Source organism: Prionailurus bengalensis, chromosome C1 (assembly GCF_016509475.1).
Source record: "Prionailurus bengalensis isolate Pbe53 chromosome C1, Fcat_Pben_1.1_paternal_pri, whole genome shotgun sequence".
Lineage (NCBI taxonomy): Eukaryota > Metazoa > Chordata > Mammalia > Carnivora > Felidae > Prionailurus > Prionailurus bengalensis.
In genome coordinates, this window is record NC_057345.1 from 102154895 (window position 1) to 102276790 (window position 121896).

General features: G+C 44.6%; 1 protein-coding gene across 2 annotated transcripts; it reads right to left on the reverse strand.

Moving 5' to 3' along the window:
• Positions 1-15979: 15979 nt before the first annotated feature.
• On the reverse strand, positions 15980-120722 carry TBX15 (T-box transcription factor 15). 2 transcript variants are annotated; one of them, XM_043575966.1, is made up of 8 exons: positions 120365-120722; positions 62547-62760; positions 57113-57214; positions 55178-55349; positions 53991-54158; positions 43828-43892; positions 28546-28643; positions 15980-18472 (listed from the first exon to the last, which is right to left on the reverse strand). In XM_043575966.1, exons 1-8 carry the CDS (start codon positions 120567-120569, stop codon positions 17688-17690), a joined length of 1809 nt encoding a protein of 602 aa, XP_043431901.1. In that variant the 5' UTR covers positions 120570-120722; the 3' UTR covers positions 15980-17687. The 2 variants fall into 2 exon arrangements, with proteins under 2 accessions (XP_043431901.1, XP_043431902.1); XM_043575967.1 differs by lacking the exon at positions 120365-120722 and adding an exon at positions 75077-75351.
• Positions 120723-121896: the final 1174 nt, after the last annotated feature.

The following is a 121896-nucleotide window of genomic DNA, read 5'->3' on the forward strand; positions in this document are numbered from 1 at the left end:
AAACATACGCAATAAGTTAGGCTTATTCACCAAAAGCATACCTAAAATGAGGTAAGATTTAATCAGGTTGAAAATCATAGAATGAAACCATTTTTTTTAAATATTATTTTATTCATTCTTAGTACCTCATTCAGACCAGCCTTCTTCTATCCTCCTTCCTCTTCGTCACCACCCCCCACAACTTCACACATACACACCCTGCTCAGTTAACCAGAATTAAAGACATTTTACTGTGTTTGCATGGCAAATTTGTAGGAGCCTGTTTCCGTCCATGATGCCAACTGAGAAATTGGAGGCCCATGGCAAAAATTTTAAATGGGCATAGTGTCTTTTTTTTCTCCCCACGGAATCATAGAACCAAACCTTCTACCCAATCTGGAGTCACTGCAACAATATTTTTCAAAGTTACCCCTTCTGCCTCCACAGGAACTCTCTGGGGACAGACAGCTCTTAGCAATGCCAGGAATTGTGGCTTTACAGAATGAGTCCAACTTCTAAAAAATCATTTCTTCTACCTCAAGTTCAAATCAACTCTTTAACTATTTGAAGGTATTTATCCTCCCATCCATTTGGCTTCTCCTTTCCAAGTTATACATAAACAATTCTGTCAAGCTCACAGGACATCTATAAAGAGGTTGGTCCTGTTTCTTCGAAATATATAACTTGTCATTATTCTTCTTTAAGATTAATACATAGATCTGAATGGTGCCACCACTGAATCTGTTTCTTCTTTAAAATGAGATTAACAGTAGTTATCTACCTCCTAGGTGTGTGTTGAATATTTAAAGAAATAATCCAGACTTTTAGTGCTTACCAGTGTGTGTGTTGTTCATCCTCTTGGGCACACAGTGGGAGTACACGTTCCAGTCTTCCTTGAAGTTAGGCAAGGCCGTGTGACTGAGTCCCGGGCAATGGAAAGTGGACAGAAGTGATATCTACCACTTTTAGATATTCTCTTCCCCCGACACACACACAAATTTCTTGCGTGGGACCTTCCTTCTCTTTTTCCACCTGCCTACTGAATGAGGATTATTTCAAGGGCTTAGAAGAAGATGGGGCCATAAGATAGAAAGAACCTGAGTCTCTGCATGACTGCATCCCCTCACCCCAGACTCTCCCCTGTCCCTGTGACACATAGGCAAGAATAACACTGTATTATATTAAGTCACTATGATTTTAGAGTTATTTCAGCCATTCGCCTAATACTGCTATGTATATTAGGCTAATGTATTCATGTAAAACCACAGTACCAGGTATAGAGAAAGTGCTTGATAAATATTAGCTACCATTACCACAGGCAAACCCCTCCATCACTACTACCTCTGCAATTACTCCTACCGCAGACATAGTCTGACTGGAGTCCAAGGTCTTATCTCACTTGATCTAGTCACTGCAGCCTGAAATTGAATCTACGACTTGAGGAGTCACAACAGACTTGGACTTATGTTGAAATTCCAATCGCCAACTCTGAAAAGAAAGAGAAACTGATTTATTATTATTATTATTATTATTGTTTGTGTGTGTGTGTGTGTGTGTGTGCTTCTTGTGACATAGTCCTCCCCCTTCCTGTACTTTGAAGAACTGAAAACTTTGGAATTTAGAAGTACAAATAAACAAGCACCTCTGATGAGTTGGCTGATTTTCATTATTGGCCCATTTTCAAGATTGGCAATATATATGTGTATACATTTTTATTAAGTTTTTTATTGTAATACCAAATTTTCATTATTAGCCCATTTTGAAGATTGGCAATTATTTTTCAATCTTGATCCTCTTGTTCACTATACTATTTTCCTCTCTGAGTTTTCATATGAACTACACATCTTCCTGACATGTACTCTATTTTCATACAAATTGCTGATGAAGATGTCACGAGGAGAAGGCCAAATAGAGACCCCTGTGGTGCGGCCCTGGGGGCTCCCTCAAGAATTGAGAGTAGTCCACACACTTGGACTATATTGTCATTCAATCCAGTCTCACCATCTCGTTCACAAAATATCTTGCAAGCTTTGTCAAATGTTACATCAATAGTGTGATTAATCCATAGCATTCTCCTACTCAATTAGTAATTTTGACAAAAAGTTAGAATGGTATTTACTTGCAATCATTTTTTTCTTTAGCAATTCTAGCTGACTCCTACTAATCATTGCTGTCCTTTCTAAACTATCTGTTGTCTTTTCTAAACCATTTGCTGTCTTTCTCTAAAACTTTCTGCTAGTTAACATATGCCAAAATTTTGCCTGGGTTGGACACCAAGTGTGTGCCTTTGAAACCCTCTTCCTTCCAACTCCCCTTTCAAAATAATGACATTTGCCCTTCTCCAGTTTTTCTAGGAATCCTCTCGGTAACCATGATTTCTTAACCATTACCAATGACAGTTGCTTAATCTCATCTGTAAATTCTTCCAGTACCCAGGGTACAATTCACTTGTATCTAAAGAATTGAACTTACTGAAGTCTGAAGTACCCCCCCCCCAACCCCCCAGACTCCCTGGTCACAGAAAGCTCTTACAGCTACCAAATACTGTAACCATGACTACAAATAGTCCCAGAGATAGGTCAGGAAACTTTATCTTACTTATGGAGCACCTCCAGTCTGGAAAACCTGCGTATCCACTCAGCTATGTGATGAGGGTCTGCCATGTGCCAGGCATTTAACACACATACCTCATTTAATCCCAACCATGAAAACAGAAGTTCAGAGAAGAAAGTTGACCAAGGTTACACAACCAGAGTCAGGCGGAGTCAGGAGCCAAACCCAAGTCTGTTCAATTCCAAAACCCAGGTTCTTCCCACTGAGCCATACCTACCTTCTCACTGGGACTCTCATTCTGTCTTCCCACCTACCTTGGCCTTCAGTTCCCTTTTGATTCTATCTGTTCTGCACTTCACAGTATTAACACCTCTCCTTGGTGAAAAGAATGGGAACTTGTCAGAAACAGAGATGCTTTCTTCCCTCTCATGTCTGTCCTTACTTTTAAGCATTCATCAGATAGTTAAGCGTGTTCTAGCAGAAGGAGCTTTATCATTTTTTCGCCATTTCAACTTCCACTTTTATGTTGACCCCAACCTCACCCCCCATATTTCATCAAAAATTCCCTTGATCATGCTGGTGAGCCTTGGTTCCTCTGGATCCTAAGGGTATGCAGTCTACTCTTTATCAGAAGTCCATATTTCTTATATCAACACTGTTCTTTGACTCTATCCTCCTAACATTGGGGACCTTTCCATGCTCTTCTTTCTGTGCAAGGCAAATCTACAAATGGAACTTTCCTCTTCCTTTCTTTGCAATGCCTCATCCACCTTCTTTCAGGCCCATTCTGTGCCCTCATGGACTTATAATCTAAAAACATGGCCTTCAACCAACAGTCCTTTGGTATCAGCTGATGAGCACTCCAAACCTCCCTTTACTGGGAGGCATTTTCGTCTTTGGAAGGGACTGATGAAGTGAGGTATAATGATTCCCACCACAACATCTGGAGAATGATGCAAATACCAACTTTACTACCTACTACTTATGTGACCTTGGCATTTACTTAACCTCTCTGGGCCTCCATTTATTTCTAGGATGGGGATAATGGTTTTTTAAGGATAAATGTTGGCTATTAATTATCATCAGGTGAATCTTAATGTTGGCATTTTGGGCCTCTAGGTAAATGAAAAAAGAAATATTGAAGAGTTGGGAGCTTTGAAGTCAAATGAATGCCACTGCATTCATACTGTGCGAGTGGTTAGCTCTTCTGCTTAGCAATGGGTAGCAACAGAATTTCTGAGCTATAAATGTCATCACATCGAAGCCAGAGGCCAGAAGTTACAGACTCAAATACCAGTGGAGCAGACCAGTTAAAGACCCTGCTCATGACCCTTCTGAGAGGATGGCCCTACTTGGCACCCACATGAAACTGAGGCCTCAGTGTCCCAAATCTTTCTTTGGTTTTTCCCAAGAGATACCAAATATCTAGACTTTCATGTAAAATCTCCCAATTTTTAAATATTGGCAAATTATTTTCTAAAAAGTTAGCATTTTACATGTTTGAGAACAACATACGAGCAGTTGGCAGTCTCTGGCCTAAAACCTGAAGTCTGAAGCCCCACACCTCTAGTCACAGAAAGGACTTGTAGTTACTACATGCTGTAACCATGACTACAAATAATCCCAGAGATAGGTCAGGAAACTTTATCTTATTTATGGAGTACCTCCAGGATGGGAAACCTGCGTGTCCACTCAGCTATGTGCTAGAGTCACCCTTTTTTTGCCACAGATATTAATTTACCACAAGACTGCTCTTGTCGGATCCCCCAGAATCTCCAGGTCAAATTCCTGGCCCATCCCAAGATTCCAGGCACTCACCGGTGATCTTATTTATGGTGTCAGTTACTAATGGTGCTGAGATTAAGAACCTGGTGAAACAGATGCCAGACAAGCTGTTGCTAAAATTGTCTATGTATGGTTAGAGACAGAACCCTGCCCTGGGCCTGAGCATCTGTGGAAGAGAGGGGGGCGGTCATTGGAGCCAGAACTCAATGTGTTCACGGTCAGGCCTGCTGAAGCCCACAAGATGATCCATTTGGGGAAACCAGGGCTGGTAGCAGCTGTTGAGTAAGCCTTACTCATTTGAGGATTATGAGAGAGTTGAAGAAGCCTTGATAAGTTGCTAAGAGCCAAGTCTATCTTTGGAATCCAACATAATTTTCCAGCAGACTCAACCCATAAAGGCTAGAGCTAGGATTAGCTAAGGTTTAATGCCTACAAGTGGCCAAAATATATATTTAAAATTTTTATTTTGGCATTGTTTGTGTTGGCTAAATAAATAAATAAATAAATAAAATAGAAGCGAACTAAATATTTATCTGGAGAGAACTGGATATAAATTATAGTGCATTCATCTAATGAAATAGTATACAGCCAGTTATGGGATAAATTAAATTAGTTTTTAACAGCTATTTATAGAATAATATGTATGGTATTATCACTATTAGGTTAAAAACAGTTGAAGAAAAGAAGGAAATAAAAACCTATGTGAATGCATGTGTAAGTGTGAGCAGACATGTGAGTGTGTAGGCTAAAGAGTCTCAGGAAAAGACTCTAGAAAGATCCATACCAAACAATTAATAACAGCATGCCAGGGGAAAAATAATTTTATTGAATATATGCTTTTCATTTTACTTTGTTACAGCAAGCAAGAATACTTTTGTAAATTAAAAAGGTGAATATGTAAAGGAAGTATTTAATTCTTTTTTTTTTTTTTAATTTTTTTTTTCAACGTTTATTTATTTCTGGGACAGAGAGAGACAGAGCATGAACGGCGGAGGGGCAGAGAGAGAGGGAGACACAGAATCAGAAACAGGCTCCAGGCTCTGAGCCATCAGCTCAGAGCCCGACGCGGGGCTCGAACTCCCGGACCGCGAGATCATGACCTGGCTGAAGTCGGACGCTTAACCGACTGCGCCACCCAGGCGCCCCGGAAGTATTTAATTCTTAAGAAAGAAAGAAAATATTTAATTCTTATCAAGTTAATTAATAATTACTACAGCATCCATTGTGACTCCAATACTGTGCTATATGCCATCAAGAACATAAAAGAAAAACTCCTCCTATCCTTGAATATTATGATTTACTAGGAGAGCCTATCTAATGTGTGTATAGTTTATAAACACTAGTCAAGCCCAAGTAATTGAGTCCTTCCCATTTTATACATAAAAGAGTTTATTATTCCTTTTTCATAGATGAAGGAAACTGAGATTCAGGGAAACTCAGTACCAGCAAGGGAGGGAACTGAGTGCTGGTTCTAAACCCAGGGATCTTTGCTACTGAATGCCTTTAAGTAAAGTAAATGTCTTCTTTGTGAAAAAGAAAAAAATATTTCAATAAAAACTGATAGAGAAGCATTTAGAAGTGCTTGGGGAAGAGGAGATACCCGAGTTGTCAAGTATGACTTTCTACACAAGTGAAATCTGTCAGTTTATGGTTGATCTTGATTTTCACTTATTTCTTTAAACAGAATTCACTGCAAAGATTGACCAAAAATCATGGACGAGATCCAGCTATGTTTCATGGGCCATTAGAGATGGCAGACCCTAAAAATCACCTCTTGCAACATCTCTATTTTTAAGACAGGAAACTGAGGCCCAGAAAGGCCTGAAGACTGTCATACAGCTGACCAGAGGCAGGACTAGAACTTGAATCTACTACCTTTTCAACCCATTCACGCCTCGCTCATCCTCATGAATGACCCAGTGACTCATCACTCTTAGGTATCCCAGTTGACAAAGCAGGTACTCCAGTTGCTGTCTGACCTTGGCAAGATCCTCACTGGTTCAAAGTCCCCCAGACCAGCTTTGATGGAGCAAGAAGTCACTGATTTTAATCATGTCTTTCTGGAAACAGCCTTTGATATCATCTTATTTTCTATCAGGAAGACAGAAGGACCACCGCTAGCCCAGCTAGCATTTATTAAGAAGTGGCTGTCCTACAGCCCTCACTGAGAGTAGGGTTTTTGATTACATTATCTTTTAACAATCTAGGAAGTAGATTATTATCTCCATTTTACAGCTAATTAATGATAGAACCAAAGGCTCAAATCCAGGTTTTTTAAAAAATATGCCCAGGTCATGTTCCCTGTGTGCTGCCTTGCATGTAGCAGGGGAGAAAAGAAAAGAAAAGAAGAAGAAGAAGAAGAAGAAGAAGAAGAAAAAGAAACATTGGATATGGCCCAAAGACTGTAGCTTCTTTAGAAGCAAAACATACTAATAAAATCTCTGCTTCCAGGAGGGAGTCAATGGAAATCAAATAAGAGTGCATTTCATTCTGTCATCTCCTGACCTATAAAAGTGAGTTAGAAGACGAGACTCCTGGAGAGTCATTGCCTCCAGGCTCTACAAGAGTCTCTGCTCATTTCTCAATGTTCCAAATTTCTGGGTCTTGTCTTCAGGCCAGCTTCCTGCTCTCTTCTAATCACAGCGGCACTCCATTCTGTGCTTGGACAGTCTGTGAAATCTGTGCTCCCTTGGAGCAGATGATAGGTCTCAGGCTTAAAAATCCCATAAATCCCATCCACTTAGGAGAGCTGAAAACAAAAATTAATGTGCTTCAGTTAAGTCTAAGGGTTACTCTACCATCCCCCCATCTCCTCCTTTATGTCTCCTGGTTCTGATGCGATCTACCAGTTAATGTAGTGGGAGAAAAAGGATGGTTTTGTGTGCACCAGCAGGTCCCATTAAAGTTCATGCTTCTATGGTACAACTCTTCACAAAGCAGCGTTTTCTAAGATAATGACCTGGAATGAATAAATCCCCTACTGCTGGTTCTTCTTTAATTATTTCCCTAAACAGAAAGGACTATGTCACTGAAAGTATAAAATGCACCTAAAAAAATATTCTTTGGTAAAATGCAACAGAATCAAGGTGTGACATCCCCAAGAACAGCCAAGTCACAAAAGAGCTAGTCATGCTAGAGGCCAAGTTAAATAACTCATAATTTTGGATCTCTGGGTCCTGCTAGCACTCTTGAGTGTAGGCTTATGAAATGCCTGAACAGGCAACACGGCCCCTGTTGAATCTTGCTTGACTTGGCCCTTGCTTGGGTAACTCTTCTGTGATTTGGCTTTCCTCACACATCTCACACCTTCCCACAAGTGACCTTTTCACTCTGTGCTTGGCTTTTCTATGGTGGGTTAAGTGTCTGCACACATTTGCGTCATCAGGTTCGTGGTGTGAAGATGACGTGGTCATGCATGGTATTGCTCTCCAGATATGCAAGAGGGGTTGAAGTTCTGCTTTGGTTCCTGCAATCTTTTCTGGGATAATTATGGATTAAGAGGATATGACAAGATGATGTATGCCCTACGTTTTCTCCATGACACTGCCTCTTGTAGCTCTTTGAGCTGCCCAGCACTTTATATCAAAATGAACTTCCACATATCCAGTGGTGCCCATTCCCTTGGACTCTAAATCTTAGACCATGTGTTATTATTTTCTACCATTCCAGAGCCATTTCCTTTGATACGAAATTTCCCAGAATTCCACAGGCCTACTGCATCATGTGGCACTGGGCACTGCATTTCCTTGGAACATTACTGTAGGCTAACCTGATGACAATCACTGGTCCTCCACTTATCCTATGTCTATGCTAAGCACAAGAACTCTTACTTTTAGCCACCCATCATCATCTCCAAGAAGTCTTCCTCCAACTCTGGACTGACCCAACTGCTTCTCTTTTGTGTTCCCATAGCATCCTTGTTTCTTTCTATCATAGCATTTCCTCACTACAACAACTGTTTCTGTTTATGGCCTGTCTCCATACTGGACTGTGAGCTCCTAAATTGTATGGGCTAGCTCTCATTTATCTATGCATTACTAACACCTGCCACCATGTCCTGCACAAAATAGTTGTTCATGCTGATGAGCCATTATTGAAGGTTTGGTTGAATGAGTTTGGGTTAATATTATTTCCAGGCCTGTGAATTACTTCTATTTCAGAAAGTCGTTTTGTTGTCAGTATTAGTTTCCCATGGTATATGTCAAGTATGGCTTGCGCTGACATTCAAATAGGAGAACACACATCCAACTGAAGTTGTCACTACAGAAAGACTAATTCGTTTAGCACTCAAAGGGTAATTTGATTTATTAGGTCTTGTAGATGGGCCATGTTGACAGAGATGACTGACTTTCCCCATACTTTCACCTTGTAAGAGACAAGGAATTTAGCAGCCACTTTGGGTTGTCCTTTACTTTGGTGTACAGCTCAATATTCTCTGACAGTATCTTCTTTAAATCCTCCCTAAAGGCTCTGCTGATCTTCACAGACATTATCAAACCAAAATGCCTGATATGACTTATGAACCTCTAACCCTCTGTATCAACTTTCCAGCCACACTACTACCATAAAAGCATGCTTCAGTCTTAGATACAGATTGGGAGCTGCCAAGATCATCTTTGTCGATCTCAGCAACTTCAGTTTGCTTGAGGATAGCTCTGTTCAGCTACATAATAAAGGATGTCCTTGAGTGTTTAAGTCTCAAGGAGTCTCACATCCTAAAGCTTTGAGTAGAAAAATGAGTCTTTCCAATTCTGGACTTACTGACTTTTGCCCTGATTATTTTACTAGGACCTCAATCTTTCTAATTCTGAATGGTTAAGGAAGTCTTTCCCTGGCCATGTTTCAGGAGAATGAGCCCAATTTAAGGTGGGGCTTGGAGACCTTAATGAGAAGATGTATGTAACCCATATCGCAAAGAAACAAAACCAACATTTAGGAAAAAGGCTCCATTGATGGAGCATTAAATCCTCCACAGACAAGCAGACTCTGGTAATAGGATATGGAACCTGTGGCAGGTTGCCTAGGTGTTTCCGGGAACCATTTCTGGATGATGGGATTGCTAATCAAGTTCCCTGAAAAGAAGACTGACTGGCAAGGGGACAAGATGGTTGTTGGCTTGTTGTCCTGGGGGCCTCACTCTGTGAGTGTTCTGAGGGGCATCACTGGCAGCATTCTGAGGCCAAAATCTGGTGCTGTCACAGGGTTAGACAAAGCTTACTTCCAGAAACCCAGTTTGGGAGTCACATGGGAGGATTTTACTGGCTCTTTTGGGATTGCCCAGAACATTACATGACAAGGCTTTCCATGATCCTACTTTGGGGCAGAAATTGTCATCTGAAGACCTGCAAACCACAAGCTGAGTAGAAGATGATCCTGACACTCTAGAGATGGCTTACATATCCACGTTCATTTTGTGTTCGCCTCAGCCTATTGATAGTGATGCCTGGGGCATTCGCTTGAGTCCCTACTACTCTTGCTGAACCCCCACAGATATCTCCCTGATTGACTGGAGCCAATTTTGTGGATGGACCAGCCCTTGTGGTTCTTCTTATGATTGCATGGTGCACCTCAGAAACAACCATCAGGGCACACTGAATAAACCTCCAGGTTCTGGAAAGTACATGGCATGCCAGAGCCCCACAGTGAGGTCATGGGAGACATGGACCTGACCTGGGGCTCCGCCTTTGCTGGGGCTGCAGGTGGAGTGCCTAGGGTTTCACAGGTTCACTCTTTCTTGGTGAATTTAAAACATAAGAGCAGGAACTGGAACACTGGAAAAGAAAAACAGGGTCACTCAAGTAGGCTTTTCTAAAACGGGGAACTTTGTGGGCATGGGCGGAACGGCCTTTATTTTAGTTGTGTAGCTAGCAATACATTTGGAGATGGATGTCTTTGAAATGGATGCCTCACTAATCAAAAGCTTACCACCTGGGCACTTACATTACAATAATAAAAAAAGCTAATTCTAAGGCACCTAACACCACAGTGTCATGCTTGAGATCTTTCTGGATGAAACACAGTAAGAACGGATTCCTTCTATACTTTAAGTTTTCTTAGGGCGGGGAATATGACTTACCTATAGCATTCTCAGCATTGCCCAAGTAAATAAATATAAAAACAAAAATCCTGCTGTAAATTAGCTAACTTCTAGTAATTAATAGTGCAAACTCTGAATGGGACAGCCTGAGTATGACCTTGTGTAAGATTTTTAGCATCTGTAATTTTTCTCTCATCTATTATATTAGCATAATAATAATAATAATAATGCTGGCAGGTAATAATAAGCACTTGATAAATGTTTCTTGTTCTATAGTTATTACCACATGGGAGAAGCTCATTCTGCATTGCATAAATCCTCAAGATGTTTTAAGAGAATGGGAAAGAACGCCTACTGAAAGGTACCTCTTATGGATAACTGACCTCTAGTGGGGTAAAGTCAACTGCTCCAAATAGTTTTGCCAAACATTCAAGAAGCTGGGACTAGAAGTTAGACTTACCTTTACCAGTCTGGGGTTACAGGAAGAGCAGATCTTCGAAAGTGAGTCTAGATCACTCAGGGGCTTACAGGCACTCCCTGATACCTACCAAATCCATTTCCTTTTCTTCCTAGGCTCTCAACTAGACTGTATTTCCCACCTTCTCCTGTAGGTACGTGTGGCCAAACTACACGTGAGTTCAAACTACAAAATCAGGAGGAAGTCATGGAGTCAGTTCCAGGCCTGATTTATAAACATCTTCCATGTTCAAGTTTCCATTCTTTCTCCATCTGCTACTTGAATGGAGAGGAACCAAGCTTGTGTGTTGAAGATAGTGGAGCCTGGAAGGAGCCTGGTTCCTGGAATCACTGCTTGGAAGAGAGCCACCTAATCAGGAAACCCAGGTAGGATTGCAAGGTGAAGGAGAAATAAGCAATAATGTGTTGCTATTTGAGAGTTTGGCTGTTACATCATCCAGAGACAACTTAGGAGAGGCTTTCCCTGCCCATGGGTGGAGGAAGGATGGGCAGTGTGGCAAGAAGGGAAAAACTTCACAAATTCTCTTCATGGAGTCCAGAAATTTCTCCTAGAATGAGAACTGCTGGAGGGTTGACCTGGCAGTCCTCTGGCAGTCCCCTTTGTCCACTTCAGCTTCACTGGGTGAAAATACTAAAAAGGACTCAAAACCTCTTTGGTTTTCTGTGCCTCTGCAGGGCCTGCAGTAAAGTCTAATAAAAGCAGAAAGTGTGAGTAGGAAGCATCTGAAGTGGGAAATGCTGTTAGGCTGGCCCATAAAAGATGAGTGCTATGAGCAGTAAAATGAGCTAAGAAGGAAAACATGATGAATGTTTTCTCGGCCTTAAACAGCAAGATCCCCTTTCACAGTCCCACGTGGCGCTGCATGGCTGGCTGTGGGATCAAGGGGCTCTGTGCAGAGCTCGACGCCGGGACTGTGGCAGTAAGCTTGGCCTAGGGGCCCTGGCGGGTTTCGGGGGGGTTGTAGCCTGACTCCTCTGTGGCCTCCCAGCCCCCACTGGTTCTTTCCAGGATAAAGACCCACTGAGACCCTGGAGGAAATCCTGAATTGCCCACGTTACAGTCAGGACAGCTCACATACAAAAAGGAAATCCAGACTCATGGTACCAGGAGCAGGAGGGAGAACATTTGACTTAAGACATTTGAGAGTTGACTTAAGAAGGTGAACATCCTCTCCCCACTGCCAACCGCCATAACTCATTGTCCCATATAGAAAATACTTGTCGTTAATGTGCCGCTTCCCACCCTCTCCTCAGTTTACACGGTTGCCAGTTCTGCAAACAATTCAAATTCCGCCTTCTCCGTGAACACTCCTCTCTTTGCTACAGTCCCTTTGAATCTCATTCTCAGAAAAACATAGTGGTGGAAAGACCTGGGCTGGAGCCCTGTCTTTGTTACTTACAAGCTCTTGTGATTTTGTGCACACTGCTAACCTCTATGAGTTTTTATTTCCCCATCTATAAAATAGGGATTGAAATACAAATTCTGTAGAGTAGTTGCAAGGATTATAGGACAAACTTGCCCAATGCGGAACATGTAATAAAAACTCAATAAAAATGTGTTTCCTTCTAAACTTCTCTAGAATACATGGTCTTTACAACAAATGCAATACTTTCACTGTTCACTGTGAACAGTTTCACATGCATATTATCTTGACTCCTCAACTAAGCTGAAATCTTTGTGAAGGTAGACATTTTCTACATCTCCATATTACATAGAACAGTTCTGAGAAAATTATAGAATGCCAAGCCATATTTAATACTTTTTAATTATCTGTTATTCACCATTTACCTGACTGTTATTAATTAATTGATCCTTTGTTTAGTCATGAAAATAGGACATTACTGGGGCCATGTGGAAGATAGATTTAGATTTGAGGAGTCTCTAAATGGCCCCCATCCCAGAAGGCCAGCATCCAGGCTTCAGCAAATAAGGAATAATACTACAGAGCCCAGGGAAGAACAAAATACCCAGCCTCAGCTGACGGAAGACTAGCAGAGCACATCTTCCAGTAAGGATATGGCTGCCCTCGGTGTAAGTTGGAGAAGCAAATTCTGAGGCAACTTCCGCATTTGTACTTGCTCAAATGTCATCTCCTTAGAGCAGCCTTCGTAGAAAACCCTATTTAAAGGAGTCTCCATCCTCATTCTCCAATTACTCTCTAACATTCCTATTATTTGTAATTACCTCAAAATGATACTTGGAGCCTGGAATTACATTGTTCATTTGCTAGCGTATCCCATAGTAGTCTCTCACCAGACCACGAACTCCTCAATGGCAGGAACGTGTCCAATTGTTCACCTCTACACCCTCGTGTCCAGGGCAGTGCTTGACACAGAATAGGCATGAAATACATGCTTATTGAAATTGATCCAGATGAATGAATGAAGCTGTCACAGGCATAGCCCTCTCTGGAAATCAGATCTCCAATTGACAATCATAAACACAAAAGCTTTGTGAAAATTTACCTTTGTGGCTGGGTTTCCTTAGGAGGACAACTCTAGTTTACTGAATGCACATTGGTACAGCAGAGCTTCTCCGAAATCCTCCAAGTACTAAGCAATAAATCAAATGTTTAGCATCAGCCAAGAAACTGTGCCCTTTCATCTCAACCTTTATACCCCCACTAATGATAAAAGATTTCATAGAAGAGGGTATTAGTCTATAGGCTACAAGAAGGTTCTGAATGTCTTGTTTTATTAAATTACTAGATTTGAATTGAGATGCTATCATTTTTCCTCCAGAAGTTACTTATTTTATTGACTTTTAAGTTATTTGATTCTTTTTCTTATATGTTTATTTATTTTTGACAGAGAGAGACAGAGCATGAGCGGAGGGGGCGGGGCAGAGAGAGAGGGAGACACAGAATCCGAAGCAGACTCCAGGCTCTGAACTGTCAGCACAGAGCCCAATGCGGGGCTCGAAACCACAAACTGCGAGATCATGACCTGAGCTGAAGTCTGACGCTCAACCAACTGAGCCACCCAGGCACCCCAAAGTTATTTGATTCTTAACCCATCATTCCTTCCATAAAAATTCTGAGCATCGTTCAAAGCTCAACCCGTGAAAACAGTTCCAATGTCACCTTCTTACACTGAGCATCTCCTCTGAATTTTTGGTCTTTTATATCATTTGCCCCACAAGGTGCATGACTGCCTCAATAGTGAACGCTTTGAAGAAAGAAACTATGACGTGCCTTTTTTTCTTTTCAGCACTCCATTATGTACAGGGGATCCTGGCAGGCTAGTATCAAAATTAAATTTACATTAATCTTCCATGGAATACGAGATGAAGAATAAATCTTTGTTAATATGGGCCCATTCATTTGGTGTCAATGCTAATTCAGCCATGCAACCATTTTGCACTGTCCTTGAAAAATGGGTTTGGTTGACAAATTCAGCAGTAAGAATGGCTATGTATTGAGATTCTATACTAGGTCACAGACTTTCCTGGGATGCAAAGAGGAACAAGACAGCCTTTCCTCCAGAAACATGAATGAGGGCAGAATAGCTTTCTACTACCTCTATGTATGTAATCAGTGTGCCAATTATAATGAATTCTCACCATTACTTAAAGAGAATGGGGTAAGGCATATTCTTGACAAATTCTTTATCCAGTTTGTTAAAATAAATGTTTTTATTACTTTCTCATTTATAGATAGAAACATATGCCATAATTGAGATGTAATTGATTTGGACCATTCTAATTAATACAAATTACAGGAGTTTTTCTGTAATTAACACTCGTAAGTGATTATTGAAATTATTATTCTGCTCAATGAAAGTATGGAAATTTCTATGTAAAGTTTGCTTCTTAGCATATTAGGATTATCTGTTACCTAAAACCTCAAACACTATTAGGCCAGTGCATAATATTTGGTATGCTGTTAAATCAGAAAGAAATAACTGTAAGCTTTATATGTAGTTGTTTTCTATCTACCGTCATGAAGCCAAGGATTGACTGCAAGATTTCCAAGGAAATAATGCCTGTTTAAATCTTGAGATATGTCATACCCACAATCCATTGAGATTGGGGATCTAGCCCAATGGAGATCCAGCCATTATCTCAGCTATTTTGGCAACCACGTGATAGCTAATGGAATTAACTTGGCATGCCAGTCTTTGAAGTTATTTATAAAACTGATGCAATGATTGGAGAAGTTTTTACTCCCCCAAACCAAGTTCCATTTTCAGTGAATGGGTGTGCTCATGGACAACCTGACCCCCGAAATCGAGCCCCGATGAAATGGGTCAGTGGACTCCCAACGTCGCTGTCAACCGGAAATGATCCAAGATGGAGGGAGAGCAGGGGGCTCTGCTGTTTGGCTCTGCTGCTTCCCATCCATGTTGAATCACTGGCGGGTCACAACTTTAAGACTCCTCATCTCCCATTTGCAAAAACAATACTTCCCACCCTGTCCTTGGACACTGTGAGGCTCAAATGAGAGAATATGGGAGTGTTTATAAGTGAACAGCCTGAGGCACTTTATTAGTCTCTTATCAGTCATTTGGTGCATGAGAACTCAAAATCATGCCTCTGGTCTTGCGGTGGTGCGTTTAAGGAGGGGGGGGTATAAATTTATGATTAAACAGCCTCAGAGTCACTCTCCCCTCACTCCCTTTGGATAGAATTTCTTTCCTGATTGCCCAAGTGCTTCATGGGACTGCTGGGGCCCTCCAGGGCTCTGAGGTCAAATCGCCAGCTCAATCACTTGCTACCTGAGGGCCTTAATCAAGTACTGAAACTTTTTAAAGCTTGTTTCCAGATCTATGAAATGATAAACTAATATCTCACAGAACAGTGGGAGGATGAGAGGAGATAGTCATAGAATGGTATCACGCCGGGCACATAGCCAGGGTGAGGATCGCTGTTAGACTCACTGGCATCTGCAGCGAATGTGAGAGGCGAACATCCCACAGAGTTAGACCTGGTTTCAAGTCCTGGCTCCCTCTCTGACACTCTGTGATCCTGGATAATCCGCTCAACCTCTCTGGAGCGCAGTTACTAATCATAAAATGAGCATGGTAATATCTACTTCATGAGGTCTACACAGAGATCACGTAAAGTGGTATAGATGACCGTGCTGTGCTTATTACAAAGCATAATGGAAACGCATAGACTTTTTACTTTTTCCATACAAACACACAGGAAACAATTGCAAAGATTTTATTTAGCGGCTTTCTGTGCTTGGCACTTAGAAACAGTTCCGTGCATAAGGGCAAATTTTTTATACACCTTTACTTCATACATATTTTACATACCCTTTTTATTGCCCCCTTTTTTAATATTCATAATATTGGATTCCCCACTAGGCACATAAATACATTTATCTACAACACCTCAAAACCAAAAATCTTAATAATATCTGTATTACTTGGTATTATTTGCATTTCCACACCACTTAAAAAGTTTAGCTTGCACCAAACTTTACTTGTTTTCTTAACATCAAAGGATTTGAGGGGAAAGGGAAAGATGAAGGAAAAAAACCCAAACTTCAAAATGCAATAAACTATTTGATAAAAATGGACACCTAAGGGCATGTGGAAGGATGCAGAAAGGCCCATCTGTAATTCCCTGGAACGTGACTGGATTTCTCCCGCCCCGGGGGCTGCGGGGCAGACAATCCAGGTCAGGTGTCTGGATCTGGCATGCAGACGGCCCGGCCTCGATTTGTCGCCTCTGCTCTTGGTATCATCTGTCGGGATTATAACACCCTTCCTTCTTCACACTCCTGTTCCCCCTCCCCCGCCAGGCTTCGCGCTCTGGAATGGTTACTTTCCAGGCAGCACACCCCTCTTCTAGATCATGCTGGTCAGAGCTGTGGGATCCAAGTGCATTCCTTGCCCGGGTCCTCTCTCCAGTGCCCTGACTCTGCACAGTGTCCCAGAGAGGCTTACTCCTCGGTAACGCCATGATTCTATCACCTGTAGGGGGGGAGGGGGAGAAACGACCCCAAACCAATCTCCTCGGTGCGTTGTCACTCTCACCATTGCTCACACTTCCTCTCTCAGTCTCGCTCTCCGCCTCTCTCTTGCCCACTACTCCTTCTCCTCTTTTCTCATTCGGCTACTCTTACTCCCTTTTCACAGGTACCACTGGAAACGTCAGCGATCGAACACAGAGTGAGGAGAGCCAAAGTTCAAAAGCCATCTTTTTCAGGAAGCCAAGTCCAGTTGTAGTGGTGGTGTCTGTCCACCCTCGTGGATAGGAGGGGGTTCCAGGATACACGGTTCATTCCAGAAACAGGGTAAGCTGCAGGGGAGAAAGGTTGGCAGCTACTGCTGGCCCAGTCCATCTAGCATTGTACATAGACCGATTCTTGGTGAAAGCACCCACCTGGGCCCCCCTCCACAGAGTTCGCCCAGTTCCAAGTCTGTGTGTGTGTGTGTGTGTGTATCGCTGTAGGTAAGTTTGTGTGCGAATATGTGTGTGTGTGCATGCATGCACGCATGTATGTATGTATGTGTGTACGTATAGGTAGGTCTGTATTTGTGTGGGGGTAACTTTTTATGGCTGCTACATGCTAGCATCTCCCTTAACATTATTATAAAATGCTAATTCAGTTTCTTCAAAGGCCACTCTAGAGTAGACAATGCTTTATAAAACTAAGGTTTGGGAAAGCAGGAGAATGGCCACTGAGTCGGAGATGATTCCACACGGTTAAGTATCCTTCAGTGGCTTAAAGGTCTTTTGTTCTTCTTCGGGATGTGCTTTCCTCCTCCAGAAAAAAAAAAAAAGAAAAGAAAAAAGAAAAAAAAAATACACAGTTCCCGTTTTTCAAAGGCGTTGGGCTCCCAAAGAGGAGGATCTGCCCGTGGAGACTCTGGGGCCCCGGCTCCGTGCTGTTCGGCCTGGCCATTAAACCATGTGCACGGACATCTGGGAGGAGGAGCCTGGGACCGCCCCGTACTGCCGGCCGTCACAGGTGTTAGTCGCCTGCTGGTTGTTGGGAGAAGGGCTAATCATGTGCATGCTGTGCTCCATCCCCGTGGGCAGGTACTGCCTCTCTCCAAAGGCCCCGTTGGAAGGAGAAGAACAGAGTAAAGTGCTTTGAGAGGCGCTCAGTTTTTCCGGGCTTGCGGCTAGCCTCGGAGAAGTGGGGAAATTGTATCCGTACAGATTGTAAGGGTTGTGGAGAGAGAAGGCGTTATAGGAGCTCTGCTGCATGTGGCTGCCCCCGAACATGTGTGGTGAGGAGGAGCTCGAGGCTGCATTGCCGGCCTGCATGACATACTGGAACTGGGAAGTGGGGAAGGACCCCAGCTGGCCACCGTAGGCTTCCATCTTGCTGTTGCTAGGCAACGAGGGAGGAGTCGGTATTCCTGAGATCAGGGATGGAGTCCTCTGAGGCATGAAGGTTTCGGAGGGCTGAGTGGCTGAAGCAGTGCCACTCTGGAGCCTGTTGTAGCCACTGTCACTCAGCCCCGGGTAGCTCTGCAAGGCAGCCATGTTGCTTCGGGCACATGGTGGATAATCAGAGAGGTTTAGATTGCACAGCTGGCTCTCTCGACAGCCCACGTTGAAAGTGTTGGGGGCCAGGTGAAATGTTGGAGGAGAACAGGATGGAGACAAAAGGTGAGAAGAAGCTGAAGGCGATGGTGTCCCAGTGCTGGAGGTGGTCGGGGAAGTGCCTGTGCTGCCCCCTGAAAAATAAAAGGTAAATGCCATTGAGACAGAGGCCCGTCCAGGCCAGAGGCAAGCCATGCAGGAGGTACCCTCAAATGTCCCAGACGGGCTGATTTTTACAGAACCACAGCTTTCTCTTAACTCAGCAGACCTAAGTGATTCTATCTGTGCACACATACATAGGCACACACACACACTCTCCAAAAAAGACAGAGATGACACAAAAGAACACTAAACTTTTGTTTGTGTGTAAATGCCTTCAAAGTCTTCTTTAAAAAAAAAAACCCTTCCAATATTCACTTTGCCATTTCTCACTTGAAGCACGAAGAAGAAACAAATTCACTTTCCAGTAAGACCTCTGGTACTCAGCATTAAAATCCCCCCACAAAACTTCTTCCGTTCTCAGTGGAAAGGCATGAAATATATGTTTTCACCAGGGACTGTTGCAGACTTTGCCATATTTAGTCTTCCAGGTAAAAACACAGCATACCAAATCTCAGGACCGTACCCACAGAGGAAATGGGGCACTAGGTCAAGGTTGAGGACTGAGAGGGGCCCAGGTAGTGGGAAGGGAGGCACTGGCCTGAAGTTCTGTCATATGAGAGGTATTATGAGTACAACTGGAAAAGCTAGGTTAGCATAAAGCAGAGCTAACCTGTAACTAAATCATCATAATCCAGAGGGTCTGCCAATCTCCCTCTGTAAGACCCTGTCCAGTCTCAGAGACTGGAACAAGGACTGTAAATATAGTCTGTGGATTTGGGATATTTGTGAGGGCAGGGGTTCAGACAGTCACAAAGTCAGGAGACCTGTGCCCTCACAGCTCTGCCACACGAACCCCCCCCCCCCCCCCCAGCTGACCCTGAGCACATCACTTATCTTCTCTGGGTTTGTTTCTTTATCCAGAAGATGAGAAATTGAATTGGATAAGTTAGGAGAAGCTACAAGCTTTAAGTGACAGGATCCCACCTCAGACCAACTAAACAGCAATCAAATGATTCTAATGTGCAGCCAAGGGTGAAAAGCAATGATAAAACCCAAATTCCTTATATCAAAGTACCCAGAATAGCAATCCTTAAACTTTAAGGGCCATGAGAATCACCTGGAAGGCTTGTTAAAATAGATTGCTGACTGTCCCCACCCACCACCCCGAGTTTCTGATTCTACAGGTCTGGGGCAGGGCCTGAGAACATGCATTTCTGAGATTGATGCTGCTTACTGGCATAGAGACCACACTTTGGGGTAGAGGAACTCCAGCTCCCTTTCATCTCCTAAAGTCCCCGAATCTGTGTTTGAAAGAGTTGCTTCTCTGACATGTGGATATTAGAACTGGATTGGTGGCTGATGCACCAACAGATGAAGGGCCAGTTCAACCCAACCTACTTCAAATGTGTTCTCAGAAGCCAAAAAAAAAAAAAAAAAATGGCCTTTCCAAGCTTCTCCTTTCCCAGGGCTAGGAAGCAGCAGGGTAGCAACCGATTTTTGCCTCGCCCACTGGCAAAGACAGTGGGGACTGCTGGGGCCGCTGGACCTGTCATCTGAATTCCAGAACAGGAGGCTGCTTTGTCCTCCACAGAGACCCTCCGATGATGGACTCCCTCCTTCAGGGCAAGGTTGGGAATTTCCCAGAGTTCTTTAAAAGCACAGCTTCCCCCCACCCCCACCCCACGAGCCTGGTTATCTTCAGGTCATCCACAACTCATGTGAGGAACCTGAGCTGCTATAAAAGGGTAAAGGACATTTTAAGTGGAAAGGAACAGGAATAAGGTTTTTATCCATGAGAGAAATGTGAAGAAAACCAGCAGGATTCCAGGGATATTGAGATACAGAGGAACCATCCACAGTGTGCCAGGGAGGAGGATCCAGATGTGCACACCGAGACGCAGATACCTCAAAGAGAAACCCAAAGTTAATTTTTAGCCTCAGCCTACGTGCACAGATATGGTAGTAGCATTGAAGTACAAACTTAGCTCCTGTCAACAGCTTTGTCAGAGTTAAATTTTTACAAAACCCAACTAGTGTCACTTCTTCCTTGGTCACAAAAATTTCCCCCATGAAACTTCCAAGGTAGAACTACAAACAGGAGCTGATTTTAGTTAGAGTCATTTCAGGAAATTCTCCTTCTTTGTTTCTTCTTCATGCCTTAAATTCCTTTAAGAGGGTTCGCAAAAAGATTTTTATTCCACAAACTGAGAGAAGGCCAACATTGTCAACACCCCTGGGAGAAGGAAGCCAGCAGCTGACGGTCATAGGAACAGCACCCAGACAAATTCTAGGTCTGCCGGCCTCCACCCGGCTCATGACCACAGGCAACGTGTCCTGCCTCTTCGTTCTCCTCATCTCTGAAAGACGGTCTCAAACTGATAAGGCTTCACTTTCTATCCTTGCAGAATTATATTTGCATCTGAGGATGAAACTTACACAGAAGTGTGCATGGCCAACAAGGACTTTTCAAGGAATTCTTTTAATATAAAGGAGTTTGGGAAGGGGAGAGCTGAGAAGGAGGAGGAAGAACATCTCCCACTTCTTGTTTTTGGACCACTGTGTGGCCTCGGCGACAGGGCCGGCCGGGGAAGGTCAGAGATTCGTTTTCTGCAAGCGGCATTCTGCACACATCTTCCTCCTCTTCCACCCTAAACACTCTGAGCTTCGGTGAAAGCAGCGCTGTGGCGCAAGTGGAGAAACTTGACTCCAGCTGTAAAGAGGTTTGTGTTTTATGGGATATGTATCTGGTCTCCTCTCTTTGAAGGTCCGTTCTTGCTCTCCCAGATCTGGTGTTTATGGGGTCCCCGAAGAGACCCCCTGTTCGGCACACTGTACCGTCCTGTCGTGGGTTCGCTCTGTCAGGCACTGGCCCTCGCCCTGCAGCAGGAAGCGCAAGATGCAACAGATGACTTTTTACAACTCTAAATGGTTTTCTCAGATGGCCCGAGATGGAACGAATGGTACTGATTTAAGGCCTCAATTGGTTTCACTACAAAAAAATAAGAAGGGAGCTATTAACAAGTCACAGGGATTTCTGCTGAGCAGATGAGAGGTACATGTTAAAAAGTTTGTAGTCGGCTTGCTTTGGCTTTTAGATGACACTCCCTGGAAATGAGACTTGGTGGCCTGCTGAGTTTCAGGGGGCGGGAGCCCCCACATGAACCAGTGTTTGAAGCCGGGGAGCAAGCCTGTCCAAGAGAAGGTCACATTGCTTCCATTCACTTTGAAGAAGCGCTCTTGTGCACTTAAAGTACTCAATACAAACGACAGCTAGTTTTCAAAGTCCACATAGAGAAGACTGTGGCACTCATTTTGCAGAGAAGCAAACGAGGTACCGAGAAGTCTTTACTCTCGCATGATCTAACAGCTTGTCGGCTGTTAAACAAGATCGGAAGTGCCAGCCAAGCGCTAAATAAGCATAAGGAGGCAGGCTGCCCTCCCTGTGCATCTCAACACTCGGCTGCCTGAGGCCTCTCATCACAGAAGAGCTAGGGCAGAGTGGAAAGCCAGGAGACACTGATACAAAGGGGGCAGAGCTGCCTCTCAGAGAAAAGCACACCTCCCTTTCTTGTATAACATTCTCGCCTCACCCCTCTGCCACAGCCAGGTCCTGAATGCTCTCAGGGTCTTGATTGAAGCTTTATTAATAGATGAGTGTGGGCTGTAGCATTTGGATTGCCCAGCTGTCTTACTGATTACGGGACCTTGCAAGTTAGCCTCTCTCTATACAAATGGAATTTCGGGTATCTACCTTTGTAGGGATGTTCTGAGAAACGGATGAAATAACATATAATACAAAGTGCACAAAGGCATTAAATATTTATTTCCATTTCTTTTCCCTTCTGTCAGTGAAGAAGGAGTGAAAGAAGGAGAAAGGAATCACAGGGCATTTGAGTTCTGATGGGGAGACTCTCAGGTGTTGGCTTCTGTCCACGGAGCTGAGCATGTCTGGCCTCCCCGCACTCTGGTGAGCATATGTCACAGCTAGATGCCCGGATGTAACAGGCTGGAGGAGCCTCCGTGGTTGCGAATGACAGAGCACTGGGCCCGTGACCACTATGGGCCCACTAAGCCTGTACTCCCAAAGGCTAAACCAGCTCTGTTTCCTCTCTGAACGATCTTTCCCTCTCGCCTCACCCCTGCCTAGAATGGAAATTCCATGCTCTGTGTCTCTATTCTCAGATCAAGCAAGCGGAATTGAACACAAATAGGTAGGTTGGTGTCTTTCCCACTGTCCCCAGAGGCCTTAATCCATGTCTGAGAGGTGATTAAAATGTAATGCCCTAAGTAGCTGAAAACTCTCTGGTATTCCAGGACCAATCCCCCACCCGCCCCACCTCCCTGCATCTTGTTTTACCCATGGACCCAAGTGAGGAGATACTCATTGAAATTCATATTCAACATTAACTTGTTCCAATATTCAAGGCTCACAGCCAAAATAACCAAAAAGAATACATGTTTAGCAGTGATTCCATACGAGGACAATAACCTAGAATATACTTGTGTACCATGAAGACAAGTACAATGTGACCATGAAAATCCTGAATACCAAACCTGCTGACTTTTGCATCTTTAAATTGATCACTTCCAGATTGTAATATGGAGGCATTCACATACAGTTTCCTTTTGGGTTTATTTTGTTGTGCTTCCCCCCCCCCCAAAAAAAATTGAAAAACAGTAAAAACAAGACCCCATCTGGGCTAGTAAAGAATAAATTTCCATGTAATTACTTGATTGCGTAAGCCAGACTCTTCTCTCATATAACTTGGTGGCATGTGTCCCTTGGAGAATGTGGGATCACTGTGTCCCTGAGTAGCCGCCTTTGAGGCGTTCAAACAGGGAAAAGGTAAGATGTCAGCACCCTGTGGACTGATCCCAGGGAATAAACCCAAAAGCCATAAAGTTAAGGATAACAACTCCATTCCTCCCTACTATGGAATTACCCTTAGTTGAAATGAGGACCCTTCTTAGAATGCAAATGTGAAACGTTATAGTGCTAATGAGAATTGTGTGGTTTCAATCTTAGAAAGACTCTTAATGCATCCTTCTCCATAAAGCTTAAAGATATACATAGATCCAGACCTCTTCCTTTTTTTTAAATGTTTATTTTTGAGAGAAAGAGAGAGAGAGAGGATCAGAAGCAGGGTCTGCGCTGACAGCAGAGATCCCCATGTAAGGCTCTAACCCACAAACCGTGAGATCATGACCTGAGCCAAAGTCAGATGCTTACCTGGTGCCCCTAATCTAGCTTGTAATATATTCACCCAATTCTCATTTTTCACATTGGTCTTTTGGGTTCTGAGTCTCTCTGTTTCCTGAATGGCCCTGTTTCACACCTACCACCTTGCTTAGCTGGGCTGGCCCTGTTTTTTCACATTCCATGAACTGGTCTGTTTTCTCTGCTCCTTGTTTTATTGCCTTCCCTGCGGCCATGTACACACCAATTGTGATTGCCATTGAGGGCCGATCTGCCTGTCTCCTGGCCACAGTACCCAGCTTCCCACTGAGAAAACCCCCATCCCCCACTCTCAGCTCTCCACCCCTACCTCCAGGGAAGGCATGTGACTAAGAGCTGGATGGTCCACACATCATATTCCCCACCCCTGGGTCTGGTTGGTTCGGGGGTGACGCAATTTGAGTCAATGAGACTCAGAGATTTTGCTAGAAACCTTAAGAGGGGCACATGACCCTTTCCCTCAAATTGAAACTTAAGATGTAGGTCTACTGCTGCTCACAGCTATGTTACCATCATGGGGGTCTGAGGATGAAGTCAGGTGGGAGCCTGGAGCAGGTGGTGGCAAGGGAGATTAGAGGTGTGGACAGATTCCAGAACTTGGAGATGGGGGCTACCTACGGTGGGGAAGAAGGCAGGGAAATACCCAGGATGATGCATATATATAGTGGTGTTCTTCCCCCAGGAGAGGGCGCCAAGTCTGTAAGGTAAATAGTGTGCTAGATTTCTGGACACATTGAGCATCAGGGACTTTGGGACAAAACACAATGTATGTCGCCACTGTTTTAGTGGACTGAGTTCAGACACCCTGTCAATCTCTGTCACGAGCTCCTCACAGCCATCCTTCCTCACCTCAGTGATACATGAGATCTGCGTAAGTAGCTATCTTGGAATCATTACAGAGTAATCCACAGTAATTCAAAGACAAGCTGTCCCCTGAACTGTCCCCTTTCCCTGTGTTTTACTGGTTTGAATTTCTCAGTTTCTGATCCCTTTCCAGGACCAACCTCTAATTGTTATAAATCAAGCTGATGAAAATCCCAGCACCAACAGAGATGCTCATATCCTTTTAACTGCCTGACAAACATTAAAAGACCCAATAGTGTTGAGGTCTTTTCTGGTGATGTCTGCTACCATTTGAGGAAGAGGGAGTGTTCCATAAATGGCAGGTCTCCTTATTTCCACAGATGGAGATGGACTGCCAGCTCTGGTGTCACTGGTCCAAGATGGTTCCTTCCTGGTACAAGAGTTGTTAGCCCCTTGGACACGGATGGTGCTCACACAAGCTCTTTCGGTTTGGGCCATACAAACAGCTCCACTGTATATATCATCAGAACAACAGGACTGCACTTGGCCATAACTGACCTGGGCTCTTCTTTTTTCTTCTCTACCTGTGTTGCCTCAGTCAACGTCCCCAAGCATCACCTACTTGGTTAGTTCATTTTGTCCCTGCCACTAGCAGTGTTCAGGCAGAAGCCCCTCCTGAAATAGAATCCTATCTCCAGACTCTCCAAACATGTGAACTCCCTTGCTGATTCTAAATGAAGACATCTGAAGGTAAGACCATACACTTGACTTCATAAAAATAGAATATCGACCTATTTAGAATTAATGCTCAAGGTGTTGGCAAGGAAACATCAATTGGAAGTGTAAACTAAAAAACAACATTGTGGACAATCAAAGCTCTAGTAAGAATGAAGAAATCAAATGTGGTCTAATGGAAAGGGAACTGCCCTGTCAAGATGGAGACGCACTTTGGAATCCTCAGCTCACTTCTTCCACCATTTACCTGCAGATATGTGAGCAGACTTTGCTCTGTGCCTCGGTTTCTCTTTGTGTAAAAGGCAGAGGATAATGAATCCCATGCATGCTTCTCCATAGGAGAAAACTATATAGAATACCCATTCAATATATTTTTTTAAACAGAAGGATTTGGGTTTTTGCAAAACTGTGGCTAATTCAACTAAGGGCTTTCCTTGCAATGTTATCAACAAATGGGTCTTCATGAAAGAGAAATAAAAATGACAGCAAGGACGGGATGAAAAAAAGCATCTGTAACCTCATTCAGACAGAAGAGTCTAGCTTCCAGAAACAACAGCAGAAGCAGCAGTAGAAAACAGTCTTAGGGCCATGTATTTGACATGCCAGATATTCATATGTCTGAAGCAGTGAGGTTATATGGACACTGGGTAAGTTAGTCATTATGTGGAGCTTAGGTTTCGTGTCAACACTGCCAATACTCTCTTCACCAAAAGGGAATTACTACAAGATCAGTCTGCCACCGAAGTTCCCTCTAGAAGGTCATCAATTTCTACTCCTTCTAAGACACGAGACAGTTCAACACAGGTGGCTATGTCTCTTTTCTTTGTTTCATGTGTGATACTGTCCAGAGCTACCGGAATTCTTAGTTCTTAAGGGAGGAGGGAGTGAATGTTGTTTCTTTTATGTCCTTTGTTAATGTGAAGAAACCAAGCCACATATTTTTTAATAATGAGAATCTGGATCAAGTTCAATGTATAGTTCAAAAATGGATTCCAATTAAACAATTGAATAGAATTTTGGATCTCCCTCCAGCCCCATCCCACTACCATATGTATCTAGTAATTCCAAGTTCATCCCCCACCAATAAAAAATGGACTCCCTAATTAAATGTGACATTTTACTTCAAAAGTCCAGTTTCTCTTAAACCATTGTTTCCCAAGTGTCAACAATAAATTTATCATATGGATAAATTTTCGATAGAAACACCATGAAACCGGCCATGTTACACACCTAAGCAACTCACGCCAGTTCCCTCTGCCTGTGCCTGCCTAACGGCCCCACGTGCTGCTGAAATACAGGTTGCCAACCCCAGTCATCACTCCACATCCACATCTACACACATATTAGGTAGTTGTGCTCCAAGCACATGTATCAGACAGTGACCCTGCCTACCTGAGCCACAGTGCCACCAAGTGACTTCACTTGGCATTGTTCATTAGGTACTTCCAGGGTGCCAGGCCCTGTGACAGTTCTTGAGAACACAGCAGTGAACACAATGTCCCCACCCATGCCTGCTTCTCAAGAACTGGCAATACCCCTGCCAACATTCTCACACCAGCCTCAATGATACAAACTCTTGCTTAGCTAGAGCTTGCAAAATCGACATAAAGCAAGGGCAAAGAAGCAAGGAGCCACCTCAGAAATAAACAGGATCAAGTAAGTATCTTTGCATGAGAATGACACATGTTCCTTTATGAAGCATGTTTACATAAATGATCTTGTAAAAAAATTACCCCTCTTTGGTGGGTGAGGAAAACAGATTCACTAGAAGTACCTTGCCCAAGGTTATAGAGACGTAGTGGCCATCCAAGATGGAGACCCAGATTTCCCAACTGTCAGAATACCTCTGCCTCCTAAGGGCCACAAGAGCCTAGAAGCAATAGCAACACCCTGAAGATGCATTGACCCTTCTTTTCTCACAGGATTATGAGGAGAAGGCTGCTTCATGCAGAGGGCTTCCATTTCTCCTCCATTTATTAAAAAAAAAAAGAGAGAGAGAGAGAAATTCTGGATCACTTGCCTCACCAGATCCCTGTGAAGGTGAATGGTCTAATCATGTTTTAAATAACTAATCATCAGAAAGGCAGTATCTCTTGTCCCTGATGCATCTGCCTCTCAGGTATCCATGTACAGGGACAGAGATGGTGGCGATGACGACCACTGCCACCACCACCACGAGAGCTAGCATGTCGTGAGCGCTTCCTCTGTTTCCATTGTCTCATTTAATCCTCACAAAAATTCTCCACTTTGCACATGAGAAAACTAAGTATCGGAAAGGACTAGGGACTTGGTCAAGGTCCCAAAGCTAGGAAGAGCCTAACCCAAGCGGTCTGACTCCAGACCCTATGTTTTCAATCGCTTTATCTTACAATCTGAGAGAGCGCAATAATATAGGTTACAAAACCTAATTTAGCGTGCAAACCACCAGAAGCTCCCCAGGGAGGGGAATGTAATATAATGTATCATCAAGTCCTAGAAGGGTCTCCCATATGGCAGAGCCACAATTTCAAAACTCAGGGCTCTATTAACGGCATCCATGTGACAGAACAGAATAAGCTATGTCTGTAATTTTGGCCCGTGCCACTCTGGGACGGGAGGAGGTTGGAGAGGGAGGCTTATAAAGCATCTGACACTCTGGAAGCTTCCCCAGGTGAACGGGGGCTGTGCTGGGAAGAGCCACCGATGGGACTGAAGAAAAGAGTTGAGGTCAGCCCACGAATCACCTGTGAGCAGGCCACAGGCTTCCCGACCTGAGCTGCCAGAGAGGGCAGATCCTGGAAGAAAGGACAAAGCAGTGCAAGGAAAAAGTCCACCCAGCCCATCAACCTGAGGCAGGTGTTGTTCCACGTAAGCAAGAACAGGAGGGAACACAAGTCGAGAGACTCCGACGGGCTTGTGGCAGCACCCCCCACCTTGCTGTCAGACCTGAGCAATTCACTGCCGTTGTGCGGGCCGAGTTTGTTCTCATCTACAAAACTAGATTAAGAAAACTGATAAGGCTGGCATGAGGAATAAATGATGTTATTACGAAGATCTCTTCGAGTACCAAGGGCTATGTGAACGTTCAGGGGTAGAAGTAATAATTTCACCACCATCATAATCGTGAACGTAACCCTGCTTTTAGGAAGAGTGAAAGCGTGCTGCTTCTGGAAGTGGCTTGTTTGCGCAAGTGGTTATGCTTTGGTTATTTAGGGCGCTACCAAGTACTCTTCGTTCTAGAAGAACGGGTGTAACTCATGGCTTGGCTTGGGGCCAGATGTGCTATATTCAGTTCTGCTCCCACTCTCCTCGGCACTATCACCAGGCAGAGGCTGTGCCCCACGACTTTACCTTGCTGCTTTTGCATGGTGGTGAAATCCTCAAAGGTGAGTGTGCGCACAGGGGGTCTCCAGAACGCGTAAGTCTCCATGATGGCTTCCAGTCCAGTCCTGCCAAGGAGAAAAGTCAGCAAAGGGAGTTGTAAATAACGCCAAGAAATGCACTGACTTTTTAAAGATCTGTGGTGATTTGTCTGAGAAGTGGTATAGACATAGGCACTGAGAGATATCACCACCGGGGGCAATTCGTCTGGAAGAGCGCAAGGTATAGATGACACTGAAATGCAAAAGGAAGAAGAAATTAGCCCAATTCAGACTATTTGCGAGTAAGTTGTAACTATGATGGACTTTTCCTCTGAGCTTTCTTCAAAGGATGTCTGGTCTGCATGGAAAAAAAAAAAACCCACCTTAATTGTTAAAGGTCAAGGTCACTAATATCACGAATGGAGTTGAACAGAGAGTAGTGCTGCCGGTTTCTCTAGCACAGGACGATGTCATCATTACCACAGTGACACAGACACAGACTGCCCCAGCTCTATCAGTGAATATGTGGAGTCAATGAAATTGTCAAATCGCTGTGGCTTTACAGGCTTCTTAAATCAACAGAGGCAAGCAGGGCAGATACACTTGAGTTTCCGTTGCCTTAAAAAACACCCACCTGAAGGCAAAGAAAGGGTTTGGTCCCAGAAACTATACCTCAAGCAAAAAGGCCAAGACCTTTCTGTAAATATTTACCTGTATTTTATCATCTAATAATCAAGCTGGTCGTTGAGGGTCACTTACTTGAGACAGTCAGACCACAGGAAACATCCAGGATTTTATGAATACATTAAGGCTTCTCTGTTTCATTGATCCTGGAGGTTCCATTAATTGAAATATGCACACAGTGCCTACTTTACCCGTCAATATATTATCTCTCTGTCATATATATGAGGTGCTGATGGGCACAATTTCAACATAACTGTCCAAGTTATCTCAGACATATTCTTGCTGAAATTCCAAGTCCTCGGAACAGAGTCCTGGCTGGGGCTTCGTTTAAAGCTTTGAACATAGCTTCTGATTATTGACTTTTCTTTAAAATTAACTGCTTCACTTCTATCTAAGTGGAGGGAAGGGAAGTTCAGGGACTACGGGGAAGGCAGGACAAGGAGGGTAGAGAAAACGAGGTGACATAGTCCTTTCATTGCAAAGTTACTGGAAGGTAACATGGCGTCCCTTCCCAGAAAAAACAAGCTTTCCCTCCTGAGATGAAAACACGCTGCCTGTCCTGCTCCCTAGGCAATACATTTCCAGAGTTGTCTTCAGTCCTTCAGACCAAGAACAAAGTGAAAAGTTTTATTTTAAGTGAGAACAAATATCCTTTCCTTATAAATGACTATAAGATCCCCTGAGGTTCTTCTCAGATGAGCTGCTGATACACTGATTGGCTCTTTATGTTGGAAAATCTCCTCTCTGAACAGCCCTTACTTGCACAGTTAACTTTCTAAAGTCTTCCCTGGAATCTTGGAGGCTTTAAATACACCAATGTTGGCAAATCGAACTCTGTATTTTTAGAAGAGGTTGAGAAGAGAGGGTGTTGCATGGTGTTTATTAGCTGTTAATCTGTTAAAAGTAGGAATAGAAGACGTGTCCACATACTCACCTACATCAATGCTGAATACAGTACATGAAACTATTTGTGGAGAGAAAGAGTCCAGGCAATTAGGGAGTTCACAATAATAAGGGGATAGGCAGATAAAGGCATGCCGAGCTTTGATGATTGTAAGAAAGAGATAGGCCGGGCCTAGATCTCACTGCCTTGCTCTGGAATGCTGGCCACCCACCAGAACATCTTAGGATTCCCTTTAATGGCACGGCAGGCTCCCTGCAAATGGCAAGGCCTTTGTTGCTCCACCTCCGATTCCATTCTTCTCAGGAACATGCACTAACGAGGGGCAAAATATTAGCTCAAGGACAAAGAACAGTCCCTTCTCATTTCCTAATAAAGTGACAGAAGACTGAAGTAACAATAATATACTGTTATACTTGCCAATATTGTATTTATTAAAGAAATATAAAAAGCTTTGATTTCATTTTCACAACAGGCAAAAAGATTGTGACAAAGGTATTCATGATTTTATTTAAGCAGTCAACTCTCTATAGGATAGTGGCCATTTGCCCATCTATCCAAGTCTAAAATCCAACTGAAAGACTGAGTCGTGGAATCAATAGGTTTAAAAATTGGGAAAGTTGGGGTGCCTGGGTGACTCAGTCGGTTAAGCATCTGACTTCAGCTCAGCTCACGATCTCGCAGTTTGTGACTTCGAGCCCCACGTCAGGCTCTGTGCTGACAGCTCAGATTTGGATTCTACGTCTCACTCTCTCTCTGCCCCTTCCCTGCTCGTGCTCTCTCTTTCTCTCTCAGAAATAAATAAACATTAAAAAAAATTTTTTTTAATAAAAAAACAAAAGGGAAATTCCTGGGTATCACCTACTTCTACTTCCTGTGATGCCAGCTTGGATGGTTATTCAGCCTTTGTTGGAGTATTTCCCAAGGAAAATAGTTTTCTAACAGACATTAGAAAGTTCTTTCTGACCTTGGGCTGAAATCTCTGATGTAACTTTTACCCTCTGGTTCCTTTACCAATGAGAAAATGGTGACAGTGCCAGACGGTTTCCACATCCCCTTCAGGAAGACTTTCCTTAGCTGTTAATGTAATGCACGAGATTCCACATATGGACACAGCCATGGTCTATCCAGTCCAGGGGTCAGTCACAAGATTCATTTTGGTGGTGGGGTGGTGGGGGAGGGGTCATGACTACCAAAAAATAATGACTAAGACCACACATTCCTCACCACACTTGGCCGTGGCTCCATCCTTCATAGAATTTTCCTGGATACTCCCTGAATCTATTTATATATGCAAAGCATGTCTCTTTTTAGAAAAATTAATCCTATTTGTTTACTATATGCCACATCTTATTTGTCCTCAAACTCCATTAAGCTTCACTGGATAGATCTAATTGTTAGAAAGTACTAGTTCTATGTATCAGGCTCGGGTGATGGGCCACGGCAAGATAAGTTCCAGGTAATCCAGGTAATAAATTCCCTCTCCATCACTAGCATGTCTGCTTTGGATCCCATGTTTCTCTGTGTCCCAGTGCTTAAGGTGATGCCTATTGCCTGGTAAGACTCAATTTACGTGCACTTAATTCATTAAAAAGGAGTCAATTTTCACCCTGTGTTTTATTACTGAGCCATTGTTTCATGAACTGTAGCCAGCGTAAAACTTAAAAAAACAACTTGATGGAAAATCAGGGCTCTGAAGACAAAAGGACTCCTTTGGTATTGGAGAAGTGGGACTTGTTTCCATAGCTGTTTGTGCCTTTCTTGACTCAGGTCTCAGAGGAGTTTCACTTTTCCTTTGGTTTCTTCTGTTCCAGTCACAGAATTTCTGACCTGCAAGTCTGAGTCCCCTATCAGAGGCCCATCATTTCTACCCTCATCTTCTCTTACAAGAGTCTTTGCCAACTACCCATTAACATCTTCGGCCACTTGGACATCTATTCAAAGTTTATCGTGAGCAGCACATTGTTTACTTATTCATCACCATTAAACGCTGGGTTTGTAAAATTTTATCTTAAGGTTCTTAAAAGTGAATTTATTGTCTAACAGATTAAAAAAAAAAAGGCAGTCTTAGGTAACCTCACGTCATTAACATGTTCCACATGGTGGGCCTCTCTGGGTCCGTTGCACACCAGAGACCTGATGTCACGTCTGAGGTTTCCAATCAGAGATGATCATATTGGCAAGTGCCTCCTTCTTGCTTACTTTTCCTTGTTTGCTCCAGTGACAAGAGAGGCCATATCTAACCCTTTTTGTTCAGTGCTTTGGCTGGAATCATCTCTCTGATTTCCAGGCCTCTTCTCTTTAGACTTTTCAGTCTGCTCACTGGCCAAACCAACAGAATGTGCTCAAGAGGAGGGAGAAAAGGAAGGAAAGGAAGCAAGCCAAAGATCTCTTTTACAAATTGATGATGCCTCAAGATCAACTGATTTGAAAAAAAAAAAAAAAGCCAGACTGCAAAGAATTATTCTTCCAAATTCTAATTAAAAATAAAATGTGGGATTGCCCCGCTTTGGAGTTCAGCAAATATTTGATAATTATAACAATTATAACTACATTCATGAATTTATTAGGTAGCACGTTGATGTATACTTTGTTTTTTTATTTGTGTTGAGAGACAGGGTTGCTTTTTATGATTCTTCTATTTATTTTCTCTGTAGTTCTGACTTTTAACTCTTCCCCAAGTTATTTGCTGGTGATTCTGGCAACAAAGGGAACCTATACTAGGGATTGATAAGGCCATCGGCCATCTGTCAATAACAGACAGTCAAGAAATACAGAGATGGGGTTTTGAAGTCACAAAGAAGTTTTCCAACCAGTAAATGTGCCGTGTTCAGGAGATTTAAAAACAAAAAAGAGCAGAGGGTCTTTACTGTAATTTGGGAGTGTCCTGTTTAACAAAAAGAGAAAAACGTGTAGGGGTGCCTGGGTGGCTCAGTTGGTTAAGCGTCCGACTCTTGATTTTGGCTCAGGTCATGAGCTCACGGTTCACGGTTCTAGCCCGACACTGGCAGCATGGAGCCTGTTTGGGATTCTCTCTCTCCCTCTCTCTGTCTGCCCCTTCCCTGCTTACACATACCATCTCAAAATAAATAAACAAACTTAGAAGAAAGAGAGAACAACATGTAAATGACTAATTCTGACCTGTGTGATCAGTGCTACACTGACGATACCTAGAAGATGCCATGGAGCCCTGAACAAGAAGTACTTCCTACACCTGGGAAACTCCAGGATCACTCCATGATAGGCCAGTGACTTCAGCTTCCTATTAAAGGTTACTCAGCAGTTTCCCACACAGACAAGAGGCAGAAAGATCTTTCCTAGGAGAACTAACAGTGTGCGCAAAGCCTTGGAGGTATGGAAGGGAAGGCACATTCTGGGAACTGAAAATAGTTCAGGGTGACTGGAGCTCCAGGTCCAAGATGAGATGATGGGGCAGACACTGTGGATATTTATGCCATGTTAGGTGCTTGGATTTTATCCCATGGGCGGTACTGCACCTCTGATCTTTCCTCTCTCTTCCTGTTCCAGCATTTGAAAAGACACAGAACCAGAATACACTGTTCTTTCAGATCTAATTACCATATCTCAACTTTCTAATCCTTTTTCTTAGACTGTCCTTCATCCACTGAGGTGAGGGCAAACCTTCCACACCTCCTTCTTTCCTGGATCTGGAATTGGCTCCTACGTATTTGTTGTCCAGGAATATTTTAAAAGGCCCCCCAACAGAGGTCTGCAAATTGGAAACAACACCAACAACAAGCCATCATTCAAAACTTGGCTTTAGATGGTACAACAAGTATATCTACACGCTGATTGGCTGTCACTGATGTGCCTCACAGTGGTTTGGAAGAACAGGTGTCCAATGGGCACATGCTTGGAGTTGAATCAAAACTGTTCCTTCCCAGGGATTCCCAGCTCGGGAACCCTGCCCCCCACCCCACATGGAGTCTGAATGGGTAGCAATGGGACTCTCAAAGGAGTTTTCATTGCCTCAGGAAGTACAGTAACAATCCCTGATGACACAAAGCAGGCTAACTAAAAGAGTAAGTTTCTTTGCATTTGCCTGGAATGGTCAAACTTTAATTTGGTAATCACACGAGATGCAGATTAGTACAGTGGTTAAGAAGGACCAAGAGCAGGGCCCCTGGGGGACTCAGTTGGTTGAGCGGCCGACTTCGGCTCAGGTCATGATCTCGCAGTCTGTGGGTTTGAGCCCTGCGTTGGGCTCTGTGCTGACAGCTCAGAGACTGGAGCCTGCTTCAGATTCTGTGTCTCCCTCTCTCTCTGCTCCTCCCCAGCTTGTACTCTGTCTCTCTCTGTCTCTCAAAAATGAATAAACGTTAAAAACAATTTTTTTTTTTAAGAAGACCAAGAGCTTTGGAGCCAGACTGCCTGGGCCTAAACTGCAACCCGGCTGCTTATCATCGCAATCTTGACCAGGCCATACAACCTTCTCATGCCTCAGCCTCGCTCTCAATAAAACGGAAATAATGATACTACTCCCTCCTCATTGTTACTTAATAAATGCAGATTGATTAAAGACAAAATACATCCGAACAAGAGAAAAAAACATAATGAAAGTTTGAGGACCATCGGTCTAACTCAAGCAAACAAAATCCCACCGTCAGCTCAGGTTGTGACCTGTAACAGGAGAAAACACTCTTATTTCCCTGGAATTCAAAACTGTGTCAGCCCTCTGGTTCTGGATTGAATGTGGAGGGACCTGCATGTTACCTAATTCCATCTCTCATTCTCTCCTCAAGGAACTGAAAACGTGTCCCTCAAGCCTCTGTAGGCCTCATTATCTTGCAGATATTTCAGACTCCAATATGTTAGCCATTAAAAAGACGTCACTCTGTTAGATGACACCATCCCTGGGCGAGAGCCATAGATAATAAAACAACTGCCAACTTTCCCTGGCAAACCAACGGAGCCAAGAGGACAATGGTGGAAAAGGTTCATGACGGAGGAGAGAGAACAAATAACAAGGCAGAGAAAAATGTTAAATACTGGCTGGAAGACCAAAAGCCAGGGGACGTGATAAACAGCCATGGCCTAGAAGAAGAGGGGGAGTCTGGCAGGACGCTGCCACCAGAGTCTAGTACAGGGCCAGCTACCTTGACCTGTAGATGCAGCAGTTCCCAAGAGGGAGTCTAGTGCCGATTACTTACTTTAGATCTGCTAAATGGCACCCGTGCCAGGGATAACAAAAGAGTCTGAAAAATCTACAGGGGCTAGTAAGAGTGCCAGGAATGAGCAGGATGAGACTGGCTGGAAAAACACAGTCAATGGCTTTGGGGAGAACAAATAAAAATATAGAAATTGAAAGTGAGGGAGACACTTGGAAGTCATGCTGGTTGAAAGAAGGCAAGTGGTCAGTGCATTGGCTCTAAGTTTGCTATGTGAGCCTTCATGAGTGACAGGGACCCGGAGAGGGACAAGAGCAAAGCTGCTGACTGGCAAGCTGTGCCTAATAGAGGACAGTGACATCACCCTCTGGATGCTGCCATTGGCTGGATTTGCAAATTCTGAAAGCTAGTACCTCACTCTACTCAGCTTTACCATCCATCAAATGGGAAACACTCTAACAATACCAATCAACTTGGAGATAGAAAGGGAAAACCTGGACCACCGATACTACGTGAGATGATTATTACTAATGTTATCGTATACTTATGATTCAAATTCCTGGAAATGAATATACAAGGTTGAACGGTATGAAACTGCCGATATTTTACCTCTTTGACCCACAAATATAGTAATTTCACATGTTCAGCTTAAGAGGTAGGCCAGGGTGTGGACAAGACTGGAAACACTTGGTTGTAACAGAATTCTTCTAACAGACTTTGACAGAGACCCACCCTGCACACTTCTTCCCCAACTCACAAAGAAAAATGGTTTCTTTCAGACCTAAGCACCGATGACCTGGCCCTGGGGCTAGTGTCTGGCTGACTTTTCCTTTTCCTTCCTTTTCATTTCCATTCACTGGAGGCATTCTGATTCCACTCTGGGTTTTGTGAGAAAAGGGCTGGGCCTTCACAAGGTTTCCTGTCTGTGCTCAAGAAGGTGATTCTTCACTCTATGAACATGGTCTTGGGACAGCAGTTGCTGAAGAGGGGGGTCACAGGAAAATCTTTTACTCCCAAATATCCACCCCCGCCCCATCGATGGAGATTCCTTCCTTTGTGCTAAGTATTAGCCTCATTAAGCATCCTCCTCCTGCAAGCAAATATATCCATTCCCGTAATGCAGTTAATGGCTCCATTTTTAGATCACTCTCCCCTGAAATATTATGTAAAGGGACACTAGGCACCAAGAAGGACAGCCACCAGCCACGTTCCCAGCAAACAGCAGTGCTGGCTGAGAATCAGCCTAGACACACATTGCCTCATACACCTCATCCTGAAGTGCCTCTTGTTTTTCCAGCGAGGGACAACCTACAGTTACTTGTATGAACCAAGTGCCCTATGATATGAGGCCTGCCTCCAGCTCCTTTCTGACAGTTCCTAAGTGGGATTTGAGTGTCGTGGTAGAAGCCTCCACAGGTGGCCTCCAGAGAAAAAGATACCCTTCTAAAAAGTTTCACCAGTTCCCTGGATCGCAGAAGGGCCACTCCACTGGGGACCTACAGCAGTGGAACCAACAGCAGTGGCTTCTGAGGCACCACACGAGCTGGGAGTATCCGGATGAAACCACATCACATGGGACAGTTGCCCTTGCAGTTGTCTTAGATGCAATGGAGGCTGGGAGTAAGGTAAAACCCAAGGTCAAAGACAGGATGAAGGCTACTGAGAGAACCCAGAGTCATGCACTCCATGCTACTATTAAGACAAGTTCATAGAACCTTTCACTCTCCAGACAGATCATAATTTTAATCCTCTCCTTTTTATGTATGTGTTTGCTTTGGAGGAAGTCCCTGGGAATTGTATAAAATTTCCCAAGCTGACTTGGGCTTTCTGTAAAATCTTGGCAGCCACTCCTAGCAGAGACAAGGCCTTCACATTAGATGTGGACTGAGAGACCCAGAGACTCTTCATTCCTTCTGTTCCTCTGCTATCCCTTTCAAGTGCAAGGTCTTTGCAGGTGTAATGCTCCCCCTAGCTGAGCACAGTGGGCTCGTCAGGCTTGTGGATAGATGTATCTCCCCAGGCTGCTTCTTGACCATGCGAACACTTGGTTCTCTTCAGCTCCGTGACCTTTGTCTTCTCTTTGGAATACACTGTCCACTGGAGTGCCCAACCATAAAGATGTAATGTTACCTCTCCGTTCGCTACTGAGCAACCTTTCTCAACTAAACTTCACTCTGCCTGGACTCAGTCTCTGGGACTCCTTTCCTGCACTCACAGACTCTGAAACTAGCAAAAAGCATGTTCCCACTGTTCAGAGCCAGCTCTGACGGCCTGAAGGGTGTGTGTGTCTAATCTAGGATGAGGCTAAATCAGTGTCCACAGCATCAGTCCATCTCAGATGGACCTGATCTCAGATTTGAAACAACATTGCCCCCAGTCTTGAGACTAAGCCTATTTATAGATTCACTCTTCCTTCCCTTCTTAGTTCGTGTCCAAAACTAGTTCTCCACTATTGTTGCATTTGATTCACCCTTGGTTGGAGTAAGGTTTTCTGACTCCAGAGTTCCTGGTTTTTAATTTCTCTGCCACTCATCAAATCTTTTTGCTGTTTTGTAAGTAAATGAACAATTATCATTTTACTCTGTGTACCTGACACTGTAGGAAATAGCTTAAGACTACCTGACATAGGTACAGTCTTCAAGGAACTCACACTCTTTTTCTTTTAATTTTTTTAATGTTTATTTATTTTTGAGAGAGAGAGAGAGACAGACCACAACCAGTGGAGGGGCAGAGAGAGAGGGAGAGACACAGAATCTGAAGCAGGCTCCAGGCTCTGAGCTGTCAGCACAAAGCCTGACATGGGGCTCGAACCACAAACTGTGAGATCATAACATGGGCCAAAGTTGGACACTTAACCTACTGAGCCATCCAGGCACCCCATGGAACTCACATTCTAACACTGGGCAGAGCCCAGGAACACAGACCACAAGACATAAACTAATCAAGCTGAGGGGATCTGTTTTCCCTAGGAACAGGAAGGTGTTACTATCTCCTCCTGGAAGGAGAAATCTCCCAGAGCTAACTCTGGATATCGTGCCTGGGACTAGGCCTGATTAAAAGCAAATATACATGGATCTCCTCCAACCTGCCTAAAGCCAGATTTGGGCCACATAATTTCTGAGAAATCTAGGAGGAACAATTTAGAAGTAAACACAATTGCCCTCCCATTGCAGAGACAATGCCTGGAAGCAAAATCTGTGAGTGTCTCCATCCAAAGGACCACCTGTCTACCACTCTTCTCAACATGAACACACACACACACACACACACACACACACATACTTCTGGTGGAGACTTCTAATCAGGGGCACAATCACATGGCAATGCAAAGTAGCAGCGCCATAAGTACAGCTTGAGGAGTGGTGACCTTGTCACACAGAAGCATGTGAATGGCACTTCCTAAGGAAGCAGGGAGGACTGTGACAGGCTCTGGTGATGATGACACCACAGGGATGACACCCTGGCTCACTGGGGCTTCTGGCGGGGTTCTGAAAGGCCCAATTAATGTCACCTCTTGTCCTCATTTGAACTCAGAATAAAGTCCAAGAAAGTCCTGGGAGCCTGAAGCAATGGAGACTGAAATACCAGCTTTATTACTGACAAAGGTGTCTGGATACTAAGGCGTAGGTGTGGAGGCTGAACGAGTGGGCTAGAACTGCCCTGAAGAGGGACCACTCCCCAGAATGGCAGGCTGCCTCTTCTGGACTTACCATCAATGGCAAGAGCCCAGAATGTACACTCGCTCTAGGGAAGCAGGTCCTAAAGAGTCCCCTCTCCCAGGCTCAGCAATCAGATGGGGCACTGCGGTGCCCAGTGAGGGGAAGGAGAGAGTGATAGGGCTGGGAGTCAGGAGTACTCTCCATGGATGTCTCTTTATATTAAAATATGAGGTGGGGCGCCTGGATGGCTCAGTCGGTTAAGCATCCGACCCTTGATCTCAGCCCAGGTCATGATCTCACGGTTTGTGGATTCAAGCCCCATGTCAGGCTCTGCACTGACAGCACGGAGCCTGCTTGGGATTCTCTCTCTCTCTCTCTCTCTCTCTGCCCCTACCCAGCTCAGGTTCTCTCTCTCTTTCTCTCTCTCAAAATAAATAAACATTTAAAAACTATATATCAGTAATGGAAATAAGTGTCCTCACCCGAGCCTCCTCAGTTCTTCTCTGTGCTCAGGACACTGCGGTCGCCTGGCCGCACTCAGAGGGTGCTGCAGAGAGAGGCTGGCAGGGTGGGAGAGAGTCTGGAGAGGCATTTGAAGAGAGGGCAGCGGGTGGCTGTGTCTTCCCCATCTGCCCTCTACACCCCTCCCTTCCTGAGCCTTTGGATCGCGCTGGGATAGATTGAGATCGACAAACCTAAACGTGTTTTGGTTTGAGGTTTGGCAAATTCTGTAACTGCAAAGTATTCCACAAATGTTTTGTGTTCTGCAAAACCAAAAAACATTGGCCAAGCACTTTCCCCCCTTAATTTTTAAGCCCATGTGTTTTTAAAGGAAATGTAATCCGTATGTTTTGGGTACGTTTATATGCAACTCGTCAAACCATGCTCCTCTGTATGAGTCATTTGATGTCTAAAAGGCATGAGGAAGATCATAGATTTATAAGAACTCTGTTAGCACAAGCAGGGCAGTAGGTGAGGCACTGGCTGGAAGGTGATGAACTGGATTCTGGTGTTGGCACAGAGCCCCCAGATCCCAGAGGATTTACAAATAATCCCCTCTATCCTCATCAGTCTTTCTCATCTGCAACTTGACATTAATAATTCTTGTCCTTATCAGATCCTTCAGGCAGGTAGTGAGATTTCAAGCCTGATTATCAGGTAATTTTGACCTTTTTAAAAGAGAAAATACAAGGGCCACTGTACTAGCCCCCAGAGGTCCATTTTAATCTAGCTTCCCAGAGCACCGGAGGATAAAAATGGCTTCTATATCTAATGATTCATCTTTTCCCTATTGTGAGACAGGGGACTTCAGGGTCATCATGTCATGGTTTCACTTGCTAGGGAAGATCAACCTGACTTCCTGTCCTCTACTAGGGAATTCCTTATTTACGGGGGGCACAGCAAGCAAATGACAAAGCCACGGGGAAGTCTACAAAGACAGACAGAGAACACACATTATTGGCCATTAGAGGAAGAGTTCTAGTCTCTAAATCTGTCGAAGGTAACATAAGTCAAGTTTAAACTCTTGACTTATGATAGAGCACAGAGTGCACAGGTAGACCTGGGAGTTAGTGCTCCAGCTTTCCTGTGTGACACTAGCTCCCTGAGCCTCAGTTTCCCACAATATACACAAAATATAGGTCATTTTAAAGATTAGAAAACATGGAAGTAAAAGATCTTGGACACAGTAAGTGTTCGATCTGAGATCATTTCTATAACTATTAACATTACTTAAAATAAAATAGCCTGCAGGTTTTAATGGGACAGAACGAAGCATCACCACGCTACCAGAAAAATTATATATAAATAAGCCACTGAAATGGGCTAATGAGGATCCATAGTTCTGCCCTCCTGGAGTCCTTACAAAGAAGAGTAGCCCACTAGGCAAGACAAATAACTGTCTGTCTGAACAGTAAGACATTCACCAGCCCTAAAGCAGACCCAGGCCAGGACCAAATGATGTGTCTAACTCCCTTCTAGCCCAGTGAGGGGATAGGAGAATCTCAGGACCTGAACCAAGATGTCATCACAACTTCCTAACCAAGGCAAATGCTTCAAGACACGTAGACTTATTCCCAAGACTGAAGTGTGGCTTCAATTCCTAGAACAGAGCTGCAACACTGGTCAATACAGCCTATCCCAATTTTCTGTCCTAGGTCAGGCCTCAGAAAAACAAGGACTCCAATGGGAGTAAAAGGCAAAGAAGAAATCAAAACAACCTTTGGAGTGCCAAGAAGAAAATAAACACATAATTAAATGCCACTGGAGATACAGAAGGAAAGAAAGAGAAAGTGGTTGAATAACGAAAGTCATTAGGGTTGACCCCCAGCTGTGTCTAGGGCAGAAATTCTTAACTTTTGGTGACAGAACCTTCCAAAAATCTGGAGAAAGCTAGAGACCTCTCCTAAGAAAAATGCATACCTGTTCATCCACACACGATTTTCCTTATAGTATCTGGGAACTCACAGAACCCCCAAAATCCAGCCACGGGCTCTTAAGCTAAAGATCTTAAATACCCTAAAGACTTCTTTATCAAAGGCCAAATTCTATTCTGAGAACATCATCACTAGCAAGGTCCTCAGTAAGTCTAAAATGCAGAGCCCTGAAAAGGAAGCAACGGGAAACAGCTCACAGGCAAGTTCTGTAACCTGAACATGGGATATAAACTAACTGGCAGAGAGAGTACCCATTCCTCACTGGCTACATTTTGAGGACAAAGGTCTTTCCTGAAAGGGAAAGTATTTGGCCTGGAGTCCTTATGCCTGAGTTCTAGTGTGGCCACACCACTAACCAGTTGCTTGATCTAGAACACATTACTCAATTTTTGTCATCTTCAAACTAGAAGTTCAACTGAATTTGGGGCGCCTGGGTGGCGCAGTCGGTTAAGCGTCTGACTTCAGCCAGGTCACGATCTCGTGGTCCGTGAGTTCGAGCCCCGCGTCAGGCTCTGGGCTGATGGCTCAGAGCCTGGAGCCTGTTTCCGATTCTGTGTCTCCCTCTCTCTCTGCCCCTCACCCGTTCATGCTCTGTCTCTCTCTGTCCCAAAAATAAATAAACGTTGAAAAAAAAATTAAAAAAAAAAAGAAGTTCAACTGAATTCTACCTTAATCAATAGGTGTAACCTCAAGAAATTCTGAGATAAATAAAAATTTCTAGAAATTTAAATGGATTTTAAATATACAAAAAAAGAGTTTCATAAAGAAGTTCTTCCATAGGGGATGAAGAATATACTTATCACAATGAGCACTGAGTAATATATAGAATTGCTGAATCTCTATACTGTATACCTGAAACTAAGGTAACACTATACGTTAATTATCCTGGAATTTAAAAAAGCAAATAATGTTTTAAAAAAAGAAGTGCTTCCATTAATCATTTTGTGAAGGAAATGATCACTACAGATGACTTTTAGCATACATCTGGGTTCTAACAGAATGTGCTATAAAGTTCATGAAGTGATTCTAAATATAATACTAAACAGTTTCTCTGAAAACTCTTGCAGGGAAAATAGCACAGATAACTCTTGACAATCTGTGTCATTTCGATGTAAAGAAATGCCCCCCGGATGAGGAAAATGTCTGAACACTAATGTAAATAGTTACTGCAAAGCCTGCACACTTTAAAATTTTTTTGATGTTTATTATTTTTGACAGACACAGAGAGGGAGCAGGGAAGGGGCAGAGTGAGAGGGAGACACAGAATCAGAAGCAGCTCTAGGCTCCGAGCTGTCAGCACAGAGCTGAACACGGGGCTCAAACTCACAAACCGTAAGATCCTGACCTGAGCCGAAGTTGGACGCTTAACCAACTGAGCCACCCAGGCACCCCTTAACCTGCACACTTTATAAAACATGCGTGTCACATTTGTGGTTTCAGTACAGTTTATATAAAGTGAATTTTTCTGACTGCATAACTTTAGGTAGATCTGTGTTTCCATTTCAGCTCTCACCTAGCTCTCTGGATAACAGATTTTAATTTTACAGAGGAAGGGTGAGAAACAAAGGATTTAGACAGAAGCAGAATTAACCAGAAAAATGCCATGTCTCTAAGTCCACTTACAATAAGAGCAAACAGTCCCTCAAACGTCAGCTGTTCCTCAGAATTTCCCTATATGACAACCTAATCCTAATGATGCTGGGCCATCAGGAAAGGTTGGGTTTTAGAAACTGTCTTTATCAAGGTAGGCAACATCTAATATATTTTGGGAACATGTCTTAGGAGAAAAATGGCTAATTTCTTACCAACGTTTTAGCTCTTAAAGGTAATAATTTCCTGGGCGCCTGGGTGGCTCAGTTGGTTAAACATTTGACGCTCGATTTCAGCTCAGGTCACGATCTCATGGTTTGTGAGTTCAAGCCCCCATTGGGCTCCACGCTGACGGTGCAGAGCTTGCTTGGGGATTCTCTCTCTCTCTCTCACTCTCTCTGCCCCTCCCCTGCTCATGCTCTCTTTCTCTGTCTCTCTCCCAAAATAAACTTAAAAAAAAATTTTTAAAGGTAATAATTTTCTGATAATTTTTATTTGTCCACAATTCCTTGTTTCCTGATAACGCAAAATAAATGAGATGTCAGTGTAAGTGCTATAGCCACCCATGCACTTATCAGAAAAAGTGGCAAAATCTTCTGAGGATAATAAAGCACCATAAAATTTGTTTTAAGTGACTGGATTACCAAGTATTGATGTACAGTGTGTTAACAGAAAGTTGGAAAATTCAACTTTTGGGGGACAGCTCTTTGATCCTCGGATCAGCTGTCCATTTCTCTTTGCCTGAGTCAGCAGAGCGGCTAGCGCGCAAGCAATCTCCGACAAGTAGGAGCCAAAAGCCACGCATGGGGAGTCGGGGGGAAAATGTCACATAGAAGAGAAATGTCGGTGAGTCTCTTTCTCAATTATTCTTACCTGTTTCTTCCAGAATCTCTGAATCCTTTAGCAAAAGGGTTTCGATCGATTTTTAATCTGGTGATCTGGAAACAAGCAAAAAACATAAGTTGTGTTTATATTAACGGATTTCTTTTTCGGTTGCTCCTAGAAAAATAACAAAAATCACTCTGTTAGTAATGGCTCTTGTTTTTATTTAGTTTCCATTAAGTTTGAGATTTAAATTGAAATGGAGATAGGACTCGGGCCTGGCACACAGATGTCTGACCCAGCTGACACACTTCTCCCTAAAAAACCCAGGTTTTCCCGGTATGTGACTGTAAACTCCTCTGCTCACCTTTCCTGCCCCCCCCCCAAAAGAGGCTAAATCATTTGCCTAGACAAACAAAGGCATGGAAATGGAAAACTGGGCGATGGTCAAGTCCATGGAACATGACACACAGGGAGCACCTGAAAAGTGTTTGCTGAGCGAGTAAATAATGAATGAATGGATTCAATCCAATCCAGTGAAATGAGGGCACCAGACAACTGCCTCAGCCTGAAAGACCCAAATAATTGCACATCCCATCTCACTTAAGTTGCCCCTTCCCTGTCCCTAGAGATCATTCATTTAATGACCTAAAGTGGTCTTGTAAAAGACACAAAAAGCAGCTAGACCTTCATCAAGGTTGCACCCAAGGCAAAATCTGCAAACGGGGACTCAAGGGAGCTGGCTACAGTGCATTTCTTCCGGTCTCCAAGGCTCACAAGCAAATCAGAAGACACAAACCACTGTGTGGCCCAGGTTGGGCAGGTCCTCTGGAGCATCTGGCTCAAACTCCACTTCAGTGCAGAAGTCCCTGCCTACTGCATCTGACCTCAGTCCCCTCGAACTCGGCGAGGTTTGGACACATCACCCTCATGCCTCCAGACTAGACCAAGCCTGACCAACAAATTCCACATGTGCTCTTTCGTTTCCGCTCTCAGCCTTGGTCATGGGAGGCCCTTTCGAGATCTTTGTGTCTAAACCAGATGTGAATGACTCACTACCTTCAAGCAACAGAGACTTAGGGGTGGGGGCGAGGGAGCTCAGGAAAGGATGAAAGGCACTCTCAACGGAAGGTAATTCTACACAGAGGGAATCTCATTATTTAAGACCACCTTCCCATTTCTGCTCATTGCAGACCTTATCAACTAGGATGGCTACAGTTATTTCTTATGGAGCAAGTCTTTCCAAGTCCCTCTTTGGCTCACTTTGTCAGAGTGGAATTTCCCAAAGCCGCAGTCTTTAAAGGTCTTTAAAATGCAACGTGAGATTCCAACCAACAGACTCTGACTTGAAAGTATCAAAGTTAATTTTTTTCCCCTAAAACAGTCCTTGCCTCTAGAATGGCACACTAATAATGTAGCACTAATAATGTAGCAAAAGCAATTTTACATCTATTTTATAGACCAGAGCAGGAGCCTGAAGCCTTTGGCTTTCTAAAGTCTAGTGTCTGCCTGTGAATATTGTATTGCGTTTAAAGACTGTCACTGCTTTTCTGTTTTTGACTTAAAATCCGTTCTTTCTTCCTCCATAATCCGCAGCAATAAACCACACACCATATTTTCTTTTCAAGTTGGGGTTATAATATTTTATTTTCTCTTTCAAGTTGGCTTATCCTGTCCGGCTCATTTATGATAGGGGTTCCTGATATATGATTGTGCTGCCATGTTTGGGGGGCCTCCACAGGCCCCTGTAAATAAAATGACATTCTATTTCATGGGCCTGGGAGAAAAGGTTGAAAACCTGTTTGCCACAGCTCATTCTATCTCAAGCCAAGAGGTCTGCATGGCGATTTAATAGAAAAATGCCACCAAATGTTAGGAAAAACAGCACCTCTATACTTGTTTCAAAGCTTTTAATGTGAGATTTACAGAGCTTTATGTGGTGTATACTCATTATTTGTTGATTATCAAGTGCCTTTGTGTGCAAAGCAAGGTGACAGGATGCATAGGTGATAGTGATATATAGTCCGTATTTGGCTATGTATTGTCTGGCCTTCCCCCCCAGACAGAAGCTTCTAGTCTAGAAGTAAAAAGCAGATATACACACCAACACAAAACAGAAATTGATAAGGTTCACAACAAAGGCAAAGTGCCGTAAGAACATAAGAGGAAGTAGCAATGGGTCCAAGTTGAAGGTCTCTGAGGCTATCTCTCAGATATAGCACATGAACCAGGCCTTGAAGGATATGTAGGATTTTCATGAAACATGCAAAAAGGGGAGAAAGGAACAAGGGAAGCATTTACTAAGAAATGTCCTACATAAGCCAGTGCACCGAGGTATAGAAGCATGAATGAATGAATGAAGCATACTGGAAAAACACTGAGAAGTCCAATTAGGCCAGGGCATGGGGTAGGAGAAGAGGGGCAGCGAGAGACAGCTAGAGGCTGCCCTCAGGCCCTATCACAGAAAGCCCTCATTGCCCTGCTTAGGCATTTACACACCCTACAGGCAGAAGAGAGCCATTTAACAATATAAGCCAAACTATGACCCCAGTTAATGCTGGTGCTGACAACTTTGGCCGTGCCTACCAATACCAAGTGTAACAAGGACAATAATTTGGAGGAACAAACCAATGTATTCTCAACCTCAATAAATCCATAGGCCCACAGTTCCCATATGGAGAGCCAGCCTGGTAGCCTCAGATCTTGTGAATATCTCATATAGCATAGGAAGGGATGCGAATGACAGCTGGGCCATAAAGCCTGCTGTCCTGCGGAAGACAAGGATGTGACACAAGACGAATTCGTATCAAGTGGAAAGAGAAGTAAAAGGTCTTCCCCTCGCACCCCAGTGGAGTAGGGAAAAACAGGAAGCCTGGCAGGGCCACCTCCATACATACATAGGGCTGGCCGCATCGAAGTGAAAATGCCGCCTGGTCTGATGAGTCAGGAAGAGAGAGAGGCCCAAGCTAGCATCTGCAGGCCTCCTATTGCCCTTCCATGGGGGGTCAGGGACTCAGAGGTCCTCACCTGCCATGCCAGGGAAGGCAGGGTGGCCCTAACCACAAGGTGCTACAGCCTAGGCAGACACCAAACAGAGGACCTAGACGAGCCCTGCGGGGAGGCGGGGCCAGCCAGGGAGGCCCAGGAGGTCCAACTGAGGCAAAAACACAAAAGCACAAGCTGAGTAGTCTTCTATCAGTAGAGCATGTTCACACAAAGGACCCAAGGTCGAGAGCAGATAATGACAGCCACCAGCAGAGGCCAGTGAGGACCACAGCACAGGGACCCACAAGTAACCACTTGAGGACTCAAGACCCCTGCCGCCTCTGCACACACGCCACACATGTGGCCATCTGGGATAGTGCAGAAGGCTCACTGGAATAATTTTCAACTCTACTCCATAGTTCTGTTTATCAATTAGACCCAAATATGGCTGTCAGTCTCCACCTCCCCACCTTCCACCAATACACCGCCATCTTTTCACTAAACTACTCTACATAACCTTTAAACTGATCTCTCTTCTCTACACAGCCACCAAAGTGGTCTTTGTGAACATGTACATAGATCGTGTCATTCTCTTCAGTGGTTACCACCCCCCTCAGAACCGAATCCAAACTCCTTGGCTGGACTTGCAGGCCCGGCATGGCCCCTGCCTAGCTCTCCATCCCCACCCACACTCCTCTACGCCTGGGCCACAGGCTCCCGCCAAGCTCAAGCTGCTCTAAGTGCTGGAAAGTGCCAAGGCCCTTCCCTGCTCAGACCCCTCACGCTCACTCAACCCCCAGACGAAAATGTTCTTTACTCTTTACACAGCTGCTGCCTAGTCATGAGTCTCAGTCCAAATGTTATCTCCTGAGAGAGATGTTCCTTGATCATCCCTCCAAACAGGGTGCTTTCAGGTAGGAACCGCATCCATTTCATATATCATTTTATCAAGAACTGAACATGACACGCTATTTGTGTTCAACGAATGAATGAGTGCGTGAGAGCATGAATGAATAATGTGGAAAACAGGAATCACCAGCGCCAGAGCGGTAACCGGCCCTAGAGAACACAGACCAAACAACTCCCTTGATTCTATCTGCTTTCACTGCAGCACTGCAGACGAGAGTCTTCAATGTCCCACCAGGCAGAACGAGAGGTCGATTAGTAACTCTCCGTATATCCAAAGCTATTCTACAGCGGTCATGTTCAAACTTGGTCCAATGATAACGAGGAGGCATGGAAAGTCCAGAGGTTGGGGAAGCGTTTTTCCTCACTGATTTGATTTCCACGACCTTCTACTGATTGGTAGAGTCTGTGTCACTGGGGGCTGTAGCACACGAAGAGGTGGCTGCTGGCCTGCCACCATTGGTTTGAATAATTTTCACTGACCTTTCGCCAAGGCAATTACTAAATGAGGGACGCCTCACGGTACACAGCGTAGACATAAACAGCACAACCCACAAAGAAAAGGAAACTTCGATATCCTGAGTATGATTTTACAATACCAAGGCTGAAAAGGCCTTCCCTTATGAACACTCTCTTAGTTATTCTTTTTTTTTTTTTACTATATTGCTTGAAGGGTGTTCATCAGGGAAGAAAAAAAAACTTAGCCCATATAAAAATAAAAAATAAAAAATCCTCTGCACTGACTCGATTGGAACGTGAGAACACAACTGGCTCGATAGTTCAGTACATAATGAGCAGCTCAGAACTCCTATTGGATTTGCTTACACAGACCTGGCTGTGGTTTCAGACTTCCGATCTGGTTCGTGTAGCCAATTCTCATCAAGAAATAAGACTGTGTTACCTGAGGAGAACAGGGCTGTGTCTTTTTGAAATCTAGTTTCCTGTTTGGGGGGAAAAAAAATCAAGGTTCAGCAGTCTTTTCCCCTTAGAGAAGACAAAGACTCTGCAATGGAAATTTCCTGCTAATTCCATGAGGACATGCTGGCGTCAGCTTCTTCCAAGAAAAAGCATAAAGCGCAGAGTCGCCTTTATTCCCACCTCTACCACTTTATTCTCCACGATGAGATTCTGGGCATGGCGTACCCTCCTCTCTGCCTTAGGCCTGCCAAGTTGGCACTCCAAGAGCAAATAATAGTAATAATAACTTCAGTATGCTAGCAGCCCTGGGAGTCTACGGGTCAGTCAGCAAGGGTGGGAGGAAGGGATGGGAAGGGGGAAAGAAAAGCATAAGATATTTTATGAAAATAGAAACTCTTTCTTCACATTTCACTACTACTTATATCCAAAGAAGCGAACCACAGATTTGTAAGGAAACTGGTAGTGAAGGTGTGTTGGCTAATTATTCATGCAGTCCTTTTCCAGGCACACATTCAGTGCTGTGCACTATGAGATAGACACAAATACCTTAGCATTATGGAGATGGAAGGGTCCTTCTTCGTAATTAGTGGTTTCTGGGCTTCAGGCCAATTTTAATACCCCCCCAAACATATGAGGGATCAACATTGATATTCCAGTTCTTTATTCTACCAAACGAAAAGAGCTACATCTATCTACTACCTCCTGCCATCATTATTTTATAAAATAAATGACATTTTAGTATCAAAAAAAGTGAAAAGGACAAATTCACATATGGTCTATTTAAATGAATGCATACAGGTATAAAACGGCCCTATACTGTCTTTATTGTTACATCTTGCAATGGATTATAAAAAATTTCTCCATAGACTGGTGGCTGAGAAGCACCGATTCAAAGCAAACCATCAACTCCCAAACGAGAATTCTGAGGTGGAGTGATTTGTCACAGGCAGTACAATCCTTCAGCTACAGAGCTGGGTCTAGAACCTGAGTCTTTTCACCCCTGACCTGGTGATGGGGTCATGAGAGAGGGACAGCACACTAACAGTTCGATGAAGGAGAGCTCACCTGCAGCTGAAAAATGTAAGGGATGTTGTAGGAGGGAATGATAGGAGGGTTTGTATCTGTACCAAACTTGAAGAATGGAAGGAATCTAGACAAAGAGGAACGGAGAGGTCATTCCTGGAAAGACAACAGCACGAGCAAAAGCAGGGCGGCTACAAAGCGCAAACCATGGTAAAACTCAAACCAGACCGCTGAACTCTTGTGGATGCATGACGAAGACGAGCAGAAAGTGAGCCTAGAAATGTAGCTGGTAACTAGCTGCAGAGGACCTTAATAGGAAGACTTGGGATCTCGGGCTTTACTCCCTTAGGCGCTGGGGAGTCATAGACAATTAGTGACAGAGAAAGGATGCAATCAGAACTGTGCTCTAGGAAGATCCATCCCTCAGCGAATATACGTGATGGCTCATGAGACATTAAGCGTGCAGTCCAGGTGACTCAGCTGGAAGCTGTCACCACAGCCTAAGCTGGAGGGAGGGCAGGTCCAGAACGAGGGCACAAGCAATGAGAGTAGAAAGTAGAAGATATTCCACTAGTAGAAGCAACACAGCGTAATGGCAGATCAGACGTGTGGAGAGTCAGGTGTCCAGCTGGTCTGGCTGACGAGATAGAAGCCAAGAGGAGATAGACCTTAACAAAGGAGAGGGCTAGGAGGAGTGACAATGAACAGTATCGCTTGGAATGTTTTGCTGACCAGCAACAAAACACCAAGTTCCCGCCTTTCAAGTGTGGACTTGCTACAACTCTGTTGGTCTAGACCGTTGTGGAGGTTACTAAATAGTTGACAGACATGAACATTCTAATAATTTTTAATACTTGTGTGTGTTGACTGCCTCTGCTTGAAAACAAGAAATTGTTTCCAACCCTCATTAAAAATCATGCAGAAAAAAAAGAGGAAGAAATTACGATTTCAGAGCTAACAGAGAACTTAGAAAACACAGGCCAATTGCTCGTTTTCCTGAAGAAGAAATTGAAGCCCAGAAAGAGAATACCTTGCTCAGAGTGACACAAATAGCTAGTGGGACACTTAGGACAAAAACCCAAGTCTCTAAATGCCTAGCCCACTGCTGTCCTTCCCTATCCAGGAAAGGACACTGCCTGAATCTGACTGACTGAATAACATTTCACTTCAATTCCATTCCTTCCATTGTCCTTCCTTCATTGAGTTCCTGAGAACAGTGAGGACCCCCCACCCACCCCCTGCCCACTGACTTTTCCTCTTTCCTCTCTCACAGGCCTCCTAACCATTCCCTTAAAAAGAAATACATGAGGTAAATACTTTTGCCATAAAATATTAATCGTTCCCATTCAAGAAAGTTGAGGGAGATAAAAACAGTAGTAGGTGATATAGCTCACAAAAGAGAATAGTTTATACTACCCGGCATCTTCATGACAAGTCTGAAAATTATTGCTAGGTAACAGGATGCAGACCCCAAGATGCCTGGGGGAGAGACCTGAGGTTAGTTTGCTTTATTAGGAGACACTGTGTTATATGAAATCATATCTACACAGCCAAAGGGAATGTTAAATAATCGTGCCTGTTGATGTGAGACTTGTTAAACAGGCAAAAGCTGTTATCTTGATTTCAAACTGCACAGAACTGAGTATGTGTGACTCATCTATTTTGAATGTCAGCACATCATGAATTCACCAACGTGACTTGAGAACAGAAAGATCAAAGTAGTTGCCTATTGGTTATAATCCCTTCAAGAGCCAATGCACGTCCTCCAACTCCCAACGATCCACTTTCTCCTTAACGAGCAATCTATTCTGTAAAATTGCCTCTACTCGCCACTCCCCTTCATGCCTGTGCAGACCCAGCTGTTTACCAATTCAGGCTGACTGCTATGAATCAGATGCCAGGTTTGCGTCAGCGACTTGACGCGTGTTCCCTCATCGAGTCCTCGTCACTAACTCGATGAGGCCAGGACATTTTCAGACCAGGAAACACGAGTGAAAGGGGTTAAGAACCTTGTTCAAGGTCATACAGTTTGTCAGTGGAAAGGTCAGAAATCAAGCCAGGTATGTCTGCCACTGAATGCCATGAAGTTAATCATGGTGTCCTGCCCCCAGCAAACCACCACTGCCCCCCCGACCCGGTCCAGAAAAAGACAAAATATTTATACAAGTAGAATGTACTCAGACACGGGAACGCTGTCTATGAAAGAAGGTAGAAAAGTGCAAGGGATTTCAGGCTTCCCTGTTAGCTCTTCTTTTATTGTCACAGTGAGTTGTGGCTTTCTAATTTCAGCTTGGGTCACAGTACTGACCCTATTAGCCTCTACAACCGATCTCGGCGAGGCAGTAGAATGTTCATTCGCCAGTGTCCTAGTTTGCTGCACACACTAAATTCTGAAGTTGTAGTATTTGTTGCCACAATCTCTGCCTTCATGAGAAACTAACGATTAAGATGGTGGGTGAGTGTTTTGGAAAAAAATCCAATCAGTGACTCAAAGAACTTAGACTCGTGCTCCCCCTCTCCTGAACCACAGTTAATCCCAAGGTCCCAGTCGCTGCAACGGGCATGTCTATATTGATGCTCTATCTTGTTTCAGAGTTTGCAAAACATTTTCTGATTATGAAAGTTTCCTGTAAGGACCCTCGATGGCCTCTGCTCTTTTACTATCTAAGGCGTTTGAGAGGGTTCAATAGTTTTTAAGTAGCACCCAAAGCACACTAAAACTCTTCCTCTACTTTAGATCAGATGTGGCATCCACCAGGAAAATCTGATGTTGGGAATGCTTTACAGCTGCTGAGAAAGCCCAGCAAGCAGACAGTACTTGTCTACCAGACTAAGGGGTTGTTGTATATCAAATGCCTCTGGAGGCAAAGAACATCTAAAAAGTCTTATCCAAATGCGCTATGAAAGATTAAAATAGGGGCGCCTGGGTGGCGCAGTCGGTTAAGCGTCCGACTTCAGCCAGGTCACGATCTCGCGGTCCGTGAGTTCGAGCCCCGCGTCAGGCTCTGGGCTGATGGCTCGGAGCCTGGAGCCGGTTTCCGATTCTGTGTCTCCCTCTCTCTCTGCCCCTCCCCCATTCATGCTCTGTCTCTCTCTGTCCCAAAAATAAAAAAAAATAAAAAAAGAAAGATTAAAATATTCTTTCTCTATGAACCAAAGATTATATCACTTTCACTTGCATGACACACAGTAAGCACTCAATAATATTTAGTAAATGATTATTTTTCCTCTATTTCTTTCTTAGAGCACTAAGCATAGTATCTAAGTACGAAAGGTATTGAGTGTTGTGGTAGAAAGTTCATTTTGCTCCAAGCAGGCCCAAAATAAAAATATGCAGGCATATTAAAATAAGCAGGTGAAAACTCTTATTTTCAGAAAGGGAGTCACTGCAGGATCCTATTGATGAGACAAATTGTCAAAAGATGAAATACACTCTAATTTACAAAAACAAAATTCACATGCAACTGTCGGGAATTGCATAAAGTGAGATCACTTGTAGATCCATCTAGCCACCCTCCTCAAAACAAGAACATTGTCTAGAATGCCAACAACGATTGCAGACTCACCATCTCTCCCCCTCTCCCTATGCCCCGTCCCCACATACTTCCCCCATTAGTCTGGCCAATTTTTATGCACGTCTCAACATCAGAGAAAGCATTGACTCCTCCGGGAAAACATCCCTCATTCCCCAAACCCAAAAGCACCCTCTCCACGTCTCTGTCATTCAATTAGTCCACTGTTTTATCCTTGTGTATTTACGTGTCTTTCACTCAACTCAAACTCTTCTTTCCTTGTGGAGAAATAAGTCTTCACCTGCTCGATCTCCCTACTAAACGTGCAATATTGTAAGTTCTAGAATATTTATGGAATGAAGGAACATATTGCTGACATCAAAACACAGATGTTAGGGTGTGGCTGGTGATCACACAGAGGTAAATTTAGTCTGATAGTGTAAATGAAAGCAGTTGGGTCTTCAGTGGAGCTGGAGAGGCTTGATGACTTTGATGTAGCCGATGCAGGGATACACAGAAAGTTGCAGAGAAGAGGGAAGGAATGAATCAAACCTTGGTACTTGCAAATGATGAAGAACATTTGCCAGAATGCAGGGGAGATCATGAACACAGGTCCAAGTACAGGTTGAAAATGACTGAGGAGATTCGGTCCTCCTGGTCAAAGATTTTGTCTTTGATCTAAATCTAGACTATACCAGCTGCTACCAGGCATCACGGCTTGTCATCACCAACATGGTGTTTGCAGAGCAAGCCTGGCATCGCTCATTCCAGCTCTTCAGTATCACGTAGAAGGACTATTTCTTACCAAGAGCATGAATAAGCTCCTTTAAAAGCTGATGCAGCAAGAGACTCTCAAAGGCAGCCTCTTACCTGCTGGTTCTGGTAGGCTGTGACTGTGGTGAACACGGTCTCAGGAAAGTTGAATGTTTTCACTCCATCCCCAACAGGGACAGGTTTGGTGGGCGACAGGTCACTGCTGAAATCCTTACGGATCACGTGAACTCGAGGCTGGTATTTGTGCATAGAGTGCAGAATGATCTGAAATGAGAAGGGGCAGCATTATGCTAGACTCAAAGAGCGTTTCGAACTCGCAGGCAAATACAATCGCAGGACAGAAGCATCACAGGAAGAACAGAGACTGGGACTGGGATGTACAGGAAACCGGAAGTCAGTGTTCTTGCCCGTGACAGGAAGGACTAAGTGATTGGATAGCACTACACGGAACCATACAGCAGAGTACCCCAGTCACAGGTAGTGATGTAGTACGCTTGCTTTAACCGGACATACTGAACAACTGTCCCAATCCCAGAAGACAACACTCTGCTAAAAGATCTCAGACCCTCTGCTATGTGACAGCTGCTCTTTCCTGCTTCAAATGTTCATCATGGGCTCGTGCTGTCTTTAAATTCTATCAGCTATTATTTGTACCTTGTTACTAAATTTATGGACATTCCTTATGTCCTGTGAGAGTGAATGGTATTCCTCAGACTATCGTCATTTCCGTAAAGATGGGAGCCATGGTTTTCCTTCTTTGATCTTCCTGCAGCACTCAGTATGGATCTTGGCATCCAGTGAAAGTTATAAAGATAAATTAATAACATCAAGGGCTCTAATTATACCTGGAAAGTCTTAAGACTTATTCTTCTCTTAAAAATGCATAAATTACTTGGCAAATCCATCCAAACTGTCACCTTAATTGTTTCTCTGAGTTTATTGCCCTGTAAGTTATTCCACTGAATGGTGTGATTTCTTTCACCATTTTAAAACATGTCCTGTGCTTCTGTCTTTAACCTCTCCCTTGATTAGACTGTGGGTCCCTGGAGCATGAGAATGGGGTCTGGTAAACACAACCTGATGCACAGCAGACATTTGCTAAATGTTAGATTTGTAATAAATGAAATTTCGCAGGAGGAAAAAAGAACTTTTAGGATTACTCACTTAAAATGACTCAAAGTGGCATAGAGATTCTTATTTTACACATTTGGAAAAGCCTGGGGCTAGTCAGCTTTAGAGCCAAAAGGGAGGAAGAGGGAGATGGATGGGATTCTTTGACTCACATGTCCTTGATCATCCAATTCATTGTTGGTCAGCTTGAGTTTGTCGAAACTGACCACCTGTCTCATCCAAGTGTCTCCAGAAGCTAGAGAATCAGGGTGTATATAAACTCTTGGGGGCACAGGGGAGTCCGCATTGCCAGCCACCATCCACTTGGAGCTGTGGTACACATATCTGAGGCAGAGAGGGAGAGAGGAGAAATCAGAGACAGATACAGAGGGAAGAGAAGCCCAGGACGCCAGTAGAGACAGGAGAGGGGAGAGACAGAGAGATGACAAGATGGAAACAGTAGGGATTAAAGAGAGAATACAAGGAGAAAAAGAGAAGGGCAGATAAGCAGGGACAATCAGACAGAGATGAAAATGGAGAATGAGGTGGGGTGGGGGAGGGCAGCAAAGTGTTGTGGTTAATGATCAAAGCTGCAGCCCTCACAAGGAAAACATTCTCATAGTCCTTTTTCTTTCTTCTCCCTCTCCTTGCCTTGCACCCCTGTGTGCACACAGGCATCCTGAACCCACGTGTCTAGCTATGGAAAAGGTATTTTACTGCAACCTTTCACCTTTCAAATGCAAACCATATAATCCGTTGGCCACTTGTTCAGGATTTGGTTCCTTATTAAAAACATCTTCCATATTGTCCTATAAAACACAGCCATGTGCAGAGACCTTCCAAGCCTCTCACTTGTTAACCATTTCTTTGCTGAGAATCAGAATTTTGAGGCATTTCTATGAAAATAGAGGGTCTCTGTCTTAGTGCAACCATTCCCAGAAACACCACCAAGTCTTCCCAGTTAGTGTTTTAGGGTTTCTTTGATGAACCCAGTTTGGAATGTCATCATCCTCCATGTTACTTTCCCACAAAGCCACTGAAAGTAAGAGATGTTGTTGGTAGCAAAGGAGGTCAGTTTTCCAGAATTTGCCAATTGCCCTATATATAGTTCTGAAGAGAGTTCTCCGTGGATGTGACACTTCCCTGCTTTTCACTTATAAAGGACCATGCGGGACCTGGACCCTAGCAAACAGAGACACTCAGTCCAAATCACAACTCCCATGATCCTCTGAAACAGATCAGAAGCATCTCCTGTCCTGAGTCCTGTATCTAGATCACTTCTCTCTTAGCCAGCTCTCTCCCTCTACCATACTAGTCCTGGTCTTCCCCCTTCATTCATCTCTTGCCTCCTAATTCTTGGGTTTAAAGCCAAGTACTCAAATATTTTGAAAATGAGTCATGATTCACTGATTTGATTGAAATCTCAAGAGATTGATTATGCCACAACTTGTTTTAAATAAGAACTACATAATAAACAAATAAATAAATAAATAAATACGTGTAAGCCATCCAAGAGACAAAGACATTGTATTGGGCTTTAATGACTCTGAAGGAAAGCTATTTAACAAACTCACTCACAACACAGTTTGATAAACAGTAATTCACCTAACTAAAAGTTATTCTTGAAATCTTACCAGTCCTCCTCTTGTTGCCCTCCCTCATCCACAGGGCAAGCCATCAGCTATATGACTGAATATACTACACTGGTCCACTTCTCCTCCACCTCTCCAAAATAAATCATCTCAACTCATTTAGCATTTCATAAACCGAATCATTCAATATGTTAATCACTTTCAATGTTTAACTGACTTCATTTTAGACTTAACATCCATTTGATTTCTGCAACCCTTGCAGACACTATACAAGCTCACTCTTTCCAGAGACAAGGGAGGATTCCACTCTAACCCGTTACTAAGTCCTGATTTCTAAGCACTAGTGACTACTTCCCGCCTGGTGCTCTGCTATGGGTTATCGGCATATCTGCCATCCTTGTTCCCTGTTTAGTGCATAGTACAGTGCACTGTTAAAATGCTTCATCTAACGAGTTTAAAGAACTGTCTTGGAATGCTGGTGATGTCCACAGTTCCACACCCCAGAGTCATCGTTACCTGTATCTTTTATTGTCCACAGGCACAATGTCCATTGCTATGTAGTATTGCTGGTGTGGGTCCAGGCCAGTGATTTTTACTCTCATGGCAGGAAACATCCTCCTATGAAGGGGAATAGACAGTAAGCTCAACAATCAGAGCGGGAGAAGTAGCAGGAATAAAAGCTTAGACAGTCTCTTCTTATTTCGAACTCTAAGCACACCAAAGTCCAATTCTTCTAATCCTCAAAGTTGGCTGCTTTTTCACACTTTGGAAATCATTGCTATAAAATATGCTGAGGATTCACTGCTGAAATAGTATGTCTTCTTAACTTAAATTGAGCTATTTGATGATTCATACACTCCAAATGCTCATACCTACCTTGATTTATATTATTAGTTCATCTTTAAAGTGATTAGACAGAAAGATACATAAATAGATAGATAGATAGATAGATAGATAGATAGATAGATAGACAATGTGTGTGCATCCACACATGTATTTCTTATTAGACTATAACATCTTTGAAAATACACTCTTACACTTAATGTACTTGAATAACTTACGCTCTTACTAGTCAAGTAGCTTATCACAGTTGATTGTAGGTGATCATGAAATAGTTTTTGATTGACTGAGTCTATTTAAAAGTAATCTTTTGAGAAAATAAGTAAAATAGAAGAGGCTACCAATCCCCAAACAAAGGGCCAACAAAGTTGGGGTTTTTTTAAGGCATAAAACTGTAGAAAAATTTCTGCAAGTTCTCAGGCTGTCAACATGTGTGTCAGAGGGAGGACCCTGTGGAATAGGGAGCAAATACCAAATGAATTCTAGTGGCCTCTGGGCAATACCTTGTTTCTACCACAATGGCTTGTTAAACTTGCCAAAGCAAGCAAGGTCAGGATATGGCACTTTACAACTACTCTCATAATTGAAGAGGAGGAGAGGGAGCAACCCAGAAGAGTATTGAGTTTCAAGGGGTCTAGAATAAAATTCTCCATTCTTCTTTAACCATAAGAAAGAAGGAAAACATCAAGCTCTTTTGTATGTCATTCATTTAGGAGTCAGACATAAAAAGTGCTCAGTTCAAAACTTTGCATTGCCTGAATGTGCTCTAGGATACTTGTACACAAAATGCTGCACTAAGCTTAACCATCTGGGGCCAGTTAGTTTAGCTGGGCAGAGCACGGTGCTAATGAGGTCAAGGTCACAGGCTTGATCCACATACAGCCTAATTGGCTTTGCTCCATTTCACGGCCATAGACCATACCCTGACCCCAGACAGCCATCTTGCATATGTGCCCTAGTTGTTTACATGAGGGGCCTTCTGTGCTAGTCACACACTGCACTGCCCATCAGAAGTAACTCAAAAAGCAAATGTTCTCTGGTAATAGGTCAGTGACATCATAATCATATTTGAGGACAAGGGGGACCATAGACCTTCAATAGGGATGATGGCTAATTTGTAAATATTTGCAAAGAATAATGTATAACCATTCCTTCTTTCCTACTTTATAACTTTTCAGAAGCTTCTATTGGTATATCATCCTAGATTTTCTCCCTCTAGCTCACAAGTTTAATTAGAAAGCCTTATATTTTAGTCTTACAGTCAGCTAATGAAATTCAATGGTGAACTTCTCATAATAACTAAATCCAGGATTCACTATAGGTTAGGCACTTTGATACACATTAATTCTTTTCCAAAATTTGGGAACCTTGATCTATACATTTAAATTTATTTTTTTAACATTTATTATTGAGAGACAGAGAGAGACAGAGCATGAGCACGGGAGGGGCAGAGAAGGGGGGAGACACAGAATCTGAAGCAGGCTTCAGGCTCTGAGCTGTCAACAGAGAGTCCGACGTGGGGCTTGAACCCAGGGACTGCAAGATCATGACCTGAACCGAAGTCGGACACCCAACTGACTGAGCCTCCTGGGTGCCCTGATACATTTCAATCTAAACCATTAATTCCCTTCTTAATAACAATGACTTATGGCTGCCTGGAATTTATAAATAGTTGGAGAGTACCTTGCCAGGGATGGAAAGAAAAGTCCTCTCACTTGTTATCTGAGGTAAGAAAATGTGGTTCCTCTAAGTCATCTAGAGAGGCTTACGTTGCAAAAGATGAATGTTTTTCTTCATGACTTCAAGAAAAAGGGTTAGATGGTCTTAAATTCAATACCTGTTTTGTCTGGAACATTTATATGACCTTGAGTGGAGAAGCTACATCCTTTACCAATAAATACTCAAGTTCTAAAATGAATGAATTTGGAAAAGTTATTTAACCTTATTACCTATAAAACAAAGAAAAGGAACTATCTAGTCTCTAAGGTATCCTCTTGGTTTAAAATTCTATGACAACATGTGAATTCTCTTCCTAAAACTTACCAAAAGTTGCTTTTTCTTTTGCCGGTATTTTAGCACAGAATATCAAGTGAAGTCATAACACCCTAGGGAAAAATTAATCTTTCATGTTCAGAAAAGGAGATGTGTTTGGTTTTAATTTTATGGGTACGTTTAGGCCAATTCTTGTGTCTTCCAAACCCATTAATCCCTATAAGAACCTCTGTCCATGGTGCTGATTATACAGATTCCATTGGTACATTCAAAGATTGAGGGCTCTGTAGACTGCAGTAGCTCTGAATCAACAGGATTACAGTTTAAGGTGTCAGAAGAAGTAGATGGTGACTAAGATCTTCTGAGCATGAAAAAGAACAGAGAGTCATACAAAACGAATGTAACTAAGAAAATGGAAACTGAGATTAACATTGAAAGGGACACTACAAAGGAAGGAAAATGGAGTGAAAAGGAAGAAACTGACTTGAGGAAAGGGGAGAAAATGAAGAAAATTCACAGAGAGAAAGCTAGAGAGAAAGCTTTATTTGTCTGTTTCCGAGTTGTTCCAGAATTACTTGAGCAGAGTTACATGTAGCAATAGCAAAGGCTGAGGCAACCCACTACAGAAGCAATGAATAACATTTCTAAACCTAAACAAAGGGATATGACTAAAGAACAAACTGTGTATGTACTGGGAATATCTGGGTGCATCCAGGTATCAAGTGAATTTGTGAAGGCAGAGATGTGGGAAAGAAAACACTGCAGTACAAATCATGAAATGAGGTCACAGGAGAGCTGTGAAAAAGGTGTCAGGGTAAACTGAATTCACTGAAGTGCAAAAAACAAGGGAATGATATCAGAGACAAAAATGACTGGAAGACACATACTCAACAGTAGTAAGTGAAAACCTCAAATAAAACTGGAAAATCTTATAAACAAACAAAAAAATGTAATATTTTCCCTTCTATCCAACCCCCCCCCTTGCCAAAAACTAAGAAGAATAAAGGGGCACCTGGGTGGTTCAGTTGGTTAAGGGTCAGAGTCTTGATTTCGGCTCAGGTCATGATCTCACAATTTGTGAGTCTGAGCCCCTCATCAGTGCAGAGCCTGCTTGGGATTCTCTCTCTCTCTCTCTCTCTCTGTCTCTCTCTGTCTCTCTCTCTCTCTCTCTCTCTCTGTCTCTCCCCCTCCCCCACTTGCACATTTTCTCTCTGTATCTCTCTCTCTATCTCTATCTCCCTTGCAAAATAAACAAACTTTTTTTTAAAAAAGAAGAATAAAAACTTTTTCCTTGAATTGCTCTGTTTCCTTCTAAGCCATAACATCTCAAAATGTAAAACAGAAGTAGACTGAAAGCCAACTGACAAGAGATGGTATTGAAAATAATTTCCCTTCATAGGTGTTCTCCTAAAGTGCTTTTTAATGGTTTTGTTCACTACTAAAACTTAGAGAAGGAAGAAGCTTCTTTTTAAAAAAATTTTTTAATGTTTATTCATTTTTGAGAGACAGAGAGAGACAGAGCATGGCGGGGACGGGGCCGAGAGGGGGAGACACAGAATCTGAAACAGGCTCCAGGCTCTGAGCTGTCAGCACAGAGCCCGATGCGGGGCTCAAACTCACAGACCGTGAGATCATGACCTAAGCTGAAGTCGGACACTCAACCAACTGAGCCACCCAGGCGCCCCAAGAAGGAAGAAGCTTCTAAAGGAGAAACAAAATGAACAAGACTTAAGGTTCAGTTTGACTTCATGTTTTTGTGGTGTCTTGTTGAATTGGAAGGTTTCTCTATATGCATTCAAATATTCTTTTACTTTAAATGTCGATGTTCGCATGACAGCTTATGATCAGCTGGGTGGCTCTTTTTGGTCCCCAGGATGTGAGACTATGTAGACTGGTTTTGAAAATATGAAAGCAGCATAATTGTTTTAACTTTAATTAACTATTCCTATATACTCAAAAACTTAGTCTAAATTTATTTTTATTTAAATCATTTTGTTTTAATCCAAGGGGCAAAAATTACAACCATTTCTTAACAGTGCAGAACTATAAATAGTTAAGAACATTGTTTTTAGAACCAGACAGATGTATGTGGAATTCTGGAGCCGCCCTTTACTACCCGTGTGACCTTAGTCAAGTTAATTAACTTCTTTAAGCCTTTTAATCCCCATCCATGTATGGGATTATAAGGTGTCTAAATAACATAATATACGTTGAGTATCCAGCACAAAACAGATACCTAACTATGAAAAACTGAAAGATGCCAATGAAGGAATAAGCTTAATAAAAAGTGCTTATTTTAAGAGAAACTGTATTTTAAAAACTTATATCATTCGGGGCGCCTGGGTGGCTCAGTTGGTTGAGCATCTGACTTCGGCTCAGGTCACAATCTCATGGTTCGTGAGTTCAAGCCCCGCATCGGGCTCTCTGCTCACGGCTCGGAGCCTGGAGCATGTTCTGGATTCTGTGTCCCTCTCTCTCTGCCCCTCCTCAGCTCATACCATGTCTCTCTCTCTCTCAAAAAATAAACATTAAAAAAATAATAAAGAATTGTATAAAAACATCTATCATTCTACACAAATAGTTTTGCAAAAGTTTCCACGGGGTCACCATTAAAGTTCTGTAATAATTTCAAGCCAACAATAAAACACATGGATCAATAAGCAGGGCTCAGACGTGTACCAAGCCCAGTTCTTACCAAAAAAATCTTACAAAAACATCTGGCTGTTTTAAATGCCTTAGAAAATGCAAGCTGTTGCTTGGGGAGCAAACTTTTTCTCTTGAAAACATTGGATGGTGACATAATACTTGCTTTGGAAATCTACCGTTTGGCCCTTACGTACCACGGATCTCTGGTGCGAGCTGAAATACATTTGTAGGCAGAAAATGTTTGTGAGCCTAGGGGTGATTCAGAGGTTGGAATGGCCCTCGGAGGAAAAGAGCAAAATCACAGTAAACACAAGATCACTTTACCAAGATGTCCACATGCAGAAAAGTGAGTACAAGTTGCTTTGGCTTCACCAATGCTACCTACCACAAATAATGGGAAAGAAAAATGTAATGGCTCCTAGTTTTTTTCTCCATTCCTGGAAGCTGGCGGTGCAAAGGAACGTGTCCTTACCTGCCTGCTTTGGTGATGATCATCTCAGTTCCAATGTCATGGAACCGCTTCCATAGGTCAGCACATTGCAGCTCCACCTGAATCTCTTCCATGGAAGACATGGCGGCAGGCACAGGGCCTGCAGCACCAGGGCCCAGGTCAGTGTGAGTGTCAAAGGAGCAGGAAGTCCGCTCAGTGAGCACCTCAGAGTCTGAACCGGTGCTCTGCTCGGAATCTGCAAAATAAACAAGCAAGTCTTAGGTGAGAAACTTCAGAGCTACTCCCCGCCCATCACCCTAAAAGATGGGAGGTTGGATGGGGGGCATGGAGTGGGGGGGGGGGAGCTGAACAAAAGGAGACTTAAAGCTGGGAAGCTCCAGAGCACAGCACTCGGCGTATTTTATTATTTTTTTTATGGTTTGTTTTTGTGATTTACGACCATCTTTTAGGTTTCGTGTTTCCAACATGACATCTGGCATTTTAGTAAGTTTTAGCAACAGCTGAAGAAAACTAGTCCACAACAGGCGATGTAAAGAGTACCAATGACAGCATGGTGAAGGCATTGAAGCCAAACTGGGACAACGTAATACATAAATGCCAAATAAAAATAATAATAATAATAATAATAATAATTAGAGACCACACAGCTCCAAATCTAGACAATTTCACTTGGAGGGGGATGTTCAATGCCAACAGTAACGTGTTCTTTAATTTCATACCACTCAGCATCATTGCCCACCAGTCAGCTATTTTTAAACACAGCATTTTCCCCTCTTATTTATATATCTTGGTCATCAAAAGTAGAAGTTTTTTGGGGCTTTTAGAAACACTTGGTCATATATTTGAGTAAATGGTTTTTCCTAAGAGTCCAATCAGGCCATTTTGGATGAAAAATGAAAAAAAAAAAGTCTGTGTAAGGCAAGGATATAAGCATATGGAAAAAGTTACCCAAGAAGGCGGTGGAAACAAAGGGAATAAATGAGTTCAGGAGACACCTTGATTGGTTTCTGAAGTATGAGCAGAGGGGAGGGGTGATCCAAACAGGAAGGTAGGATTGAGAGCAACCAAATAAAAAGCTGGCATGCTGTGCCAGATGGTTCTTTCTTCCTGTGTCTTCTGTACTCAACGAAGGGGCTGGGGGCGGGCGGGAGGGGGTGGGGGGGCATGAAGACTGATGGAGAAGGCTGGAGTCAGATTTACCAGGGAATTTCCTACAATTTTTAAAGCTTTAAAGGCCCAATGCCAAGAAGCTTGTCTCCTAAGACTTTCCAAACTCAGATGGTGCAATCTCCTTAGGTCAAATACTGCAAGCTAAGCCTGGGAACCTCTTTCTCCAACCCACCCTTACCATCTAGGATTCTGACTGCTTCCCCTGTAAATAAATGCATACATGAGTAGAGGCCGGAAACAGCAGTGTCTTAGGCTGACAACTGACTGTTCATTGATGTCAAAGGTCAAGGCCTCCTGGGCATCAGTCCTCAACTGATGAGCAGGATGAAGAAAGACAGGACAGAAAGTCAGACCATCTTGTGGCCATCCTCACTTACCCGTAGCAGGTTTCCAGGCCTGTGAAAACCCCTCCCACGAGACCTTCCCTTTTCTTTCCTTCTACCCCTGGTGTGTTCCTCTCTCACACCCAGGCACCCCTCCTGGCAAGAGTCTCCCACAGCACCTCTGGCACCCACAGGGAGCAAAGTGCCATTTCTCTCCATCCTCCTCAGTTTTCATCACCCTTCAGTTCTGAAGACATTCAGGGAACTGCAGAACTGAACCAAGCTCTGGCCACAGGAAAGTCTGCCCCAAAACTAGTTTACCTCTCATCACTCACTAGTAAAGTCACCATCTTCATGAGAAGAGAAAAAAAAAAAGTTTTATATCTAGGTTTTGTGTGCCTAAGCACATAATGGTTATACTTGGAGCCACACAGGGGCTAATTTTGGTCCCCTTCAAGCACAGAAAAGTGGAGCTTCTCATCTAAGATGAGAGCCGCTGCTGAGTGACAAATCTCTGTCCCAGCCTGCTTCTATATGCCTTTCCGCTGCAGAGCCGTGGCATGGTCTCACACACGTGGCCACACACAGTAATTCAGATCCCCTGAGTCACGGATTCCCACATCCCACTGTTTCTGTGATAAGCCAAGAGCTCCTCACTTATCACAAGTCTTGTGAACTTTTAAAAAACTTCTCAAAGCAAGAATTAAAAAAAAAAAAAAAAAGTCTTGTCCTACCTTTGGGAACAAAGTGGTATGAAATCCCCCTTACCACAATGTGCAAAAATTATGAAAAGGTGGGAGGTTTTGGATGTGTGATTTCTCTAAGGAGTGTTTAGGAAGAGGGAGGGGAGGGAAAAAGATCACTGCATTAAACGATAACTTTTTAATGACGACAATAGGGTCTGGGATTGGAATGGGGACTGTGGCTGGAGAATTAGGAAACCAGAGATTCTGCTCTTATCTCCCTATGTCATCTGGAATAAAATGGGAGCTCAAAGTGTAACATTAAACTAATGAGTCACCTTGAACAAGTCACTTAACTACAATGGACCTATTTCCTTATTATGTATTTAGAAGGACTGAGCTGAAAATTTCATAATCTCTTCAACCTCTAATGACTTAAAGAATGTCAGAATCTCTTCTAATGTAACTTTCAGTGATAACTCAGGCAACCTCAATTAGAAGCATAAAATGAAAACTGCTTGGGCAAGACAAGTGGAATGAGGAAAAAGGCTAGGGGCTCAGATTATCACAGAAGTTAAAAAATTCAGTGGGTACTCTGTTTATAGTTTCAATCAAATCAATCAATAAGCACCTATCAGCATGTGGCCCTATATGAGGTACCATGTAGATAATTTGAAACAGAATCCCAGACCTTGAGAAGTTTCCCAGTTAGTGTTGATTAATTATGTGTTTATTGGGTGCTTACTATGTGCCTGGCACTGTGCTAGATTCTGGAAAATACCAAAGTACGGAGTGGGGCTCCTCCTAAAGGTATTTACAGTACAAGTGGAAACTGAGTGCATTCACAGAGACCAAGAGACCAAGAGACCAAGGTAGTATTTACTACCACGCAGTTTTCCACACCGTTACGTACTGCCTTGATGTCTCCTAGGAATCCAGAAAAGAGAGGGATTTGCTAGGGCTAGAACAGCCCTGGGAAACTCATGCTTACTAGAAAAGAAATGGACAAGATGTGGTAGCATAGGTAGTATATGCCCATGAGGAGCATTTTCAGATACATTTATTTGTTTCCTGGAAATACTCTGTGTTCCTGAATTCTCACTCCCTCACAAAGTGACTTTTATATACAGAATGGAGGCACCAGCTCACATTTTCAATAACATAAATTAAGCTACCCTATAATACTCTTAAAATAGGAAACTCAGAGTCAAGATCAACACCTTACGTAAAAATAAAAGTTAATCCTTTGGAAAATACATCGCTAAATCATAGCTATATAAAATCTTTAGGCTAACCAGATCAGTTATTTTAGCTATTAATCAGAATGTATACTCAAGTTAACTAAATCATGATTATAAGAAATGCAGAACAGGTTATTTCAATCAAATAGGGTCATGTATTCAAAAATACAATCAGAAAACACCTCTGTGTTTTCAAGCTTTTTTTTTTTTTTATAATACTTGGCAATTTGTGACTTCCTGCCTTCAAAAAATAACCATTAGCAATGCGTTTGCATGACCTGGAAAGACTTCTTGGCCGTCAGATGTTTGTTGTAGATAGTATTTTAACAAGGGAAGTTTCAGCCAATCAGGAACATAAATGATAATGTTATACCTGACTAAGGAAGTTAAAACAGTCTTTGGGAAATTTCATTGGAGCCAGTTACAAGTCACTGGAGAACATCATCTGATTCATATAGTCAAACTAACATTATCTATTATCATCCAAAAAAATTCCCTGAAAAAGAGATTCTAACCATCAGCTCATAGTGTCACTCGCTTTCTCTCTCTGACCTGTTTCATGTTGATAAAATGGACATTATAACACCAAGTTCTCATAGCAAGTTGAGTTTAGGGAAACAAATCGCAAGAGGCTCTTGATAGAGAACGAACTGTGGGTTGAAAGAAGGTGGGTGGGAGATGGGCTAGATGGGTGATAGGTACTAAGGAGAGCACTTGTTGAATCACAGAATTCAACTCCTGAAACCAATACTGCACTGTATGTTAACTAACTAAAATTTAAATTAAATAAATAAATAAATAAATATAAAAGTTTTCAGAAAAGAAAGAAAGAAAGAAAGAAAGAAAGAAAGAAAGAAAGAAAGAAAGAAAGAAAGAAAATTGAGTTTAGCTTACAGCAAGTTCAATTCTCAATTCATGCAAAATAATAGCAATAATACAAGTTTCTTAATTTACATTTTACACATTATTTAATACATCCTTCCATTTGATGAGGTAGAAATGGCTTATTCTTATGCCCATTATATAGATGGGGGAATTGAGACTAAGAAAAATTAAAATGAACATAGCCTAGAAAGGAGGTCTTCTGCCTTCTGATCCAATGACCAGGTCTCTCCCAAGATATTAGGTTCAACCCTGGCCAAAACAGCCAGCGATTCTGTAACAACCCTCAACTATTGTAACCATCCTTACAAATGAAATGGTTTAATATGTTTGATCCTAGCAAGTCACATGACTATTCTGACCCTCATATCCCTTAATCGTTTTAGCACAGCACATGCACATTTAATTAGAGGTGCTACAAAGTCCCTTTTAAGTCTAATGAATCATGGATGGATTAGTAGTGCAGCTTAAAGACCACCAGGTCAAACAACAGCAACTCAACCATGATAAGTTGAGTTGATTGACATATGTAGAAAATGCCTCACTCATGTGCATTTTGACTTAATATCAAAACCAGACATTATTAAAACATATTTCACAATCTTCCAGGTGATTTTCATCTCCACTTAACTAATAATTTGGGGGAACAATTCATTAGTACAATGAACAGAGCACATTTATTCCTGGGGCTCCACTACTTACCATGAGTGGGGTCTTGGAAAGTCACTTCATTTCAGGGAGGCTCCGTTTCCTTATCTTTACTATTCACTTACCTTTATCTGTTACTATTTCCTTATCTTTACTATTAGGAGCTGGTGGGAGATACCCTCCTGCTTATAAAATTATATTTATATCCTTATTATAAAACAGAAACTAACGATTCTATTGATAACAATGCCAGTGACTTTGGACAGTGAGATGAATATAAGCCCACAAGAACTATCCCACCAAAGAGTTAACGGTCAACATCTATTGCATATTTACTATGCATCTGGTGCTCTGCTAAGACTTTATATAACAAATTTAATGAAACAAATCTAAAAGCTATTATTATTATCTCCGTCTTATATATTATTGACATCAAAATCCAGATCACATCAGCTCTATTTTCTAAGGATTTCAGGCGTATGAGTCTATATTTAATTCTGCTTTTATTTCACTAAACATTTCTGCTTTGCATAGATCAGGTTATATATTAATGGACCAAGACAGATAGGCTCCGAAGGAGCTCACAATCTGATGCGAAGGACACACAAACTGTTAAAGACTGACTGATAGGCAGCCCAACAAATATGGGAGTAAGGAATCCAGGAGCTTTGAAAAGCAAGCAAGTGGTTTATATACACAATGGAGTACTATGTGGCAATGAGAAAGAATGAAATATGGCCTTCTGTAGCAACGTGGATGGAACTGGAGAGTGTGATGCTAAATGAAATAAGCCATACAGAGAAAGACAGATACCGTATGTTTTCACTTTTATGTGGATCCTGAGAAACTTAACAGAAACCCATGGGGGAGGGGAAGGAAAAAAAAAGGGGGTTAGAGTGGGAGAGAGCCAAAGCATAAGAGACTCTTAAAAACTGAGGACAAACTGAGGGTTGATGGGGGGTGGGAGGGAAGGGAGGGTAGGTGATGGGTATTGAAGAGGGCATCTTTTGGGATGAGCACTGGGTGTTGTATGGAAACCAATTTGACAATAAATTTCACATATTAAAAAAAAAGAAAAAAGACAACATACTTGTATCTCTAAAAAAAAAAAAGAAAAGCAAGCAAGTCAATAATTTAGGATCAAAAAGACTTCACAAGGTGATATTTGAGAATAGACTTGAAATATAAGTTCAATATAAGCACACAAAGAATCCATGGAGATGGAATTTAAGGTAGGTGGAATAGCACGAGTAAGGACTTGTCATTTTTGGAGAATTACAAGCACACTGATATGGCCAGAGCTTAAAATACATAAGAGAAGAGGGGAGGTGAGATAAGAGATAAAGGTGGAAAGTCAGGCTCAACTCAAACTCAAATAAATGACTATTTATTTAACATTTACTATGTGCCAGTCACTCTTCTAGATTCTTGACACATCAGGGGAAAAAAATCTCTGGCCACATGGAGTTTATATTCCAGAAGAAACTTGGGTGTCATAATATGGAGCTTAGACTTTGTTTTCTTTATTCCAAAGTCTTCTTTCAAATGAAAGTGATGATATCTGTCTCCCCTTCCAGATTATGAATTCTACAAGCTGAGTTTAATGCTTTGCTACATCTTCTATATGAATGAGGTAGAATAGCCTGTTTTCATGGTGGAAGATGGGTCACAGAAGACTGCTATAAGTCAGATAAGAGATCCAGAATGTTCTGAGATTAGATGTACAGTGCCACTTCCATAAGCCTGGACTTCAGCTATCATATTTTACTCCAAAGAAGAAAATAGTTTGAAACAAAGGAGAAAGACACAACCCAGATGATAATCAAACAATCATTTTTTTTCTGCCAGTAAGTGGGACACGACTACATTGAGTGGTACATCCTATCTGATATTGGTGGGGCAGCCACTCCTTGGTCTATTTCCTAAATCCTGAAGTCTCCAAAACCAAGACTCCCACAGCCATCCAAGGGCTCTCATTCATTCATACCAGGACAGACAGCACTCGCTGTACCATGCTCAAGTAAATTCTTATTTCTAGAGGACCTGTGCCGTTGAAGTTGGTTCTGCGATGTCAGATTTTATCAGGTAGCTTAGCAAAATCTGGTGACGAAATTTTTCACAGAGTAATTCTAAATATGGCAGAAGCAGAGCATTTGGCACTGACCCGAGTACGGACTGACCCCAAATTTGATACCCAGTCCAGAGCTTCAAGGGAATGAACTATAACCCAGGTTGGATTAAACTAAAATTATGATGATAGCAAACACTCAAACAAGCCTGTTAGATGACTTTAGTGATGGAATGAAGTCTCTGAGCTCTCCATGCCCTCCAAGTTCTATTTGGGAAAAGGAGGAGGTAACCTGAAGCCTGCGATTCCCATGCCAATAAGCCAATTAAGGAGACCAAAAGCACATTATCTCTCAGCTGCCTAAAGCACTCTCCACCTGACAACCAGCATCTCACCCAGTGATACACAGAACCAGAGGCAAGGACCCAAAGTCATCCCTGAGAACTCAGTCTTTTAAAGAGGCTTTGCAAAGAAGTGGCAGCAGTAACTTTTATATTTATTTCTTTGATCAGACGAAGGCTCAATGTCATTAAAGGTTCAGCCTCTAATGCTCCAGCATACTTTGAAGGTGGATGCAAAAAGGGAAGAGGTTATAAGCACTACACTAGACACTTTGTATACATCATCCCATGCAATCTTCCTAGAAAACTCTATGAAGTAAGCAATACTGTTGCCACTTTACAAATGAGGAAACTGAGGCTTGGCAAGATTGAGAGACACACATTATATAATAGGTGTCATTGTGGGATTTGAGTTAGACTGACACTAGAGTTGACATTCTCTCCACCGTATAAGATTTCCCCATTTTCAGAAGGAGGCCTACAGAGCTAGGTGCTTCTCACGCTGAACTTGGAAATGCGGAGCTAATGTTCAGGCTGCTCAGTCAGAAGACAACTCTATGGAAACTAAGACATTGTCAGTTCTTTTGGGAGAGGAGAAAATTCAAGCCAAAGTCAGACAGGAATTTTCCTTTCTCAGTAGTGGGACAGTTGTATTCAGGAATATTTGAGGTGTCTGCCCCAACTGAACATTATTTAATAAGTTTAAGTACAAGCACACAAGGCCCCCTTTTGTTGTATTTCACTTCCTGTCCTCAGTACCCACCCTTTTGTTGTATTTCACTTCCTGTCCCCAGTACCCACCCTAGGGAAAACATCCAAAGGTGAAAGTTCACTGAAGATCACTGTCAATGTCAAGTCACTTTCATTCTGGCCTAGACCATAAGCAAAACAACATTAGGAGGTACTTGGAAAATGTTTGGACTTTGAGAAATATGTAATGACAGTATTGAAAGACAAGAAAAAAGCAGCTGAGGGAGTTCCTACTCGTGCAGAATTTGGTTAATTTAGGCTTAACTCAGGTCATAGTTCACAGCCCAAAAGTTTTGATAATCCTAAATGGATATCTGTATTTGAGGAGAATCCATCTGGTAGGTAACAATGTATGTGAAAGCATTTATAAACAAGAAAGTATCAAATTAACATATAAGATTAGATGCCAATGAGCAAGTTAATCAGGAAGACCAAGAAAAAATAAAGACAAATATGGGTCTTGGATTTTCCAGAAGAGTCCTAATTCCAAATATTTTATTTAATTCTTCCTACAGAATTAAAATTTTTCAGACTGACTTTTGGTTCACAAAATATTCCCAATGGAAAGCCCAGAAAACGCATGAGAGAAATAATAAAAAACTGGTTACAAGCCACATGGCAATATTCAGTCTAAATACCTCTTCTACCAGAGGTCCTCCAAAAGTTGATCCTAATTGACTGGGTGGTCTTCAAGATTTACCAGTCAATTTTGGGCCAGCAGCTGTCAACACAGGCCCCGCCTTGAGGCTCTTGGCATTTTGTTTTCTGAGTGAAGTAACACATCAGCTCATCCCCAAGCCAATGCTTGTTTGCTGTTTGCAACCACAACTACTTTGAACCTCCCACCACCACCCTGGCCACTACCATAGCACCATCAGACATCTGTCATAGTGGTCTTTACATTTCCATGAAGTGAGAAGGAGGCCTTCCCCCAAAGGCCCTAGAAGAACTTGCCTTCTACCTTGTTAGGATATTCCCCCTGAGCACCAGTAAGTAAACAAATTCATGCTAATACACTAACAGGGAAGGAGTAAGAAGCCAATTTCCAAGCAGTAAGTATAATTTAGCTCTGACTTCCATAAACAGTGCCCTTGGAGATGGCAATTTCAAACGCGTAAGTAAGTTAGACATTTGTGGACAGCCAGGAAGGTGAAATTCCCTTCAAATTATACACAAGAGACCACCAGCTACACTAAGTTGAAAACCCAATGTATCATGCCAAACATACAGAACCATCCTGTTTAATGAATATAAGAGAGCTACACGGCCAGCAAGTATGTAACAATCTCCCCAATAATCTTCTAAATCCATCCATTCAATAAATCATTTATTTATTCAGTAAATAATTACTTATTAACTAGCTTGGACCTAGCAATGTGCTAGGTATTAAGAGGGGCACAAAATTGACTAAGATATGATCTATGTTTTCAGGAACTTACAAAATCACTTAGGAGACAGGACAGTGCAATAAACAATCCAATAAAAGTAGAACAGTCAAAATCCAATAGGGCACACAGCACATTGGGGATTGGAATGTGGAATTCAAAAGACTGAGTTCTAAAGTTCACCTCTTCCTTTCTAACGGTTTAATCTTGAACAAGTCACTTAACCTCTTGAAGCCTTAGTTTTATCATTTGAGATACAGTAGGTACTGTATCACAGTAGTAATACCTACTATGTGAAATTTTTATGAATCACTAACCAAGTATGTATGTATGTTTATGTAAATACCTTATCAATAGTAAAGGGGATAGATAAATGCTAACTTTCATGCACTACATCGAAGAGTAGTTTCAACAAAATGCTCTGGAAGTTTAGAGGTGAGAAGAACCCCTTCTAGCCCAGTGGTCTTTTTTTTTCCTGGCCTAATGAAAAGATGTCTGCAAGATAAGAAGAAAGGAGGAGAAGGATCTTCCAGGAAAAGGGAAGCATGGCAGTAACGTCTCCCAGACAGCTTAGAAAACGGCAAGTGATTCAGACCACATCTGCTTTAGAACTTGTATCCTCAGCACCTGGGACAGTGCCTGGCACCTACTAGGCACTCAAAAAATGTTGGTTTTGGGGCGCCTGGGTGGCGCAGTCGGTTAGGCGTCCGACTTCAGCCAGGTCACGATCTCGCGGTCCGTGAGTTCGAGCCCCGCGTCAGGCTCTGGGCTGATGGCTCAGAGCCTGGAGCCTGTTTCCGATTCTGTGTCTCCCTCTCTCTCTGCCCCTCCCCCGTTCATGCTCTGTCTCTCTCTGTCCCAAAAATAAATAAACGTTGAAAAAAAAAATTTTTTTTAAATGTTGGTTTTTATTGAATAAAGGAATAGATGAAATGTTGTATGTTTAGCAAGGCAAGTGATGGTAAGACTGTTCTCTGAGACAGTAGACTGAAGGTGAGACGAAGAATCTCGAATGCTATTCATTTCCTCATCTTCTTCAGGAGACCAATATATCTCTGATAATGAGGTGTCCTCATTAAATGCCATGCTCCCAGTGAAATCCCAACAGGGTCACCTCTACATAGAACCTAAACTATTGGAACCCCACCCACTTTTCCTTCCATGACTGAGTTGTGTTGAACCGATTGACAAGGTCTGACCTGAAGCCCGTGAGAGCCTGTGCTGACAGCTCAGAGCCTGGAGCTTGCTTCAGATTCTGTGTCTCCTTCTCTCCGCTCCTCCCCTGCTCATGCTCTGTCTCTTGCTCTCTCAAATAAATAAACATTAAAATTTTTCAAAAAAACCCCAGAATCACATAGACCCAGATGTATGACTTTGAGCAAGCGACTCAACCTTTCTAGGCCAATTTCCTCATCTAAAATAGAGGTGCCAGGGGCGCCTGGGTGGCTCAGTCGGTTAAGCATCTGACTTCGGCTCAGGTCACGATCTCACAGTTCGTGGGTTCGAGCCCCGTGTCCAGCTCTGTGCTGACAGCTCAGAGCCTGGAGCCTGTTTCAGATTCTGTGTCTCCCTCTTTCTGACCCTTCCCCGTTCATGCTCTGTCTCTCTCTGTCTCAAAAATAAATAAACGTTAAAAAAATTAAAAAAATAATAATAATAAAATAAAATAGAGGTGCCAATAACTCTCAGTAAAGCTTCTGGCACACAGCAGGAGTATATTAAATGTTAGTTCCTTCCATCGTTTGGGAAGGGGAGTGACCACAAGGGTTAGATCTTTCCCCAATCATTCCCTGTTCATATCTGAGAGAGAGAAAGAAGATTTGTATTCTCTCAAATGGAGAAAAGCAAATCCCAATAAAGAAAATGTAAAATGTGAAACAGGAAAAGATCACATGGTGAAGAAAGTAATTCAGGGCCTGGAGCAGAAACTACCAAAACTGAATAGTGTTAGAAGACATGATGGAAAAGCAGAAGGAAGGAAATATCAGCGAAGTGAAAATATCAGCGAAGAAAGCATGCTTTTGTGTGGGTCTGCTTGCGTGATGCCCTCCTGGTCCACAATGGCTGCCACGCTGTAGAAAAGGGAAATGACCAGAATCTGAAAGAAGAGACAACAGGGAATACCACGGGGCAAAGATGTATGCTGGACCTTCAGTAAGGAAATGAGGCTGGAGAAGCAAACTCTAGCCTTGAGCAGAGAAGCAGAAAGGTCAACCTTGGCTAGAGAAGCAGTCCAAGGGCACTGTTCCATGAGAAGGGGGAAACACAAGAAAGAGCAGGGAAGCTGCAGCGTACCTTGACTCCAAAGTTACACCCTTGTCAAGAGCACTCGCCCTCTGTCTCAGGATAAGGAAAATACACACGGAGGAGGCAGAAAAGATCTAGAGCCTGAAGGAGTCTCCCAAGGAGCATAAGGATGAGGTCTGAGAGCTGTGCCCTATAACCCTATCACTGAGACTCAGCCAAGGTAACCTGTACAGAAGTACCAGAGAAAAGAAAAGGACCGGTGTCTTACTCCAAAGCTTGAACTCATCCACTGGGCCACACGATCTTCAGAAATCCTAGAGCCAAATGCCTTGACAAGAGAAAAGAATCCACTTTTGGGCTGCAGGGCAAGTGCTGAGGGGGAAAGGAGCACCCTGGATTAATCATGTTCACAACAGCGTCTTTATATTTACAGCTGGAGATGCTTACAACACTTGGAATCCCATCCTCCCATCCCAAGTCCCCGGAGCCCTCCAGGAAAAGCCCCCCTCTTGTCTTCTCTGGTCTTCTTTTCTCCCTCCAAAGCCCTCTCCAGAAGAGAATGAGTTGTCAAAGGATGCTCACCCCAGGCAGATTTCTGGTGAGGGCCGAGAAGAGGGTGGGGCAAGGTAAGAAATTGCCTAACACTGTCCTCTGCGTAACGGCTGATTTGGGAATCCCAAAGTCAACATGTTATTCCTAACTCCATTACTGACTCCTTTAGTCACCTTGCCCAGATCACTGAACTCCACTTGTTCCTCAGCCAACACCTTGGCTACATACAGCATGCCTCTGCTTTCCCCCAGGCCTACCTACCTCGGTCAGAATGACTCTTGAAGAGACTGCGTCCTCCAAGTATGTCAGCAATTCAGAATCTGACAGCTTCTAAAATAGCTGGTGTGTCGCCGGGTGCCTGTTGCTTTCTGAAAGAGTGGTGGTGTCGTCGAGGCAGCGGGATTTCCTTGCCAAAGTTGCTCCTGCCCTCCTCCCCATAAGGCTCTGCAGGGCCTCTCCCTGTCCCAGCCCAGGAGGGCCTGGAGCCCAGGGGCCGTGGCATTTAAGCCGTCAGAGCTCCCACTGCAAAGCCCGTGGGGGTGCCAGTTCAGCATCTGTCATGATGACCCAGCCTGAACTGTATTTAGAAGCTTCGGACATGGCACCGTGTCCCGGCCCATCTCAGAGTGACAGGAGATTTCCTGAGCACCTGGGTCTGTGATTCCCTCCAGGGAATGGGGGGTCAAAATGACTTTCCTAATGGCCTGTTTCCTCCTCAGGAGGGTACCCTTCTGACGGAGGTCTGTCTCAGAGACCCAACCTCCATCAATGCTATTAAATCATGCTATTTTAAAAATCCAGACTTTTTACAAAGTTTGTAAGCCATGTTAGAGAAAAGAAAGAACGAAAAAATCTTTCAGAAAAGGGGTTTAGTGCTCTGTCCGTGGACTATTCTTACAAAGATAAATTTCCCTGGAATTCCATCTTGGGAGTGCACAGAATCTACCAGATATTGTCAGGGAACAGGGAAAGCCTGACTAGCACCCTTGACTTCTTGGGGGACAGTACATAATAATTCATTTCAGCTTCTTGGCAGCCTCTATGTCTGTCTTGAAAGTAGCTTACTGGAGTCCAAAAAAAATTGTAAGTTATTCCCGTTCAGTGGTTAAAAGAAACAAACAAACAAACAACAACTCTTTTATTTACACTTCAGTGTAATCCCCACCCACACAGGCAGACTGATAATTGTGTAACACTAACAGAGTGGGCTGTCCGTTCTGAGGGTTACTGCACACGGAGCGGGTCTAGTCCTCAACTCTGCTAGAGCACAGGAGAAAGAAAGGCTTCTTCCCTATTGACCCTCAACTCTCTGCACCAGTGTCCCTGACCAGAGTCCCATGGAGATACCCTGTCATTTAAAAGGCATCAGTGTTTGGCCTCTCCCATTTCTGGGCAAGTACCCAACACTCAGAGAATGTGGTTTTAGGATCATGGCATCTAATCCATTCAAGGATTATTTTCCCCCCTACTGCTCAGATGGGTGTGTTAATCATCACCTCCCTTTGTTCTGTAATAAATTCAGCCCCAGCTAATTCCAAGCCTCTATGCATCACTGGAGTTTAAAGATGGCGTTTTGACAGGTCAGATACTTAGAATCAATAGACCACCAACCAGTCAAAAATCCTAAGTAGTTTTAGAAACATGTGGAAGTAATTTTTTCCCAGAATTCACAAGTCTGGAGGATGAGATCTTACTGATGGCGTGTGGGCCGTTGTATATATTAAAATATTACTTTATATACTATATTCTACATGTAATCAAAATTGATTTAACAGTGAAGGCAGATTTTCCTTGTTATACCAAATATTACATGTGTTATCAGATACAAATTACAATGGAGTAACACTACACAGCATCTTTAAAAGAACCAATAAAAAACTAAGATAAAATTATAAGTGAATGTGGTCGTGCCGGGCTAGCTCAGTTGGTAGAGCATGAAACTCTTGATCTTGGGGTTGTGAGTTCAAGGCCAATGTTGGGCATAGAGCTTCCTTGAATATATATGTGTGTGTGTGTGTGTGTGTGTGTGTGTGTGTGTGTGTGTGTATACATACATATACGAACATGCAATGACTACAGATGTAAAATACAAATGTTATCAGCTAGGGAACTTCATAGGAATCAGAATATTTTGTGTGTCACTGGATGTATACCTACATTTTAATTATAACCGTCTCAGCTGCATGTAGTGAATCCTTCTGTAAAGAAAAAACTATTTTGTAAAATATTAATTTCTAATTTTTTCAATGAAGAAGATATTAACCTAATGTCAGCGGATGGGCTTTTGTGGTTTATCTGACCTAACGTTGTGTCAAATTTGTAAGTGCTTGAGTTTGTCTAGGAAGGGAATGTAGGGTATTTATGGGATTCTCAAAGCAATCTATGACTTTAACAGGACAAGGGCCACTGGTTTGATAGGCTTTCTTCAAGTGGGGAAAACATCCATTTTCTAAGCTCTTCTGCTACAATGTAAAGCACGTCCTCTTAACCAGATATTTCCAACAGGAAAAATATTCAAAAGAATACAACCCAGAACAGTAGTGATGCATCTTCACAAAAACACATTCTTTGTCCCCCTTATAAAGACAAAGTGGCCGTGTTCGTCTGTGAGTGTTACACTTTCTCTGTACGATTCCTTTTTTCTCGAACAACTGTATTTTAACCACATATACAGGTATGTATAACTTTTTTCAATTATAGCACAATCAAATCATTTGCCGGCATTAGGGGGATTAAAAATTATCTTTAAGAAGGGGCGCCTGGGCGGCTCAGTCAGTTGAGCATCCAAGTCTTGATTTCAGCTCAGGTCATGATCCCAGGGCTGTGGGACTGAGCCCCAGTCGGGCTCCGGGCTCCGTGCTCCTTAGGATTCTCCCGCTCCCTCCCTCTGCCCCTCTCCTCCACTCTCTCTCTCTCTCAAATGAAAAAATGTATATATATCTTTAAGTGCATGTTAATGGGGCTTTCCCTTTAGCCTTGCCACCTCTACTCATCCATCCTCCCTTGCTCCCCTTCCCCCTGCCCCTCAGAAAACCCTCAGTGACACAGAAGCCCGGGCTCACTGGGCTGTTTCTCCTCGCGCGTGCTAAACCACAGGAAGGTTGCTACTGTGGGACACACAATCTGGCCCCCTGCCCAGGGATGGGCTCCAGGTCGGTGGTTCCCGCACCTCAGAAGAAACCCTCCTCCCAGCCCTCCCCTCCACCCCTCGCCCTGTGTCCCCTAGGGCAGGGCCTGCGTCTGGCCCAGGAGCCCAGAGGCAGCTCCTCCGGGAAGGCGAGTAGGTGACGCTGCCCGCCCGCCGCCGGACTGCCAAGGCTCCCGAAAGGCCACGGCAACCGAGCCTGCCCACAAGAACATTCTGGTGAGCTCAGTTTGTTTGCTCCTGAGAACCTCCTCGCCCTCATGGTCTATTTTTACCATGCCGTGACGCTGAAGTCTCCGCTGCCACAGAAGTGAATGATAAATAAACTCTCCATTATCTATCATTATGTGGTGAAAGGAGCCCTGGGTCCCGAACCAGAAGGCAGGAGTGCGAGCCCTGGGTCTGACCTTGGTCTGACCTTGTGGAAGCCATTTCATCCCGCTGAGTCTCAGCTGAGGCATCTGGGCTGGGGAGAGTGGATAAGGAACCCTACCGCTTACCGCACGCGCGGAGTCCTCGGCAGGGTCAAATAATGTAGACGAAAGCACTTTATCAACTATAAAGTGCCTTCGAAATAGGAGTCATCAGCATGACACGTGATCATTTAACCCGCAGAGATTTCTCCCTATGCTCTAAACACCATGTTAAACCCGCACCTATTTTTCCACGCCCATGAAAGATAGGAAACTGAGGCTCAGAAGCAAAGAGGTGACGTGAGAAGGTCTGCTGGCTGGGAGCCTGCACTCTCTCCTCTCACTTCCCCACCCTCCCCTCCCCCAACCCCTGCACGTTGTGCACTTAACTTACTCTTGCTGAACAACTACTGCCTCGCTTTAAAACGGAGATGATAATCCTTGAGGCAAACGTCTAGACAAAACACTCTCCCCAGCATCTCATTCCATGCCCTGTGATTCTGCTAGATCTGAGCAAGGTCTCGGGGCACCTGCTGGTAGGGTGAGGACTAAGCACCCAGGTCTGCTGACCAATGGATCCCATCGTATCATGGCTGCCACGGCCTCTGAGCTACAACACCTGGCCAATGCCCGAGTGAGCACTCTGCGGCATGACAAGATCCCGAATAATCAATGAGAAATCACAGTACAGTCAGGGTCTCTCCCATGCTACGTGCATTTTACCATATTCAGACTCTCTGTTAATCCAAGTATGTTGCCTCTTTTCATTGATCAAGAAAAATAGCCCATTCCCTAATGGCAGCAGGCAGGTAAATATCTGTAAGTGATCAGATTACAGTATATTCCAGGAGATCTGTTCCATCACACACCCTTTTACATGGAGATCACTGGGCTATAGGATAGCCAAATTGTTTTATTTTTTTTTAATTTTTTCAAGTTTATTTATTTTGATAGAACACATGAGCAGGGGAGGGGCAGAGAGAGAGAGGGAGAGAGAGAATCCCAAGCAGGCTCCAGGCTCCCAGCACAGAGCCCGACACAGGGCCTGAACCCACGAACCATGAGATCATGACCTGAGCCAAAACCAAGAACCAGACATTTAACTGAATGAGCCACCCAGATGCCCCTTACAGCCAAACTGCTTTAGCCATTATCAGTGACAGGAGGCTTTGTTCACTCCAGTGGCAAAACGTTTTGTGGATTCCACAGGATTCCCAGACCTGCCACAGAACTGGTCTTCTGCTCCTTAGTGTGAAATGAAGGCCAGTCCCATGGAGACTTCAGGTTTTCCATAAAGCTACTCAGCTTCTCCAGGGTCCAAAATTCCTGTCTCTCTTCTCCCTGGGCTCCAGTGTAGCTCTGTTCGCAAAACCATACCTCACTTCTGTGCCCCACTGAGTCACTGTTGTGGCCGGACTCAACAACGTTGACAACTCTGCAGGGAAATGCCTAATGAAGGAGGCTGCTGTTGCTTCCCATCCCTCAGAAGAACTTTCTGGAGCATGCTGCTTATTGCCACAGAGGAAGTGACTTCTCTTCCTTCCAAAAAGACCCTTCTGTGGTCTGAGTTGGGATTACACATCTGGATTCAGCTCTCGCAAAATTGGTTATCGCTGGGGATGGATGTTCTTCTAACTCAGTCTTTAGAAGAAAGAATGTGACATGTTTTTGTCATGCTCTTAAACTAAACTATCTGTGAAAGACTTCCTTCTTGTCATTATTTATAATTTAATTATGAGCCCTTGTGGTCCATGATAAAATATATCCTCTCAGGCAAAGAGGGAAAATGAGTTTTAACACATATGTCAACTCTGGTCATTTGATGGTGACAGTCAAGAGCACAGAACTAAGGAGGCCCAATCCAAGCTCAAAGAGAAGAGTACCAGATCGATTAGCAATGTCTGCCACAGGCACAGAATAGAGGATAGCAGCCTACATGTTACATAGTCACTATTATATTCTTTCCAAGGTTTCTACTACAATGCTGTCATGCATGAATCAGCATACTGTCCCTCTCACCTGCTTTCAAGGAATAAAGGCTATTGTGTTATTGTTCGTACTTTGTGCCATTCTTTCCAAGTGGACCAGGTTTTCTGGAGGCAGCAGATAGGCCAGTAATCTCTCTTCTCCAGCAATAAGATCATCATGTTAGCAAACTTCCTCTGCTCTGACACAGTTGTGGCTTTAATGGAGAACTAATGTCTTCATCAGTATCTGTGCTATTTCACACTTCATTTCCTTCCCCAACTCTTGGATGAAAACCATCCGGTCCTGGTGATTTACTTTGTGGGAGTTTCTTTCAAGTTGGTTTCCTTCTCTAAGGATGCCATGCAAGCATTTTCAGGACTCCAGCTGGGGAGCACCCAGCCTTGAAACATCAGGGTGTGATCAAGCCATTTAAAAAAGCCAACGGCCTTGGCAGGGAGCTAGTGGTAAGGCCCTTAGCCATGGCCTTGGAGTCTTAAGGTAACAGACTTTTTCTGCCTCTCAGGAAGCACTGGTACAGTGGTGTGAGGTGGTCCAGATTTCCAGGATCCTGAGAAATAGGAGCAGATCGAAGGAAAACAGCTGCATTCACACTATGATCCACAATTCACGCATCTCCATCTTTCTCAGGGAGGTTCACAAAATCTCCAAACAACCGCCAGGCAAGAATGGTCTTCAACTTCTTTTCTATGCCCTATGGTTGTACCAATCACCTAGCCCGGATTCTCTAAGAGAGTCCTAATTTTAAATACTCCATTCTGTGACCATTGCAATACATTTGCACTGGAAGCAGATAGATAGGAGGGAACATCCTAATACCTGGCTTGAAAAGCCATCCCTCAACGTAAGTACACAATAAAATACTTCACGTTCAATTTGGTATATTCTGGCCAAATGGCACAATTGGCAGGAGTGGACGGGGAGGGTAAAGGAAAAAGTACAGCGCCCAGCCTGAGGCCTTCCCAGAGAAGCCTGTTTAAGTGGCACCGGCCTGAGCTGCGTGACTTGTGATGTGGTTTTGCTGTTACGGGTTTGTTTTGTTTTTTTTTTTTTTTTTAAATGAATATCCGATACTCATATCTTGAGAACTATGAGCCTGCCCTTCACTTTTAAAGTAAACAGGTAGGGGCACCTGGGTGGCTCAGTCGGTTAAGCGTCCGACTTCAGCCAGGTCACGATCTCGCGGTCCGTGAGTTCGAGCCCCGCATCGGGCTCTGGGCTGATGGCTCAGAGCCTGGAGCCTGTTTCCGATTCTGTGTCTCCTTCTCTCACTGCCCCTCCCCCGTTCATGCTCTGTCTCTCTCTGTCCCAAAAATAAATAAACGTTGAAAAAAAAAATAAACAGGTAAACTTTAATCAGAATACCAGAGTTCAAACACTATTGCCAAGAAGAGTAAGAAAGGACAGCTTCTGTTCCCCAAAGCCCGCTGGTGTGAAGGCACCTTGTGCTCCATATTTCCCACTGGAGAACAGGGTAGGCTGGGGGTGGGAGGGGTGGGGGGGGTCATTCTCAACATCAGCATGTGTGACCTTAGGCCTTTGCCAAATGAGGCAGTCAAAACAGGAAAGCCCAGCACGTCACTGTGGCACTCGGAATGAGTGCTAGTATTTATGCCACCAAAAAAACAGCACCCATGAGCAATTTTCATACCAAGACACATGTAAACTTAAGAACAGGCAGGATCATGACACTGTTCAGGTGTCATCTAGCTATATACAATATACAATAGAGTATAGAATATTCCAGAACACAAATGACTAGGGGGAAAAAACACATCGGGAATATCATACAACATCTATATCTCCACCGTAAGAGATGCTGCCCCTAATTGGCTTGGTATTCTAAGTTCTTAGTAGAGCTCTACATGGGCGTCGGTAGAGTTCCACACGCCGTCAGCTGCTGACATGCAATCCCCCAGAATATGACTCGGGGACGTCTCTCCGCTAAGGAACAGGAGTAGCCTGTGCCTTTCCCCCTTCTCCCAGCTGGAGAAAAGCCACCGGAGGGGTTTTGAGTAACAATAATAACAGCCATTGGCTTGCAGCCTGGGGCAGGAGATCTGCGGAATCCCAGGCCCTGGTCCTCCCCCTTTGGCTGGTAGGGTCTCCAAATGGCACTTGAGCTCTCCTTGGCAGTCATTAAAGTTCACCTGCTGCAACCACAGGTGCCATTTTCTGCTCCGCTCATGGCCTTGGTTGCAACACCCCATTGTTCCTGATCCCAGAGGCGGGTACACCTGAAGGTCACCATTGGCCTGGGCCAAAACTGCTTCCTGCTCCCATCCCTGCCAATTTGCACCACACACTCCAAAAGGTCACCAGCTTGATGTCAGGGCTTCTTACCCCTACATGGGCCTCACTGCTTCTCCAGACCTACGGCCCCTACAAGGCTCTCTCTTCAGTGCCATCCTTGCTGCACATGAGACAGGGCCCTGTCCCCAGCAGTGTTAGAAATCCGCACTGGACTCTCAAGCAGTGCCTTCAGCTCATAGGAATGTAGGGCTGTGGCGACAGATGATGTACAGTTTTTCTGTGCTTGAAACCAACCAGGTCTTCAGACTGAACCCAAGACTCTCAGTTCTCAAATGGGCCCTCACCGAGGGGCAACCCTGTTAGGCCCTTTCTTTTTATAAGCCTGGTTAAATCCTGGAGCCAACCAACAGTGAGTGCTAGCTGTTTAACCCCTCTGTCTCCTTGGCAGCCTGCCCTAACACAGGCTTGAACACCCACAAATGCCCAGACTTGGTGCCCCCATGAAGTATGGCTGAACTTCCCAGGTGGGCTAGCAATAGGAGGCTCCATAGATAGAATCACAGTTACTCTTTGGCTCTGGGAAGGCTGACAAAGACTTTTTTCTTATCCAAGAACCTGCTCTAGAGCCCCCCACACATACAAAACAAAACAAAAAAACCTTTTACCTGAAATTCTGCTGTCTCAGAAAACCAAGCACAGGGCATTGGGGGGGCGGGGAGCCCTTGGCACATTAAGGAATGGTACATCCTTTTCTTATTTAGATTTACCCTCAGGTCAGCCATTTTAAAGCCGTTGAAACAAGAGAAAGAGGGGCGCCTGGGTGGCCCAGTCGCTTAAGCCTCCGACTTCCGCTCAGGTCATGATCTCACAGCTCACGAGTTTGAGCCCCACGTCCGGCTCTGTTCTGACAGCTCAGAGCCTGGAGCCTCCTTTGGATTCTGTGTCTCCCTCTCTCTGTACTTCCCCCACTCATGCCCCCACTCTCACCTCCCCCACTGTCTCTCTCAAAAGTAAAAAAAGAAACATTAAAAAAAAAAAAAGAAACAGAGAAAGAAGCTCCAAAAGGATACTAGAAGAGAGGAGACATTTCATTTTTTTTTTTTTTTTAATATATAGACCAAATCCAATCCTGACCTTTTTCCACATTGCTAGGGACTGGTTTCCAGCCTGTGGCCAGCTAAGAGTGTTCTCTTGAAGACTTAATTTTGTGACAAAATTCATCAAGGCCACTGCTTCCAATTATAAACTACATTTTAAAATGCAGTTTCATTATTTCACAGTTCACACAATAAGATTTCAGATGGGAATGAGAGATGTAACCTATGATGTTACACACAACTGTCTGAAACTTGTGTCCTCCTAACTCAGCACTAATATTTTACACAAAGCTGTTTCAATTTCCTCCCTCCCTCCGCCTTCCTTCCTTCCTTCCTTCCTTCCTTCCTTCCTTCTTTCTTTCCTTCCTTCCTTCCTTCCTTCCTTCCTTCCTTCCTTCCTTCCTTCTTTTCCAGTTTATTGGCCTTCACACTCAACAAAGTCAACAATTCTCTTCATGAAATTTTTTCAGTAAAAATTGGTGATTATTCTCTTACCCTCTACAAAGGCAGACATGATTTCAGCAAATCTGAATTCATTCTAAATAAGCATTCTAAAATTAGAAAGGCCAGGGAGTGGTCTCTATTTGGAGTGGGAGTGGCCCTAACGTGAATACTGTAAGCTGTCTATAGTGGCTTTGCTCACCTTTCCAAGTCTCATAACCAGGAAGCCCAAACAAAGCCCAATAGCCCGATGTCCTCTCCCTCAAGAATTGTCACATGACAGCCAGGTGACAACTGGGAGGAATACTAATCTTCATGTGGACACTTGGAAAAGCCTACTTTCCGGCAGACCCTCAAAGCCTTCTTTTTCTCCAACCTGCAATCAAATCAAACTGTAATTTGAAGACTAAATGTCACAAATGTACAAAGTCAGATGAACCTTTGGGGACCAAGGAGTTCCCCTACTTGGCTTGCCAAAGTCAGGATCAAAGAAACCTCGGAGTGGGTGCAATATCACAGCCCTGGAACAGAGGTCAGGTATGTGGCCTTTTCCCGGCTTCCAATGATATTGAATACAACAGATAAATTAAGATCAAGGCACACGGCAGTTCTAAAAGCACCAGCCTGTCCCCAGGAGATCCCAGGGGAGAGCCATCATCCACCACAGGCCAGATCTTGTCGTCACTTGGAGGAATGCCTGTTAACACGGGGCTGGATTGCATACAACAATGTCTAATCAGAAGCCGTACAACATGATCGCAGATGGGAGTGAACTCATCAAGAGCACTCGCTTGGCCAAGGAAGGGATCCTAATGCAGCACAGGACAAAGTCGACAACACTCCCTATGCTTGGGCTCCTGATTAAGCATATGTGTGTGGAGAGGTGATTACCCAAAATAGCAAGAGAGCTCAAGTGCTTACGGGAAAATCTGACCCTTTAACTTAAGGCAAGCATGGCCTACCAGCAAATCTCAAAGACAGGAAATATTTCTGGGCTTAATAACTCAAGCCGATATTCATTTCAGTTTGGAGAATTTCCTTAATCCAACTGCTGATTTCCAAAGTTGATGCACACGGGCATCCCAGCTGTGAGCACTGCATGATCTGATAGTTCCTTATTCAATACAGCCTTCAAGTTCTACCAGAGCTACCTCTACCATTAAGAGGGCAGAACCCTAGGGTGCCTGGGTGGCTCCATCGGTTAAGCGTCCAACTTCGGCTCAGGTCACAATCTCATGGCTTATGAGCTCGAGCCCCGTGTTGGGCTCTGCACTGACAGCTCAGAGCCTGGAGCCTGCTCCGGATTCTGTGTCTCCCTCTCTCTCTCTTCTCTGCTCTCTCTCTCTCTCAAAAGTAAATAAACGTTAAAAAAATTAATAAAAATAAATAAATAGGGCAGAATCCCAAGTGCCTCCTTGGCTGGAAGAATTACCAAGCTTCAGGCTTCGCTGGGCCCAAGAAAGGAGCATGAAGAATGTAAACCATCCAGGAGCCATCTTCTGGGCAGCAGAGAAGTCACCTACATGCTTTCATTTTAGAGTTGCCAGGAGGGCCTCTCTTGCTTTTTAAGTTTGCCTATAGCTTAACACTGAAGATCATCTAGGTCATAACTTTACTTTTACCCAAAAGAGACTTTTCAATATATAGAGTACCTTTTAAAAGGCCATCTGTTTTTTAAATAAGGAACAATGTGGTAAAAAAAAAAAAAATGTTTAGGAAACGTGAGGTCTGGAACTACTATAGTGATTTTGCTTCTACAAGGGAAAGTCTAGGTGCATCTGGGTGGCTCAGTTGGTTGTGTGTCCAACTTCAGCTTGGATCATGATCTCACAGGTCATGGGTTCGAGCCCAGCACTGGGCTCTATGCTCTCAGTGTGGAGCCCACTTTGGATCCTCTGTCTCCGTCTCTCTCCCCCACCTTCTCTTTCAAAAATAAATAAACATTTAAAAAAAGGCGGGGGGGGGGGGAGTCTAGAGCCACTCTAGGGCCACAAGTTTAAGCTAACACAGCAAAAGTTTTATATATACACAGTTCAACAAATCTCATCATTATATCTCCCGTGTCACACATCCCAAAGCAGTTAGAGTTATTTCAGAAGAACAATCAATCAATGACTAACTCCTATGCACATACAATGGGAGATGCCAATAAGTAGAATGCAGGGCCCTTTCCCCAAGGCATTTACAACCTAGGGTGTAGACAGGATGGAGATATAAAATTATTAGGCCAGAAAAAAAACCTCGTCATGCTTCTCTCCTAGGTAACATTCTTTCTGCAAGAGTCTGACAACATTGCTCCCAAGAGCAATTTTACAAAGCCCCAGAGCCTCCTGCTCTAGGACAATCGGGAGTCAATACAGGCAAAGAATCTCATAAGGTCATGCTCTCCTACCTCAACTTCATGACCCTGTTCTAGGCTCCAGGGAATGCTTACATATGGAAAGTTAGTGAGACCCGGCCCACTCTTCCCTATATGTGTCCCATGGAGGTTTATAGCCCAGGTGTTAAAAGGTCATCTATGAAACAGTTCATCTTTCTAGGCAAAGCAAATATGCGGAGTTCCTCCTAGGTCTGGAAAGACTTCCTGTCCTGATGGTTATGAGCTGTGGGGTCTTGCTTGCCTTCTCCATCCTCATCCATAAGATCTGGCACAGACTAACTGTTGGCTCCCCAAAAAATGCAGTGACGGTTTATATACTTGCATGAGGCGTGTGCCACAGGTTAACGTAGAGTCTTCTCGCCTTCCCTACCGGACTATACACTTCTTGGGAGTAGGTACTGTATTTTATTGCCTAGAGAATCAACAAGGGCTAAGCACAGAACCAACCATCACCAGACATATTGAGTTAACTAAGGGCTTTCAATTGTAGTGCTTGGCAAACAGATCCAAATAAAGCAATTACCTAAATCAAAACAATACATGAATGCCACCGTGCGAATCACACCCCGGCCTGAAATGCTAAATTAGAGCGGAACAATGAATTCAAAGAAGACTAACGGATGATACCTTTTCATAGGAAATGCTGATGACATCACACACAGAATTTGCTGCATGGCACAATGGACATAACAAATAACATGGAATCCAAGCTCTATCTTCAGCTAGAATAACCTCTCCAAAAAAAGAAAATAGCTCATGAACTCCAATTGAATCACATTGTGCCAGGCCTGGAGCAGGAAAAGTACAAGACAAGCCTGGAACATCTTGTTGCATCAGAAAGTAAGAAAATACTCAAAGAAAAATGGGAACATGTCAAAGCATTCAAGAGTTAATTGGAAAAGACTTCCACTGGCCAAGTCAGGAGTGATCTAAGTATCAAAATAAGTAAGAACAGGTTATAATCCATTAAATAATACAGGAACTTGGGGCACCTGGGTGGCTCAGTCAGTTAAGCGTCCGACTTCAGCTCAGGTCATGATCTCGCGGTCTGTGAGTTCAAGCCCCGCATCGGGCTCGGTTCTGACAGCTCAGAGCCTGGAGCCTGTTTCGGATTCTGTGTCTCCCTCTCTCTCTGACCCTCCCCTGTTCATGCTCTCTCTCTGTCTCAAAAATAAATAAATGTTGGGGCGCCTGGGTGGCACAGTCGGTTAAGCATCCGACTTCAGCCAGGTCACGATCTCGCGGTCTGTGAGTTTGAGCCCCGCGTCGGGCTCTGGGCTGATGGCTCAGAGCCTGGAGCCTGTTTCCGATTCTGTGTCTCCCTCTCTCTCTGCCCCTCGCCCATTCATGCTCTGTCTCTCTCTGTCCCAAAAATAAATAAACGTTGAAAAAAAAATAAAAAAATAATAATAAATAAATAAATAAATAAATGTCAAAAAAATTTTTAAATAATACAGGAACCTATGAGTCTATGAGTCTATTTAAATAAATAAATACATAAATATTTTCTTTAATTAATAAAAAAGAAAAGCTCCTGCTTGCACTAGACAGCTAATAAATATAGAAGGAATGATAGAGATAAAAATATCATTTATCAATGGGCTTCTGGTTTCTGGCCCAGCATGTAAGGAGCTTAGAAGCCATCACTCCACCTGAACAACAACTAAAAACCTCACAAACTGAAAAGTCAACAACTCTCTTTAGATGTGTCACAGAAATGAGGTCACAGGGCAACCGCTCCCCACCACCCCCCACCCCGAATTGAAGAGACAGGCAGATACTGAGAATCAACTTACTGGAGCAGAAACCCACGAGCACAAACCCTGCAGGAACAGTGCCAGGGGCAGAAAATCTGACTATAATTGACAAATTGCTGGAGGCTCAATCTGGACAAGTGTGAGAGTTGGAAACTCCAGGAGGACCCAGTCATAGGAGGCTCCCACATTTTTGTGAGCTCTTCATAACAAATCAGAGAAAAGTCCCCTCATATTTCCAGCCTCGGGAGAAAACAAGGAACCATTCTGAAATATCCCACAGCCTTCTCTTCTCAACAAAGCCCACCCTCAGAAGAAATGATTTACCAGAGCCTAACCTTACCTGGGGAAGGGAAATAGCCAACTCTTGTCCCCCTCTAGCCATCCTGTCCCACCCCCAGGGGCGGGAGGAGGAACCCTGGAAGTACTGGTGAAGTTCATGGTCTAGGAGCACAGTCTCACCTGTGCCCCAATCACAGAACACTATAGAACACTCCCCTCCCGGCCCCACAGTGTCTGCTCACAGACTACAACGGAACCGAACTAAAATTCAGTAGCAGAAAGAGAACTGGAAAATCCTCAAATCCTTGGAGATTAAACAATACACTTCTAGGAGCGCCTGGGTGGCGCAGTCGGTTAAGCGTCCGACTTCAGCCAGGTCACGATCTCGCGGTCCGTGAGTTCGAGCCCTGCGTCAGGCTCTGGGCTGATGGCTCGGAGCCTGGAGCCTGTTTCCGATTCTGTGTCTCCCTCTCTCTCTGCCCCTCCCCCATCCATGCTCTGTCTCCCTCTGTCCCAAAAATAAATAAAAACGTTAAAAAAAATTAAAAAAAAATAAACAATACACTTCTAAACGACATAAATCAAAGAAGAAACCTCAAGATAAATTTTTCTAATACTTTGAAATGAAAACGGAAAACAATTATCAATGGGTGCTAAAACAAGTGAGTGAAAGTTTGATTAGGAACAAAGATACACAGTCTCAAAATAGCTCTCTATACATTATTTATTAATTTCAAAGTAGAACTAACTTTATGGTGGAGAAAACTGTCCGGCCCTACCTTAACAAAGTGCCCAAAGCGAACATGACCAAGATGGAAGCAACTAGGCTATTATGGTAATTATTTCTCAACATAGGTATCAACCTGTCGCATCATACACCCTAAACTTACACAATGTTATACGTCAATAAAATCTCAACACAATGGGAAGAAAAAAACTAGGGGGAAAAAAAGCAGCTGGGTGATGTCTTCACAAAACACACACACACACACACACACACACACACACACACAGCAAAAAAGAAGTTAATATCATCAAAATGGAGATAAACCAATAGACTTTTGATATGGTAAATAGAAAACACATCACTCCCGTGGTATTTCTGCCAAAGATGCAAAACCTCAATCTAAACATGTTAAAACATCAGACATCCAAATTTAGGAACAGTCTACAAAATGAGCACTTCAAAACTAAAAAGGTGAAGAAAGACGGGGTGCCTGGGTGGCTCAGTTGGTTAAGTGTCTGACTCTTGATTTCGGCTCAGGGCATGATCTCATGGTTCATGAGTTCAAGCCCTACATCAGGCTCTGCGCTGACAGTATGGAGCCTGCTTGGGATTCTCTCTCCCTCTCTCTGCCCCATCCCTGCTCGTGCTATCTCTCTCAAAAATAAAAATAAATAAATAAACATTTCTTATAAATTAGAAAAAATAAAGTGGGATTATTAAAAAAGAAAAGACAGACAAGAAAAGGCTGAGGAACTGTTCCCAATGAAAGGAGATTAAAAGAATTTGACAACCAAATGTGATGCATGATCTTATATTAGATATTGGATCCAGGAAAAAAGAATATCTATAATGAACATTACGACAAATGGTGAAAATTGAATATGGACTGTGGATTATATAACAGATTATATCAATTAATGGGGTCTCTAATCTACTAACAAATGGCTCAGAAAACAATTACATATTTATGTGTGTGTATATATATGTGTGTGTATATAGGTGTGTGCTGATATGTATACTCATGTATTCATGCGTACATGTGTATATGTGTTCACATATAAATGTGTGTGTGCTCATACATATACGTGTGTGGTCATACCTATATGTGGGTGTGTGCATGTATACATGCTGTGAGAAAGAGAGCAAATGAAGCAAAATATAAACAGTGAAACTGAGTAAAGGATATACAGACAGAAATTCTTTGTACAGCTCCAATAACTTTTCTGTAAATTCAATATTATATCAAAATCAAAAGTTAAAAAAATGTTTAACTTGGGGAAACCATCAAAAGGATTTTGAAAAAGGTCACCGCATTACTGGAGAGCTGAAAAGACTTTCATAGTCTTTAAAATTAGATTAAATCTTCAGACACACCAAAATTACAGAAATTACGGCAAAAGTTCACTTGATAAAGCTGAAGATTCAGAACGGGTTCTCTGGTTCCTGACTACCTCCATTCATATGAGAACTCTTAAAAATCAGATTTGATTATGGAACATTACATTTAACTAACTATTGCAGTGTTGGATGAAATGCCAAGTCCTGTGGTACAACAGAAATAATTAAGTGTTGAAAATGCAACCATACGCTTGACAATGATTAAGGAAGAAAAAGGAAATGAAGAATTGGTCAGCATTGGATTGGTCCAACGAGTGGTCGACCTTGATCCTTTAGCTCAGGATGATGCCTGGGCCCAATGTCCCTTCCCCAGATCCAGGAGTTGGGGTTTCTCTACAGCAGAGCCACGACAAGGACAAGGTGAGCAAGGCAAAATTGAAGGTGGCAACGAAAACTTCAACAGTCCAAATAAACAATGTGTTAATGCAATATTTTTTAAAATAAAAATTAATACAAAAATCAGTGATGAACAAAATATCAAAATATTAAAGCCAGTATTGTGAACTGAATGTTTGTGTCCCCCTAAAATCTGTAGGCTAAAGCTTTAACTCCCAGTGTGATGGTATTTGGAAATGGGGACTAGGAGAAATAATTAGGACTAGAGGAGGTCATGAGGATGGGGCCCTCATAATGGGATTAGTGCCATTTAAGGAAGAGATATCAGAAAGTGTGCTCTCTTACTTATACCCAATGCTCTTTTTCTGTCTCTCTTTCCCTCTCTGCCTCTGTCTCTCTCTCTTTCCCTCTCTCTCTGTCTCCTTCCCTATGTCTCTGTCTCTGTCCCTCTCTCTATCTCCCTACCTCTGTCTCTCTGTTATCTCTCCCTCTCTCGATCTTTGTCTCTCTCCTTCTCTCTGTCTGTGTCTCTATGTCTCTTTCCCTCTCCCTCTCTCTGTCTCTTTCCCATTCCGTCTCTCTCCACAACCAAGTGCAGACACAGAGAGAAGGCAGCTGTCTGCAAGGCAGGAAGAGAGCTCTCACTGGAAAGACTCTGCTGGACCTTGATCGTGGACTTCCAGCCTCCAGAACCAAGGGAAATAAGTATTGTTTTAGGCCACCCAGTCTGCACTTTGTGGTTGCAGCCCGAGATGACTAAGACAGACAAGATCTGTATTACTATCACCCCAATATTTTGATACTTGGTTTATCATGGGTTCTTTTCACATTAAATTTGTTTATTTTTTTACTTAAATTCAAGCTAGTTAACTATTATTTTTAATATTGCACTAAAACATTACTCACCTTGATAGCGAGGGAAGTGTTGCCTCACCCATGTGCTGGCCCTGCCCTGAGAAACACAGTCTAGGGCTGAACTCTGCTCCCACTAAAATATCCTCACGTACTGCCAGGAGCCCTCCCTCCCGCAGTCTAGTAGCCAAATCCCCATGGTTCCCGGCCTGTGTATTACCAACGTCTTGCCTCGTTAGGCAATGTTGAGGTGCTCACCAACTCCCTGCCAATTCCACCTGGCTGGCCCTGCCTCGTCTGCTTTCCAATGGCCTGGTTCCAAAGAAGGAAAATATTAAACAGATGTCTCACCCTAGGAGGGGCAAAGATAGATGCTGGAATAGTAAGTGAGATGGCAGATTGATGGGGGGGGGGGGGGGGGAGAAGACCGTGATCAGTGGTCCAGTGTGACTTACACTCCTTAAGGAGGAGTCTCGCCCAGAGAAGAGGTGTCGTCCCACTCATCAAAGAGCACAACATCTTCTATTATACAGATACACACAAGGGGAAATTAAACCCATGTTCTGGTAGCTTCCCTCAAGGGAGAAGGTAGGAATAAAGAAGAAAGGGGAGGCAGAATGGAGGAAAGAAGGCTGGTGATCGAGTTCCTGCTCTGCACCAGGAGCTGTGCTAGGCGCTTCCCATATGAGCTCACTGAGTCCTCCCGCCTCGGAAAGCTGGGCCGGGAAGGATACACTCTGCCCTCCTGCCAAAAGCTTTCAGGCGAATGAGAGCGTGTATTTATAGACATCTGCGCGCGTGAGAGAGAGAGAGAGAGAGAGAGAGAGAGAGAGACCATCAGCTCTCCCTGCTGGAAGGCAGAAAGCTGCGGTCTGCCAGGTGTGCTTCTGCATCCTAACATGAAATGTACGAGGTGTCTCGGGCTGGTGCCTGAGAGATGATGGTCCTTGATATTTCCAGTACCTGACCTCTGTCAGCACTGCGGGGGCTCCAGTCTCTGTAGCTGGAAAAAAGCACACCACCGCTGCCAAGCTGGGCTGAGCCCTCCCTGGAGTGACTGCTACGGCAGCACCTGTTTCGTTGCTGTTGTGTTTTACCCATCTCCTACAATCTCCCTACCAACTCAGAGCACTAGCACAATACAGAGCTTTGTCGGTGGAACAGCTTCACTCCTCCTGCAGGCTCCTAATTCATCATTTTCAAATAGAGGATGAGCTCAGTTCAGCGTGCTACAAGAGCTACCTACAGACCAAATGAGAAAGAGATGAAGTCTGACTTCAAAACCAGAAAAAGCACAAATATCGGCAACGAATTCGACATATCCAAAAGCACTCTGATGAAAACGTGAGTTAGGAGCCAATTCCTCCTCCTTGTAGGAGAAACACCTGGAAGATATTGCCTTGGGGTGGAACAGAGAGGCATGTTTTCTACGGCTTCCCAGAGAGGAGAAACCCTTGGAGAAGGCCAGCTTCTCTGCATCTCTCCTGCACTTGCAAAAAAAGACCCAGCAACTCCACGATTATCAAGCCAACTGCAGCCCTGCAGGCCAGCTGAGGAGTCCCTGGAGCAAAACAAAACTTGGAGAGAGAAAGAAAAACAAGAGAAAGAGGGAAGGCAGAGCGAGGGAGAGGAATGTCTGGCGGGAGCTGATGGGTTTGACTGAGGCGGGATGGGGGACCCCTGGGCTATTTCTGTCTCTGCTTTTGGCGGCCTCTCCATCTTGCTGTTTATGGGCCCGACGTGACTTTCCACCCAAGTACACTCCCTGGACTCGCACTGGAGAACTTGCCACCTTCCCCACGGTTCAGGTTTCATCTGATTCACACCAGGAAGCTCTGGTTTAGGGAGCCCGATGCACTTGTCCTCCCCCCACCTCCGCCCCATGGAAACAACTATGCGAAGCTGCACTCCTCACTGCACTCGCCGGTGGCCAGCTCCCCCATCTAACCTTCGAGGTGACTGACTTGGGTGAGCAGATCCCATGATTGAGCTTCTCCAGGCTCCCGTGTCCACCGCTGCCAGCGCCCCATGCCCCCCCCCAAAGAGGGAGCCAGTCCCCAAAAGCACTGAAGTTTGCACAACAGCGCAAGGTGACCAGAAGCCCAAACCGGAGAATGAACCTTAGGACCGTGGGAATGCAGGCCAGGGCAGGAAGCACGCGGTTGTAATTGACAGAACATGACACAGCGTCCCAAGCAGGCTGGTGTGTGAGCCGGCGGTTGCCCTCACGACCTGGCCCTCGTGTTTCAAAGCTGAGCGGGTGTGAGGAAACAGGGACGGGGACGGGTGGCCACTCTGACTCTATCAAATGTTTGCTACTTGTTGCTTTGAAGGGGGGAGGGGGGCAGCTGGAACGGAGGTCTGGTCAACACAGCAGTGGCTCGAAGTGCAATTTAATCATCCTGGGCTTGGTCCAACCCGTCCTCTCAGTGTGAGGGAGGAACAATTTGTTACTGCTGCTGTCATGGGCACTGGGCAGCCTCAGCCAGCGACCTGCGGCAGCCGTGCCAGCAGAGACTGGGAGCAGAAGGGGGCTGGCAGCGGTTTGGACTGTGGCGACAGCAGGAGAGGGGTGGCCCCACAAGGACAGGGAATTCACGCAAGGTCTTCCTTCATCCAGGCCCTGCTTCTGGGAAACCTGGTGGGAATCAAGAGACTATAAATGAGCGCCCGGCTCCCTCCCAGCCCAGGCCGGGGTCAGGTGTCCTGCTCTGTCCACCCACAGACTCTGCACATACACCCTGGGAGTACTCGTCACCTGCGTCACATTTATCTGGTGACCCATCTGTCTTCTTGAAAACAGCCACTGTGTTTATCTGCCTTTCTGGCTCCCAGCACCTCGAGAGCCTGTCTGCCTAGGTTCCTGCTTGTTGAATGAGCGACTGAACTACGAGTGTGATTCGTTCCCTCTGCTGACACGGAGGGGGCGCTGCTGTGCCGCAGAGCAGTCTGTTGGCACAGCAGCAGGGGGATACGGCAGCCATCTTTGCTAGGACAAAGGAGCATGACTCGGGGTTTGCTGGTCCCTGCCCTGCAGACTGACCTGTCCTGACGAAACTCTGATCTCCCCATTCTTAGCTTTCCCCATCCCACGCTTTATCATCTTATTTGCTACTGTCTCATGAATCTTCCTAAGGCACAGGCCTGATGGCCTAACATTAATTGATCACTAACCATGGACAACTTGATGTAACTCTGAAACCTTTATAGGTAAGGAAATTGACATAAGGAGAGTTAAGCGACCTCCCCAAGTTTTCTGAGCCAGTAAAGGACAAAGTCACAATTGAAACCCTGTCTAAGCTCATCACTATTCTCCTCAAAATCTTGCAGGGGCTCCAAATAACCCCGCCATTTATTCTTTGTGCCCACATTTTAAAGTCCTTAGAGCTGGGACCATTTCCTACTCATCTACATACTGTAAGTGTTCAACAAATACTTGTTGAATTTAGTTGAATGGACTATTTGTCTTAGGGCTCTTGTAAAAACAACCTGAAGAGTTTACGCATGGCTCAAAGAAAGCATAGCACAGGGATGGAATACGCACTATGGATCACGACTGCTCATGGCCACTCTTTGGGAAAAGGGGATAGTCCTGTAGGAATCTTACCCTGGGTGCCCCTCCAGGCTTTTCCAGTGGTCCCAACTCTTTCCTACTACAGGAAGGGATAAACACCCTTCATATATTTCCTCTCACTCCCAACTGCAAGGAAAACAGTAACACTAATTAGTTGTAACAGGGTGTTCATTTCACACAGTTCCCAGCAGGTTGCCCTGCTGTTCTTTGAAATGGTCTGGAAACAGCCTTGATTTTAAACATCTGAAGATAATTGAACCAAAGTTGCCCCCAGAAACCCTGAGTGATATGCCTTTTATTCTCTCCCTCACTAACAAGAAATGTTTGCTGCCATTTCTTATTTACTCAACACCTTGAAAGCCTCCGGCACTGACAACTTGCACCCCAGGATCCTAAAAGAATAAGTTAAAGTAATGATTGGTAGTAAATGGAGGAGCAGGGAAGCCCAAGGGATTAAACAAAACCCTATGCCTGTTTAAAGGGAAGAAGGAATTGCCCTATAGACCTATAAACTTAAGCTCTGTACCTGGAAAAAATTGGAAAGTCGGTGGGGAGAGCTGAAGAGAATTTATGACAAGATCAATTTGCAAACATTTTTCAAAGACAAGGATATTAGTTAGCAAAGATGGAAACATTTTCTAATGTATTGTTGGCAGGTGGGTGGGAAAATAGGCTGTCATATACCTTGTGGGTGGAAGTGTAAATTGCACCTTTTGGGGAGGGCAATTTTGGAACACCTTATCAAAATTTTAAATGCCATAACTACAGCTCCACTTCTAGAACTTATTCTATAAATGCTATCACAAGGGGGACCCAAAGTAACAAGGGAGCTATATTTATAGAAGCAAATGACTGAAAACAACCTGAAGGTCCATTAACATAGGTTCGATAAAAATTGTGATAGACCCACAAAATGGAATGCTATGTGTCCTTTAAAACAGCAGGAAAGGGAACTCCTAAGTATGTCTATTTAATGCTCTCTAGTATAACAGTTCAAAACTAAAGTCATAAAGTCCAAAATTGTGTGCATTATGCCACAATTAGTGTTCTACTTTTAAAGGTTTGCATATTTGCATGTTATGTACTTACAAATAATAATTCACACATATCATTCATATAACGACTCATATACATCCTACATATGTCTGAAATCATGCTAAAGAAACTGGTAATGTGACTGGTCCTGGGATGATAAACTAGGAGACCAGGGATGGGAGACTCCTTTTCACTTCATGCTTTTCAGTAATTACTTTTTGTGCTGTTGGAACTGTTTAATATGTGTACAAATTATCTGAGGTTTTTTTAATTTTACTTATTTAGAGAGAAAGAGAGAAAGCACGGGACAGGCAGAGAGAGAGGGAGAGAGAGAATCCCAAGCAGGCTCTGAGTTGTCAGCACAGAGCCCGACACAAGGCTCAGTCTCACAAGCCATGAGATCTTGACCTGAGGCCAAATCCAGAGTTGGACTCTTAACAGACTGAGCCACCCAGGCACCCCTGAGGTTTTTTTTTCTTTTTAACTTATAAGTAAAAGAGGGGAGTAAGTAACAACCGTCACAGCCTATTCAGAGAATGGAATCTTAGAGGCCAGCATGAGCAGATACAGATACTGGTACTTTAAGGGGAAATGGAGACTAGAGCTGATCTTGTGATGTTGAGGCTTTGATTCAGTCTCTCAGGGAAAACCTACAAACACACTTGCTGAGCAGAGAGAGATTCAACAGGCAGAGAGGTAACCAGAGGCCCATCCTCAGAAGGAGGTACATGACGATGTCTGTCATTCAGTAGGGATATAACAAATAGCAGAGCAGGTGCTCCTGGGCCCACTGGGCAGCAGCCGAGGAAACACACAGGTAAGTACTTGGGGGACTCTTGGGTGGCTCAGTCCGTTAAGTATCTGACTTGGGTTCAGGTCATGATCTCACGGCTCATGGGTTCGAGCCCCATGTCGGGCTCTGTGCTGACAGCTCAGAGCCTGGAGCCTGCTTCAGATTCTATGTCTTCCTCTCTCTCTCTCTGGGCCTCCCCTGCTCTCTCTCTCTCTCTCTCTCAAAAATAAACGAACATTAAGAAAAAAAGTATTTGGGGCCAAAAACACTGGCTCTTCAAAAAGAGTGAAGAAAACCTTCCACATCACTACCACCTGCCCGAGGCTCAGCTCAGCCAAACCCCTGTAGAACTAGAGGAAAACCCATTGCACAGACACCCTCACACAGTGTTCCACCTGCCTCCAGCACATCCTCTAACCCCTCACCGGACTGCCAGCGTAAGGAAAGTATAGTGTACTGAGGTGGGGCGGGGGGGCGGGGATGGGGCGGGGACAATGCTCATGGGAAAGCCACAGAAATCTCAGCGCTCTACTCATACTTGGCTATGATTTGAGGCAACTTGTCTTCCTTTGTTCTCCCACCTCTAACCTAAGATGTCCAGTGGCTCTGTTTTGGGTGGTTTTTGAGAAAATCAGATGAGATCCTCATGATTTTCCATCCTAGGCCAGACACTACTTTTGGAGAAAAATAAAGCAACGTAGAATACACCAACGTAAAATATTAGCAGCATTACACAAGCGATGTTTTCGGTGAAAAGACAGCAACTGGACCCCATTGTGCGGTCAGCTGGTTCAGTCAAAACAGTCAATCACACACACAAAAATCGAGGTTACGATTCACTCACTAACTGCCACACGTGCAAATTAAGCACTCGTGGCAAGCCAGGACTGGAGATACAGAGAGAGAAGCCAGACACCTAACTTCTAGAAAATGCCATGTCTAGTCAAGGAAACACATGAGCAAATAATTGTACTCCAATATCATCGCTACTAGTATATTTTATTAGAGGTACAAGCAGAGGGCCACAGGAGAAAAACAGAAGGATTGACCCTGTGATCCTCACAGACTCACCAAATACCATGCATGGTACACAGACTAATAACAGTTGTTCAGTAAAATGCACATGTATTTGGTAAGAAGTCTGTAAGTGATCAGTAATAATTTTTGTAACAATAGTAATCAACATATTTCTTCAGTATTGTTTTGATTTAATCAATGTTCTCATTGAACAACCTCAAAACTAAATGACTAAACATGACCCTCCCACGAGGGGTCACTGCAGATTTCGCAATCACAGGAACCCTGGGTAAAAATTAAAGAAATCGCCTGCAAACAGCCGCATCATTAGGCAATATTTCAATCAAGATAACTTCAAATAATACGTTCACCACCAAGCTCAGGTTTGATGTTCTCCATGTGCCTGAAAAATATAGCTGTATTCCTTCCTCCAACTCAGTGGATCCCATGCATCAGTTAAGAGGAGGAGACTAATAGGGGTGCCTGGGTGGCTCCACCAGTTAAGCATCCGACTTTGGCTCACATGATGATCTCACGGTTTGTGAGCTCGAGCCCCGAATCGGGCTCTGTGCTGACAGCTCAGAGCATGGAGCCTGCATCGGATTCTGTGTCTCCTTCTCTCTCTGCCCCTCCGCCACTTATGCTCTGTCTCTCTCTGTCTATCAAAAATAAATAAATGCAAAAAAAAATTTTTAAAAGAGGAGGAGACGAATACATAAAAGATAAAGTCCCCCAAGCAGCTGTCTGGAGCCATGTGGACAAAAGGAAAGGTTAACCAAATGTTTCACTTTTAAACCTGTGTTTTATTCAACTTTGTATTTCATTCAGGTCTAAATATCAGTCGAAGAGTTGCAAATGTTGGGCTGAGCTCCTTGAATTAACCTGCATAAAATTAAATTTAATTCTAATTTAATTCACTTCCAGAATAGTATTCTGTTGCCAATACGAAAACCCTGAAGGAGTTTCGTTTTCCATGACCTCTATAAGACAAGTTGTATTTGCCACAACCAGAAAAACATCCTGAGTTTTATTTGCCTGGGGACTCTGTAATCAGATATTACTTACTGGCCCACATTATTTCAATGTCCACTAGTCATTCCTAGTAAAACAAAAAGTAAATTTCTGATGTTGTTACAATAACAAATGTTCTCAGATATGACATTTATTTGGGTGCTGGCAGAACAATAGTTTTAAAACTACAGGTTCCAGAGCATTCTTGTCACATGCCAAACACGCACTGACCAGTCCTTTGTCTCCCGGGCATTCCTAAGGAGAACACAGTGGTAGAGAACAGTGCTTTCCAGACCTGGTTGCCCATCAAAATCATCTGAGGACTTTTCCAAAACACAGGCTTCACCACCTGTTCAGATCTCCTGAAAGAAGTCAGCCACGTTGGGGACCCCAGAATCTATCCCGGAAAGGCACCCTTCAGGTACAATGGGCAGTCAGCCTACTACAGGCCTTTGTTTGGTGTGTGACATCCTTTAAAAAAACAAACAAACAAACAAACAAACAAACAAACAAACAAAAAACAGGTAGGCAAATCAGAGGAGAAAAGTTGGCCCTGAGGGCTTGACTAAGATGATATGTAGGAATCCGTATTGACCATGGTATGTGTGATGTTGTCATTGTATCTAGGTCAGCAGATGATCCTCTTTGGAGGTCTACTCAAGTACTAAAGTACTTAGCAGTAAAATGCCATAAAGCCGGAGGTTTGCTTCAAAATGCTCCGGCAAAAAGAAGATGGAGGACAAGTGCAGCAAACATCATGATGACTTTGAAGGTGAAGGAAGGGCTCATGGGGGCTTCTGGTACTTCCGTGATGAGAAATTTTCATAATAAAACGTTTAGTTGTCTGGAAGAGAACAATCATAATAACCAGAGCCTGTTTCTGCCACACAAGGCTATTTTCCACTACCTCCGAAAGACAGCACGTGGCATTATCCCCCACTGACACGGACACATATGCATGCGGAGAGGGCACGTGATCTGCCTGGACAGCCAGGAGCCCGCTACTAGGAGGTGTTCGGCATTTTTCCCTTGGAAGAGGACTTTCCAGGCAATATTCTACCCCAAAAATAGGACGAGCGCCCTCGCCCTAACCGTAACCTGAGCCATGTTTGTGCCCTTGACCCTTGTAAAGTATTTTGAAATTCCCTGAAACAAGACACTCTCATTTTCAAGCAGTAATACACAGAATCAGTGAGTCTGGTAAATGCAGGAGGTGAAATCCAAGTCATCAAATGTACAGAATGAGTCCATTTTCAAGCCCCAGCAAAAAAACACAGAGTCTGTTCCAGGAAGATGAGACTTACTTTTTGGCATATTTGACACGTGAAGATCTGGCATTACCGAAGTGATAGAAATCTGTACTCATTTTATCAATGAGTCCTTTTATCGTCCCACATATTATTTCACTCTAGAATACTTAAAAACAGCAAACAACTTTGTATGTTGAAAAGTGGGTTTATCATCTCAAACTTCTATGTGCCCATGTGGCGAAAATTCACATACTTCAAAGGGTAAGATACAGCAGCCCCTAACTGTTAAGTCCCACTGGTTAAAGTTAAGTGTAAGTTTATTTACAGGGTTTACTCAGACAGCAGAAGAGTTGGCGCTGATAATACCTCACACCTGTAGGTAATCAGGCTGCTTTGTTGATGCCGCCCCATGAGGAAGGAAGGACCCAGAAGCTCTTAACACACATAGTTTGAGGGGCTGGTGGCTCTGGCTTGGGCTTCTGAAAGAGGATGCTGGTGCCACCACTCCCATCTAAAGAGAAGCATGTGACGTGGCTGTTGAATTCCAGTTTGCAATGAACCCAGCCCCTGGACCACACTTGGGGAGCTTCTCTGTCCAGAGCACCTTCCAGGTAAAGATACAAGACCTCACGATCTCACGGTCCGTGAGTTCGAGCCCCTCGTCGGGCTCTGGCCTGATGGCTTAGAGCCTGGAGCCTGTTTCTGATTCTGTGTCTCCCTCTCTCTCTGACCCTCCCCCGTTCATGCTCTGTCTCTCTCTGTCCCAAAAATAAATAAACGTGGAAAAAAAAATTAAAAAAAAAAAAACTCAAACTTGAGTACCCGGTGCCTCAAGGTTTTGTGGGTTTTTTTTTTTTTTTAAGTATAAACATGGGTGACATTAGAAAGTCAATCTGGGGGTTTTCTTAAGACAGAATAACCCAGGCATCATAATCACTGCATCACCTACCAGGGACTATTAACAAGAACTGGGTTAAAGGGGTTTGCAAGCCATGAAAGGAAACTGACACAATGGTCAGAGCATGTCTTTCCCCAGAGTATCTATGCCAAGTTCCTTAGAACCCTGGACGAATATACTTACTCCCTGTACCTAGTGCAGCTCAAAGGAAAGGCCCCTCCCCTCATCGATAGCTCACGGTCCTTCATATCACATCTTTGTGAAACAGAAAAGAAGGAGCTCCATCTGTGTGATTAGTACAAGGGCCAGAGGGCAGTGGCCTCCTGGGGTTACTATCTGTGGTTATTTGCTCCTGACCTTCAAGACCATGAGAGACCTTAAGGGAAGCCTGTCATACTATTAAGAATTAGGATGTCAATGAACAAACAATGAACTTTTAAACCTCTTGTGGACAATATATACTCCGTAGGCTGCACTACAGCATTGGAAGAGCCCTGTTGTCCTTCAGAGGTGTGCAAATAGGGCCCTTCGTGACCCGTAACTAGATCGGGGTTCGTTGCCATGTGCCCCATTCCCAAGTCTGAGTTTCTGAAGCACATTCTCTTTCTAAGAGGATCTAGAATAAGCACCTATGTTGGAATGGTGGACTCCCAAAAGACACCGGGACACTGGACAATTGCTAAAATCCGCTGGCAGTGAACATTCAGAGGCCACTAGACTCATCTTGAAGAAGCATCCTCAGGATTCAGGATCAAGGATATTCAACCAGAGAAAGAGACTCAGAATCATCCTACTAGTTTACATATAAAGTGAAGAAAAGCTTTCTTTCCCATAACTTGGAGCTCCAGGTCTATTGACCGCCATGTAAGCTCGTCTCCACTTGGCTGCGTTCACAATGTAACAATGGCTCAGAAGCCACGAGCCCTGAAAAATCCCTGAAAAATCCGTAACGACAGTGGGTTGGTCCCAACGATCGGCCGCCACTATGGGCATGGTGGCTGAGAGCCCAAACAAAGACAAGTTTGGGAAGCCTTTTCCTCTAAAGCAAGTTCCAGCTACTCCCAGCTGTAAGGCATGTAATGGTGAAGGCATGTAGGATGAGGGGAGATAGCAAAGTGAGGCTGTTTTTCCCCTTGATGATCTGAGTCAGACCCGGGACAGTACGAAGGATTTCATATGTAATTTGACAGGCACCAAAAAGTACTTGGCACTTTGTACGTCTCAGTTCCTGACTCTTCTTTATGAACGTGCTGGTTCTGAAATGTGAAATACATTTTCACAGACCTGCCTTACATTCCTCGGGCCCCCACCCCGCTCAAAACTTACCTTATGTTTCAGAGGATGGTCTCCTTTCTCCTCCTGACACTCTGGCTTCTCCCGCATCATGGGGCCAAGCCCTGAGCTGGGACCTCCTGTCGGTTCACTCGCATATCCCTACTGCTCATGGAAAACAACCGCCAGAAGACTATCACTCTGCTCTAGCTCGGTCTAACTCTATGCTGCTTTCTCGGGCAAACTCATGCAATCTGTCTTTCATTTGGATATATTTTTGCACTTCTGTGTAGCACGGGGGATTTTCAGACTGCCTTTTATTCTATTTCTTTTTCTCCCATGCTGGGCAGAAAACAGAGGCTGCCATGGACATAAGGCCTGAAACAAATCGGGTGAGATGGGGCAAAGTTACTCCCACAGACTAACCGTGCTTCTGAATGCTAATGCTTCATCAGGAGAGAGCTTCCAAAATAGGCTCCGTGCAGAAAGCATTCAGCAATTAGCTACAAAAATGCCTTGTTAATAGTACAGTTAGACACAGTCTCCTTACTAAAGTCCCTTAGAGATAGAGAGACTCCAGAGTATAGAGACATCAGTTGACACGTCCAGGATCACACCTACGGGCAACTGGCAGACACGTCATGCTGGGTGTCCAGGACCATCTTGAAGCCAAATCATCTGCAAAGTGGCTACAGTGGTTACAAAACCCATCACTAAAGTTTGACAAGTACCAGTTCCATTTTACAAGCGTTCATGGAGAGCTAACAGGGATTCAGAGATGAGTAAGCCACAGTGCTTCCCCTGGGGTTTCCACTGTATTGCACTTATCAAACAAATAGGTCCTCCAAAATGTTATCAGTCAAGGCAGAAATGTGTTCAGTGTCATAAGAAAGACACCAAGCATTGATTTTTAGAGACTTCTACTTTACCTCTTCTTCGGTGCCCAGTTTTAAAATGCAGAGAAGAGCAATCACAAGCAGTACGTCAGTGTGTGTGTGTGTGTGTGTGTGTGTGTGTGTGTGTCCATATAAGCAAAGATAACCACAGAACAAAGAGACATTCAGGCACGGTCTCCTTGACTGTGGTCATTGGTTACTCAAGAGTCTAAAGGTACAGGCCCATCTAATAGGACAATAAGAAGGTAGCAGGCATATATCCTGCCAAGGAAAGAAAGACTAAAGTCAAATTACTGGCCTGTTGGTAATACGAAGTCAAAAGTACGACAGAAGCCTTGCTCAGAAATGGTCTAATCAGATCCTCGGTGAAGACTTCCTCTCCAGGGGAGCTCGCTGATGATGGCAGCCAATGGAGCCAATGGGGGTCCCCTGTATTTTTACCACCTTGGCTGCTCAGCTGAAGATCACCTAACTGAGACTCCTTTGTGACTATAAAATGACAGAAGTGCATAGCACCATTTTGAGAGGAAACCACAATGAGTCCCCTGAAAGAGGAGCTCTAAAACAGACTCCAAGTGAAGGTAAAGCTGGTGGCATTCAAGAACTTTCTTCCATTACCATAATGCCCAAAATGTATGTGAGCTCCACACGGACACATGTAGTTTCCTATGGAGCTCATCACGTTTGAATCTGTACATCATGCCAATTCACATTTGTATCAAATCGCCCTTTACATCTTAAAATGTTTCTGTCCTACTAGGTGCTTACAATGAGTCTCGAAAGCAGGATAAACTTTCTTCAGGAGGAATTTTAGGAGAAGAGAAGGGAAAAAGTGTTCCAAACAGAAGCAGGAGCAAGTGCATGAAGGATGATAAGAAGCCTGTGAGCAAAGGAAATGAAAACAGGAGCTCAAAAAAGATGTCAGCCCTCACATGTCCACTGAAGCATTCTTCACAATAGCTAAGATATGGAAACAACCTAAGTGTCCATCAATGGATAAAGACAGATAGATACATGATAGACAGAGAGAGAGAGAGAGAGAGAGAGAGAGAGAGAGAGAGAGATAGGCAGACATTTGCCACAGTATGAATGGATTTTGAGGGCACTATACTGAGTGAAGTAAGTCAGAGGAAGACAAATCCTGTATGATCTCACTTCTACATGGAATCTTAAAAAGCTGACTAGAACGGTGGTTACCAGGGGCTACGGGTGGGGGAATCAGGGTAATGTTAGTCAAAGAGTACAAAACTCGCAGTGAGAAGATAAACACACTCTAGAGATCGAAGGCAAAGCACTGTGATTAGAGTTGACAGCACTGTATTACATACTTTAAAGTTGCTAAGAGACTAGATCTGAAATTTTCTCACCACAAAGGTGGCAATCATATTGCAAATATATAAACATATCGAACCAACACACTATACACTTTAAACTTACACGATGTATGTGTCAAATATGCATCCATTTAAAAACAACAGCTTGGGGCGCCTGGGTGGCTCCGTCGGTTAGGCGTCCGACTTCGGCTCAGGTCACGATCTCACTGTCCATGAGTTCGAGCCCCGCGTCGGCCTCTGTGCTTGCTGCTCAGAACCTGGAGCCTGTTTCAGATTCTGTGTCTCCCTCTCTCTCTGACCCTCCCCCATTCATGCTCTGTCTCTCCCTGTCTCAAAAATAAATAAAACGTTGGGGCGCCTGGGTGGCGCAGTCGGTTAAGCGTCTGACTTCAGCCAGGTCACGATCTCGCGGCCCGTGAGTTCGAGCCCCGCGTCGGGCTCTGGGCTGATGGCTCGGAGCTTGGAGCCTGTTTCCGATTCTGTGTCTCCCTCTCTCTCTGCCCCTCCCCCATTCATGCTCTGTCTCTCTCTGTCCCAAAAATAAATAAACGTTAAAAAAAAAATTAAAAAAATAAATAAATAAATAAATAAATAAATAAAACGTTAAAAAAATTAAAAAAAATAAATGAAAACAACAGCTTATGGGAAGGGAGGTGCTATGAATGGGGCAGCAGTGGAGACAAGCTAAGAAGGGTAGCTTGGGGTGGTCCTGTGTCTGACCCTCACCAAAACGTTCCTCATAAGAACCCCGAAGAGCTTCTGAGCTTTTGCAATTGACTAGAAGTCTAATTATGAGCAAGGGAGGCAAAGGCTAATGCTGGGCACGGTCCATGAGCCTGGCACTGTGCCAAGTGCTTTGCATTTGCTATCCCACTGAATTCTCACACCAGCCCTGCAGCAGGCGATATTACCCTCTGCTTACATGTATGCAACTGAGGCAGAGTTAAGGCACTTGCCCAAAACCAGAACTATGTGCCCTGACCCACACCCCATGCTCTTCACTATGTTCTGCTGATTCCTTGGCTTCCATCTATTTGGATGGAGTTTCTTCTGCTTCTAGGATACGAAGGACCCTCTGCTTTCCAAAGCATTTCATATTCATTCCCCAATGCACTACAGGTTGGTACTCAGCCGACAAGATGATGGCCAAAAAAGCAAACCCTCAAAATTTATGAAAGATGCTGGATGAAAACCTCTCAAAAGTTTACCTATATGCATGCCCCCAAATTGCCCTTGCAATAAAGCCAGATCTGTCATTCCCAACACTCACCAGCAATGAGCCACACAGCTGTGGAGGCCCAACAGTTTGGGCAGGAAAACAGACAGGCAAAGAAAAAGAAGAATGTAGTCAAGCCCCAAGGAAAAAATGTTAACATCCGGAACCAATTCACCCACGCAGGCTGGGGGAACCGTTACTCCCAGCTCTCCATAACACCCCCTCAGCACCCCTGTCAGCCCTCCCCGACACACACACACACACACACACACACACACACACACGTACACACACATGCACGCACACACTCGCCAGGGATTTGTTCAGTATTTGCTCATTCCTACAGCACTCACATCATCCTGTGTCCGCAGGAAGCGTCTCCTGCAGTACCTACCACCCAGTCAGAATATCACAAAGATGCCTTAAATCTCTGTGATGTCACAGTCTAATCTGGGTAATGCACAGTTGCACCAGATGGAATCTAACATTCCCAGGATGAGTGCTGGCCATGCAACCAGTGCTCTGAATGCTGGAGGAAAAAGGAGGTGGCCAAGGCTGGCCGGTTTCCTGCCTTGCAGAATCTACCTTTCTAATTGGACAGACCTCTTGAGTGAGGCCCAGCAAACCATCCAAGACTGCAGCCCTCACCTCACCTTCTGCCACACTCTGTATTTCAAGAGTCTGGCTCCACATGGGTTCCTTGGTAAAGGAAATGGGCCCGGAGATTCATATGCTTCTGTTGATGCGAGAGCATCTTGAAACCCATCAATTTCTGCCTGCACAGAGTGGGGCTGGCAGTAGGAAAAAGCAAAGCTTTAAAACAGAGACAGACTTTACATCCCTCTCATTTTACTGTCTAAGAGCCACTTTTCTGTCACTGGGCACAACAAGCAGGAATCTGATAGACCTTACAGTTACACAGCCAAGAACCACATGAATGCTACAGTCTGCACCCTGAAATGAGCGGGAGTAGTTTTTTCTCCAAATCCCTGTTAGAGACATCAGACTTCCAAGAGAGGAAGGTTACTTGGAGTGGGAGGGAAAGTGATGGAAAGACAGGGAACAGGTGGACCAGAAATCCTGAGGCCCATTGTTAAGCTCACTGCTGGGGGTGCGTCCACGTAGAGCATGCTAGAAGAGTGAAGGAGCACGGGGTAGAAGTGTGTACAGGGCTGAGAGATCTCTACAAATAACCGATCCCATACCAAACGAGGCTGCTCTAAATAGAGCTGTTACAAAATAAATGAATCAGAGCAGTCACTCAGAGGTTAAAGTTAAAGCTGTGGCTCTGAGAGCAGGCGTACTTGCTGTGGGTCCTCAAGGCAGTTACCAAATCCTTGGGCATTAAAAAGAAGCCACTGTGGAAATCAGAATCTCTTCCTTTGTAAATTCAATCCATGGCAAAGGGATTTCAGCTGTGATTGCTGAGTTTGAAAAAATCAACAGTACTTAGAAATGCACAAATTGCTCGTCACTGCAACTGATATGTGTCTAAGCTGTTCCATTTTGAATCAATTACCAATAAGATTCCATCCAACCCATTGTGAATGGAGAAGGATATGGGTAAAACAGGGCAGTTAAAGTTTCCCCTGAATTTCACTGCATGAGGGGATTTAGGGTGAAGAGTGTCTAGATCAAGTTCAATATGTAGCCACATTTCAGACCCTGAGATTTCTGGGCATGAAAGTCAAAGAAAAGCAAGTCAGGTTGGGGTGGCAGCACATGCCCTATTCCAAAGACCATGGTTCAGAAACTCTGCCCCGTATCACTGTGACACAGAGGCTTCCTCCAGCCTGTATGGAGAAGGCAGCTTTAGACAGAGACCCAGAAACTGTAAATGAGCTCTTTCTCATTTATGATTTAATAATTTCTGTTGGGGGGGGGGGGGGAGCACAGGCAGCAAGCATAAATTTCCATCTCCCCAGAGCACTGAAGAGTCATCTACAGGAGAAGTCAATGTTGTCTGGTGGCTAAGGGCACGGCAAGTTATTTAATCTCATTGGGCCTCAATTTCTGCATCTATAAAATGGGGAAACATGTACCGCCCTCTGAGGACCATTGGGTGAATGCAATGAGAAAATGCGAATAAAACCATAAGCACAGTGCCTGGTACAAAGTGTGCCCTTGATCCATAAAAGTGCTTCTTGGTTAGCACTGGGGGCACTCTGAGATAAGAGGATGTTTGTAAGATTGGGGAAGTACAGAAACAGCTGTCTTGGAGACGAAATGTGGTGCGCAGATCCGTTTGGAAGACTGAGACCTGAATTCCAGCCAGGACAGAGCAACTCCCTCTTCCTATGTATGGCCAGGCAGTGCCCGAAGGGGACTGGGCTCCTTGAAGGAGGCCTTGGGAGGGATCTTCCCTCTGTTCCTCTTCCCCTGGGAATGCACTTTCCCCCTCTGCTACCAGGAATCAATATAAACAAAGTCTGGGGTGTAACTAGTTTAAAAAAAAAAAAAAAAGTAAACGATCAAACCCAGGCTTCTGTTTTCTGGAAGGAAGAAAACTGCGAAACCGTGCCGCCAGATGTAAGTTCTAACACAACGGCTGGGGCTTCTGCTGTTTTTCTAAAAAAAGACTCCTCAGTCTCCTCTTCCTGACAGTCAGCTTAGTTATTACAGATTTTCCTTAAGTTTAGTCCCTTTACTCTTTTGGTGTGTAACTCAAATGCAGTCTCAATTAATTGACACAACTAGCTCATTTAACCCAAAAAACCTTGAGGAACACAGGCTTTACAAACAAAAGCCTTATGAAAATGAATCTTCCTTATTTCCCATCTGATAAAACCTGACCATTTGGGGATTTCTGGGCTCCAGGTAGAAATATCAGAAACTAACCAGAGAAACATGCTTGTGTTTTTTCACTTCCCCACATCCAGAAAGGCCCCTCTGTCCTCTGCCAGAGCCCAATTCCTGGGGAGCTGGTAAAGCTGAGGTTCCCCGGCCCCCCCCTTCCACCTACCCTCTCTTCCTACCGCATGCCAGACAGCTGGTCCTCACCCTTGAGGCCCTTTCTCCCTCCCTCAAATATTCACTCGGATGCTGGCTTTCTGCCCCAGCGGAACCCTAAACAGCAACAGCCCTCAAAGTTCTATTTGACTTCATTAGCCAGCCATTCGTACTCAGATTCTCCACTGTTTCTAACCATAGGCTATGCACCAAGTGCTGATCCCCTCCAAGTCCCAAACATCCCATTTAAAGCCAAAGACTGGGGGAGAGAGGTGGTGCCTGCTAGATTCACAATTTGCAACTATTTATTATCCAAGCTGGTCACTGAGGTAATTACTATCAATTCACTTGATAGGAATATAGACACTGCTAAACCCTTTGTTCCTCTATGTGCACTAATTTAATCCTCCGACCACCTTTTGATGAGTATGTTTATCATTACAACTTCATAGGTGCAGAAACTGCGGTTGGGAGAGATTAAGAAACTTGTCCAAGGTCATACAACTAGCAAGTGTTGGAATCAGGGCTCAGAAACGAGAGCTCAAAATCTGTATGGAATAACACACACACACACACACACACACACACACACACACACACACATTCCATATATATAGTTGTATTTATCTGGAATATATGACTGTTACATACTGTGATTCGGAATACATATATCATATAATAACATACAGCCATACTGTATGAATTATTATATGTATTATATATAGGTATACATTATATTTTATTACTTTATATATAATATATAATAACATAGGAAGCCAGACGGTACATAGTGTTCAACAAATAATGCTATTCATTATCATTATATATATATATATATTAAGTGTTGCTCTGTGCCAGCCACTTGTGCTAGGCTCTAGACATACAAAAGCAAAGAAAACAAGGTTCCTGCCCTTCAGCAGTATATTACAGGGTGGCAGTGAGACAGGATGACCAGTAAATCCATAAGCTCCTCGATGACTCCAGTCTACCTAAGGTCTGGGGCTGCAGAGAATGGGGACAGCAAATAAAAGTGGGGAGCTGTTGGGGCGTCCGACTTTGGCTCAGGTCATGATCTCATAGTTCGTGGGTTCGAGCCCCACGTCTGGCTCTGTGCTGGCAGCTCAGAGCCTGGAGGCTGTTTCAGATTCTGTGTCTCCCTCTCTCTGCCTCTCCCCTGCTCACGGTCTGTGTCTCAAAAATAAATAAACATTAAAAAAATTTTTTTAAGTGGGGAGCTGTCACTAGCCCAGCCATATAAGTCTAAGGGGAGAGACAGTCCCACAGAGAGAAATACAAGAAACCCTCCTAGGTGTATGCTGGGCCCAGTTTTTTGTCTGACCCTGCCCTCAAGTTCAGCAGCTATGAATAGAGGTCTCCAACGCTAAGCTGTCTTCTGATCCATCTTGTTGACAAGCGTTTTGCCCGTTACTAAGTCATCCTTTTAGCATTCTCACATCTCTGCCAGATCAAGACCTCGGCTTAGCAGGCTAGACATGGAAAATAGTTACTAGTGCTTTCCATCAGGCTCAGAGAGTAATGAGGGGCAACTGATTTCCTTGGGGGGAGTGGAGGTCCCACTAACTCAATTTACTAGTGAAGTTGCTCTTCTCAGTCTGCATTTTTCAAATCCACAGTTTTTCCAGCTATTTCTGGGAATGGCACAAAAAAAAATGTCCAAAGCATAAATAACTTATATTTCCTTTAAATACACTAATGCCATAGAACTCTCCCAGCAGGAGGGTCCTGGGCAGTCACACAAGCAACAATAGGTTACATCAAACAGAAAGGACTAGATCCAGAACTTCTGAACATGTGATATTAATCTAAAAACTTTTCAAGAGCCTTATGGAAGCTCTCAATTCTAGCTGTAAAAATCCTTTTCTGGTTGGGACGGGGTTCCTTGTGTTGCTATTACTATTACTTTCTTTTTTTTAATTTTTTTTTCAATGTTTTTTTATTTATTTTTGGGACAGAGAGAGACAGAGCATGAACGCGGGAGGGGCAGAGAGAGAGAGAGACACAGAATCGGAAGCAGGCTCCAGGTTCTGAGCCATCAGCCCAGAGCCTGACTCAGCCCAGAGCCTGACGCAGGGCTCGAACTCACGGACCACGAGATTGTGACCTGGCTGAAGTCGGACGCTTAACCGGACTGCGCCACCCAGGCGCCCCACTATTACTTTCTACAACTGCAGTAATACTCCCCTTGTTCCAACAAAGGGATGAGTCTAGTGATAGCCAACGTACATTAGGAGAAAATATTAGTATTTTTTTTTTTTTAAAGTTAACAGGATCACAGAATCTTCTAGCTAAAGGGGCCTTAGGGGCCTTTGAGCCTCATTTCACAAACCAGGAACTGAGTCCTCATCAGTGGCTATCAAACAACTTTGAAACGCTTTTTGCCACATCTGTATGTCTGCCTTTAGAACAAATATTCCTGGTTCCAAAAAAATAATGATAAAGCTAGCACTAGACTCTAGATCTAATGTAAGCTAGTCGAGCCCTCTTCCTACCATAATGCATGGATATAATCTAGATTATGAGAGCCTATGTTGAAAGCTTTGTAGTATAGTGAAGACTCATGGATAGCCACATAAGCAATTAAGGTTTCTGAAAAGTTTTGCAAGTCAGTATTTTTCTGCAAACTTGCTCATACGATTAATCTTCTCATAAATCCTTTTAATTCTAAATAGTGCATAGGTATATAAACCCTCCCTCAGCTTTCCTGCAAATAAATACATAAATAAATAAATAAATAAAATAAATAAATTGTGTGTGTGTGTGTGTGTGTGTGTGTGTGTGTGTAAGGCTTCTAAATGGAGGAAGCTTTGTCAAATCCAGAGAAAGAAAGTACTGCTATGCTCACAATCACTTATTGGCACAAATGCTTGCCCCTCCCTATGGTAAAAAACAATTCTGTACTTTTCAGGAGTAAGAACACAATCCCCGAACCACCCAAGTCCCCTAGCCCCTAGGTTACAATTCTGGGCCTTGGGACCTGGTGTGATTGACACTTTGGCGCCTCAAGGGAAGACTTCCCTCTCAGCTCACACGGAGCTGTAGCAGGGAAGCTATTGCTGCGAACATAGTCCCCGAGTGACTAATAGGCATTTCTCAATCCACTTTGGAGAGATGGGCGGGGGTTTGTCGTTATTGTTGTTTTTTGTTGTTTCTTGTTTTGTTTTGTTTTTTTTAGAAAAAATAATTACCTCACTGTTTTTAATCTCCAAGAATAGCGTAAAGGACAATTGTTTGCTGTCATTTTGTCTCGGCCGGGCAATGCCCGCTCCCCAGAGAGCAGGGGGCATCTCTACCCTCATGACCCTCTGAGGCACCCGGGGACCCTGCGCTCCTCGAACCGACAGAATGCCTTTCCTTTTTAACAGACTAGCTATGATATTTACTGACCCTATTATTACCCATTTGGAAATGGTTAGGGATTAAAAGTTCTTCGGGTCGAAGGATTCTTGGTTTCTAATTGCTGATGTTTGAAGTCAGTTTGATTCCTTGGAAATTTGCTGAGCCTGATGAAAGCCAAGGCTCAAACTCCCCTCGGGGCGCGAGGTGGAAGATTCTTGGGTTCCGTTTGGGGTTTTTGTTTAGGGTTTTTTCCCCCTTGATTTTTTGCGGGGAGAAGGGGGCCTTCCCGATTGCCCCAGAGACCCGCATTTCTCCAGGATGTAGCGGGAGCTAAGAAGGGTAGGGACACCCCTCGGGACTGCCAGCGGCGGCGCGCACCCGCCCGCGGGGACGGAGCCCCGAGCGCCGGGGCCCGAGCCGGGGCGCGCGCACCGAGGCCCGGCCCGGACACTCTTGACCCGGCCGCCGCTCCCGCCCCAGGGCGCCGCCGCGGCCCCGCTCTCTGAGTCGGAAAGGTCCCCCGAGCCGCCCCAATTTCCCCGGGATGGTTTCGCGGGAAGAGCTGGCCATCCCCAGTCAGTCCTCGCTGGAACTTCATCTGAAAATTTTTTTTTTTTTTTTCGAGAAAGAGAGAGGGAAAATATGGGCGTTTCAGCATACGTATAGGAAGTGGGGGGAGGGGAACAGGATGTGGGGGGAGGGGTGCGGGGGGACTACGGGGGTTTACTGGGGCTTCGATCATATCTTCGGGGCTGTGGGACAGCCGAGAAGGCAGCGGGTGGGTGTTGGAAGCAAGCATTTCGGGTCACCCTGTTGAGAACCACGCGCTGCAACACCAAGGCACCGGCTAGGTAATGACCCCTAATGATACCTTTCAAGAGAACTCTGCTCTCATCTGCAGTATTCCGGTTTTTAAAAGAAGGCTGTATTAGGATATTACGGGTGCAGTTCAGACTTAGGGGCTGTGTGGCAATCTGGAACCGGCTCATTTAGCCTCGGCAACTATTCTGAAGAAAATACAAGAGGACAGACACATAGGGAGAAGATTTTTGCACGTATCTCCTATGTTCTTAAGTGATTTCCCCCAAATCACAGTTTCTCTCGTTATTTCTATTAACCAGATTTCCCTTGGTGATTCCGTTAGCTCTCTGCATGGAAGAACATGAGATTATTCAATAGAAGTCAGCATTCTGCCCGTCTGAAATGAAGGTAGCATTCTTCACAAAATTAAATGCCAAAGTGAGTTAGAAAAAAACTTCCACTCTTCCCGATCTTTTAAAAATTGCATCTGTACAGCCTCATTTTCTGCTGTTTTCTCTTAGACTTTGGTCAAAATGTTCACTGAATCTGGCAGTTAAGTGAAAATGCCAGTGCCCAGGAGCTTCCAGTCTGGGATTCTCTTGAACTGGCAAGTGAGTGATACATACAGATGACAAAATTTCTGGCCTCCCCGAATTTTAGGTATTCCCGATTTTTTAACTGGCTCCACAAAAAAACAAGAGCAGTTTATTTTCTCTAATGTTTTTCTAATATTTCCTGAGATGTTATCTATGTGCCATTCGAGCTGTCAAGTTCACACATAAACTTGTGTATAATCACATACAGTTGTTTATATACTCTTTAATACATTTTATACACTTCTGTATGAAGGGCATAGCTAAACATTGGCTGGTAAAAAGAGTATAGAATAGAGTATCAATTGCAAGGTCTATTTTCATTTCTGGTATCAAAAGCTCATCATCAGTTTGTAGTCAGCAAAATGTCCTGCCTCAAAGTGAAGCCATTAATGGCACTGCATAAATGTTGATTTGTCGTCACCAGTTGCTTAATTCCCCACCTCTTCCCATTTCACCTCCTGTCCTCCCTACTGAGTCTCATTTTCCATCCTGACACTTAGAGCAAGGGCCTCACTTAAATTAAGTAATGATTATCCTTGCCCAAAGACGTGTAAACAGACCCTAATTTATAAATTTGCTAATTGCCGTTCCCAGCGCAGACCCCTGAGTATCTCAGTCATACACGTGTAAAATTCAAAGCTCACTAGAAACCAGAAAAGGCAAGGCAAAAATAAACCACATGGATGAGAGAAAGAAGGGGGGAAGATTTCACATTCCACCAGTTCCCTAGTTTTTTTTTCCCCCCTGTGGAAAAATATCCCATAAGGTCAAAACTAGAAAACCACTTAAATATTCTCTCCTGCTGAACTACTTTGTCTTTGTCTTTGGGGAGTAAAAAAGCAATAACCAGCTACCCACCCCCAGAACAATCATTAGATGGATTTCTGCATTTCCAGAAAGGAAAGTGGAATGCCAATCTGCTCTCTGCTCTTTATCCCTGTGGAATCTGCTCAGTTCAGTCTTGTTTTTGTTTTTAACTCTACAGTCACCTAGAGAAGGAACTTACAGATTTAAGAAGCAATGATTTTACTCCTGGGTGTGGGAAATAAACTTCTAACAGAGTCCATAATCGGGATCTCAAAAAAGTTCTCTCGTCTTATTAATATTACATTTTTTTGGCAATAGAGAGAACGATTGTGACAGACCTGGAATATTTCACTCTTTAATACTAGCGTTGCCCTTGGAGAGGCTTGGATGAACAAAACGTCTCAGGTCTTCTGAACCAAAACCTATTTGTCTCTCTCTCCTTGTGGTCCAACATGAAGGATTAACGATGAGGGACTTGTTCCCATTAAACTCATGTCTGCACACACAAAGGAAATTATACAAATAAATGGGGGAACACAAACCGATCGCTTTAGTTTGGGCCCCTGGGTTAGGCATTTCACACCATTCTTCACGTGCCGGGCGTATTAATTAGATTTTAAACTAATTTTTCTTTAATATTTAAAAGATGGTCGTGAGACCATTTGAAGTGATAGTGGGGGGCCAGAAAAACCGTAGCGGCTATGTGTCAATATAATTGCAATACGAATTCCATTATTAGAAATTTAATTCCCCCTTCCCCCTGCATGAACGTCACCCCGCGAACTTTCCTTTCCGGGAGTTTAACCTATAAAATCAGGAAACATAAATGTGTCCAGCTCTGAACCCAAAGAAAAATGTTCGATAAGAAACAGCGTTGGGTGGGGCGTGGAAGGAAAACACGAATTCAGAAGCGCTGCGCCCCTAGGCTGTGAGCTGATCTGTCACGTCCAGAAAAGCCTGCTCCCGGCGTTACGCTTGCGGCGTACCAGTCTCCGAGCGAGCGGCAGAGGTGGGCGGCGGGGCCGGGCGAGGGGTCCCGCACCGCCGGTCCTCGAGAGACCGTTCCCCCGCACTTGCCTGTTACCCTCATCACAAGGACCGGTGAAGCGCTCGGGGGACACCGGTCGACCTGGCGGGGGGTGCAAAGCACAGCACACTCCGTCTGCCCCCCTTCCATCACATTCCAAACGCTGGGCATTAGGGTGTTTCCCCCATTCCCCGTCCTCCCCACTGCCCTCCAGCAGTTTGTTCCATCCACGGAATGCTGGGGGTTAGAACTGTTTCCTTCCTCCTGGGGGTGGGGGTGAGGGTGGGGGGCTTCTGTTGTGCCACTGCACCAGGGCTGGTGTTTTACACAGAAGGCTCCAGAACCCTGCCCACCTCCCGCGAGCCCGTGCAGCGCGCTCTCCCAGCCCCGCGACCTAGCCAGCGTCCGACCAGCTCGACCAAAGGGCGTCGGCGGCCCTCCTCGAACACACCCGTCCTCACCAGCCTGGGACGAATTCAGATCTCGCCTACCCCCTCACTCCCGTTCACGCAAGGTCACTCACCAAAGGCGCGGCCACCGCGGAAGGCCGTTTTGACTTGGCAGGAGAGAGCGTTGCGCATGTCCAGCAGGCACCACGCTTGGCTCATCCTCCGGGCCCAGGCCTGGCATCTTTGAGGCCTGCACCGGCGATGGGGCGAACGCACCGCTGAGGAACCAGTGTTCCTCGCCCCGGACTCTACCTCAGGCATACGCTTTGGCGTCCGGCCCGGCGCACCCCACACCCTTGCCCTGCGGTCCAAGCCCCGGCGTGCGCCCTGTCTGGTTCTTGCCCAGCACAAGCATACTCTCCCCACTGGCTTCAAACGCATCGCGTTTTCTCCATTACTTAAACGTCAGTGAAGAGTCACTTCCTCCGTTTTGACCCTGTGTTTCCCTATTGGGGATTGGGGGTGGGTGGAGGGGTGATGTCAGGATTTAAATCTTGGGAGTTTTACTCTGAGCAAACAAGCCATAAACTGGCAACTTAATTCGCGTGAACAGCTGATCTCGGTAATTCGGAAGAAGAAAGGGCCCTGGGGCACCGCCCGGGCTGTTCCCGTCTCATTCCTCTAGGGATTGCGTAGATGGGTGCAGGGACCCCGCGAGCCTGATGCATGTGCACTTGCGCGCGGAGTGCGGCTCTGCACGCACGTTCTTGAGTGTGCCTGCTCTGTGTGCCCACCCGCGTACTCCGCCACCTTCTTAGGCCTCTGGAGCGCCACGGCTGCAAGGCATAGGGCCGCAGGCCCTGAAGGGGGAAATCCTTTCGCAGAAGGTTTGAATTATTTCGCTCCGCGGGAGACCGGACCTCGGCAGCACTCGGCTGTGGATTTGGGCGGGAAAAGGCCCAAACTCGAGCTGGGGAAGCCGGGTGGAGCCGGGGCTGGGGTCCGAGCGCAGATGGCGCCGCCGCGTGCCTGAAATATACTTCTAAGGCCGCAGCCGGAGCAGCTGTTCCGGGCGATGCTGGCTCAAAAGTTTTCCCTGTTGCTGCTCGGTGAGAGGCGGAGGCAAGCAGGCCGGAGAGTCAGGCTCCTGGGAGACCCTCCCGAGCCCGCGGCGGCTGCGTCCTGGCGGCTTCTCCAAAGACGCGGAGTTCTGGCAATAATGAGGGCATCTCACAGGCCCTTCTCCAAGGCCCTTAGGGCCTCAGGGTCTTTCAGGACCAGCAGACTCGGTGGAAACGTTTGAAATACATACTGTGTGTCCTCTGATGTGTGAGCGCCCACGGCGCGCAGGCCGGGCTGGTCCCCCGCTGCTGCAGGTTGGCGCCCCAGGCTGCGGGGCGCTCGGCGCCAACTAAAGCCAGCTCTGTCCGGACGCGAAAAGAAAAACGGGCTGTGAAAAAGCAAAAGGCCACGTCTTTGAATAAAAGTTAAACATTAAAATCTGACCCTTGGGTTGTCTGAGGATCCTCGGATTTAAAGGCACGGACAGAGAAGGCTGGAAACGGAGGTCCCAGTCAGGGGGGCGGGGGGAGGGGGAGGGGGAAAATGATAAATAGAGTTGCTCTAGGCGGGTGTCCTGTGTATGTTTGCCTGTTTGTTTAATCCTTCCCCAAGCTCCGTGGCAATTTTGGTTTTGTTGTTGTCGTTTTTATACCAGTTCCTGACTTATCACCGGCCTAGCGCAGTTGAGCCACGCAGCGGGTCCAGCCTGCTCTCTGTCCTAATCCGGGAAGAGAGGTTAAACAATTGGAGGCTAAGACCGGCATAGACACGGCCCTGGGCACAAACGGAGTCGCCTGTGCCCCCTCCCACCTCCACCACCATACACACACCTTAACGGTGGCCCAGTCTGTATGTGTTCGTTAGGGCGCTCTATTAGAGGAAAAAGAAAGAAAGGCCTACAGGGGACCCCAAGCCCTGGCCTTGCCTTCCACCACCATCCGGGCCCAGAGCCTGCAGCTCCGCCTCCTCCACTCCGGGGGCTGCCTAGGCTCCACCATACCGCGCAGTTTTTCTGAAAGTTCTTTTTTCTCTTCGTACGTCCGGTTCGTCAGAAAGCTTTGGCCACTAAAGGGGCTCCAGCTTGGAGATCCCCTCGGCGCACCTCGCAGCGAGGCCCAGTTGGTAGCCGGCCCCGCATAAGGCCCGGGAGTGCTCTCCGCTTTCAGCTTCTTCCTTCCTCCCAGACCGTAGCCCCACAAACATATTTCGTTTGCTCTAATACAAAAGCACATGTTTTTTTCTTTAAAAAAAGAATGATACAGGAAAGGAAAACGGTCAACTGAGCTCTGTGTGCCACAAAGTTCTAGATTAGGTCCTCACCCTCTGGCCCCCATACTGTGGGAGCGAGGGAATCGCATTCTGGACAACAGGCCCTCGCGTTTATGTCTCCGGACTGGTCTCACCTTGCTCCAACCTTTTCTCTCCTCGCTATGGCTGAAAAGAACGGCGATAAGAGAAAACTGCGAGTTGAGCCTCTGATTATGACCCCACGTGTTGGTCCTTTTGAACGTGCGACCCAAGATCAGCTCTGGCCGACCTGGCCCCCCTCCTTAAAGAAAAGTCCCCCGGACAAGGCGTCTGCCACACGCAGTTAAGTAACTTCTGCCTTCCCACCGTCAGGAAAGTAAAATAAACTAACCTCCCAACTCGTGAATTGTCATGAAGCCTGAAAGAACTTCCACTAAACTGTGCGAAGGCCCGAGTGAGACTTTGACAACATATAAATGCGGTGAGGAAGTAGGGTCTGGCCAGAGATGGGAAACACACATTAGCCACGCGTTCTTTTCTGGATTGCCCACACAGGGGTCCGCGTGGGCAAGCACCCGCATCCAAATACAGGGAAAGACTTGAGCGGACGAAATAAATCTCCCTTTTAATTTTCTTTTCATCGACTAATAAAAATAATTCCCCAGCACTAAACTCAAATACCGTAACGGGCCACAAGAACACGGAGAATTCATAAAACCCTGTCTCTGCAAGTCACACGCTAATCGCGTTATTATTAGCCTCAGGAGCATGGAAATTGAACTGTCACTGCCGAAAGAGAAAATGTAAGCGACAGCTGTCCCTCCCTGGGTCGGCCAGCTTTCCAGCCCCCAAGCCCCTGGGCCCCAAGCTCCGTCCCAGAGCTCTTCGACCCGTGGCCACCCCCATCCCTTTGCGGGCCGCCGCCCCCACCCTGGCTTTCCGCTTTCCGGCGCGCTGACCCAGGTTTACTCCCCAGCCCTAGCTGGTCAGCAGGAGCACCTCCAGAATGGCTACATAAGTCCTGGCTGGAAAGTTTCTGAAACCGCTAAACCTAAGCTGCGAGCGGGTGTGTGTGTGTGTGTGCGTGTGTGTGTGTGTGTGCGCGCGCGCGCGCGCAAGATTCTTCCGACAACAGCTGTTCCCCGGGGCTGTTTTGCACAGTTGAAATCTTGGCACTTAATACAGAACTTTAAGTTGTCTCCCCCCTCAACCACCCGCCCAGGTTTCTGCTAAAATACAGACACCGACATCCGCTCTGAGTTTTACGTGTTGTGTACATATAATGTGCACAGAAATTAATCGCACCGCTCCCCCCGCAATACACAGAGGTGTGGGCCCTGAAGAGTGGCCCAGGGCGCAGGGTGAGAGGTCTAACATACATTCTCTTTCCATAAACGCCAACGAAGTAGAAATATAATTATGCTCCGTTGTCGCCGGGGTAGGGGAAACACAACAACTTGAGTCCCCGGAAAGTTGGTGGGGGAAGGGCGACGACCGAGGTCGAAAGCTAAATGGGGCAAACCGGGCATTTCCCGAGACTGGGTATGGAGCCCGACAGCTCCGCGCCAGTCCTCTGGGGCTCTCAAAAGACAGTCCCAGCCCCTCTCCGCTCCCGCCGTCGCCTTCGATCTGCGCCCCTCCTTAACCCCAAGGGCCTGCGGCCGCTCAGCCGCGCACACCAGAACACTGCGCTCCGCTCCCAGAAGAGAAAGGGATGCGAGTGAGGCCTCCTTGCTTGAGGTTGGCGACGAAAATGCAAGGCTCAGTTCCCTCAAATTACTTGCGGCGAATTTGGGGAAGGCTCAAGGCGTTTGCGCGAAGAAAAGGAAACCCGCGTTGGAGCAAGGCAGGGCGTCAGCGAGCAGGGCCTCCCTCCACACCGCTCCGCCCGCCCGCCGGCCGCCCGGCGTCCGCTCTCCGCCCGCCTCCCTCGGTCCGGTCCTGCGCACTCACCCGGGTGAGGCTCCAGGCCGTGCGCGGCCGCGTCCTCCGCGTCTCCGAGTGGGCCCGCGGGGCTCAGCGCCTCCATGGACAGGTCCAACCCCTTCTCCTCCCAGTCTCGCAGTTTCCGCTTTTTATTTGAGCCGATCAAGGCTTCAACGGAGAAGGCATGTGCTCGCGAGCTCAGGGCGACTGCAGATCTTCTCCTTTCACTCATCTTAGCCGCCCGCACCCCGGCCTCCGCTCGCCCCCGCTACTGAGGGAGCAGCCCGCGCCCTCACGCTCCGAGCGCCCGCCGGGCCGGGCCCGGGAGAGGCGGCGGCGCGGCGGCCGAGACTGAGGCGGCGGCCCTGCGGGTCCCCGGCACCCTCCCCCTGCGTCCTCCCCCGCCCTCCGCCGCCGCGGGTCGGACCGGCGCCCCTAGCTGCCCCAGCCGCTAGGAACGAGCGCCCGGAGCGCCGCCCGCTCGCAGCATGAGCGCCCGAGTCCTGCTTCCCACCCTACCCGGGCAGGCGCTCACAGGCTGTGCAGACTGGACTTCATCTTTTTTTTATTCTCTCTCTCTCTCTCTCTCTCTCTCTCTCCTCCCTCTCCCTCTCTCCTCCCTCTCCCTCTTCCTCTCTTGGTCTTCCCGTCCTCCCTCTGATCCAAACTTCTGGGAAACTTTTTTTCTAAATTCCTCCCTTCCCGAGGAGCTGGGGGCAGGCGGTGCGCTCCTGTCCGAGGGGCGAGGGAGAGGGAGGGGGAGGAAGAGAAAGACTGAGGGGAAAAAAAGCCAGCCCCCGACCAATGGCGAGGAGGGAACAGGAGAAACCCTGAGAGCGCGGGCCAATGAGAGGAGGGGAGAGACTGAGGCTCGGGCCAAGGCTCCGCGCCGGTAGTCCCGGGGATGCTCCAGGGCCCACTTTAACCCCTGGCTTCCCGGTCCCCCACGGGTTCTTCGTGGGGGAGGGAGGAGAGCTGGAAGTCGAGGTCTGATCTGTGCCGGTCCAAACTCCTGCAAGTCCCAAATCCGTATCTTTTCCTTCCAAATCTGATAGGTCTCATAGATGCTGCAAGCTCAGAGTCATTTAAATTACCAATCTGGATTTCGGGGGCTCTCAACCTGTCCAAAAACACCAGAAAACGCCTCTGATAATCTCGCTCCTGCTCCCAGATGCTATTAGCTTTCCTGGTTCTGCCCGGATTTCGCCACACAGGTTATTTTCCTGTCGTACGATTTCCAATCAACTCTGGCTAAGGCAAAACGAAAGAAACAAACAAAGACGCCCCGTTACTATCCAGGGTCTTGTAATTGGAAATCTAGAGATCGCTTCCTCCTTCCAGTGCTACCTGGCGGAGAAGAAGACGTATGCTCGCTCAAAGCAAAAGGCCAGCCGTGGGGCGCCCGGCTTACCGCGCGCTGCGAAGACTTATCCCGACTGGGCCCGCACGCAGCAAATGCTCGCCTTCGCTTCGGCGTGGATGCTGATCTGAGCTTCGCCGGCTCGGGGCGCTTGTTCTGGAGAACCCACGGAGAGGGGCTGGGCGAGGGCAGCCAGTAA

Excerpts from the sequence above, each read along its gene's own strand:
- TBX15 (XM_043575966.1), bottom strand. The coding sequence starts at position 120,569 with ATGAGTGAAAGGAGAAGATCTGCAGTCGCCCTGAGCTCGCGAGCACAT. Across the intron at positions 57,215-62,546 it reads ATCATCACCAAAGCAGGCAG|GAGGATGTTTCCTGCCATGA; the intron begins GTAAGGACACGT and ends TCCCCTTCATAG. Across the intron at positions 43,893-53,990 it reads CAGCCTACCAGAACCAGCAG|ATCACCAGATTAAAAATCGA; the intron begins GTAAGAGGCTGC and ends GCTTGTTTCCAG.